The 144,179-nt window shown below is 41.1% G+C and overlaps 2 pseudogenes; both read left to right on the top strand.

Annotated features, from left to right (window-relative positions):
- Positions 1–47,584: 47,584 nt before the first annotated feature.
- LOC147445556 (uncharacterized) lies at positions 47,585–113,295 on the top strand (annotated as a pseudogene).
- Positions 104,403–105,560, top strand: LOC147445557 (uncharacterized; annotated as a pseudogene).
- Positions 113,296–144,179: the final 30,884 nt, after the last annotated feature.

Below are 144,179 nucleotides of genomic sequence, written 5' to 3'. Positions count from 1 at the left end.
ATTTAATTTTCATGTTGATGTTTAATATATTGTTCATGTTGTGTGTATTTGGTGTATTACATCATGAATTTCAAGCTTTGAATAACTCTACTTAGTGATCATTGTGATTAGATATTGATTATAGTCATGGTGTATGATTGTTGTGTATCCATGATGTTTTTTGGACACCCTTAACTTTCAATCAATTTTTGAGGCTCTTCTACTCAAAATTTGTTAAAGGGGTCAAGATTAATGATTCTCATATTACATTAATCTCGTGTGCCAAAAATTGTAGAGCTATTTGTGCTCTTTAATTTGATTAGGGTTGCAAAAAATGAAGTTTGGAGCTTTAAGTTATGCTATTTTTGGTGCAAATTTCATTAACATGGGTTTTGTCATGACCACTCACTTTTGAGTTTTTTCACCAAAATTAACCAAGTCTTTGTTTATTTTTTTCATAAAAACCAAGGTGATATGTTTCATATGTTTTGTCTATTTTTAAATCACTTCATTTTAAGCATCTAATTTTCTCATCTTTTGGAACATATGCGTTTTGTCCGAACTTGAGTATTCCACATTCAAAGCATCAAATTTGCATTTTTGGTACTCTTTCTATGGACGAATCAATAAATATCATCTCATCATCTTTTGTATGGTGTAAAAATTATGTGATCTCATATTATACATATTCTCTCAACACAGGATGTTGACTTCTATAATCATCAACGGTTTCCTTCTAGACAAGGATATATTACTCACTTTCAAGAATGAGGATTTATTGGATGAGAAGTAAAAATGTTACTGATACTTAATCATGCGGATGAGGCTAACACTCGTATGACTGAAGGAGCTATCTTTGAAAAGTGGAATATTGACTATAATGATTGGGTTTGACATGATAAATTCTTTTTTCATCATATTGTTTCTACTCTTCAAGAATTTCTTATGCTTAATGTGAGTGATTTTCTAACTTCACAAGCTATATGGGAGTATTTGATAGAAAACTTTAAGGATAAATCAAAAGCACTTTATCTTCCTACAACTCTTTGAATTATAGTACAACATTGGAAACGCTCAAGTCCCAACGCCAATCTTAGTGTGGAGTATGATTTTCATGGTGATGATGAAAATATTGAGACGGGAGATGAAAAATTCAAAGATGATCAAGCAACCACATCTACAAATGATAATTCATTTTCTCTCTTTGTTGATTTAGGAGCCATGGGTTTAGATTTAGATGATGCCACTTGTAGAGATATTCTTGAATATGATCATAAACATTTTCTATATTTTATTCTTTGAGTACTTTTTGTTGTGTTGCCCCTCTCTCTCTCACGTGATATAAATAATTTATACATAGTGACCCCCTGAAGCATAACTTGTGATCAATATGATTCAATCTTTTGGAGATTAGATGGTGTCTTGATTGTCTCTACATCTCCTCTATCTCTACATTGCAACATGGTATCAGAGCTACCACAAATTTGCTAGACAAACCGCTCGATGGAAAAAAAAAAAGTATACATGGATAATCATTGTTGTGCTCATGATTTTTGTGCTTCTGATATCTATGTTTAATGTACTGTGCATGTTTTGTGTAGTATGTCATGATTTCAAGATTTGAATAACTCTAAGTGATTGTTATGATTAGACTATAGCGAGGTTATATTGTTGTTGTCCATGTGTGATGGTTTTTGGACACCCCTATCTTTTGATGAATTTTTGAGGGTCTTCTGCTCTCAATTTGAAAAAATGGGCCAAGGATTATACCAAAAATCAAAGAGCCACTTGCCCTCTTCAATTTGAGTTTGAGGTTGCAAAAAATAAAGTTTGGAGCTGTAAGTTACACTATTTTTTGTGCAGATTTCTTTGATATGGAATTTGATCATGACCACTCAATTGTAAGTTTTTTCACCAAAATTAGCCAAGTCTTTGTCCATTTTTGGCCATAAAAATTAAGGTGATGCATTTTGTTCGTATGTCATATGTTTGTCTATTTTTGGGTTCCTTTATTTTTAGCATTGACTTGTTGCATCTTTTGAGTAGTATGCACCTCATCTAAACTTGAGTATTCTATATTCAAAGCGTTGATATTTTCATTTGTGATAGTCTTTTTGCAAATGACTCAATTGTGCTACCATTGCTTCATCTCATATATGGTGTGTTAATTTTACGATCTCATAATGTAAGTATTCTCTCACCCAAAGATGTCGAACTCTATAATTGTTAATGGTTTTCCTTCTAGATAAAGATATCTTTCTCATTTTCAAGTAAATATGTTATTGATCCTTGAAGGAGGGGAGATTTTTGATATTGTTCTTGGTAATTATGAACCTCTTCATGCAGAGGAAGATTACTCTCATGTGACTTAAAGATCTATCTTTGAGAAATGGTAGACCAACTCCAATTACTAGATTTGACGTTGATAAAGTTTCTCATCGGTATATTCCTTTTTCTCTTTAAGAATCTCTTATGCTTGAAGTTTGTGATTTTCAATGTCACAAGTTATATGGAAATATCTGATAAGAAATTTTGAGAAGAAATCAATAACACCAACTCACTGAATTAGAGTACAACATTGGAACTCCTATGACAATACATATCAAAATCTTCAAGAATATTGTCATTCAACCTGGTGGCTATTGCATGTGGTGTTATTCCATATAAAATGTTAGTTTACAACTTTTTCATATGCTAAAGGATCCTTCTTATGATAATATTGTTACAATATTATCTAATAAGGATGGTATTATTTCGATCAAGCTTGTATGTCCTTGATTGAGAATTCTTGACGACATACATGACACCATGCAAATCAAGAAATAGTTATGATCTCATAGGAGGACAAATAATCAAAACAAGTTTTACTTTATAAAAATCAACTAAACATGATATCAAAATCCAATTTTGACAATATCCAATCATACATAAGTGATGCACCAGATTTGCACTTCACCCCTCTAGCACATGAGCTAGTTTTGACCTAGAAAGGTGGAAAGCAATCATACACATGGACACGAGGTATCCAAAACTATTCGTAGGTTCCATACATCATATGAAATCATTCCATCAACATAAACATGATGGAAAACAGCTCCGACACTTAGGTCGACCATAAACCATAACTTCACACATATGCAAAAAACAAGTTTTTTCCATCTTTGAGTGTATGTATAACATGAAAATGAAAGTGTTTGGCCTCAAAAAGAATTTATCAATCTCATATCCATAATATATACTAACACCTTATCACATTAGTTTGCCCAAAAGATACTCATACGACAAATGATAACACAAAAAAGCCACTTTATTCATATTTGTCTGTAAGGTTTGGGTTGACTAATCATATACCCTCACATAATTTTATGGATATCTAACACTCTAAATCAAATCACCAAAACAAACCATAAACCATATATAAATAGCTCGGTCAAGTCACGATGTCATATGGTACTCCCCCTAAGTAGCACCCTTATACGTGTAGGCAAACCCAGTTATGGAATAGTTAATAACTTGCATTCACGAAGTGATATTGGAGAGATAAATACACTTATCATCAAGTTTAATCAAGCTTTTTAGTTGGCTAAGGGTTTGCTCATCTGGTGAATCTATATAGTGGTTCTCCAAGGAGCCTGGCGTCCTAAAATTTGACTCTGTAGTGGACACCAAGATGTTTTTTTACCATAACTTTTAGCCCCCAAGTGAGAGAATGTTCTAAATGATGTGTTTATCTCTCGTTTAAAGGGTTCGGGCCGATTCATAATGATTTGCAAGTTATGACCAAAACAATGTTCCTACCGCCTACGTGATGTGAAACGAAAAACGCTTTTTATGTACACGTGGCCATAACCACATTGTGTGCATAAATTAGTATGTTAAACATGATTAAATAAGCATGGATTAACTTCATATGCACTGAACAAGTCCATACATGCACTCGTATACAAAAAAGAAACTATCGAGATGGTAACTACTTAGAAAAAGGGGGGAGGGGAGAGAGAGAGAGAGAGAGAGAGAGAGAGAGAGAGAGAGAGAGAGAGAGAGAGATGATGGCTATGGTGGTTAGAGCTTCTCACCGTGATTTACGAACTGATTAGGAATGTCAAAAGGCATCTTGCTTTGCCGCAACAGAGCGATGATGAGAGCTATGTAGAGGTTTTCACTACGAAAGTTGTTGAAGAGCGCGTAAACATTGAAAAGAGAGAGGAGATAGTAAGCAAGAATAAAGAGAGTATTTTTCTTCTTTTTCCCACGAGAGAGAGAGAAGATCATATGGAGATGGTGATGAAGAGCTTGTACCACTCCTTATAATTGATATGTATTGCCTTGTAGTAGTAGACGCAACTGGTGGTACTAAAGTAAGCAGTCCCTACCAATTTATAGGTACTAAGCCAAGCCAGAGTGATTCCCAAAGAAGCTACTAGCATCCCCTCTTCCTGTAGGCATAGCTGCAAGCTTTTATGTGATTTTCTAAAAACAAGGCTTGGCTTTTGGTGGTCAACTCCCCCAATTTCCCTTCAATTTTTACAATCAACTTGACTAATTAGATAGTATCCGGGCCTTGCTTTTCGCAAAAAAGCACGAAAAGACATAAAAAACATGAAAAAGCTTAAAAAAGCCGGATGTTTCCAAAACTGAACCAAACATCCGTCTGTCCTATTGAAACATGGAAACTATCTTATTTTTCACTTTATAACCCTATAAAAAGCAAGCATCCTAAACCAAAATTTTACGAAACATGCATTAGAATCTTTTTTTTTCTATTTTTAAAAGGGACCCAAAATTTGGGGATCTTACATCATGCCACACTTGAAAAATTTGAGGTGTCCTTACCTCAACATGAAGTCAGGGTAATTTAGTGTCATTACATCATCAGGTTCCCAAGTAGCATCTTATTCAGGATATGTTGACCATTTGACAAGGTGTTCAATAATGGTTCAATTACAAAGAGGCTTACTTCTACTCAAAAGAATTGCTTCAAGATATACTTCAAAAGTTCCATCGGAAGTGGTAGATAATAGAGAATCATCTAGAATGTGATTTGGATGAGGTACATATCTCTTGAGCAAGCTGACGTGAAAAACATCATGTACCTTTATATGTGGTGGTAACATGAGTATCTAGGCTTGATCATTGATCCTCTCTGTGATTAAAAAAGATCCACAATATCTGGCAGTGAGCATTTTATATTTACCCATTGATAAAGAGCTATGTTTGGGTTTCACTCTTAAAAGTACCATATCTCCTTCTTCAAAGAGTCGAGTAGATTGATTAGGGTCAGCGTAACTTTTTTGTCTATCTTCAGTAGTCTCAATATCTTGTCGTATGAGGTCCGTTTGTAGTTGCATTTCATCCAACATTTCTTTGGATGCTTGAACCTGTAGTAGAGAGTCTGTCCATTTTAATGGAGACATCCCAATTGAGCGTTGGAATGAAGAGTTATACGCAAATTCAACCAAATACAAATATTTAATCCATTTACCCTGCTCATGCATACAATCCTTGAAAAGGAGACATCCAAATTGAACGTTGGAATAAGGAGTTAGATCCAAATTCTATGAAATACAAATATTTGATCCATTTACCTTGCTCATGCATACAATAAGCTCTTAGCATGTCTTTAATGATTTGATTGGTTCTTTCTATTTTCCCATCAGCTTGAGGGTGATAAGCAGTACTAAAGGCCAACTAGGTTTTTGTATTTGAGAATAGAGCTTTCCAAAAATTTGAGGTGAACTTTGTATCACGATAAAAAATTATACAATGAAGTAAACCATGATACATGAAGACATCTTTCATGAATATTTAAGCTATATCCTTAGCCGTAAAAATTGTCTTGACTGGAAACAAATGAGCCATTTTTGTAAGCATATCAACCACCACAAAAATAGAGTCATATCCCAAAGATGTAGGAAGCCCTATAAATAAAAATCCATGGATATGCATTCCCATTTCATTTGTGGTGCATCAATATGTTAAAGCTTACCACCGGGTATCAAAATCGTTCAGCTTTAATTAAGAAAATGCATATGTTCCTGGTGCAATTGAGCATTGGGGAGTGAATGAACAATTTTCAATAATTCAAACCCCATCAAAGTATCAAGGTAACCATTTTATCTTATTGATTTATTTTGGGAGTACACATTCTTTTATCTCTTGTAGATGCATTAGAAACCTCATTCTACCTAAACACCCTGATTCAGACCTTATAGTGGAGTTAGCTACAAGTAGGAAGGTTAAATCTTCTACTTCAGTGGAAGAGATAACTTGAATTTTGTTTTGGATGGTCACATATTTCTGCTCACTTCTGAGTCTTACCCATAGGAGTCTATGATGGAATCCTACGAATGGATTGTCTTAAGACCAATAATGCTCACATGCATTGTAAAGATGCTTCATTGACTTTTGTAAATAACCAAAACTTTAGAGTTACAGCTACTAGGAGACGAGGGAAACCTACACTTAAACTAGTGAACTTTACCAAACTTAAGAAGAGTTACAGGAAGAATGAAATGACTTATGCATTGAAGGTAGAACTTTCACAATTACTGCCTAAATGTGAAGTTGATCATGCAATAGAGCTTATTCCTAAAGCTCAACCAATTGCTTGTAGAGAGTACAAAATGTCAATACTTGAGACCGCAAAACTCAAAGAGCAACTTACTCAACTTTTTAAACAAGGCTTCATTCAACCCAGTGTTTCACTATGGAGTACTCGTGTTCTTTTCAATCAAAAGAAAGATTATACTTTATTCCTTTGTATCAATTATCATGAATTGAATTAGATAACAATCAAGAATAAGTATGCGATACTAAGGATTGATGAGTTACTTGATCGATTACATGGAGCTTATATCTTCGCAAATAATGATCTTAATTCAAGGTATTACCAAATCAGAATCAAGTACCAAAGACAAAATTCAATACTCAATTTGGACATTATGAATTTACAATCATGTCTTTTGGACTTACAAATACTCCTTCAACTTTTAATCGTCTTATGAACGACGTGTTTAGCGAGAATCTTGACGATTTTTTTCTGTCTTCTTTTATGATATCTTGGTTTACTCAAGGAAAAGAGAAGAACATGAACAACATGTGTGACGAGTACTTGAACTTCTACATCAGAATCAACTTTATGCTAAGCGTAGTAAATGCATCTTCTTCACTTGAAAAGTGTATTATTTGGGATTTATTGTATCCAAGAATAGTGTTTCTACTAATTCGAGCAAAATCAAGGTTGTTGTAGCTTGGCCTACACTGAAATCAGTAAATGAAGTACATGACTTTCTTGGTTTAAGAGGATGGTATCATACTTTTATTGAAGGCTATGCTAAGATTGAGTTGTCGTGCAGCTCCGCTTCCATGATGGGAAAAAGAGTAGAGAAATGCAAGTTAAGCTTCTTTGGAGCCTACACATTTATTCAGCATTGATCAGGGCTTGTTAATAGGCCATTTTTAATGATTAATATATGCCAGATGCGGCTTTCAAGGGCCAATAGATGCCTTGATGATGCTAAAAATCAGTATTCTTGAAGTGAGTACATATGGAAGGTTATGATCTAGAACTGTAGTGCTTGAAGTGATCTACCAGTCTATCTTTACGGCTCATTGATTAGAGTAACAATGCAAAATTTATGGCAGTTTGAAGTTTGAGTCAATTGCAAATCCATACCGAATTGGGCAACTGCAGCTGAGGGGATTAAAATGAAGTGAATCCTCAAGCCCAAAGTGATCACTTTGTGGAGCGCATTGGTCTTTTTAGATCAGTGATCAGAGTTTTGATTGCCAAGATATTAGCTGTTAAAGATTCACCGGGGGTCGTACTAGTCTGATCCGCTCGGTCAGTGTTCCATCTAAGAGTTTTGAGCTTCACCCAAGGTTTTGGAATGAGGCAGCAGTAATTTCTTGAGGAGTATCATGTCAGGATGCCATCTCATGCAGTGCTTGGCCGGCGGTAGTCATGATTGGTAGTGCCTGGCTAGTCTGACACTCTTTAACCGAATGTGATGGGAACGTCTTATGTCAAATGCAATCACTTATACTTGTATCTTGTGGGCATGTGGCACTATTCAAGACTTTTACGAGCATCCAAATTCACGATGATATTGTTAGTCAAGGATTGCTAGAGAAAGATGTTGTGCAAGACAATGCTCGGGTGAATTATATGCCAAATCTGGTGGCATTACGAATGCACAAAAAGTTCTTGCTGAGCTCTTTGTCCGAAAGTTCATCTCTTGGAGAGCATTGGATGCGGAAAATGCTCAACATGGCAGTGCAAAGTCAATTAGATTTTGTGCTTGGCAGTACCTTGATTGACTGTGCAATGCAAGAGGGATTTTGCTAAACATGCCGTGCTCAACAATGTTTTTCGACAATGCATAACAAATGTGGTGCCCTACAAGGGCCTAAAGCACGCCAATGAGTTAATTTGGCCGCCCAAAGGCAACAAAAGGGAGGCCAGTCGCCCAATAGGAGTTTAATAAGGAGAAAATGGGAAAAGGAAAAAAAAAAAGAGGGGAAGCATGGCGTGAAGGAGCACAACAGGCAGCGAGAAGAGGAGAGTTCACGTTGGCTAGGAGGGGCCTCAAATGCCCTCGCAGTAGAAACAAGCTGGGCTCAACACCTCAAGACAAACCTAATCGGCCCCAGTTTTTCTCGTTTTCATGCTCATCATAGTCGAAGCCTGACACATCATGGAGGAGCGTCCCATGCCATGTTAGTGATGACTGTGCCGTGACTGCGTGGGGGGGGACTTATATATAGAAAAATAAGAGGGGACCGAGGGATAGAGTGGGGGGAAAAGCAAGGGTATTGAGGAAGAGCAAGGTCTGGCAAGGAAGCGGCAATCCCTCTCTCTCGCACTCTCACTTGATCTGTCTCTCTCCCTCTCTCACTTGGCATGGAGGAGCTCGATCTCTCGATAGTGAGGGATTTAAGGAAACCTCTCTTTTGACCTAGTGAAGCATGGAAAGGGCAAGAAGCTCAAGGAAGGAACTGAAGGAGCTCGGTCTCAAGCTCGATCTCTCTTGCGATCAACTCGAGGAAACAAGCACAAGAGTAAAAGCGAGATTCAAGCTCTCTCTTTTGTAGATGAGCAAGCAGGAAGTGTCTCTCTCTTGTCGAGCATAAGTCAAGCATAAGGAAGAGGAAACTCTCTCCCTTGCGAGTAAGCAAAGCTTGGCAAGGGAAGGAGATTAGGGGAGTCATTGGCAGCAGACATCCTTTTGGGCAGTGTAAAGTTTTGATTGCAGGCATAAGCAGGAGATCATACTCTTGGTCAAATTTATGAGAATTAAGCTCCATAAGCTCGGAATTTTCTCTGGTAGTGCTGCTAACGGTAGGAATTGTAATCTGGAAGTACGCAAAGGAGTAGTAAGGCACGAAGGAGAGAGGATAACCTCTCTCTACTATATTTGGGAGATACAAGGGCATCAAGCAGGGAATTTTACCAGATATGTACATCCTAATCAGCTTCAAATGGCTCTAATGGCAGGCATAAGTGGGAAATTTATAGTCTTGGTCTAATTTGAGAGCATTAAACTCTCCTAACACCATCACTGCTGTTAACGAAAAACATTTGTAATTGAATTCCACTTCGGCTAATCATTAGCAGCTTAATACATTTCAGTTGTCAATGTTTAAGCATATAAGGTGTCATTAGAGTCTTTTGCTTTGTGTCTTGCATCTAGTCTCTCACATCTCCCACAGCCAGAGGCCCGGTGCCTGTCGGCTCACGTTTCGAACACATATCCCCTGACATCTTTGGTGAACCCGACGTGAAAGAGCTGGGGTGGGAGGTAAAGATGGAGAATTTAGAGCAGATGATGAAGATGATCGCAGAGTTAAGCGCAAACGGTTTTGATGCAAGTCAACAATTCCAATTTTTTTGAAGATGCTTCAATTGGTTAAAGGATCTCTGCTTGAAATGGAGATCGTAAAGAAGAAAAATCAAATGGATGAAGCTTTAGATGCAACTTTAGATGCAATATACGACGAGAGGTGAGTTTTTGATGGATACGATGCAGAAGGTTACCTTGAGTGCTATGAGCTGGAAATCAAGGTAAGAGGGATACCAGAAGAGTTGATGATCAGATTTTTTGAGCAGCTAGTGAGTTCAAATTTGAAGGAGCAGATTCAAGAGGTTATCAAAGCCTGGAACGATGACTGGGAATATTTCAAAGAAGTTATTGTGTACAGGTAAGTTATGAGCATTATGAAAGCTATCAAGAACAGAGTCCAAGTCTAAAAAGCTATGTAGATATTTGAGGACAAGTACAATCAAAGTCAGAAGCTGTGATTGATGAGTGTATTGTACAAGATGCTACCTTCTTATAGGCTAATGATAAAGATGTCTATGAGAAGTTGGGTTTTGCAGATGCTGTGCATGAAGTAGGAGTCATTGAGGGTGAAGCTTTATAGCTTCTGGATACAGAGGGTAAATTTTGCAAAGAATCTACACATGCAGTTTAGGATACAAAGGGTGAATTTTGCAGAGAATCTACACATGCAGTTCAGGATACACATGATGAATTTTGCAAAGAACCTATACATGCAGTATAAGAGGAAAAGAAATCACGGATCAAAACAACGAATTGGCTAAAGCTCAAGAAGAAATTGTGCAGGTGAATGAGTGCAACCATATTCAAGTAGACAGCATGAAGATTTGGTTCCAACTGATACTTTTGTTATTGACTCAGAATTAGAGAAAAATGTTTTTGGTGCGGATTCTACCATAGAGTTGGTTGATGATACATATGTTATAGGTCAAAGCAAAGTTGCAATTGAGAGCAGCAGGACCATGGATTTGGGTATACCAGATTTTCCAAATTTGGATATACCAAATTTTGAGGACTTGGTTAAGAAAGAGTATGTGCTTGAAGATCTGCAAAATGTTGATTCTGAGGGGGTGCAAACTCTTTCATTGACAAGTTTTTGTGAAGCCAAGCTACCAAAGTGAAAAATTGGTCTTGAATGTGATGATGATGAATCAGAGGGGGTGCAGACTCCTTCTTTGACAAGTTTCTGTGACCCAGAGCTATCGATGTGCCAAACTGATCCTGAATCTACCGATGATTTAGAAGGGGAGCAAACCTCTTCTCTATCAAGAATTTGTGACACAGAGCTCACACTATGGTAGAATGATCATGAACTTGATGATGCTGATTCAGAGGGGGTGCACAGTGAACTGCAGTCTCTTGATGTTGAATATGATTGGTTTCATTGTGTCGATGATACAAACAAGGAAGTAGATGAAATTTTCAATGTGCATGCTGAACTTTGTGCTACAGAAGTGCAAAGATAGTTGGATGAGGGTGAAAGACTTGAAGAACAGTTTACAATAGATGTATTTAGTATGCATGCCATATGTGGAAGTCTTAGTTTACAAGAACTAGAGATGTGCAAGATGGAGGAACCTTCTGAAGCGGTGGTTTTATGTGCTTATTGGACAAATCTTTGGAAAGGTTCTCAAATACAGATGCTAAGAATACCAATCAATCTATATTCATGCATGAGCCAATTTGTTCAGATGCAGTAGATGATGAGCTTATGCAGTTGTTGGATGATGCTTTACTTGATTTTGGGCTTCTAGAAGATAGAGAATTGTTTTCAGATGCATCTTGTGAGCCTAATGAAGAGAGTTTTACCAGAGACTTGATGTATTTAGATATTCATGTTTGGGATTCCAATACTAGTGAGAGTGAAGGTGCATTGTCAATACTTTTACCTGTAATTGATGATCGACAATTGGATGAGCCAGTTGCACAGGGGATATGGAAATATCTAGTGCTACCTGATGCTATATGGGATTTGATATTATCCTATGATGTAGGAGATTTTTAGCTATCTTTTGACCTAGGAGGTGACATATATATGCATGGTCCGGGGAAATTGACTTATATGCCATATGATCCAGGCGGTTTTCATGAAGATTTGTGGGTTAATTTATGTTTATGCTCTACTCATTCGAAATTATTGTATTTTTTCTATGATCCTGGAGTATGGTGCCAATATTTTTACTAAGAAATGCTCACAGTGGGACAAATGATTAGTTTCCTGTTTGATAATGGGGGCTACTAAAGTGCAAAATTTTAGATTTGATGAGTACCAATTATCTATTGTAACAGGTTGCATGGTACAAGGTTTTGGTTTCATTATGCTGAGGCGGTCCAAGGCGGGCAGCAAGAAGAGTGGCCTCTAAACACCCTTCGAGGCTCCCGTGCTCCTCAATTGGGGCTGGGGTAAGCACAATCAAAGACAAAAACAACCCACAGCCAAAAACCAAACAAGAAATGGGCACCACCTAGTTGTAGATGAGAACTAGGATGCACGTGATATCTCCTTGTACTCAAACACATAAAGAGAGGGGAATGCAAGATAGCCACACACACAAAACACAAACATTCACCACACTAGAGTGAGGTAAAGAGCACAAATCAACCTAAGTGACTCACTCTTAGTCTTAAAGACTAGATGCACACAAAGCTTGGTGAGAAATAGAGAGACAACACAAAACTTGATCTTGTTGCCAATACACAAATTGTCTTAGGGTCACGGGAGCCCTCTCATCGAGCACCCTCTTACAATTGACTTTTTAGGAAAACAATTCAATAAGCCCTCAAACCGGCAAGCATGAAATGGCACAACATACTTCAAGGACAATATACCTTCAACCACCTGATGAGCCAACTTATCAAGTCAATTTGGAGAGAAGATTCGTAGTTGTTGCATACATTTGCAACCAAAACTATAATTCTTATTTATGCACAAGAGTAGGCTACAAGTGTGATTAAGAGTATGGAATCACTCCACTCCTCTAGATGTCATAACTAACTTCAATCTTCTCCATGCACCTATGTGTAGTGATGGAATAGAGTGCTCACATTGCACACACTCTACACAACCAGGTTTGAAGAATGGTGTGTTATGTGTGAAGAATGGTGTGGTGTAGTGTGATCATGTGTTGATTTAAAAGGGAGAGAAGGGATCTATTTATAGGTGTTAGAAGCCCCAATTAGGATTAGACCTAATCAAGTTCATTTGAAGAAATCAAAGATTCTGCATTTTTTTTTTTTTTAACGAGGGTGGGTCTCTCTTATCCTTTGAGTCACATGGATGTGGGCTGAAGTCAAGAGAATTTTTGAGGATGAAAGGAGAGAGGATTGAGTGAATAATTTGGGAGTGCCTACTCTAATAGATAGTAGAGGGTGTATTTTTACAATAAGGTTAGTGGTTAGTAATAATCACTACAAAACAATTACAAAATCATTCACCAAATGGTGAGATATATGACGAGAAAAGTAAGCGAAGGAATAAGCTTGTAAAGAGAGGTTGAAGCTTTGGAGAAGTTGACATTTACCTCTTTACAGCATCGAAAGAAGAAGCGGTCAGCATGGCGAAGTTGCGCGTGTTGATGAATCTATGTTCTCTCAAAACCTTGGATAATTCATGATAAAAGCCTTCATTTGTAGAGGTTAACCTTGGATTTTTGCTGATTTTTTGGGAGTTCTTTAGAAAGCTGAAGAGGATATGGTAATATGGACATATATGTAGAGAGAAAGGGGAGCACATAGAGTGTAGAAATGGAGGATGAAGGCTATGGAGGCGTGAGAGAAGTGGCAATGGTGAAGAGGGTGAAATAGTACATGGGAGTTTCAGGTTTGGGAGTGGGAAGAAGAGGGAGGAGTGTGTAGGTGTGTGGAAGGGTGAGAGAAAATAGGAAGATTTTTTGGTGTATGAGGTGGCAGTTTTGAAGTCTGCCATACATTTCATGTAAAATTGCCCTTGAATTCATACTTTTTGAAAGAATTATGGAAAATACTTCAGCTCACGAGATACATATTGTCTTTTGGAAGTATCCTCAAATTCGGAAGGTGCCAAAATTCGAGCAAAAAGTTGTCCCTACAGCACCTAATAAAGCTTGAAGTGGTCCACTATTTGATTTTTTTTCCTTTGTAGTCTTCCAAGTGAGCCCCTCATACATCAACCATGACCTAATATTGCCAAGGAGCTTGCACAAATGTATGGTATAGGATAAGTATCAAATATAATATATACTTGTGGGATAAAAAGATAGGCTAGCTAGTCATGAAAAATGGACACATGAGATGCATGGTGGCAAAACAATATATAAAATGAAGGGAGGAAAATCATGAGGAAAGGGACCTTCAATTATTCTCTAATTTTAATGATTTATGGAATTTATTTGAAGATGAAATCTATTTAGTTGTGAATATTTAACTAGGAGGGATGGGAAAAAAACATGACTGAGCCGATAAGGTTATTGGTGAATTTTTACGATAAAGTCACATAAAGGTTTTACAAGGCTTGCGAGTAGAGCTTAAGGGATAGAACGATAGTAAAATACGTATAAGGAATGACACACGATGAAAGCTAGAGTACTTAGGCCTGAAACGCACACGTAAGAATATATATTTATATAAATACAAAAAATTGAAAAAAAACCTTTATACTTAGGTCCTTTATTTGATAGAAAATATTTACATATAAAGAGGACCATAATATTACAAATTAATTTTTTTTCTCCTAGCCCAATGACTCGCTCAATGATTTAATAAAAAAAATGTGATAAAAACTTTAAACCCACATGCTATTTACAATGTAAAAGCGAGCCTAGTCATTGTGCTAGGGTGTTTTTTTGGGATGAAATGGATTCCTATAAGATTTTATGAGAGACGAAAAAAAGGCTATCATTTAGTCCCCCCCTAGATGATGGTACATTCATGTACCATCAAAACGCATACCTTCCAATGAGAGTGTTTCGATCCTTCGTGATATTTGGTCCCTTAATCGAATCTTCATCTTGTAGTGCCAAGCTCAAAGAATTACATGGTATTGTAGCTGTTTGATACTCTTGTAAATCTTCTGGTAGAACTTGACTCAAGTAGGGCTTTAGTCGATACCCATTCACCTTGTTGGGGTGCTCCTTGTCATCCAAATCCAAGAGTTGATAGTAGCGTGAATAGTAGGCCTTCTTTACAATGTAGGGACCCTGCCATCTAGTATTGAACTTCACATCAAAGCAATTGTCAAGGCGATTATCGTACCTTAGCACCAAATATCCTTCCTTGATTTCTTTGTCTTTCACCTTTTTGTCGAGCTTGTCCTTTATTTGCGTAGTCTTTCTTTTATAGCACTCATAAGAAGCCTCCCGTTTCCATTCTAGTTCTGCTAGGGTGAGAAGACAATCTTCACATGCTGCTTCTCCTCCTTGTGCCACATTTCCATGAAGTCCGATTGTTGGAACATTGAGCTCGATGGGTTGCAAAGCTTCTTGACCATAGACTAGGTGGAAGGGTGTGAACTCTATCGCTTCCTTGTAGGTAGTCCGATAGGCCCACAGTGCTCCATCCAAGAAGTCATCCCATAGCTTTGTCTTGTTCTTTACCATCTTCCGGATGATTCCTGCAATGATACCACTAGCCTTCTCTACCAAGCCATTTGACTGAGGGTAGTAGGGTGTGTTATGCCGATGTAGAATGTGAAGCTCATCACAGACTTCTGTGAGCAAGCCTTTCCTAAATCCTGGACCATTATCAGAAACAATCTCCAAAGGTGTGCCAAATCTGCAACAAATGTGAGTGTACACAAACTTGCTAACTGTCCTCTCATTCACTCTTGCCACACTTTGGGCTTCTACCCACCTAGTCATGTAGTCTATGGCCACCAAGATATAAAATTTTCCATTTTTAGTCCTAGGCAATGGACACATAGCATCAATGCCCCATTTTTCAAATGGGCCATTTGCAAGGACTAACTGACGTGGACCATGCAACAGGTGCTTGTTTCCATTAACTTGACAATTGTGGTAGCTTTTACACCAAGTTGAACATCAATGTGCAAGCTTGGCCAAACATACCCCACAAGCAAAATCTTTTTTGTAGTGGTTCCTGTGCAAAACAACCACCACACGCTTCCTCATGCAAACCTTCAAGAATGGCTAGAATCTCCTAGGTTTTTGGTATTCTCCTGCAAACTTTATCTTTTCCCCTTTGGTAGAGGGCACCTTCCAAAAACAAATACGAACTTGCCTTCTTAATGAGCCTCCGCTTTTGAGCCTTTGTGAAGCCCTCTAGAAACTTGCCCTCTAAAATGTAGCTCACAATGGGAGCCAATGACTCCATCCCCTGGTACCGTGGTTGCTTTATCACTGTTGCTGCCATGATGACCTGCACTTCACTCTCAACACATGCAATTGCTTTTTGGGCGAGCAAATCAGCATCTTCATTTTGTTTCCTAGGAATATGATACAATTGTACTTCTTCAAATTGATTGAAGAGTTTATGGATGGCATGAACCTTTTGCCTTAGCCTTTCATTCTTACAAGCCCAAATACCTAGAATTTACTTCACAATGAGAAGTGCATCCCCTTTTACCATGAGATGTCGTATCTTTTGAGCAACACACATCTGCAAACCATGGATTAGTATGTCGTATTGTGCTTCTTGTTGCTCGTGGAACCAGGAAAATTCACATGCTCTTTCATAACAACCTCACCATTTGAATCAAGCAACATAAGCCCTCCCCCTGCTTTTGTTGTAGCCTTCATAAGTGCTCCATCAAAGAACAAGGTGAATGCATTAGGTAAATTCCTTGGTGGTGGTAAGGGTCGGGTTTTCACTTCAGGCGCCTAGATGTCCCTTTTATGCACTCTATAGGTGAGAATCTCTGTTGATTGTGCATGTACACTATCTTCTACTCTGAAAGAGTATTGGAACTCTTGCAATTCCATGATCCATTTTGAAATCCTGGGACTTAGTGTCATTTGAGATGACACCCAAGGAAACAAGTTTTCAGTAGTGATTATGCTAAAGGGTTTTGGTAGGAGGTAGGATCTAAAATTTCTCACTGCAAAGACAAGAGAAAGCATCATAGGTTCTGCTTCTGTGTAATCCTTTTCAAGTGCATTCATGACCCGGCTACCAAAGTAGACAGGACGCATCCTAGTGCTATGAGGATCTTGCTGCAACAATACTGTACCCAATGTGTCCTTACCCACACTTGAGCCACACTTGAGCTAACAAAGAATGTAAACTCCCAACACGGAGGCATGAGTGTCGGTAGTTCTCCCAAAACCATTTGTATACAAGAAAAGTACTCTTCAAGCTCATCAGACCATGCAAACTCTACATGTTGTGCCAACTTTTGGAGGGGGTGAAGTAACTCCCATGCCAAGTGAATGAAGCGTGACATATACTTCACCTTTTGAATAAATGAAATTACCTCCTTAAGACTCTTGGTGATGGTAGCTCAATGAGAGCTTGTGCCTTTGCTGGATCTACTTCAATGCCTTTGGAAGAAACCTTGTGACCAAGCAAGATCACTTCATCCTCACCTATGTGGCACTTGTCAGGATTGAGTTGACCTCCCATATCATATAGCTTATTCAAGCCTTCTTCTACCTTCTGTAGATGCAATGATTTAGAGCTATAGATGCAAACATCATCTATGAATACTCTAATAGACTTCCCAAAGAATGCTTGAAACACCATGTTCATGAAGCAAAACAACCCCAAGGGGTGATGACTCTAAAAGCAAAACAACCCCAAGGGGTGATGAAGGTTGTTTTTAATTGATCCTCCAATGCACTTGAAATGGGAGGGGAAAGTGATCCCTTTTTTTTGCCTCATTGAGTGGAGGATAATCGACACATACCCTCCACTTGCCATTCTTTTTTGGAGTGACCACAACTAGAGAGACCCACTCAGAATTCTCTATGGGGTAGATGAACCTCGCTCCTAGAAGCTTCCTCACCTCTTTGAGTAGTGCTTGCACTTTGATGACTCCTAATCTTCGCAGCTTTTGTGCTTTAGGTTTGGCCTCTGGCTTTAGCTCTGGCTTTAGCTCAATCTTGTGTTGAATGGCATCCACTCCACGTACATCTGTGTAATCTTTAGCAAAAAGCCTATGAAACTTTCTTAGCACACTTTTGAATTCCTCTCTTTTCTCCCAAGTAAGAGTCTTTGACAACATAACATCTAGCATTTCTTCATCATGCAAACTTTGGTTCTCGTAGGGGCCTACCTCTTCTAAACCTTGGCAAGATGTCTCTTTGTTATTTGGCCTAAAACTTACACCCATGACTTCAATGGATGACTCCTCCTCCATAGTGCTACCACTATTTTCTTCTTCCGAGGTATCATCGGTCCAATCATCCCCGCTTTCACTTTGAGAAGATTCCTCCTAGAGCTCCTCTTGACATTGCTCCTTCATGTCAAAGACAACCTTCTTGTGATTGTTATTCCTGCAAATCAACTTTCCCCTTTCCCAATCCTGCAAAGCTCGCATCCTCATTAGCCACGGTCTACCTAGGATAAATGGATAGCCATTTCCCCTTGTAGACATAAAATAGAAATCAACAGCCTTCTTAATGCCAAAAGCTTCCACAGAAACATTCTTACAAACTCCAAAACATCAAGCCTTGCTATTATTTTCCATTTTCACGTTGATTTTAGGCGTTTCATGAATGTGCATGCCCAGTCTCTGCATAAGGTCCTCTGTCATGATGCAAATTTGTGCGCCCCCATGCACTAGACCCTTCCTAACTAGTTTTGCCTTGATATAGCAATCTAGCACATGTGTAATATCCTCTTTCATTTGGGCATGTGCAATTTTAACAACAGGAACATTTTCTTTGGTCCTTCTCCTACTGCTAACTGCCTTTGTTAACTCCCTCCTAACTTGTGGGCACAATGCAAGAAATTGAGGGCATGATATGCTTGGACCTTTACCTCTGATGTCCTCCATAAGGTTGTAAGGAGCCATACCATGTCCAAGAGGGAAGTCTTGAAGGTTGATGCGGCGCCAAGTCCTCTTGGGTTCCTTGGTTTCCTTTGCTTTCTTTCCTTGTCCATGGTCACTTTGTGATGTTACTCCTTCCTTTTCCTTACCTTTTCCCCGCCCACGTTTGATGCCATTTGCTTCAATGTCACCCTCTTTGGATTATGTGACTTCTACAACATTGACATTTGGGTCAAGCAAAGGTCGAACTCCTTCCACCCCTTGTGCAGGTAGTCTTGGTCCATTTGGCCTTTGTAGAAGCCTCGGTTGTTGATCAGCTCCTTCACATGCATTCATCACAAGGTAATTCAAGTTAGGTCTCCCTGAAGGAGTACGAGCAGAAGTGCGACGTGAGAGAGAGTGCGAGAAGAAGAGCAGGACGATATGGTGAACTCGCTCTACTATAATGTGTAGAGCATAGTGAGTTCTTATTAGGTTTTTACAAAAGAATATGTGTACATACCTTGTGGCCCGCCCACTTACCTGGGCGACCACATTGGGCTTTATACCCCAACAACCTCCCACTTAAAGTCCAATGTGGTACTTTAAGTGTGAGAGAAGCTACTATACAAGCTAATATACAAGAGATGTAGAGAAGTGATGTACTACCCTACACCTAACTGCTTGCAAAAATGCGCAAAGCTCTCTGAGGGAAGTCCTTTTGTAAGTAGATCAGCAGGATTTTTTGTGGTGTGAACTTTGACAAGCTGAAGTTGCTTATCCTCGAGCATTTCCCTGATGAAATGATACTTCACATCCACATGCTTTGTCTTTGAGTGATAAAATGGATTGCGAGCCAATTGTATAGCACTTTGACTATCACAATATAACACAGGCATCTCTTCTTTGATTCCCAAATCTGTTACTAGTCGATTAAGCCAAATTGATTATTTGCATGCCTCTGATGCTGCAACATATTCAGCCTCTGTAGTAGACTGAGTAACACAATCTTATAATCTAGAACGCCATGATACTGCTCCACCAGCCAATGTAAAGACATACCCTGACGTAGACCTTCGGTTGTCTAAGTCACCTGCATAATCTGAGTCTGTAAAACCCTTTACACTTAGCTCCTGACTCCCATAGCATATACGCATACTCTTTGTAGCTTTCAGGTATCTCAATATTCCTTTCACTGCCTCCCAATGTTTCTTGCCTGGGTTTATTGACATGTATCGACTTACTACTCACACTGCAAATGCAATGTCTGGGCGAGTAGCAATCATTGCATACATCAAACTACCCACTGCAGACGCATATGGAATCTTATCCATTTCAGCCTGTTCTTCCTTAGACACAGGACAATCTTGTTTTCTAAGTTTCACATATGGTGGCAATGGAACACTCAGTGCCTTTCCCTTATCCATATTGAAACGTTGCAAAACCTTGTCAATATACTCTGTTTGAGATAACCAAATCAACTTCTTTGATATGTCTCTCTCAATGCGCATACCAAGTATATGACTTGCCTCACCCATGTCTTTCATGTCAAACAATTTTGCCATCTTTGACTTCAAAGCTGAAATTTCTTCCAAGTGCTTGCCAACAATCAACATGTTATCCACATACAAAATAAGGATCAGCCAACTACCATCCTTAGCCTTCTTTGTATATAGATAGTGATCGAGCTCACTACGTTTGTAGCCTTGAGAAAGCATAAACTTGTGGAATTTATGGTACCATGCCCTCGGTGATTGTTTTAAGCCATAAAGACTCTTTAACAACTGGCATACCCAATCTTCCTTGCCTTTCTCAACAAACCCTTCTGGCTGCTGCATGTAAATTTCCACATCTAAATCACCATGCAAGAACGCTGTCTTGACATCCATTTGGTGCAACACCAAATCTAATATGTCAACCAATGCAAGAAAGCATCTCAATGTAGTCATTTTGACCACCGGAGAGAAGACTTCACCAAAGTCAATGCCTTGTTCTTGCTTAAAGCCCTTGGCAACAAGCCTTGCTTTGTACTTTGGCTGACTATCATGAGCGGTGAGCTTATACCTGTAAACCCATTTACAGGGTAGAGCCTTTTTTCTCCGTGGTAATTTAACCAGCTTCCATGTCTGGTTTTTATGCAGAGCTGTCATCTTTGACTGCATGGCCAATTGCCAATTCCCGGAGTCCTTCATTTGCACTGCTTCCTTGTAACATGAAGGCTCATTGCAATCAGTCAACATGACATAGTTCATAGATCGAACAAACCTATCAAGAAGTCGCGTGACACGTCCAGATCTACGCACAATAGGTGGCTCAGGCTCAGCCACAATCTGTGGTTCCAATCTATCATGTCCTTTCTCCTCTTGAGCCCTGACATTTTGTCTTGCACGTGCAGGTCCATCTTCTTGGAAGACAACTCTTCTAATCTCCTTAACTTTCTCTGGTTTAGAATGATATTTGGCTTCATTAAAGTGAACATCATTGCTGCAGATAACCTTTCTGGATTCGGGATCCCAAAGTCTGTACCCCATCTCACCAGAATTACCATAGCCTAGAAAGATACACTTTCTACTCTTTGGCTCAAGTTTGTTCCTAAATTCCTTTGCAACGTGAGTATATGCCTCACAGCCAAAGACTCTGAGATGCTTGTATGAGGGCACCTTGCCTGACCATACCATCTCTACCACTAAATCCTTCTACAAAACCTTGCTAGGAGATCTATTTATAAGATGAGCAACTGTTGATACAGCTTCAACCCAAAACCCATTTGGCAGCTATGCATTAGACAACATACTTCTGACCTTCTCTTGTATGGTCCTATTCATCCTCTCAGCAACACCATTTTGAGGAGGATTGTAAGGAGCAGTAAGTTCAAGTTTTATACCTTTTGACTCACAAAAGTCCTGAAAGGCCTTTGAAACGTACTCTCCACCATTGTCAGTGCGTAAGCATTTAAGCTTCTTGCCACTCTGATTCTCCACAAGTGTCACAAACGTTTTGAAAACACTAAACGCTTCATCCTTGTGCTTGAGAAAGTAAACCCAAACTTTCCTCGAGTAATCATCTATAAATGTCATAAAGTAAGAAGCTCCCCCTAGAGATAGGTTAGGCATAGGTCCACACAAATCACTATGAACAAGTGCCAACTGTGTATCTCTTCTACTGCTTCTATGCTTATGTGGCTGCTGTGTTTGCTTACCATACAGACAATGTTCACAAAATTTAAAATCATTAAAGGAAAAGCCAGGCAAATAACCAGAACGAGACAAGATTTCCATTCCCTTCTTGGACATATGTCCTAACCGGCTATGCCACAAAGAAACATTCGGCTGCTCGGTTACATTGATTACATTTTTAGAGACATTTGATACATAAATCATGTAAAGTCCTCTAGACTTTACTCCATGTGCTACTGTCATAGAACCCTTGGATATCTTCCACATGTTCTGTCCAAAAGTGGTGACGTAGCCAGCATCATCAAGTAAAACTGTGCTGATCAAGCTCTTTGTAATTGCGGGAACATGTCTCACATTCTTCAGCGTGAAAGAAGAGCCATTCTGAAACTTCAATTGAACATCTCCAACACCTAAGATCTCACATGTCTGCCCATTGCCTAGCCGAACATGATCTTTAGTGGTCACATAAGAGGAAAACCACTCCTTGTTTGGAGACACATGAGGTGATGCCCCTGAGTCTATAATCCAGTCACTTAGTGCATTTCCATCAGATGCTGTAAGAAGAGCTGAGTCCATTGTATTCTTCATGAAGTAGATGTCTCCTGACACTAGACTGTCATCCTCTGCAACAGTGTTTGTCACATTTATTTCTTGAATCTTCACTGAGGACTTGTTCTTCTCACCATGGTCTTCATCTTTCTCTTTGGCTTTTTCTGCTTTCCATTCTCTGCAGTCTCTTTTCATGTGACCCTTCTTGCCACAATGGTAGCATTCTATGTCACTCTTGCCTTTAGCACTGCGGGACTTGCTACGAGACCGATTCCTCTTTCCACCTTTGTACTTTTCTTTGGTCCTTCCCCTGACAACTAAGGCTGTTTCTTTGCCTTTGTCCATTGTCTTTCTATTGGTTTCTTCAGTAAGCAGACTTCATTCTACACCTGCTATGTTCAAACCATCTGGAGGTGCAAAATTACTCAAAGCTGTGCGAAAAGTGTCCCAACTTTCCGGCAATGTGATCAACAGGAACATAGCTCTAATAGGTTCATCAAACTTGACACCTGGAGCTGACAAATGACTATAGATGGTGTTGAATTCATTCACTTGATTGGACATAGGTGTCCCTTCTTTCATCTTCAAGTCAACAAGATTCTTAATCCAGTATACCTGTGAAGCTGCACTCTGCTTCTCATAAAGATCACTCAACTTTATCCATGCTTGATAAGCCGACATCTCGTCTGCTACATTGAAGTAAACGCTTTCTGCGAGAGTCAGCATAATGGTAGAAAGTGCCAATTCATCCATTTCGCTCCATTCATCTTCATCCATATCTTCTGGTTTTATCCCCTTGAGCTTTATAGGTTTTATCTGCTTCTTTTGTACCAACACGTGCCAAATCTTCTTCTTCCACAATGGGAAATTGGTTCCATCTAGCTTCTTGATATTGTAAAGAGCAGTGTCCTGTGATCCAGCCATAGCTACGCTTCACAGTGGTTTACTTTCCTGGGAAAAATTCGGCAGAGTTTCCCCTGTAAACTGACCTCTGAACTAATATCAACCTGTCAAATGAACCAAGAAAGCTTCAGATTCTGCATAAATTTTGGCAGAGTCTCCTTTGTAAAATGGCTCTGGTGTACTCAAAAACAGATCAAAAAACAGCTCAAAAAACCACTGTCTCTCTGACACTGTAAGCTGTGGGTAAACCTGTCCTCCACATGTACTGTCTCTGACTGTCCTGTCACTATCCTGTAAGCATAGACTGCGACAATGCCTCAACGGCAGTAAAGCAAAGATGCAATCCCAACTGTCTAACTCACAGTCAATACATCCTAGCTGCCTATCTAAGGGTGCTCGAGGGATCTCTCCAAGACCTGTATCACCGAAAGGATCTCAACATTCGAGAATCCCCCAGCTCAATAAAACCTCACTCGACCCTCAACAAAGGCTGCAGTAAATCTGACAGTACATAGACTTCCCACAAAGTCATACATCCACAAATTTCCCACTATATGCTGTAACCGCTGCGGTGGTTGTTTGCTGTGTGACTCACAGCCAGCAAACCCTCAACAAACATACATCATCTCTGACAATACATCCCATGTGGAAGTACCTGCAATGTCAGGATGAAATCTGGAATATCAAGCAGCAAACACAAGCTACCTGATGAACTAGTGGATGTCGCCTACAATCTGTGTGTAGATGCGCCCGTGTCGTATGTGACATGCCTCCAAGAACTGTGAGCAGTCCTTCGATGTGTAGACAACCACAAATCAACACTCTGGGAGTGTCGATATCCTCAGCACCTACAGTCGTAGGCCAAAAACCCCAAATTTGCAGAGTCTGCACCCGCCGAGACCACGTAGTCGAAAATGGCCTGCGCAAACCTTTGTCGAAGCCAACGAACGGTGGCCGAGATGACCTCAGAATGAAATTCTGAGAACACCTAGCCCTTCGGGCTTGCCCACAAGATTTGGGGCCGTGTCTTCGCCTGTCGAATTTCACTCCAATATGAGCTGGTGACTCTAGCCTCCTGCAGTGCTACCCCGAGCCTCGATCTGAGCTCTGATACCAGTTGAAGGAGTACGAGTGGAAGTGCGACGCGAGAGAGAGTGTGAGAAGAAGAGCACGACGATATGGTGAACTCGCTCTACTGTAATGTGTAGAGCATAGTGAGTTCTTATTAGGTTTTTACAAAAGAATATGTGTACATACCTTGCGGCCTGCCCACTTACCTGGGCGACCACATTGGGCTTTATACCCCAACACTCTCTAGCTCCCCACGAGGCCAAGGAAAATTATACATCCCATGTCTAGACTCTCCGCAATTCCAACATTGCAAGACTCTCCTAGGTCATAGATCTCGCTCTTCAGACTTCTTTGCTTGTCCCTTTGGACCTACAGCTTGTGCAAGGTGAACTGACAGGATGCTTAAAGATTCATTTAACTTCTCAATCACTTTTGTCGTTACCTCAGGAAGCTCCCCAGATGTTGATGCTTGTGAGTTACCTTTGGGGCTAAGACCTTCTATTGGAACCTCTCCCCTTAAGCACTTGAGTTTCCTATATTTCTCAGTAGCCCTAGTTTCAACTGGATCAAAGGTAGCAGGTGCACCCGCCTCAACTTTTACCTTAAGGTCAGAAAAGTGTCCGGCTATGAACCTCTCCTTCTTTAGAAATTTTGCACCATCACCAGGGTTAGCAACATTTCGTATCCATGGAGCCCAAAAACGTAGAAACTCTTGCTTGTACAAGTAGTAGTCATCTAAGTCTTTTTGCTTATGAGAAACAATGTCTTGCCATAATTTTTGAGTGTTTTGGGGATCAAAGAAGTATTTCTTGAAACGATTCAAAACTTCCGTGTAATTCCCCTTAACTTCCTCAGGCAAAGAGTCAAACCAAGTGCTAGCATCTTTCCTAAGGACTACCTCAAACATTTCTACACGTTGTTCATCAATTACTATCCTCTTGACATGGAAAGACATCTTGAAATTCGCTAAAAATAATTCTGCATCCTCTCCAGGCTCTCCAAAGAAAAGAGGATATCCAGACATTTGGCGTTGGGTCTCCATTGAATTGATTTCAAAGTGGCGCACGTTTTTTTTTCTTCCTCTTAAAAAGATCTACACAATAATGTTTTCTAAATGAAAATTTATTCTATAACAAAATAAAAATATGCACATCAAATGATCTATGATAATCAACAAGAGGCAGGATGACAAGGTTTGGTGATGCAAGAATTTCTCTTACTCTTTGGGCACCAAACATGAACACCATATGTTGTTGAAAATGAATCTTTCTACTAATTGCAACATTTATTCTAATGTGTGGAGTGAAATGGAAGGGGAAAACCTCTATTCTTGGGCCATTATCCATTGTCTATGCATGACCTAATGCTTTTAAAAAAACAAAAATATAGACGTTCAAACTAAGGTCGTATCTAATGATTGGCAAAATAAAAAGATTTACTGAAGCGTTTATCTCGGCCAACCTAAGAGGACCAAAAACTATACGAATTACACGTTGAAATTGCAACTTAGTACTAACAATTATGTGTACCTTTTGTCTTGCAATGGGAATGAAAGGATCATACAAATTCTCGTCATTCATGCAAACTACTTGACTATGCTAAAGGTTGAACCTACACAAAAACATACACAAGCATTCCTCCGTGGGGGCACCAAAATTGAGGCGGTCTGGGGCGGGCAGCAAGAAGAGTGGCCTCTAAACACCCTTCGAAGCTCTCGTGCTGCTCAATTGGGGCTGGGACAAGCACAATCAAAGACAGTGAGGCGGTCCGGGGTGGGCAACAAGAGAGGTGACCTCTAAACACCCCTCAAGGCTCCCGTGCTGCTCAATTGGGGCTAGGGCAACCACAAGCACAACACAACAACAAACCCACAGCCAAACCCAAACAAGATAGGGGCACCACCTAGTTATGGTATGCGAACTAGGACGCAAGAGAAATTTTGGCACAACCAAGAAGATGCACCACACAACACACACAAGCAACCTCACACCAAGACACACATGAAATGGACCAGAGAGAGCTAGAGAAAAGGGAAGAGAGAGAGGAAAGGATCTTGCGTAATACCTTATTTGTGACTTGGAAATGGAGATGGTTCGTTATGATGCTATCGTAGAACTTGTACAAAACTCACTCAATGCTTAGTGATTGCTAATCACTACCAAAACACACACACACTGTCTTAGGGCGTGGGAGACCTCTCACCACAATACCCTCTTACAATGGACACAAAACTGGCAATGAAAAACACACTAAAACACTTTCTAAAATCAAGATCAACCGATAAAAACTCAAAATACACAAGTCACCTTGAATTCACCAAACCGTATTGCACAAATGGAAGGACGAAGATTTGAACGTCGAATCACGCCTTTGATGCACCAAACCTCAATTTATTGATGATAAAGGAGCATATACAATAGTGGTTTTGAGATTTGTGAAACTCACGCTCTCTCACTTGCAATGTGTAGCTTGAAAGCTTCTCTCACACCAAGAGTGAAGCTCACAAGTGGTTGCTACACCTAAGTCTCTCCTCACGCATAGAGTGTTGGGGTGCTATGTGAGATGTTGGAGGTTGTTTTACAAGAAGGAAAGGGGCCTATTTATAGGTTGGAGACCCCTCATTAAGATTATTGGAAATCCTAATTTACAAGCTAACAAATCAGGATTATGATTTTTTTGAATATCAAAACATTGTGGGCCTTCTTTGTCTGCTTGAGTCATGGGTGTGGGCTCAAAAGAGAGCATTATTGATGGTAGATAAGGTGAAAGTAAGTTTTAAGGAAGGGGAGAGAGAGAGAGAGAGAGAGAGAGAGAGAGAGAGAGAGAGAGAGAGAGTTACTATACATGTCTTGAGGTGAGGTGTCTTTTATGGTTAGGTCAATGCTATTTTGTGTTAGTATGTTAGTCGTTAGTAATCACTAGAAAGTTAATGTTACATTTACAATGGGTAGAGTGAGTTGATTTGATGAAGGAAGAGGGGTGAATTAAAAGAGAATCATTGAGATGGTGAAGCTTTGAAGAAGCTTGAACTCACCCTTGTGTAGATTGTGGAAAAAATGACCGCTGGTCTTCTTCTTCTTCTTCGCTTCTTTACGCCGCCGCCACGGTTGACCACCACGATGAAAAGAGGATTTGTTGATGAAAAATCCTCAATTTGCAGAAGTTATCATGGTTAAGATGCTGAATTTTAGATATTTTTAGGAGAGGTAAATGAAATTGTAACATAGAAGCAATAGAGAGAGACATGGAGAGGGTGTATGTGTGTAGAGGTTCATAAAAGAACTATAGGGATGAGAGAGAAGGGTAATGGTGAAGAGGGTGGGAGAAGCCATGGAAATTGCAGGTTTGAGTGAGGGAAGGAGAGGGAGGGATGTGTAAGAGTGAGTAGGTGTGTGGAAGGGTGAGAGAAGACTAAAAGCTACTTGTGAGAAAAGTGGGCAGACTGGGGTCCACTCAAAAAATCATAGCTCATGGCTGGTAGCTCCAAAATTCATGAAAAAATTTGAGGTGATTATTCAGAGCGTGGGCTACATTTTCTCTTTTGACCACCGCTCCAAATTCGGAGTGGAGGTAGGTGCCAAAATTCTCACCAAAAAGCCTTTTTTTATGCCTGCAAAAGTCTTTTGGTGGCCCCCTCCTTTGTTGAATTTGTACAATGCATCCAAGAGTGAGCCCCTCCTTTGTCATATTATAATACAAAGCATTCAAGTTGCCCTTGACCCATGCATGGAGGAGGATTATTGGTGAAATAAGAAATATATACATGGTGGGACTAGTGTATGGACTATTCATGGACTTTAGCTCAATAAGCACATGGTGTTAGAATAATGAGTAAAAATAATAATAAAAATATGGAGGAGTTATGGATATGGAAAGATATTGGAATCATATGATATGGTCCCTCCTTGAATTATTTTGGGTGAAAGAGGAAAAGGTATGCAAGTAAATAATATAATAAAAGTAACCAATGAGTAGAAATCAATTTTTTGTTTTCACGAGGGTGAGGGTGAAAATGTGGGAGTGATTTGTATAAAGGAAAAATATGAGGTTAGAGTATGTACATATTGGCAAAAAAAAAAATTAAAAAAAATATAATTATGGTGTAAGAGGATGAAAAAAGGTGTACATAGGTTTAATAAAACACACACCTAAGTAGAAATATTTAAATAAAATACCAAAATAATTACAAAAAATCCCTATATTTAGGCCATATATACAATGAAATATTTACACACAAAGAGGCCATAATATACTTTTATTTTTTTATTTTTTTATTTTTTTTGGCTCACCTAGCCCACCAGTGACTAGCTAGCTGAGGGTTTTTTAAGAAGATATGGAAAAAGTCCCCTAATTCACACACGCTTATTTACAGTGAAATGGTAGGGATAGCCATAGTGTTTGGGTGATTTTGGTAGGGTGAGGTAGCTTACTATGACAATTATGGAGAGCCAAAAAACGGCTATCAACAGCAACAACCCACAGCCAAAAACCAAACAAGAAAGGGGCACCACCTAGTTGTAAATGCAAACTAGAATGCACGTGATATCTCCTTGTACTCAAACACACGAAGAGAGGGGAATGCAAGATAGCCACACACACAAGAAAAAAACATTCACCACACCAAAGTGAGGTAAAGAGCACAAAAAAACTTGAGAAACTCAGTCTTAGCCTTAAAGACTAGATGCACACAAAGCTTGGTGAGAAATAGAGAGACAACACAAAACTTGATCTTGTTGCCAATACACAAATTGTCTTAGGGTCACGAGCACCCTCTTACAATTGACTTTTTAGGCAAACAATTCAACAAGCCCTCAAACCACCAAGCATGAAATGGCACAACATACTTCAAGGACAATATACCTTCAACCACCTGATGAGACAACTTATCAAGTCAATTTGGAGAGAAGAGTCGTAGTTGTTGCATACAATTGCACTCAAAACTATAATTCTTATTTATATACAAGAGTAGGCTACAAGTGTGATGAAGAGTATGGTATCACTCCACTCCTCTAGATGGCATAACTAACTTCAAGCTTCTCCATGCACCTATGTGTAGTGGTGGAAAAGAGTGCTCACAATGCACACACTCTACACAACTAGGCTTGAAGAATGGTGTGTTATGTGTGGAGAATGGTGTGGTGTAGTGTGATCATGTGTTGATTTACAAGGGAGAGAAGGGCTCTATTTATAGGTTTTAGAAGCCCCGATTAGGATAAGACCTAATCAAGTTCATTTGAAGAAATCAAAGATTATGCATATTTTTATTTTTTAAAGGAGGGTGGGTCTCCCTTATCCTTTGAGTCACATGGATGTGGGCTCAAGGGAAGAGATGTATTGAGGATGAAAGCAGAGAGGACTGAGTGAATAATTTGGGAGTGCCTACTCTAATAGATAGTAGAGGGTGTATTTTTACAATAAGGTTAGTGGTTAGTGGTTAGTAATAATCACTACAAAACATTTACAAAATCATTCACCAAATGGTGAGATATATCATGAGAAAAGTTAGAGAAGGGATAAGCTTGTAAAGAGAGGTTGAAGCTTTAGACAAGTTGACATTCACCTCTTTACAGCATCGAAAGAAAAAGCGATCAACATGGCGAAGTTGTGCGTGTCGATGAAGCTATGTTATCTCAAAACCTTGGATAATTCATGATAAAAGCCTTCATTTGAAGAGGTTAACCTTGGATTTTTTAAAAAAAATTTGGAGTTCTTTAGAAAGCATAAGAGGATATGTTAATAAGGACATATATGTAGAGAGAAAGGGGAGCACATAGGGTGTAGAAATGGAGGATAAATGCTATGGAGGTATGAGAGAAGTGGCAATGATGAAGAGGGTGAAATAGGACATGGGAGTTACAGGTTTGGGAGTGGGAAGGAGAGGGAGGAGTGTGTAAGAGTAAGTAAGTGTGTGGAAGGGTGAGAGAAAATAGAAAGATTTTTTGGTGTATGAGGTGGCAGTTTTGAAGTCGGCCATACATTTCATGTAAAATCGCCCTTGACTTCAAAATTTTTGAAAGAATTATGAAAAATACTTCAGCTCACGAGCTACATTTTATTTTTTGGAAGTATCCTCAAAATCGGATCATTAAAAGGTGCCAAAATTCAAGCAAAAAGTTGTCCTTGTAGCACCTAATAAAGCTTGAAGTGGGCCACTATTTGATTTTTTTTCCTTTGAGTCTTACAAGTGATCCCCCCATACATCAACCATGACCTAATATTGCCAAGGATCTTGCACAAATGTATGGTATAGGATAAGTATCAAATATAATATATACTTGTGGGATAAAAAGATAGGCTAGCTAGTCATGAAAAATAGACTCATGGGATGCATGGTGGCAAAAAAGTATATAAAATAAAGGGAGGAAAATCATGAGGGAAGGGACCCTCAATTATTCTCTACTTTGAGTGATTTATGGAATTTATTTGAAGATGAAATCTATTTACTTGTGAATATTTAACTAGGAGGGATAGAAAAAAATATGACGGAGCGGATAAGGTTATTGGTGAATTTTTAGGATGAAGTCACATAAAGGTTTTTCAAGGCTTGTGAGTAGAGCTTAAGGGATATAATGATAGTAAAATATGTATAAGGAATGACACGCGATGGAAGCTAGCGTACTTAGGCCAGATAACGCACACCTAGGAATATATATCTATATAAATACAAAAGAATTTGAAAAAATCCCTTTATACTTAGGTCCTTTATTTGATAGAAAATATTTACATATAAAGAGGATGGTAATATTATAAATTTATTTTTTGTCTCCCAGCCCAATGACTCGCTCAATGAGTTAATAAAAAAATGTGATAAAAACCTTAAACACACACATGCTATTTACAATGAAAAAGCGAGCCTAGTCATTGTGCTAGGGTGTTTTTTTGGGATGAAATGGATTCTTTAAATATTTTATGAGAGTGGAAAAAACGGCTGTCAATGCTTAGTCATAAGAGTTTTGGTTATGTGTTCAATAAAATCACATGGCTGGCTTTGAGTTAACTTCTTTGGACAATTGATGAAGTATCTTCACATCTTTTGAGTTGGTTCTACTACCAAAACTTAAAGTAAAGGACTTGACGGCCATTCCGTGTGGAAACAGAGCTAGGCATACTTGATCTTGACCGGGTTTCCTAAAATGAGCTTAATGGTGGTCAAGACGTGTGCATCATGAACTGGAGCACTTGAGTCTGGCGAGGTTCACTAAACAAGTTTCCATAATTGAATGCTTTGGAGATACGACACATACGGTTCTAAGATTTTTGATAGACAATTATCTAATGAGCAAGCTAGAACATGGATGATAGGGTATATGCCTTATATTATTTTTCATATGTTTACCAATTACGTGAGTCTGATGATGGCAAAGAGCTTAAGGTACCTATAGCAGATGCATAACTGAAGTGCAGTTAGCACAGATTGGAGGCTGCGCAAGTTCAGAGGGGGTGGATGTTTTGCAGCTCTACTTGCATGATGAAAAAAAGAGAAAAGAAATGCAAGTTAAGCTTCCTTGAATCCTACACAGTTATTGAGAATTGATAAGGGCTTGTTAACAGGCCAATTTTAATGATTAATGTATGCCACACACGGATTTAAAGGGCCAACAGATGCCTTAATGATGCTAAGAATAAGTATGCTTCAAGTGAGTATAGATGGAAGGTTCTGATCTAGAACTATAGTGCTTGAAGTGCTCTATAAGCATGTCTTTACGACTCATCGATTAGAGCTACGATGCAAAAGTTATGGCAGTTTGATGTTTGAGTCAATTGCAGATCATACCGGATTGGGAAACTGCATTTGAGGGGACAAAAATGAAGTGAATGCACGAGCCTGAAGTGATCACTTTGTGGAGCGTGTCGATCTTTTCAGATCAGTGATCGGAGTTTTGGATGCCAAGATATTAGCTGTTAAAGATTCACTGGGGGCCGATCCTGTACTACTATGGTCCGCTCGGTCGGTGTTCCGTCTAGGAGTTTTGAGCTTCAGCCCGGGTTTTAGGATGTGGGAGCAGTAATTGCTTGAGGAGTCTCATGTCCAGGTTTCCATCTCAGGCAGTGCTTGGCCGGCGGTAGTCATGATTGGCAGTGCCTGGCTAGTCTGACACTCTTTAATCGAATGTGATGGGAAGGTCGTATGTCAAATGCAATCACTCATAGTTGCATCTTCCAGGCATGTGGCACCATTAAAGACTCTTACGGGCATAAAACTTCACGATGTTAGTCAAGGATTGCTGGCGAAAGATGTTGTGTGTGACAATGGCTGGGTGAATTATATGCCAAGTCTAGTAGCATTACGAATGCAAAAAAGTTCTTGCTGAGCTCTTTGTCCGAAATTTCATCTCTTGGAGAGCATTGGATGTGTAAAATGCTCAACATGGCAGTGGAAACTCGATTAGATTTTGTGGTTGGCAGTACCTTGATTGACTGTGCAATGCAAGAGGAATTTTGCTAAACCTGCCGTGCTCAACAATGTCTATTGACAATGCATAACAAATGTGGTGCCCTACAAGGGCCTAAAGACCGCCAATGAGTTAATTTGGCTGCCCAAAGGCAACCAAAGGAAGGCCACCCGCCCAAAGACCCACCGAATGGCCGCCCAATAGGGGTTTAATATGGAGAAAATGGGAAAAGGAAAAAAAAGAGGGGAAGCATGGCGTGAAGGAGCATAGCGGGCAGCGAGGGAAGAGGAGGAGAGTTCGCGCTGGCTATTAGGGGACTCAAGTGCCCTCGCAGTAGAAACGAGCCTATATCAACACCTGAAGGCGACCTGTTTGGCCCTACTTTTTCTCGTTTTCATGTTGGTCATTGTCCGGGCCTGTGTCACATCATCGTGGAGAGTACCATGCCATGACAGTCACGGCACCATCACTGCGTGGGGGGGGGGGGGGGGGGGGGGAGCTTATATATAAGAGGGGAACGAGGGATAGAGTGGGGGGAAAAGGAAGGGTATTGAGGAAGAGCAAGGCTTGGCAAGGAAGCGGAAATACTCTCTCTCGCAATCTCACTAGATTTCTCTCTCTGGCTCTCCCCCTTGGCATGGAGGAGCTCGATCTCTCGATAGTGAGGGCTCTAAGGCTACCTCTCTCTCGACCTAGTGAAGCATGGAAAGGGCAAGAAGCTCAAGGAAGGAACTGAAAGAGCTCCCTCTCTTTGGTTGATAGCCGGTTTTTGAAAAAAAAAAAGAAAGAGAAACGTTTCTTTTTCCTCTACTCGAAGCACGGCGACATCACTTGAGGGCTCGGCAATGCCATGGTCGACTAGTGGGCCATGAATGGCGCATTTTCAGCCCTTCATCCACAAATATAGAAGACCTCGAGTAGACCTGCTAACACTTTGAAAAAAAAGGGGAAATAATCTATCTTCTAGTTAGTGGAAGGCTCTCCGTACGAGAAGACCTGCCTACTCCAATCCAATATGCCACCCTCATTTATGGCATCACCCACCCTTGCCACTTATAGGCTGGGACCCCAGATTCTCTTGCCCTCTTGGCCTCATCGGCATCATGGCCCGTCACTGGCCGTCATGGGCCGTCACCGCCTGTCCTACCTCACGCCCTCGTAGCCTTGGCTTTTACTGGCCAGCCTTATCACCCTCATGGCCTAGCCCATCAACCCCATTCTGCAAAGCTTCACACACACACACACCGCGCCAATTCACCCTTGCCCTATCTCTCATCACCTGCCCTCTCCCCCATCTCTCACTCCCACTCTCCCTCTGTGTCCCCATCGTTCAACCCACGCAGGCGCAAAAGTCTCTCTCTCTCTCTCTCTCTCTCTCTCTCACACACACACACACACACACACATTGTCTCACAACACACACCATGTCAACTCACCCTCACCGTATCTCTCCCCATCACCCACTCTCTTAGCATCTCTCTCTCCCACTCATGCTTGCTCTCTCTCTCTCTCCTTTCCTGTGCTGAGCCAGAATGCGCATAAAATATCTCTCTCTCTCCCCCTTGGCCCGGCATGCATAAGCCGAAATAGCTCTCTCTCTCTCTCTCTCTCTCTCTCTCTCTCTCTCTCTCTCTCTCTCCCCCCCCATACCTCACCCTCTCCCACAGATAATTCCCTTCCCTCTCTCTCCCTCGCTCTCCTTCCCTGTGTTGACAGCAGTCTAGTGGGCGCGGACGGGAGCAAAGCGAACCCCGAACCCCGACGGCCTCTAAAACACCGGGGACCGAATGGCGCGCCTCGAGCCTGTCATGGTAAAGCAAACAGGGGCACCAACTAGTTTCAACGGCTAGGACGCAAACAACACACCACCATAACAAAGTTTTCATCCAAGAGAGATGGATGCTTGGGAGCAATGATGAAGAGGAAAGGGAATGAGATCAAGTGAGAGAGAGAGAGAGAGAGAGAGAGAGAGAGAGAGAGAGAGAGAGAGAGAGAGTGAGGGAGGGGGTATAGTGGCTTAGTATTTAGGCACCACAAAAGGATGGCGAATCCGCATACCCTTCACACATACACAAACTCACTCCAAACACAAGACTAGGTGGCGATTCCGCACACCTCACATGGGCAAAACATTGCAAGAAAACATACTCACAAAACCTCAAGCTTTATTTAGAGAATAAGGCGATGAAATGGGGAGCATAGGGTAGGGGAATGAGAAGGGAGAGCGTGGTAGAGCACATGGCGGATAGGTGGGAGTTGATGGTGAAGACTCGCACGAGGGTTACGGCCATCATCCTTCATTTAGTTTCCCTTCATCTTCCATATCCCAAGGGTGTAGAGGTTATGCTTAAGAAGAGCATGGTGATTGCGGTGATGGTGATGGTGTGGGTGTGTGTGTGTGTGCACTAGGCACACACAGTACATAGTGTGTTCTTTGGTGATGTTGTGTGTGTCTTTAGTGTGATGGTGACCCCTCTTTATGTAGGGGAGGAGGGGGGAGAAATTCTAGAATTTATAAATGAAGAAATCATTATCTACATAGGCCATGTGACTGTGGGCCCCACTTGTCTGGCTGTGTGTATATGTGCCAGAAACAACAGTCTCATGAGAGAGAGACTAAGAGAGAGAGAGATGGGTTGATGAAAAAAAGCGAGAGGTGACATGGAGAATAAAGTAATTACAAGAGGTGAGTGTGTTCAGAGGTGAATCTGTGTGAAGATGTGTGTGAACACAAGAAAAATCAGGTAACCACCGGGTGGGGATGGGTCTGTGGGCACCTTTTTCAGTGAAACTGAGTGTGTGTGAGTGTGGGGGAGGTTATTTAGCTACAAGACAAGAGACATGGCGCCTTTAGAGAGAGAGGGGGGTATTCGGGTCATGGAATATGATAGGAGAGAGAAAGAGGGGGTGGGGTATACTATTTTGGAAGATAGGGTAAGTTGCATGTGAGTTAGGGTGCATTATTGGTGAGTTATAATGCATTATTGGTGAGAGGTGGGGTAGCTTGAGGGGAGAGAGAAAGGAGAAAGGACAAGGGGAAGAGAGAGGGGGTTGACCTTTTGAGTGGAGGAGAGGAAAAGGGACACCCGACGGGGCAACAATGAAGAAAAAGGAGGCAAGGTGGGGATGGGCTACCCCGCAGGCATGAGGTGGCCTATTTTACCTTTCTTATATATTTACATAATCATACTTTATTTTTTTTCTTACTTTTTCCAATGCCTTTTATCACTCCCTCCCTAAGAGGGGGTTTTCATGGGGTGGGGACGAGAGAAGAGGGGTATGGGAGCTTGGCTTGTAAAAAGCCCCCATCATTAGCCCTCCCCTTTTGGCTAGAGGCATTCATGTCTCTAGCTCATCTATTTGATCATTATCGTCGTAGGTGGCGGCTGATGGTGTGCTCTCATCTGGAATGTCAATTGGTGGAGCCTGGTCAAATCGAAGAAAATAAGGTTTAAGTCTCCAACCATTTACCCTCGTTTTATGAAGTTTTCCATCAGCCTCCATAAGCTGGTAGCTTCCATTGGCATACTTTTTCCTGATGATGAAAGGGCCTTCCCATCGGAGCAGGAGTTTCTTATCCTTGCGCGTGTCGAAGCGATTGTCGTAGCGGAGCACCAACATTCCTTTCTTCAATTCTTTTTTCCGGAGATGCTCGTTAAAGCTAAGCCATCTATGCTCTGCTTGTGCTGCATAATAATTTATTGCTTCTTCTCTGTCCAGCTGCAGTCTTTCCAAGTTGATGATGTGATCTCTCAAATGCATGTTGGGTTGGTTAAGTTGGCTTGCCATTACTCTGAGACTTTGTAGTTGCACTTCAATGGGCAAGATTGCTTCCTTACCAAATACTAGATGATACGGTGTGAATCCCAAGGATGTACGAAATGAAGTTCTGTAGGCCCATAAAGCTGGTAGTAGATACTTATTCCAGTCTCCGGGATGATTGTTTACCTGCTTGGTAATAATTTTAGAAACCATTCCATTTACCTTTTCAACTAGGCCATTACATTGAGGGTAATATGGTGAAGAGTGCCTCCTTGTAATGCCCAGTTTTTGCATTCATTCTCCTACCAAGTCTGCTCTGAAACCTGACCCTCTATTAGAGATGATCTCTAAAGGTGTGCCAAACCTACAGCATATGTGCTCATAGATAAATTTAGCTACCTCTACCGCTGTGATTCTAGTGGTGGCTGTAGCCTTTGCCCATCTAGTCATGTAGTCAACCCCCATGATAATGTAGAATTTTCCTGAGTTGGCCCTAGGTAATGGCCCAATGGCATCGATACCCCATTTTTCAAATGTGCCATATGAGAGAATAGGTGTCTGTGGTTCAGGCATAAGTGACCTAGTGCCGGCCTTTTGACACAACTTACACGTTTTGCACCAATGGTGTACATCACGGTTGAGGCTAGGCCATATGAAGCCTGTCTGCAAGATTTTCCTACTTGTTATGTCTAGGACAAAGTGACCACCACAAACCCGTCGTGACAGCTAGCAATTACTCCCGTGATTTCATGAGAGAGAGGGACCTTCCTGAGTATTTGGTCCTTACCCTTACAGTACAAACCATCATTGATGAGTCGATACCTTGTGGCCTTCTGTGTCAGCCATTTCTTCTGTCCCTTTGTTAAATCTGATGGGCATTCCCCTGTTTCCAAAAAATGCATGATGTCAGGCAAGGCATCACTGCCTTGAAATAGAGGGAGCTTTAGTTTATTGCTCCAACCACCACTTCTTGTAGTCTTTCACTTGCTAGGGCATCTGCTTCTTGGTTTTGAGCCCTTGGGATATGGTGTATTTGAACTTCTTCAAACTTACCCAGCAAGGTTTTTACACCACTTAAGTGAGTCCTTAAACTAGGATTCTTACATGTCCATGCTCCATTTACTTGCCTTACCAGAAGTAGAGCATCCCCAAATACATGAAGGCGTTGTACACGTTGTGAGATGCACCATTGTAGACCCTTGGTTAGTGCTGCATACTTAGCTTCATTGTTAGAATGTGAATCTAACAATTGGACCAAACAAAATACCTTTGTCCCTTTGTCATCAAAGACCACTATGCCTGCAGCTGCTTTGTCGGACGCTCGCTTGTAGGCTCCATCAAAGTAGAGAGAGTATGCTCCTTCTACCATCGGTGGTACTGGAGGTAATTGGACTTCTCCTTCCTTAGATTGCTTCTTCTTCCTTTCAAAGACTTGGTAGGTCATGAGTCCCCCCAAACTTGCCCTTGTCGTGCTTTCTACCTGTACCGTGTAGTCAAACTCTTGCAGACGAACTAGCCATTTAGTAATTCTAGCAGACACATCCATGTGTTGTACAACATCGGGAAATATTTCATCCATGGTTAGAATCACAAATTGCTTAGGCAGCAAATATGACCTAAACTTTGTAGTTGCAAATCTAAGAGCTAGGACTATGTGTTCCACATGGGTGAAACCTTTCTCTCCTGCTGTCATCATTCGACTAGAGAAGTAGATTGGCCTCATGAAAGATGTCGTCGTATCCTTTTGGAGTAGCACAACCCCCAATGAGTCATCACCAACACTTGAGGTGACATAGAATTTTTCATCCCACTTAGGTGGTGAGATAGTTGGCAGAGTGGCTAAGACTTCCTTTACCTTGTTGTAGTGATGTTCGCTTTCCTCGTCCCAAGTGAAAGTTGATCTTTGAGTGAGTTGTTGCAGTGGTAGAACAAGTTGTGATAGTAGATGTATGAATCTACTTAAGTATCTCACCTTTTGTAGAAAAGAGACCAGTTGACGTGCGGTCGTTGGTGAAGGTAGGGCTATGAGTGCGGACACCTTACTTGGGCCGGCGTTGATACCTTTTGCTGAAATTTCATGGCCTAGTAGAATGACTTTACTCTCCCCAATGTGGCATTTATCCACATTTAATTGCCCACCTAGGCTCTGCAACCTGGCCAAACCTTCAGTTACCTTTTCTAAATGTGAAATACGGGAGCTATATATACAAAAATCATCAATGAACACTCTTATGGATGTTCCAAAGAACGGTTGAAAAACATATGTGACATATCTTTGGAATGTGGCAGGTGCATTTGTGAGACCAAATGGCTTAACCCTGTATGCAAAACAACCCCATGGCGTGATAAAAGTGGTTTTTAGCTGATCTTCCAAGGCTATGCGTATTTGAAAGTATCCAGAATAACCATTACAGACGGTATAGCATTCAAAACCCGCTACTTCATTCAGAATTTCATCCAAGAAAGGGAGAGGAAAGTGGTCTCTCTTTCTAGCTGCATTTAGTGGTTTGTAGTCAACACAGACCCTCCACTTACCATTCTTTTTAGGCGTCACCACTACGGGTGACACCCATTCTGAGTTTTCTACAGGATAGATGAATCCCGCCTCCAGCAGTTTCCTTACCTCGGCCAAGAGTGTCTTTTCTTGTATGACCCCCAGTCGTCGTAGCTTTTGCACAACTGGTTTTACCCCTTCCTTCAGCTTAATATGATGTTCCACCACTGTAATGCCTGTGATTCTTTCATAGTTGTCAATGAACAGGTTAGGAAATCCCATCAACATTTGCAAAAAACTATCTTTCTCCTCAAGTGTTAATTCCGTAGACAACATACCCTTCAACCTACTTCCTCCTAGGCCAGGTGATTTTCTCTCCTCTTCATTGGGTTGCCCTTTTGGTGATGGATCACCAGTTGTGCTTACCCTTTGTGTATCCTTCATAATGATACCCATCACATCAATGGAACTGTCACTTTCGTCGGTGGATGTGGTCTCCTCCTCAAAACTGGAAGATTCGCTAGTGGCTTCATCTGCCGATGTTTCCAGATTCATTTGCTTCTGCTTGCCAATCCTCATGTCGTAGTAGATTGTCTCCCCTTTCTTACCGGTCATGCGTAGAAGGCTAGTACCCCAGTCCTGTTTTGCCTTCATGGCCATCAACCATGGCCTTCCCAAAATTAGTGGATAGCCCTCCCCCTTAGTAGGCATTACAAAAACATCTACCTCTACCTCAGTGTTGAAAGCTTTGATTTTCACGGCACTTACCACACCCACACACTTTACTTTTGCGTTGTTTGCCATCTTTGCCTTGCATGGAGAAGGCCTGTCAACCTCGAGCCCTAATCGAAGCATCATAGCTTCGCTCATTACACAGATTTGTGCACCTCCATCAATGTAGGTGTTTCCAAACCTCTTTCCTTTTATGTTTACGTCGACAATTGGAAGGATGTCATCCATGTTGCATCCCGAAATTGCTCCGGCTACCTTTGTTTTGGAGCGTCTTGTACTTACCATTTTAGACCATTGTCGCCTTACTTTAGGTACAAGATGTAGCAGCTGTGGCCATGTAATCTTCGGTCCTTGCTCTGCCACATCCAATGTTAGATTATAGGGCTTATAACTTTCCCCTAGCTGGAAGTCGGTGATGCCCAATTTCCGTCGTGGCCTGGATGGCCTCTTGCTAGTTTCTCCTCTCATGCTTCTCTCATCATCTGATTGTGTAGCCTTCTCCCTCCTAGCTCTTTTCACAGTCATGGCCTCAAGTGGTTCTAAAAAGGTTACCTTCTCCTTACCCTTGTCCCTCTCCTTTGCTCTGGGTGGATCCACTACTACGGCTTTTCCTTTCTCTTCTAGCCTTATGATATTTACAGGGCGATCAGGTGGTGGGGCTGGTGGAAGAGGTGGAATGGATGCTTGTAGTGGTGTCTGGGGTGGACGTAGAATTTGTGTTGGTGGGGTTGGTGCTCGGGGTGGGGGTTTTCTTTCTCTAGGGGATGACAATTGGTTCCTCCTACCTCCTCTATTATAGTTTTGTCGTGGTTTGGGACAGTAGTACATACCGTGACCGTCTTCTCCGCAGTTGTAGTAATGATACTCCTTATTTTGTCGTCGTGCTCTTCCAGGGTCTTGATCTCTTTCTTGACTCCTCCCTTGTTGTATTAAGTGGACAGACAAATTCTGCAGTTGGTCAGTAATATGGGCCAACATATCTTGTTGGTCATCTCTTACCCCAAGAGCCGGTGGTGGTGGTATGGTGTTTGTCGTAGTTGCCGGTCAACGTGATGTTCCTGCTTCTGTTGACTCGGTTTCTTTGGCTTTCATTCGCAGCTTCTTGTCCTTAAGGCGAGCAATCTCAACGGCTAACTCGTACGTAGCCGGGAATCTACCTTTCACCTTCTCCTTGAGAAGCGGACATAAGCCATGCGTGAACCGATCTTTTTTTAGGAAATCGGGTGCGGCTTCCCCCCTTGCCAGTGACTCAACCCACTGTTCCCACAAATCCACAAATTTGGACTCATAGGTGGCATATTCTAAAAGACCCTCCTGCTTCAAGTCTCTAAACTTGTCCCAGAACTTTTCTGAAGTGGTACCTCCCCCAAAGCGCCTCTTAAAAGAAGTTTTTAAGGGTTCCCAGTCATCCTTGGTTGCTTGTGGAAGTGCATTGTACCATGATCTAGCTTCTAGCTTCATGAGATGCTTAAATATTCTAACCCGGGATTCATCCGTATCTTTGTTGCTCACTACACATGCTACTTCAAAGTCATCTAAGAAGTCTGTTACCAAATCCTCCCCCTTCTTTTCTTTAAATGTTGGAAATGCTACACTTGCCATGATTACTGAGAGAGAGCTATAAAGACACACTACTTAACTTGCAAAAGTTTTTTTCTTCTTTACAAGGAGGCGTGTATACCCTCTTATACTAGGACATAGATTAAAACTTCAAACGGTACATTGCCTTGTACCAAAGGTAAGACAAATGGTTGATCTGATGCCAGAACCTCAAAAAATCGCTCCCCACCCAGCATGGTGTCAATGACGTGCTGGTAGTGAGCCTTCAAATCCAGTATTACCTTGATTGAGCGTACACGTGTTGGTATGTGTGATCTGTCTTGAGGTAGGTTGTACTGATTCATGTGAAGCTTAGAGGTGCTTAGTCACTGTCCAAGCTTGTGGGAGAGGGTGGTGTTCTTTCCTGAAACAAACTCAGTAAATCCCTAGTTTCTCTAGTGAGAGTGTGAGCCAATGATTCCGTTATCTGTGCTGCAGCATCAGGTGCGACTTAAAAACTGACTGTGATAATTACCTCGGTGACTTGAGTTACCCGATTCTCAAAGTAGAATAGTGTTGATTCTCTATTGTGTAGAGCTCCTTCCATTTTGTTGTTGTGGGTTGGTTGTAGGTTGCGGACATGGTTTCGACCTTCTCCTTCTTCTTCTTGGCACTTGGCCTATGTATATCCACTGGGTTTGGCGTGTTGGTTGACTCTCCCATTGCAAATTGATTACCGTTACGCTTGGCACTCGAGCTTCGATGGATATGCAGAGTTCGTCTAGTTGTGCTTGAAGCTCTTCTTCTTCTTCTGTCGTCCAATTAGCAAATCCTGCTAGCCATTCATCCATTCACAATAGTTTAGGGGTTTCAGTCTTGTAAACTGAAGGGTTTCATGAAAAGATCCTCAGTGGGGGCACCAAATGACGGGAGAAAAGCGAACCCCGAACCCCGACGGCCTCTAAAACACCGGGGACCGAATGGCGCGCCTTGAGCCTGTCATGGTAAAGCAAACAGGGGGCACCACCTAGCTTCAGCGGCTAGGACGCAAACAACACACCACCATAACAAAGTTTTCATCGAAGAGAGATGGATGCTTGGGAGCAATGATGAAGACGAAAGGGAATGAGATCAAGTGAGAGAGAGAGAGAGAGAGAGAGAGAGAGAGAGAGAGAGAGAGAGAGAGAGAGAGAGAGTGAGGGAGGGGGTATAGCGGCTTAGTACTTAGGCACCACAAAAGGATGGCGAATCCGCACAGCCTTCACACATACACAAACTCACTCCAAACACAAGACTAGGTGGCGATTCCGCACACCTCACATGGGCAAAACATTGCAAGAAAACATACTCACAAAACCTCAAGCTTTATTTAGAGAATAAGGCGATAAAATGGGGAGCATAGGGTAGGGGAATGAGAAGGGAGAGCGTGGTAGAGCACATGGCGGATAGGTGGGAGTTGATGGCGAAGACTCGCACGAGGGTTACGGCCATCATCCTTCATTTAGTTTCCCTTCATCTTCCATATCCCAAGGGTGTAGAGGTTATGCTTAAGAAGAGCATGGTGATTGCGGTGATGGTGATGGTGTGGGTGTGTGTGTGTGTGCACTAGGCACACACAGTGCATAGTGTGTTCTTTGGTGATGTTGTGTGTGTCTTTAGTGTGATGGTGACCCCTCTTTATATAGGGGAGGAGGGGGGAGAAATTCTAGAATTTAGAAATAAAGAAATCATTATCTACATAGGCCATGTGAATGTGGGCCCCACTTGTCTGGCTGTGTGTAGCTGTGTGTATATGTGCCAGAACAGCAGTCTCATGAGAGAGAGACTAAGAGAGAGAGATGGGTTGATGAAAAAAAGCGAGAGGTGACATGGAGAATAAAGTAATTACAAGAGGGGAGTGTGTTCAGAGGTGAATCTGTGTGAAGATGTCTGTGAACACAAGAAAAATCAGGTAACCACCGGGTGGGGATGGGTCTGTGGGCACCTTTTTCAGTGAAACTGAGTGTGCGTGAGTGTGGGGGAGGTTATTTAGCTACAATTTAAGAGACATGGCGCCCTTTAGAGAGAGAGGGGGGTATTTGGGTCATGGAATATGATAGGAGAGAGAAAGAGGGGGTGGGGTATACTATTTTGGAAGATAGGGTAAGTTGCATGTGAGTTAGGGTGCATTATTGGTGAGTTATAATGCATTATTGGTGAGAGGTGGGGTAGCTTGAGGGGAGAGAGAAAGGAGAAAGGACAAGGGGAAGAGAGAGGGGGTTGACCTTTTGAGTGGAGGAGAGGAAAAGGGACACCCGGCGGGGCAACAGTGAAGAAAAAGGAGGCAAGGTGGGGATGGGCTACCCCGCAGGCATGAGGTGGCCTATTTTACCTTTCTTATATATTTACATAATCATACTTTATTTTTTTTTCTTACTTTTTCCAATGCCTTTTATCACTCCCTCCCTAAGAGGGGGTTTTCATGGGGTGGGGACGAGAGAAGAGGGGTATGGGAGCTTGGCTTGTAAAAAGCCCCCATCAGCGCATATAATAATATCTCTCTCTTTCTCTCACACACACCCCTCACCCCTTCCCTCAGCCTCACACACTCTCTCTCTCTCCCCAACCCCCATTGACTCTTTCTCCCCCTCTCATTTCCTGTCTCGCCAGTCAGCCCATAGGGCGCAAGAGGATAATCTCTCTCTCTCATTCACCACCCACACACATACACACACACACACACACCTACATCCACCCATACACACACATGCACCCCATCCCCTCCCCTCAACCCCTTGGCTCTCACTTCATAGCCCATCTCTCACTCCCACCCTGTCTCTCTCTCCCCCTCGTTCAGCCCACAGGGCACTGCAAAGTATCTCACCCTCTCTCTAGTACACACACACACACACACCCCTACACACTCACCCCAGCCCCTCTTTCCCCACCACAGCCTTAGGCACTCTCGGTCACTCTCACTCACGCTCTGTGTGTAGTTAGCCAAGCACGTAGAGATATAAAAGAAATAATATCTAGAAAATAAATCTCCTATACTCTTGTACACACACACACACACAACCTCATATACATACGCACACACACTCACAACACCTACACCCGCACACACATTTATAAACTCATGTAGCTCGCCTATGTGCACGCACACATACATACACATACACTGCACGCATATACGCACACACAAGAAGTAGAAAAAAACAAAAGAATTCGACATCGACGCCCACCACAAAAGGAGAAGGACGGCCCAATCACGCGATAGCGACACCAAATCAAGAAATGACGCCGAAGGCATGCCCCGACCGTCACCAAAGCTGGTGAACGTGCTGCACCGACGCACAATAAAGCTCGTGATTCACCCGTATTTTGTCCATGACGCATCTCCGTGGTAAATATTCATAGGGTAATCTATTTTCCCAGTTTCAAAGCCAAAATCTTGTATAAAAACCAAATTGTATATTATCACCTCTCTCTAGGTGATGGTCACAAAGGCCCACCTAGGAGATATCATTTTTGAATTCTCATAAGACAAAGCAAGGGTCAACCATCTAGGGCCCAACTCCTTGCTTTGTATCTCCTGATTAGGGCCCTAAGATAATGATATTATCCTAAACTAATGTAGTCTGCACCTATAAAAGGGCACTGAAAGGTCACTATCAAGGGGCCGGTGCTTTGGGAGAGCACTCTGGGAGAGTGGTATAGCATTTGGGGCGGTGGCACTTGAGCACTGGGGCTTGGGAAGTTAACAATATGAGAAGGAAGCTATGTACACACCCTGACTCCAAGGGTCACCACACACAAGAGTAGAACCTCCATGTATATAGAATTTCCTCTAGAGAATGCACTATAATCTCTCTATCTCTCACTATCTCTCTATATCACCACAGTCGCCATCTTGTCATAGCTAAGGTTTCTGTAAATAGAACTTTGAATCAAGTTTCCCTCACATCCCAAGGGGTTTTCATCACCTACCTCTCTCTCTCTCTCTCTCTCTCTCTCTCTCTCTCTCTCTCTCTCTCTCTCTCTCTCTCTCTCTCTCTCTCTCTCTCTCTCTCTCTCTCTCTCTCTCTCTCTCTCTCTCTCTCTCTCTCTCTCTCTCTCTCTCTCTCTCTCGGTGTGCATTATTTGTGCTATTTTAAATTACTATTGTCCGCATCCTTGCCGCTCAAAGCTATGTGGTGCCCCCTTTTCATTTTCTGTGATAAGCTGGGCGTGCACGGTCCTGGCGTAGAGGCCGTCCGGGTCCATTTTGTGCTTTGGGCTTGTCATAGGGATTCTTGAAAACCTTCAATTTACAATACTAAAACGATGTGCATCATCGACCATGGGGAAATGGCTGCAAGAATTCTCCAATTGGAGAACGGAGGAGGAGGAGATTGAAGAAGCAATGACCGCCTTCATTGAAGTGTCACTGCTACGTTGTAGTGTCATCAATATCCAGGAGGTAAGCTCCCCATTTCGCATTGCTTGTGCTAATTGCAAATCAAGAGCATCAAGCGGGAGGGCTACAAAATGTCGTCACTATTGTCAACCAAAGCATTTTGTCAATGAGTGCCAACAGAGGAGGTGAAGAAAGAACGATGAGTTTTGCTTTTGAAAACCGCAGCACTCTCACGTCAATCAGATTTTGTGTAACACGAAGTGTTTTTCTCTCCAACAGTCAGAGAAGAGTTGTCAGCTACATCAATCACAAAGTCCAAGCCACAAAGCCTAAAACATTTGGTGGACGTAAGTGGGTCCATGCTCTCTCTAGGCCTAGAGAGTTCAAGTGAAGTGCGACCACCCAAGAGCCGTTGCCGCATGCAGAATGGAAATACGATTGAGGTAGACTCTTCTCACACAGTCTGTTTTGAACCTAATGTGGAGGATTGTGTGGACTTCAACAGGAGGTAGAGGCATGTGATGAAGGTGTCACCTTGTCAACACTCAAGGTATGCAACTCTAATAATCAGTTCCCTACACCCGACATGGATAATAACTATAGGCCAGAAGTCTTTCCTTTTAGTTTCTTGCAGCATGTGCATGTAAATGTATATTGATAGGAAGATATTCTACCAGCAAAAGATTGTTTTCCTATTCGAAGCAGAAATGCTTGATGATATCCTTAGATCTCCGTGTCCCATCCTCTTACCCATTACTACCACTATTTTGATTTAAGCATCTTTATTCTGTTCTAGCTTTGTAACCCTCTTAGCTCCTATTTTTTAATCTATCCACCCAACCCTGTAAGAAAGCCGCTATGAGCCGATGAGTCATTTGTGACATATATATTATATATACATAATAAAAAAGGAGGTTTGTAATTTCCTGCTCATTGATTTACCACCATGGAAAGTGTCTCTTTTCTCACATTCAGCGGAAAAAAGGGAGAAGACATCACCACCGACTTTCTGGATGACTTTGACATCACTTGTGTGGTTTCCAACAAGGATGATGATGCCTCATGGCTATGAATCTTTCTTTTAATAATGAAAGTAGAGGCCAAGTATTGGTACAATGCTTTGCCCCAAGCTACCAAGAATGCATGGGACGTACTACATGCTGCCTTTGTGAAGAGGTTTGGTGGAGACACAACCTCAAAAAAGTTATAACAACTGCTGACGGAGTTAAAGCAAGGAGGTATGCTAGAGTATGCCACTTACAAATCCAAGTTTGTGGATTTGTGGCAGCGATGGGCTGCCTCACCAAAGGAAGGTCAAGGAGCACCTAATTTCTTGAAGAAGGACCATTTCATTGCTGACCTCATTCTGACTAACCTCAGTGACTTCAACAGCCCCTCAGAGAACTCAACCACAAGAGGCATGAGAAGAGCAGCAAGACCTATTGAGTCGCATCACTACTCAGCTTGAAAGTCTATTTGTGCATCTGGTGCAGCAAGGGCACGCACTTGTCAAAAATCCGATTAAGGGAGAGGAAAACAAAGGCAAAACCAAGAATACCACTGCTACAATTGTGGGGAGGATGACCATGGCATGTATTACTGCCCACATCCAAGAAGGCAAAACTTCAATAGAGGAGAAAGACAAAATCAGATCTCTCCACCAAGGGCAAGGCCATCGTTGCCCATGCAACCAATCCCACTTGTTCAAATCCCACCACTAGTCATGCAACCACAGCTAGTCCCACCAATTCAAGTCATACAACCACCAATGCAACCACCACCACAATCACCACTTACACTCATCCTACGCCCACCACCAATTTACAGCTGCACACTAAGTTTCATTGGTCTTGCAAAAGAGGTCAAGATGAAGATAACAGAAGAAGGGTCCAGCAAGAAGTTTGCTCAAAGGTCTAAAGTAGGGAAACAAGAGGTTAAAGAATCAAAAGATGTTGCCCCAGTGAAGGAGGTAAGTCAAGAAAATCGTGTTACAAATGTTAGTACGTCTCAAACCTTGGATGAAATAGACACCAAAGCGATCAATTGACAGCATTGGGCAGTAAGTGTAAGAAGGTGTAAAGTGTTAATCAAGCCTCGTCAGAGTAGCAAAGAGCATGGACTATATAAGAGAAGAGGAAGACAGGCCTGCTAGCAAGGCTTTGCAGAAGATGACAACGTATCAAGCAAAGGGGAGGGCTTTGGAAACAGAAGCCTTTGCACTAGCATGGACCAAGAATAGTGTAGCAAGCTAAAGGCATCCTGCATCAAGGAAGTTTTACTAGAGGACCATAACAAAGAGGTAATTATGAATGAAGTTTTGAAGCTGGATATTGTTCTAGAGGCTTGGCAGTCGAGCAAGACTTTATTGTGTAGTTCATAGACCTCGAGATGGGTAATGACTCTAGTCTACCGAAAGGTGTTATAAACTTGGAGATGGTTAATGCCTCCAGTTTCTGTGAGGGTGTTCACAGTAAGTTTGATGATTGACATCTTGCCAACTTTTTAAGGATGTTCCAGACTCCTCCACAACGCAACACTTTGTTTGCATGGGAGGCATCATACCTATGACTATGGTTAACCACTAGAACATATAGAGGTAAGACCAGCCTGAAGATAAAAGTTAAGGAGCGATAGATAGACAAAAGGCTGATATAATACAAGAATGCAGGCCTCATTCCCAATTTGGTGCAATTTTTTACAGATAGTGCATCCTCTCTTTGGAGATAGGATGAGTGGATTATTCTTGTATTTAAGCCATAAGGTATGTGGCTTACTATCAACATCAGAAAAGACAATTGACATGTTTGAGCACACCCAAGAGGAGATGATATGCTTTCTGGTTTTCCTAGTCATGGTAGTAAGAAAGATTCTGAAGACAACTGGAGCTCACTACACCAACAATGCGGCCATATATGGTGGATTCTTGGCACACTCTTGGGAATCATAATCTTCAATTCTTCCTTTGTAGGAGCCAAGATGCTCATTTTTCCTCTCGCTACTAGTGGTTAAAAATTTGTTCCTATTTGGCATGCAAATTTTATTGTTCAGACACTGCAGATAATAATTCTATTCTTCACTTGGGACCCAGTTGGACACTGGCATAAAGTTCTAGAAGCCATGGGCTTCCCATTTAATCAGCCCGCACTATTCCAAGGAGCAAGCTATCATCCGGACCTATTGCAGATTCATGGATATCCAAGAAATCTCACCAATGGCCAAATGGAATGGCTAGTTTGGAAGGCAACTCGATATCAGCTCCTATAGGTCAGCTGAAGAAGAATCAAAGGCAGGGCTATAGACATGAATGCCTCTAGCCAAAAGGGGAGGGCTAATGATAGCCGGTTTTCAAAAAAAAAAGAGAGAGAAACATTTCTTTTTCCTCTGCCCGAAGCACGGCGACACTGCTGGAGCGGCTCGACAATGTCCTGGTCGACTGGTGGGCCACAAATGGCGCATTTTCAGCCCTTCATCCAGGAATATAGAAGACCTTGAGTAGCCCTTCTAACACTTCGAAAAAAAAAAGGGAAAATAAGCTATCTTCTAGTTCGTGGAAGGCTCTCCGTACGAGAAGACCTGCCTGATCCAATCCAATACACCACCCTCATTTATGGCATCACCCGCCCTTGCCACTTACAGGTCGCCACCGCGTATTCCCTTGCCCTCTTGGCCTCACCGGCATCATGGCCCGTCACTACCCATCATGGCTCATCACCGCCCATCCTACCTCACGCCCACGTAGCCCTAGCTTTTACTGGCATGGCCTCGTCACATGGCCCCCCTCACTTGGCCAGCCTTATCACCCTCATGGCCTGGCTCGTCAACCCCATTCTACAAAGCTTCACACAGACACACCCCACCAACTCACCCTCGCCCTATCTCTGATCACCCACCCTCTCCCCCATCTCTCACTCCCCCTCTCCCTCTCTCTCCCCCTTGTTCAGCCCATGCAGGCATAGAAGTCTCTCTCTCTCTCTCTCTCTCTCTCTCTCTCTCTCTCTCTCTCTCTCTTCTCCCCCCCCCCCCCCCCCCCCACACACACTTCCCTTCCCTCTCTCTCTCCCTCGTTCAGCCGCCCCCCCCTCCCCCCCACCCCACTTTCTCCCTCTCTTGTTCTCAGCATGACAAAACCTCTCTCTCTCTCTCTCCCTCCGTCCCGTTGACCCTCCCTTGCCCTCCTTCCCTATGTCGATAGCAGCCTAGTGGGAGCATATAATAATATCTCTCTGTCTCTCACCCACAAACCCCTCACCCCTTCCTTCAATCTCATGCTCTCTCTCCATGTCCTACTAATCCCTCTCTCTCTCCCCCACCCCCGTTGACTCTCTCTCCCCCTCTCGTTTCCTATCTGGCCAGGCAGTCCGCAGGGCACAAGAGGATAATCTATCTCTCTCTCTCTCTCTCTCTCTCTCTCTCTCTCATTCACCACCCACACGCACACACACCTACACCCACCCATACACACACACACACACACACGCACCCCATCCCCTCCCCTCAACCCCTCGACTCTCACTTCCTAGCCCATCTCTCACTCCCGCCCTCTCTCTCTCTCTCTCTCCCCCTTGTTCAGCCCACACGGCACTGGAGAGTAGCTGACCCTCTCTCTAGTACACACACACTCACCCCAGCCCCTCTCACTCTCACTCACGCTCTCTGTGTAGTTAGCCAAGCACGTAGAGATATATATATATATATATATATATATATAATACATCTCCTATAATCTTTGTACACACACACAACCCCATATACATACGTGCACACACTTACAGCACCTACACCCACACACGCATTTATACACTCACATAGCACGCCTATGCACGCGCACACATATATACACATACATTGCATGCATATATGCACACATATATACCCAATTGTATATTATCACCTCTCACTAGGTGATGGTCACAAAGGCCCACCTAGGAGATATCATTTTAAAATTCTCCTAAGACAAAGCAAGGGTCAACCATTTGAGACCCAACTCCTAGCTTTGTATCTCTTGATTAGGGCCCTAACCTAATGAGATTATCCTAAACTAATGCAGCTTGCACCTATAAAAGGGCACTGAGAGGTCACTATCAAGGAGGGGTGCTTTGGGAGAGCACTCTAGGAGAGTGGTGTAGCATTTGGGGTGTAGCACTTGAGCACTGGGGCTTGGGAAGTTAGCAATATGAGAAGGAAGCTATGTACACACCCTGACTCCAAGGGTCTCCACACACAAGAGTAGAACCTCTGTGTACATGGAATTTCCTCTAGAGAACACACTATAGGCTCTCTATCTCTCACTATCTCTCTCTATCACCACAGTCGCCATCTTGCCTTGGCTAAGGTTTTTGTAAATATCACTTTGAATCAATTTTCCCTCACATCTTGAGGGGTTTTCATCATCTACCTCTCTCTCTCTCTCTCTCTCTCTCTCTCTCTCTCTCTCTCTCTCTCTCTCTCTCTCTCTCTCTCTCTCTCTCTCTCTCTCTCTCTCTCTCGTGTGCAGTATTTGTGCTATTTTAAATTACCGTTGTCCACGTCCTAACCGCTCAAAGCTAGGTGGTGCCCCCTTTTCATTTCCCATGACGAGCTCGGTGTGCACGGTCCTGGTGTAGAGCCTGTCAAGGTCCATTTTTTCTTTGCGCTTGTCATCGCGATTAACTCGAGGAAACAAGCACAAGAGTAAAAGTGGGACTCAAGCTCTCTCTTTTGTAGATGAGCAAGCAGGAAGTGTCTCTCTCTCATTGAGCATAAGTAAAGCATAAGTAAGAGGAGACTCTCTCCCTAAGGAGGAAGCAAAGCTTGGCAAGGGAAGGAGATTAGGGGAGTCATTGGCAGCAGAAATCCTTTTGACCAGTTTAAAGTTTTGATTGCATCATAAGTGGAAGATCATAATCTTGGTCAAATTTATGAGAACTAAGCTCCATAAGCTCGGAATTTTCTCTGGTAGTGCTGCTAACAGTAGGAATTGTAATCTGGAAGTACGCAAAGGAGTAGTAAGGCATGAAGGAGAGAGGATAAACTCTCTCTATTGTATTTGGGAGATACAAGGGCATCAAGTAGGGATTTTTACCAAATATGTACGTCCTAATCAGCTTCAAATGGCTCTAATGGCAGGCATAAGTGGGATATTTACATTATTGGTCTAATTTGAGAGCATTAAACTCTCCTAATACCATCAGTGCCGTTCACGGCAAACATTTGTAATCAAATTCCACTTTGGCTAATCATTAGCAGTCGTAAACATTTCGGTTGTCAATTTTTAAGCATTTAAGGTGTCATCACAGTCTTTTTCTTTGTGTCCTGTGTCTAGTCTCTAACACCTCCCACAACCAGAGGCCCGATGCCTACCCGGCTCACATTTCGAACACATATCCCCCAACAGTGTCTCCCTTGACTAATACAGTTAATAAGGCTAAAGTGTTTACTTGGAACGAACATTCTCAATCTATTTTTGAGAAACTCAAAGAAAATTTGGTGAATGCTCCAATATTATAGCTTCCAGAATTCTCAAAGACATTCACTATGCTCATGGATACAAGTGGACAAGCAATCGGTGGCATTCTATCTCAAGAAAGGAGGCTAGTAGCTTATGTGTCTCGTAAGTTATGTACGCATGAATTGAACTATCCTACACATGACTTGGAATTATTGGCTATTGTTCATGCTCTTAAAGTATATGGCAAAATTATCTTCTTAGAAGGACATTTGAATTACATACATATCATAAAAGCCTGAAGTGGGTTTACCCAACCTGATTCTAATATGCAGCAACAAAGATGGATGTAGTTATTATGCAAATATGATTTCAAATACTACAACAAGATGACGATATGCCTATTCCATGACATCTAGAAAACATTAAGACTTACAGTACTGTAAGGAAGAGTTTCTTTTGTCCAAGGTTAAAGCGTGATGTGTTGAATTATGCTACAAGATGTTTGACATGTCAACATATTAAATATGAACGAGTTAGATATCCTCGTAAGCTTCAACCTATTGATGCACCACAAATAAAATGGGAATGCATATCCATGGGTTTCATTGTTACAAGACTTCCTACAAAAATAACTCATTTGGGTTCCAGTCAAAACAACATTTACAGCTAAGGATATAGCTCAAGTCTTCATGATTTGTCTCTTCATGTATCATGGTTTACCTCATCGTATGATTTCTGATTGTGATACAAATTTTGAATCAAATTTTTAAAAAGACTTATTCTCAGCTACAAGAACCCAGTTGGCTTTTAATATTTCTTATCACCCACAAACTAATGGGCAGACAAAAAGAACAAATCAAATGATTGAAGACATGCTAAGAGATTATTGTATGCATGAGCAAGGTAAATAGACTAGATATTTGTATTTGGTTGAATTTGCATATAACTCCTCATTCCAATGCTCAATTGGGTTGTCTCCTTTTCAAGTGTTGTATGGCCAAGAATGTCTTACTCTGCCAACCTTCCTTTCATCTCCATCTCTTCTGCATCTTCCATGGATGCCTCATCTCCCCACGGCATCCCATCCTGCCACTTTCCTACAGTCAATCACTTAGCTATATATTGTGGATCACGTACTATTGAGAAAATTATTTGCATAGAACCTTTGTAGCCACATGTTTGTCGTATCTCAATATTTCCCTTCTTCTAGACCTGCGGCGGCAGCCATGGTTGCTTGAGGTAGTTGTAGTAAGATTGAAGGCTGAAGCAAGAGCTTCGTCAAGTTGCAAGACATTTTTCTAGACTTCCCCTCACAAAGCCAGCTCCAACATTTGAAATTGGTCCTCTTTCTGCTCCATGACTCTTGCTCACTCCCTGTCTGTGTGGTTTCTCACCTTCCTTGCAAGCTACAACTCTCTCAAGGTTGTGCACGCCTCCTTCTGGTGTAGATGTTAGGGTTTTGGTGCCCATTCCATTGCTCTCAGCATTCTACATATTGCATATGTATATAGCAGCCAGACCCTCTACTACGGGTTCAAGCATCCAAAGAAATGTTGGATGAAATGCGGACCTTATACGACAATATATTAAGACTGCTCAAGATAGACATAATAGGTACACTGACCCTAATCAATCTACTTGACTCTTTGAAGAAGGAGATATGATATTTTCAAGAGTGAAACCCAAATGTAGCTCTTTATCAATGCGTAAATGTAAGAAGCTTAGTTCCAGATACTCTGGACCTTTTGTAATCATAGAGAGGATCAATGATCAAGCTTATAGACTCTTGTTACCACCACACATAAAGGTACATAATGTTTTGCACGTCATCTTGCTCAAGAGGTATGTACTTGATCCAAATTACATTCTTGATGATTCTCTATTATCTACCTCTTTCACTGGAACTTTTGAAGTATATCCTGAAGCGATTCTTCACAGTAGAAGTAAGCCTCTTCCTAATCGAACCATTATTGAACACTTGTCAAACGGTGAACATATATCCTGAAGAAGATGCTACTTAAGAACCTGATGATGTAATGAGACTAATTAATTACCCAGAATTCATGTCGCGGTGAGGATACCTTGAATTTTTCAAGTGTGGGAGGATGTAAGATCCCCAAAATTTTGGGTCTCTTTTAAAAATTGAAAAATAGAATCTAATGCGTATTTTGTAAAACTTTGGTTTAGGATGCTTGTTTGACAATGTTGTAAGGTTCTAGTGTGAAAATCAAGGTCGTTTCCTTGTTCCAGTAGGTCAGACAGACGTTTGGTTGAGTTTTAAAAAATCTATTTTTTAAAGAATTTTCATGTTGTTTATACTTTTCGGTGCTTGTTTTGCAAAAATCAAGGACGGATCCCTAATCTATGAGTCTCGGGAAGCTATGGTTCAGTTTTATAAATATATGATTTTCAAGTATCTTTTACGCTACTTTTATCTTTTCATGATTTTTAGTGCTTTTTTGTGAAAAGCGAATCCGCTTTCTTATTCTAGTGGACAAGGGAAACTCATGGTTCAATCTTAATTTTTTCTTCTTTTTACGCTATTTTTAGCTTTTTGTGCTTTTTGGTGTTTTTTAAAAGCAACATGCTTTTTAAGATGAACTAAACATAAAAATATTATTTAGTCTCCGTCGAATTTAAAAACGATTGCCTAGAGGAAAAATGGGATTTTTACGAGAATTATTTTTATAAAAAGTGACACCGTAATGCTCGGGCGGTACGATAAAGTCAAAACGAAGTCAGGACATCACGATGCGGCATAGTCTAGTCACGATTTCATTAGTTACCAAACACTGTCTAATTAGTCAATTTTACTGTAAAAATTGAAGGAAAATTGGAGGAGTTGACAACCAAAAGCCAAGCCTTGCTTTTAGAAACTGTCGTCAGTTGCGTCTACTACCTCAAGGCAATATGTATCTATTATATGGAGTGGTGCAAGATTATATGGAGTGGTGAAAGATCTTCATCACCATATCCATAAGCTCTTCTCTCTCATTCGCGGAAAGAATTTGAAGAAAATAACTCTCTCTCTACTTTCTTACTATCTTCTCTCTCTTTTCACGGTGTACGCGCTCTTCGACGGCTTTCGTTGTGAAAACCTCTACATAGCTCTCATCACTGCTCTCTTACGACAAATCAAGAAGCCTTTTGACATGCCCTAATCAATTCTAAAGCACGGTGAGAAGCTCTAAACTCCATAGCCATCATCTCTCTCTCTCTCTCTCTCTCTAATTTTTTCGAGTAGTTACCCTCTTCATGGTTTCTTTTTCGTATATGAGTGCATGTATGGACTTTTTAAGTGCATATGAAGTTGCTCCATGCTTATTTCATCATGTTTAACACGATGATCTATAAACAAAATGTGTTTATGGTCACGTGTGTATATAAAAAGCGCATTTCGTTTCAAGTCACGTAGACGATAGGAACACTTTTTTTTGTCATACTCACAAATCGTTATGAATCAACCGAAACCCTTTAAACCAGAGATAAAACACATTATTGAAAACATTTTCTCTCTTGGGTGTCATGTGAAAATCATGCACTAGCTAAGAGTTATGGTAAGCTTGTTGTCCACTGCACAATCAAATTTTTGGACCCCAAGCTCCTTGGAGAACTACTATATAGATTCACCAGATGAGCAAACCCACTTAGACAACTAGAAATCTTGATTAAAATTGATGATAAATGTATCTAGGTCTCCAATAACACTTCGTGAATTTGAGTTATTAATTATTCCATAACCGAGTTTACCTACGCATGTAGGGGTGCTACCAAGGGGAAGTACCATATGACTTCGTGAGTTGACCGAGCTGTTTATATATGATTTATGGTTTGTTTTGGTGAGTTGATTTTAAGTGTTAGATTTTCATAAACGTGTGTGAGGGGATATGGTTAGTCAACCTGAATCGTACGGACATATATGAATAAAGTGGCTTTCTTTTCATGTTACCATTTGTCACATGAGTATCATATGGGCAAAGCGATATGATAAGGTGTTATTCTATATTATGGATCTAGTCTTCATGCGTTGGTTTGAGGTCAAACACTTTAATATTCATGTTAGACATACACCCAAAAATGACAAAAATGTTCTTTTTGCATATGTGTGAAGTTATGGTTTATGGTTTACCAAAGTGTTAGAGTTGTTTTGCCTCATGCTTATGCTGATGGAATGATATCATATGATGTATGTAACCTGATGGATAGATGTGGATGCCTCATGTGCATGTGTATGATTTCTTTCCACCTCTCTAAGTCAAAACTAGCTCTATGTGCTAGAGGGGTGAAGTGCAGATATGGTGCATCACTTATGTATGATTGGATTTTGTAAATATTGTATTTTGATATCATGTTTAGTTGTTGTTGGTATGAATTATTTTATGCATAAAGGTTCATGTCTTAAGTGCCATGTGTCTGGGCTCAGTTTGATTGCAGTGGATATGTCAAACTCCAAGTGTGGGAGTTGGTTCAGTATGGAATATGGTTTATGGTCAAGGGATGTGATCACTCATAGATTATGGTTATGATTTTGATTGTGAAAGCCCCATGTGACTCTTGGTTTTTTTTTTGGGGTATGGTTATGTTGCAAAAATAGTATCAAACTTTTTGCATCCATGTTATGTGCTAAAGTGGTTTTTGCAGGGATGGATGTGCATCACCCTAAGGTGGGTAGAGTGCTCACCCTTGTGATGTGATTGGATTATGGTTTATAGTTTTGGATTAAATCATGAAGTAATTCTAATGGTTTATGGTAGACGTATAAGGGTAGGGAACCTCTACGGTCTTCTGCTTGGAAAAGATTGTTTGTGCATATGAAAGATGCTATTGTGATTGGACTCATGTGTTATGTTTCTCATGTCAGTGTTGCTACAAGACCAAGATCACCTACATCGCTTAGCCTTAGACAAAAGGGTCGTTGACCTGGCTTTGCTGGATAGGGGACGCTGCCTAGGTTTTCTTTTTGTTTTGGCTCATCTACACGGTTAGTACGTCCGGGTTGCATGACCTACACAGCTAACACGTCAAGGATCTTGCCTTGGCTTTGCCTAAACACCCAATGTTGGGCATCAAAGAGGGGTAGAGCCTAAACTGGTATGATTGGTGTTGATATCCTACCACCTGTTGGCATTTGGGATCCTTTCAGAGTTGTGGCTCATGGAGGGAGGCAAAATGGCCTCAGTCTATGTCTAGCTCACGTAGGTTGGAGGTTTTGTCGCTTGCTAGTGAAATTCGTATTCGTAGTACAGAGAAAGTGGATTTTTGTTATATTTTTTATGTTATAGTATAACCTGATTTAGTTATTGCATTAATACATGGTTGCTTGATTCTCTTTTGTCATTCTCGATTTTTTTGTACACTCTGTTTCACCCTCCACTTCTTTCTTTCTCTCTCTCTCTCTCTCTCTCTCTCTCTCTCTCACAAAGTGGTGTGCACATATATTCACCCTCCACAATGTTATTTTTCTTGAGTATGCTTTCATTCATATCACTCATTCAGAGGTAGCACTAATCACTAGGTACCTCTGGATGCAATTCGGCTCATGGCCTAAACTCTAGGCTAGGTCGGGCACTGAGAACTCTTCCCCTATGCAAATGCTTCCACAACTCTGATGTACTTTGAACTTTGATGTATATTGAAGATCGTATGTGGAAATTGTATAAAAGTGTAAATTGTGTATTTTGTGCATAGATTTCTGGCAGGGGTATCCCTCATCTGTTTTCTTTCTCAAACAACATGCATGAATGCGTGCATGATGTATACCTAACTCGACTAGTATTTGGATTCTGGATATCCCCATAACCTTAAGCATAGGCTTTCATACTACATGAGAGATACCCCTTGGTTTTGAGGCTGTCTCTAATTTTGGGTAAAGCCCTATAGATTGAAGTTCTCCTCAGCTGCAGGTGGTCTAGCTCTAAAATTTTTGAAGTTCCCATTTGTGTTGATTTTTTTGGGTTCATAATTGTCCACCAATCTTCCAATCTTATGAAGCTTGAATTTTTGAATGGACAATCTCTGGACTGATGGTCAGGATCAAGACAAGTGTAACAGAGATGATCTTGTCAGGCCTTCATATGTAATATGTCCTGGTGGTCTAAACTATGGGTCTCCTACAACGTAATGGGTTTCCTTAATGCGGGCAAACCTATTGAGCTAGAGTTATCAAATAGTCAAACGAGGAAACCAGAATTTTCTTCTATTATGAAAGCTAGAAGGCCTTGTCCCAAGGAAGAAGAAAGGTCTAGGAATTGTGAAATCATCTGTGTTAAACTTGTCTTGATTTTGACCAGTCTAGAGATTGTCCATTCAACAATTCAAGCTTCACATGATTGGTGGACAATTATGAACCCAAAAACATCAATCCAAATCGGAACTTCAAAAATTTTAGACCTAGAACGCCGCCTGTAGCTCAACAAAACTTTAATCAGCAAGGTTTCAACCAAAATTAGAGACAACCTCAAAACCAAGGGTATCTTTTGCCTAGTATCAAAGCCTATACTTAAGGTTACAGGGATAGTGTAAGGTCCCTCCCTAAACCCTAGAGCCATTTGGAACTTTTTTTCCAGCCTAGAAAATAATTTAGAAAAAGCAAGACCGACAAAGAAGTCATGCGGACAACGAGACTTTACTCCAGAATGAAAAGACAAGGATATTTTGGATAAGAAATTATGTCATCCCTATATTTTTCCAAAAAGATTAAGACTATTTTTATACTTCCTCGTGAAGATCCGCATGGGAACTGATCTAGATCGAGAACTAAGAGAAAAAGGGACTAACTTAATTGAAAGGTAAAGTTAAGAGATAAGAACTAAGAAGAAAATTGGGGTCCAATAGCATTTGAGAAGAGAAATAGGGCCCAATAGCATTTGAGAAGAGAATTTGGGGTCCAATAGGAATTGAGAAGAGAATTGGGGTCCAATAGGAATTGAGAAGAGAATTACACCCACTTTTTTCCTATATAAGCACCCCCTCTCCTTTGTATTTTAGAGAGACACATATATTGCTAAGCTACTTGCATACTTGCGCTCAAGACTATGCTTAAGTAACTCAAGGTTTCCATTAAACCTTGCTCTTGGTCTCTCCCTCTCTTGAAGGACAAACCCTTGAGGGTTTTGTGAAGAAGCTTCTCTCTCCTCCCTCTTCACCATAAATCCCTTTCCTTCCTCCTTGAGCCTCACATCTCTTCAAGAAGGACTTCAATCCCACTTCCCTCTTCTTTAGAGGAGGTAATCTTCATTTTTAGTAGGATTAATTAATCCATGTGTTTTAATACTAGGAAGGTTTATGTGCATCATTTTTAGGTTTTAAGCTTTAATGGAAACGTTGCAATTAGGGTAAGTGATAAGAGTATCTATGCATCATAAAGTTAAGCTTCAAAGGTAGATTTGCACTCGTAAGTTAAGCTTTAATGGTAACTTTGCACTTAGAAGTAAGATTTAGTAATTATCTTGCATTTTTAGATTTTAAGCTTTAATGAAAACCTTGCAATTAGAGTAAGTGATAAGAGTATCTATGCATCATAAAGCTAAGCTTCAAAGGTAGATTTGCACTCGTAAGCTAAGCTTTAATGGTAACTTTACACTTAGATGTAAGCTTTAGTGATTACCTTACATTTTTAGGTTTTAAGCTTTAATGGAAACCTTGCAATTAGGGTTAAGTGATAAGAGTATCTATGCATCATAAAGTTAAGCTTCAAAGGTAGATTTGCTCTCATAAGCTAAGCTTTTAATGGTAACTTTGCACTTAGGTGTAAGCTTTAGTGACTACCTTGTATTTTAAGTTTAAGCTTTAATGGAAAGCTCAAAAACTCATAAATTATAGGATGACCTTCTAACTTCCTAAAATGGAAAGCTAGGTACCATAAGAAAAGAGTAGTTGGCTAAGCTTAATAGAAGTAGTTAAATTTTTGGTATTGAAGAGTATTTCTAAAGTTTTCAATTTCAAGTTTGTTTGCAAATACGGGATGGGGGAGATAGGGGATAACTTCGCGGAATCGATCTCCATGTTGTTTGAACCGAAAACTCTACAAGCTTCCATGGACATGTCCCATGGATGGCAAAGTATTACAAAAACCTGGGAATCGACAAAACGGGGATTGAACTTAAAAAGTTGGCATTTTCGAAGAGACATTAACCATCAAATGACTATGGCAAAAACTCGCTTGTATTTTCTAAATAAACTTGGCTGGAAGATAATTAATGAAAGTTGGAATTAAGGTTGATAAATGAACGAACCCGGAAATTACCAACTAGGAGTTAAAAAGAATCTCGAGAGGTGATAGGGATAGCCCATTGCAAAACATAGATTTAAATAGGAGTTTTGAAGATTGTCTGGAAATGACCGGGAACCAAGATAGATCTTCTTGGGGTCAATTTGATCGAAAGGCCGGCCCATTGAGAGGATTCTCTTGGGGAACTTGTCGGAGATTGGCCCTTTTCGGCTAGGGCAGTGTAACCGGCAAGTTGTTATACCTAGGTAATTCATGCCCGAGGGATAAGGGATGAATGGGTTTGTTTTATTTTTGCCCGTCCGGGTGAAGTACCCGCGGTATCTTATTGGAAATCGACCATAATCCGGGTATGGTCTGATGCCAATAGTTGGCTGAGAAGTCTATTCTCAGGGAGGATGGTGTGAATTTAATTAAGAAAATTTGTTCGACTTGGTTGCTTAAAAAGGAACTGGAAAGGCTAGGAATATAGGGGCTATCCTGTGCATATGTCACCAGATGGTGCTATTCCTCTTGAAATAAAATGCTTAGGAAGGAATGATTAAATTACTTGATGAGCCTTTCCCAAACACTTAATTCTGGGAATATTGTGAAGGTGTTGCCATTTTGATGGCTTGTAACTGATTATCTTGGCCTGAATGGGAAGGCAAGATGAATTGGTTGAAACTAAATGTGCTGCATGATTAGTAATAAAACTAGTTACAAGCTAATTCTAGTAAATAAAGGAAAGAAAATGAATTAAAAGTTTCTAAATAAAGATCAGGTGGGAAGAAACAGATGAATTTCCTTGAACTAGGGTATGCAACAGATTGCATGCTGCTTGTTGTTTTATGATGTCTGATAGACTACCATCTTCCTGATTTCGTAGTAGTTAAGTACTACCTCGGGACGGGATTTTCATGAAATGGTTCGGTGGGTGGGCGGATCCGGAGGTTCAGATGACCGGATGTTGATTTAAATCTTTTATGTTAAACGCTAGGACTACGTGGGATAAAAATGGGTAATCGGGGACGAGCGAGACCATGTAGGATTGCAAGATCCCTCTTCTTAGGGGAAAGTGATAACTGCCATGCCTGCTTGTCAGGAAAAAGGAGTTATCGCCATGAACCAAGGGAGAACAAGAAAGCAAGAGCAGATACTCAAGTTAAAGATCAAGAGAATCAAGACTAAGGACCACGATTTTGGGTGCGGAAAGCTGTCAAGGACAGATTGATTATGAGAAACTGATAGAATCATTGAATGAAGGGATGTACCCCCTTGGGTTGGCAATCGAGATAGGTCGGAGTCCTATCTGAGTGTCGGTCCCAAGTGGGAGGGATACCTGCAGATAGATCTACGTCATTCCCTGGAACGGTCTGGAGGACGGAGGGAGGTGAGTAGGGTCGAGTCTAGGTATGGCCCTCACATTGGGATGGCGTTCGGGTTAGTTAGGCCGAAGTCCTGTCTGAGTGTCGGTCCCAAGTAGGAGGGATACCTGCAGATCGATCTACGTCATTCCCTGGAACGGTCTGGAGGACTGAGGGAGGTGAGTATGGTCGAGTTTGGGTATGGCCCTCACAAGTGGTATCAGAGCTGTACCCCCTTGGGTTGGCATTCGAGATAGGTTGGAGTCATGTCTGAGTGTCGGTCCCAAGTGGGAGGGATACCTGCAGATAGATCTACGTCATTCCGTGCAACGGTCTGGAGGACTGAGGGAGGTGATTAGGGTCGAGTTTGTCTGGGTATGGCCCTCTCAAGTGGTATCAGAGCTAGACCCCCTTGGGTTGGCATTCAAGATAGGTTGGAGTCCTGTCTGAGTGTCGGTCCCAAGTGGGAGGGATACCTACAGATAGATCTACGTCATTCCCTGGAACGGTCCGGAGGACTGAGGGAGGTGAGTAGGGTCGAGTCTGGGTATGGCCCTCTCAGTGGTATCAGAGCCTAATTTTGAATCTTGGACCTTGGAATTTAAGATTAATACATGAGAGAAAAACAACTTAGTCTAGCACCCAAATTTCAATTAGATTACAAAAGGAAGTCTTGATGTTCCAATAAATTATTCAAAAATTTTCAAGATGTCTTGGGATCTGCCAGAAGAAATTCAACGGATTATCTATCAGAGGATGGAAATTGCGATGCTAGAGCGAAGGCTCTCTATGCTGGAACATTTGGGAAAGCTCATAAATGAGAGATTTATGAAGGTTGGAATTATCAGGATTGAGAGATTACATGGAATGACAAGGATGGAATTTTTACTTACATCAATACAATGAAAAATTGAGTACTTCCGCTGAATTGAAGAAGTCTTGTTGAGCGCAAGAGTTGCGGATTTTCCAAGTTTTCTATTGTTAGGACTTCATGAGAATTCAAGATTACTGTAAATCGTACCAAGATAATCTTCAAACAGAAGGATTTTTTTTTACCAAGTGAAGAATTGGATTGCCAAATTGCAAGTCATAAGAAAGAATCTTAAGAGTACAAGTGATGCCCAAGTGTTTTTTAAAGTCCGACCAAAAGAAATCCCTTAAAGATGGGAAAGTGCAAGAGATAAGCTCACAAATTCTGCGGATCATTCAAAGACTTGAGAAGAATAAGAAAGAAAACTTATGAGTTAGCCAAGAACTTTAAAGTGGGAATCTTTACTCAAGACTATTATAGACGAAAGACCATTTGTAGAAATTAAAAGTACACAATAAAGAGAAGTCATTAAAAAAAAAAAAACTCATTGGCAAGAGACTGACATTTGAAGAAAAGGAAATACTGACAACACTCAATTAGTTCAAAAAGAGGTTTTTTCTTCAATTAAAGACAAAAAGGATTACAAGGGAGGCAGAAAGTAATTACAGAGAGGCAAAAAAAAAAAAAAAAACAATTCAAGAAGATCCTCTAATACATGGTCACATAACCAAGTATCGCAAGCGCTGCACATGTTAGGATGCTCACCCTCTGGAATACTTCTACGAGAAATAGCTTGAGCAATTTCTCGGGTATGAACTAAGAAAAGAAAGGGACCTCTAAGAGGAAGACTCTAGATGGTATCGAGGCAAATCTTGGAATGAGGGATAAACTGCACAAGCAAGAACAACCTTGCGGAGAACCCAGGATCTCGTGTCCTTTTGACATAGTAGTATGGAGGGCCAAGTCCCATAGCTTTTGTAACCATAGCAAGTCGGGTATTGTTGCAGAAATGGTCTCTACCCTAGAGAGTCACTCTTGTGAGATGTCGCCATGTCTTCCATATCGTTTGGCTAACACAAGAATTTGACTGAGGAAAGAGGAGATCTTTGTATCGCTCTAAGAACTATCTTTTAACTACCTCATCTATATAGTGCAAGTGAGAGACGCATACAGGAAGAACCAAGTCTTCTTGCCAAGATGCCATCAGATAAGAAAATGACTAAGTTACAAGAGAGTGAAGATCGCAAAAAATAAGAGGATAACAAGTGTTGATAAAGAAGGGATTGCCAATAGCTTATAAAGAAGAAGTGGCGTATCGAAGAAGCCACAAACGCGATGACTTATTCAAGAAGATATCTTAATAAGAAAGATTTTCCATGACTCCAATATTATATTAACAGATTTTTTGGGATGAAGAAGTGTAAGAGAGAAGTTCAAGTTGAAAGCGTTAACAAGAAGTTAAGTCACAAGATGTATCCAAGAAGCTTCATCAATTACGTATTTTATTCGAGTTGAGGACAACTCTTTCTTTTTTTTGTTGGGGAGAGATGCTGCCTTCAATAGACTCAAAGACCTCTTGACCAGTAGTCCTGTCCTCATCAACCCTGACAAATTCACTCCTTAGCTCTTCTTTACACGAGGAAGTTCAACAAGAAATTCAGGTAGACCCCTATTTTAGACCTCTTTTGCAAGAGATTCAAGCTCAGAACCAGAGGGAACACTTAACTGACTATACCTTAGCAGATGGTCTTCTTTACTACCTGGAAAGCTTCAGCTCCTAGATATTCCTCAGATGAAGTGGGAATTGTCTGAGTATGGACTTTGTCACTCGTCTGCCAAAGACAACTGGAAACTATGATTCTATTTTTGTCGTAGTAGATAAGCTCACTAAGGTGGCTCATATAATTCTAGTCAAGCAGACAGCCATCGTCATCGACATAGACCAAGTATTTGTCAAAGAGGTAGTAAGATTACATGGAATCCCTGCAAGAATCATCAGTGATCGGGATGCCAACTTTACTTCTAAGTTTTGGCAAGCCATGTTTCGATCTCTAGGTACCCAACTAAATCTCAGCTTAGTATATCATTCGGAGACGGATGGTCAAACTGAGCGAGTGAATCAAGTCATTGAAGATATGCTTCGAGCATACTGCAACCAATAGCCCCAGAAATGGATCAAGTTTCTTCCCCTAGTTGAGTTGCTTATAACTCTTCTCACCGTCGCAACCTCGAAATGTCACCCTTTAAAGCCTTGTATGGCCAGGAATGTTTAGACCCTCTTCTATTAGCTGACCCAGCTCTTCATGTTCCAGCCGCTAAGTCTACCCTAGAAGAGATAGATCATCAACTTCTGGTCATTAGAGACAACCTGAAGAGAGCTAGTGATAGGCAGAAGAGCTACGTTGATCTTCACCGCTCCACTAGAAACTTTAGCAAAGACAAATAAGTTCTCCTCAGAGTCAAACTCAAACGCAGCTCCTTAAAGCTAGGGAAATTCCGTAAGCTTGCATTCAAATATTGTGGACCTTTTGAATCAAACCAATATCTCCCTTTTGTCCAAACCCTTGATCATATTTTTGGTTGGTTCTTCGAAACAACTTATAATTATTCCTCAAGATATCGATGGCACTTTGATGTAAATTTTTTTATTTTATTTTTTTTTGGAATTCAAGCATCTATAGTTAGTCAATTCTTTTGAGATTCAAATCGTCTATGGTGTTTTACAAGCCTAATTGTTATGATACATGGAATATTGATTACCAATTGAAAGATAAGCTATAGATATAAGAGAAATAAGGATGGAGGAAATAAATTGGGTACACAAGGGAGGAGATATTGCAAGATCTGATTGAAAGATGAGTATGAAATCCTTTCACTGTCAAGAACATGGTATTAGTTGGATGATATCAATAGAGAAATGAGTCACCTCTCAAAACGGAAAAAAAAAGGTTAAAGTATAGGTAAGATTTCTACAAAGTATATTAAGGCTAGATAGAGAGCGAAGTGAAGAAATGATCTTCAAGACCTAACAAGAGAAACACAATCCGGTCATACCAAAGGAAAAATACATTGTTGAGTAAGATCACGCTCAGTAATTCAAGTAACACCGAGTCATTAAGATTTCTTTATGATCAAGACTTTTAAGTTAGCGCTAAAAATGGAAGAGAAGTGTATTATTCAAGGTCCATACCAGCTTCATTGTCCTTTAACTAGTAGGATGATACAGAAACGCTAAAAATGTCAGGTTTTGATCGAATATGTTCGAAATTGAACTCTAAAGAATGAAAAAAACACACACATTATGTACATATATACACGTTGGACCCCTTAATGGCCCTGACTATTGCTAGATTCATCAATTATTCCCCCCTTCCTTGTCTGAGTCGCCCCGGACGAAGGTTGGGTGCATGTGCATGGGTGTTGGAATCTGTGTCTATGCATGGCCTTGTAATGTGGCCCTATTCTGATGTTTGAGACAATGCGTTGGGTAACAAGATGTTGTGCAAGATGCGGGGACTGAATGTAGTTTTCAGTGGCTTTTGATGGCGAGGGTAGCTGTGTATGGAACAGAAGAGCTTGCAGTCGAATTGCTCTTTCCCTAATTGTGGGTGTTGTGATGGCAACTATTTTTGGAACCCATTTGTATGCGGTTTGTTGCATCTTTACAGATTCTACTTTAGTTTTCACAGGTTTCTAGTGCCATTTTGGAGGTTCACGCTTCTTGTTTTGAGTTTTGGGTTGGTGGGCGGATCCGGAGAGTCAGATGGCCGGATGTTGATTTAAATGTTTTATGTTAAATGCTAGGACTACGTGGGATAAAAATGGGTAATCAGGGACGAGCGAGACCATGTAGGATTGCAAGATCCCTCTTCTTAGGGGAAAGTCATAACTGCCGTGCCTGCTTGTCAGGAAAAAGGGGTTATCGCCATGAACCAAGGGAGAACAAGAAAGCAAGAGCAGATCCTCAAGTTAAAGATCAAGAGAATCAAGACAAAGGACCACGATTTTGGGTGCGGAAAGCTATTGATTATGAGAAACGGATAGAATCATTGAATAAAGGGATGTACCCCCTTGGGTTGGCAATCGAGAGAGGTCGGAGTCCTGTTTGAGTGTCGGTCCCAAGTGGGAGGGGTACCTGCAGATAGATCTATGTCATTCCTTGGAACGTTCTGGAGGACTGAGGGAGGTGAGTAGGGTCAAGTCTGGGTATGGCCCTCACATTGGGATGGCGTTCGGGTTAGGCTGGAGTCTTGTATGAGTGTCGGTCCCAAGTGGGAGGGATACCTGCAGATAGATCTACGTCATTCCGTGGAACGGTCTGGAGGACTGAGGGAGGTGAGTATGGTCGAGTCTGGGTATGGCCCTCACAGATAGCATGAAGTAGGATACTAGTTGGGTTAGTTAAGCATCATTTATGCATTCATGCATGCTATTTGAGAAAGGAAACAGATGAGAGATACCCCTCCTTAGGGTTCTGTGTACAAAATACACAATTTACACTTTTATACAATTTTCAATAAACATCGGAGTCCAAAGTACAATAGAGTTGTGAAAGCATTTGCATAGGGGAGGAGTTCCCTGTGCCCGACCTAGCATGAAGTTTAGGCCATGATCTGGACTTCATCCAGAGGCACCTATTGACTAGTGCTACCTCTGGATGGGTGATATAATTGAAAGAGTACTCAAGAAAAATAACATTGTGGGGGGTGAATATATGTGTACACCACATTGCAGGAATGGAGAGAGAGAGAGAGAGAGAGAGAGAGAGAGAGAGAGAGAGAGAGAGAGAGAGAGAGAGAGAGAGAGAGAGAGAGAGAAATAGTGGAGGGTGAAATAGGGTGCACAGAGACACAGAAGAATGACAAAATAGAATCTTTAAATGCCCCATCTAAATGAAACAGGCAACCATGCATTAATGTAACAACAAAATCTAGGTATACCATAGCATCAAATATAACAAAATGACTAACAAAACACCAGACCCTGTGTAGTGATCGACCAATCTACCCATCTACTTCATCTCTACTATGGATAGAGAGAATTTCACTTCGTCAAGAGTGACACATTCAACCTATGTGAGCCAGACATAAACTGAGGCCGCTTCACCTCCCTCCATGAACCCGAGCTCTAAAAGGATCCGAAATACCAGCAGGTGGTAGGGTATCAACACCAACCAAATGAGTTTGGGAGCCACACCTCTTTGATGCCCAACATCAAGTTTTTAGACAAAGCCAAGACAAGATCCCTGATGCATTAGTTGTGTAGGTCATTCAACCCCTGATGCACTAACCATGTAGATGAGCCTAACAAAAAATAAGACCTAGGCAACACCCCCAATCAAGAAAAGCCTTAGGTCAATGACCCTTTTGTCTAATGCTAAGTGATGTAGATGATCCTAGTCTTGTTGCGACGCTTCCATGAGAAACATAAAACATGAGTCCAATCACAATAGCATCTTCCATATGCACAAACAATCTTTTCCAAGCAATCAGTTTGTAGAGCGTCTCTACAGTCTCTTACACGTCCATCACAAATTATCAAAATTACTTCGTGATCCAATCCAAAATCATAATTCATAATCCAATCACATCACATGGGTGAGCACTCCACCCGACTGATGCACATCCATCCTTACAGAAACCACTTTAGTACATAACATGGCTGCAAAAATTTTGGCAGCATTTTGACAGCATAATCATACCCAAAAAAAAGATCCAAGAGCCACACCAGCTTCCACAATCAAGATCACAACCAAAATCTATGAGGGATCTCATCCCTTTACCATAAACCATATTCCATACTGAACAAACTCCCACACTTGGAGTTTTGACATATCCACTACAATCAAACTGAGCCCCACACATATGGCCCTTAAGATATGAACCTTTTATGCATAAATAAATTCCAACCAACAACTAAACATGATATCAAAATCCAATTTTGACAATATCCAACCATACATAAGTGATGCACCATATGTGTTCTTCACCCCTCTAGCACATAGAGCTAGCTTTAACCAAGAAAAGTGGAAAGAATACACATACACATGAGGCATACACAACTATACGTGAGGTTCCATACATCATATGATATCATTTCATCAACATAAACATGATGCAAAATAGCTCCGACACTTATGTCAACCATAAACTATAACTTCACACATATGCGAAAAACAAATGTTTGCCATTTTTGGTACACAAATGAAAGCATTTGACCTCAAAACAATGCATCAAGCTCATCTCCATAATATATAATAACACCTTATCATATCAATTTGCCCATATGATACGCATGCGACAAACAGTAACACAAAAAGGAAGCCACTTTATTCATACTGTCCATACGGTTTGGGTTGACTAACCATATACCCTCATATACGTTTATGGCCATATAACACTTGAAATCAACTCACCAAAAAAAACCATAAATCATATATAAATAGCTCGGTCAACTCACCACGTCATATGGTACTCCCCCTAAGTAGCACCCCTACACGTGTAAGTAAATCCAATTATGGAATAGTTACTAACTCGCATTCACGACATGATAACGGAGACCTAAATAAATTTATATCCAAGTTTAATGAAGATTTTAAATTGGTTTAGTGGGTTCGCTCATCCGGTGAATCTATATAGTGGTTCTCCAAGGAGCCTTGGGCCCAAAAAATTTGATAGTGTAGTGGAAACAAGCTTTTTTTTTACCATAACTCTTAGCTCGTGCATAATTTTCACATAATACTCAAGAGAAAATGTTCTAAATGATGTGTTTTATTGCTGGTTCAAAGGGTTTGGGATGATCCATAACTATTTGTGAGTTGTGACCAAAACAATGTTCGTATCGCCTACGTGACGTGAAACGAAAAGCATTTTTTATGTACAGGCCTGATCATAAACACATTGTGTCCATAAATCAATGTGTTAAGTATGATTAAATAAGCATGGAGCAACTTCATACGCACTCAAAAAGTCCATACATGCATAAAAGGAAACCACCGAGAGGGTAAGTACTCAAAAAAACGAGAGAGAGAGAGAGAGAGAGAGAGAGAGAGAGAGAGAGAGAGAGAGAGAGAGAGAGAGAGAGATAGAGAGATGATGGGTATGGAGTTTAGAGATTCTTACCGTGCTTTAGGATTTATTAGAGGCTATCAAAAGGCTTCTTGATTTTCCACAAGAGAGTGGTGATGAGAGCTATTTAGAGGTTTTCACCACAAAAGCTGCCTGAGAGCGCGTACACTGTGAAAAGAGAGAGGAGATAGTAAAGCAGAGAGAGAGAGTATTCTTGCTCTTCTTCTTCTTGTGAGCAAGAAATAAGATCTCATGGAGATGGTGATGAAGAGCTTGCACCACTCTGCTTAATAGATACGTATTATCGTGCAGTAGCAGACGCAACTGACGACACTGAGCACTCCCTACCAATTTATAGGTGTTAAGCCAAGTCAGAGTGATGTCCAAGCAAGCTACTAGCACCCCCTCTTCCTCTACGAATAGCTTCAAGTAATGTGGATTTTGGTGGTCAACTCCCCATTTCCCTTTAATTTTTACAGTAAAACCAACTAATTGGACGGTATCTTGGCAGCTCATGAAAGTGTGACTAGAGTATGTCACATCGTTGTACTCCGATATAATTATGATTTTCTCGTACTTCCCCAACGTAATTACGGTATCGCTTTTCATAAAAATAATTCTCATAAAAATTCTATTTTTTCTCCAGGTAGTCGTTTTCAAATCCGACGGAGACTAAAAATAATATTTTTATGTTTACGTCATCTTAAAAAGCATGTTGCTTTTCAAAAATGCCAAAAATCACAAAAAACTAAAAATAACGTAATAAGAAAAAAAACGTAGAATTTTCTGAAATGGAACCGCGGGTTTTCCTTGTCCACTTGAATAAGAAAACGGACTCGTTTTTTACTAAAAAGCACTAAAAATCATGAAAAGATAAAAATACCATGAAAACCGCTCAAAAAGCATTTTTTTACAAAACTGAATTGTAGCTTCCCTGGGACTAGTATCTACTTTTTGCAAAAAAAGCAGCAAAAGGCATAAAAAGCATGAAAAAGTTAAGATAAAACAATTTTTTTCCAAAACTGAACTAAACATCCATCTGACTTACTGAAATATGGAAACGGCCTTGATTTTCACTTTAGAACATTATAACATTGTCAAATAAGCATCCTAAACCAAAATTTTACGAAACACGCTTTAGAATGTATTTTTTCTATTTTTAAAAGAGACCCAAATTTTGGGGATCTTACATTTTTATTGGGTATCTTGATATTTTTAAGACGTACAAATTTTATGATACATCTTCAAAGAAGGTAATACGAAGTCATGATTTCATTTTCAATGAGAAACTCATGGGAAGCACATGAAGGACATAGTGTATAGATGATGTTGATGATATCATGTCATTACTCTTCACTAATTATTTTTTTTGTGTGATGATTAGCTTTCTTTAGAAGATAATATTCATTCCTCAAATGCTGATACTAAACAAACATATATTATGGCTGAAGATGATGTAGATGTTGAGATTTGTATTCATCTTTTAATTGATATCGAGCATAACACTTGTCATGTTTATGATGATGATATTCTTGATCATGCTGTCGCTAGATACAAGGACCTTGTGAATTACAATGATGCAATGTTCTCTCCACAAAAGGATAAATGGAAAGAGGCTATGTAAGTTGAATATGAGTTTCACTCTGAAGGTACTTGGGTGGGTTCTTACTAAACTACCACCTAGATGCACTTCTATCAAATGAAAATGGGTTTACAAGACCAAAACCAAAGTGGATGGATAATTTGACAAATATAAAGCTCAGCTACTTGCCAAAGGTGTTTCACAAATCGTAGGTGTTGATTATCACGAGACCTTTTCACATATTATTTGCATTACTAGTACTCGGGTTTTATTGGTATTTTTTGCTGAGTTTGATTTGGAGATTCATAAATTAGAGCTTATTTTCTTAACGGATATCTCAAGGTAGAGATATATATGGAGAAATCGGAAGGTTTTATAGGCAAAGATAAGAAAATTCTGGTATGTCTACTTCATTGCTTGCACTTTTTGGTCTCAAAGAATCACCATGAGATTGGTATCAAACGATTGAGGTTTTTCTCACTTCTAAAGGTTTTATCTCTTGTTCCTCAGATCCTAACTTATATATCAAGCGATAAAATGATAGTTGTTTTATTCTTGCTTTATATGTGGATGACACCATACTTGTTTTTAATAATCTTAACTTTCTTCAACAAGTGAAAAGGCTTTGTCTTCTGCATTTGACATGGTGGATTTGGGAGACATACATTCATGTCCTGGTATTGAAATTCAATGGTATGGTGGGAAGGGTATTTTGATACTCCATCAAAAAAAGTTAATTCAAGACAATATTAAGAAATTTGGCATGGCCTCCATATATTTTTCTACTACTCCTTGTCTTGTAAGTTCTACCAAAAACTCTCCATTTGTGCATAAGATGGAGGATTGGAGTCACATCAAACTTATGCTAAACTTATTGGATGTCTCTAATTTTTTGGATCACATACTTGTACCAAAATTCTCTTTGCTGTAATTTTTATTGGAAAACATCTTGCTTCTCCATCTCTTAGGCATTGATCTACAACAAAGATGGTCTTAAAGTACTTGAAGGGCACTGTAGATTTTAGAGTGGTTAATTAGCACCAACAAAACTCCAATTATATGAGTTCACTTCATCTTTGGCAATATACAAATGCATGTTGGGCATGCTCTCACTTATCTATTCTCTATAAATGAAAAAAATTGTTTCTTTATCAATGTCTATCTTGTTTCCTAAAACAACAAGAATCAAAGATATATAGCAATTTTTTCCACAAATGCTAAACATATAGATGCATCGTTATTATCTTGAAAGTTAGTATGGCTATGACAAATGCTTGTAGATATTGTTCATCCTCCACTATCAAGCACATCACTTCAATGTGATAATTAAAGTGTAGTATGGCTTGAGGGTTAGAATGGCTATGAAAAATGCTTGTATATAATGTTCATCCTTCACTATCGAGCACATCACTGCAATGTGATAATCAAAGTGCCATCAATCTTGCTAAAGACTATGTCCAACCAAACAAGTCAAAAAATATTACATTGCATTATTGTTATGTGTGCTATAAAGTAAATAAAGCCACAATCATGATTGTATATTGTCCTAGTGATCAGATGGTTGCAAATATCTTCACCGAAGGACTTAATGAATCATAGTTCACTCTCCTACACTTGGATCTTAGGGTTACCTTACCATTAATATTTGAAGACTGAACTATTTTTATTCTATAATATCACTATATATACAATGTTGTAATCTTGTAGGCACTATACACCTCACACATGCACATTCAAACTTTGATCTTCTTGGTCATTTTGTATATGTTCAGGTCACAGGTACACTATAACACTTCTTAGCTATCATTGTACATGCTTCTATATAGGGACTCATGTTTTTACTTTATACTCTCCAAGGGTTTTTTCATCTGCAACTAGAGACCTTTATTTGAGTTGGGGTGCTAGATCTATATATAGCTTGCCCTAACTAGACTATGTCTCATCTATATATACATGACTTGTGACCAATATGATTTGATGTCTAAGAGCATACATGGTGTCTTGGTTGTCAAATATCTTCTTTGTCTTTATGTCTCAACAAACTGTTGAAATTAGGATTGCAAAGATGCACACAAAACTTAAGGAAGATGAAGAAGCTCAAGGCACACAACAAAGAGATTATATTTATTAGTGTCCAAATAGAAATATAAGTTAGACCTAGTGTGATGGGAGTACATACAATGCTTTATACTCTCATGTTTTTACTTTATACTCTCCAAGGGTTTTTTCATCTGCAACTAGAGACCTTTATTTGAGTTGGGGTGCTAGATCTATATATAGCTTGCCCTAACTAGACTATGTCTCATCTATATATACATGACTTGTGACCAATATGATTTGATGTCTAAGAGCATACATGGTGTCTTGGTTGTCAAATATCTTCTTTGTCTTTATGTCTCAACAAACTGTTGAAATTAGGATTGCAAAGATGCACACAAAACTTAAGGAAGATGAAGAAGCTCAAGGCACACAACAAAGAGATTATATTTATTAGTGTCCAAATAGAAATATAAGTTAGACCTAGTGTGATGGGAGTACATACAATGCACAGGGGAAAACCTCCTAGTGAGGAAAACAATTCCTCAATAGTCCTAGGTGTCTTAACACACATCGCTACCTCATATTTGGTAACAAATCCCCCTAGGAGTGATGCAATAAATGAGAGCTATCACATAGTGCATAGGGAAGTTCCATGCACTGAGGAAATGATCAATCCACAAAAGGAATGTTGTGTTGTGTCGAGACATAAGCCAAGCTCATCTCTCCTGCTAAGAGTCTCTCCCTAGCATAGTGATAAATGCACCTCAATGTGCTTTGTGCAAGCATAAAAAAATGGGTTCCTTGCAACTGCAAATGCATTTTGACTAGAATGAACTATCACTTATGAAAATTATTCCAAGTTGGAGATTAAGAGTTAAATTTTGGATCAGATAGAGAATGAGATTCAAACTTTAGACAAATGCAAAAATCAAATATAGATCAAAATGAAAGTACAAAGTCAAACACTGGACATAATAATTGGACCAAGTATATTTAGATAACAAAAGAAAGTATAACTGACACTAAGTTCTACTATTACAATAGAGATAAATGATAGTAAGAGAGATAGCTAAATGATTACAAAGAATCATTGTAGCCTATAGAGTGATAGACCCTAAAAATGAAGTAGAGTGAGTCCTATTTATACGTATCTTGACTGAACCCTAATTGACTATACACTATTACAATTATCGTATTTCTTATAGCTGATAACTACCAAATTTCCTTATGTACCAGCACTCAACTAAGGCATGTTCACATCGTCTATATTTCTCCTCCCCTTTCTTTGAATTTTGGCGTATTTCAAAATACTAGATCTATCCATGTGTTAGTTGGTTCCACAAGGATGATTTCATAATACTTATAGGTGGAATCCTAATTAATCCAATATGGGTTGAGCACTCTCAATTCACTCAATTTCCTTCCAAATTTCTCTTTTATGACTGATCTTAGGATTCTCTAAAATGCTTCTACTTTCACTTATTTGGAGCCGTTCTTTAGCATTGTCTATTGAATAGTTTGGGGTGGAGCTAAAATATCCCAAGTTGACTTGTTCCTTGAGCACTAGAGCTAGCATTCTCCTTTTGAATGAGCTTGTAGATGGCCTTCTACTCTAGCTTCTCCCTATGGTCAATCATCATCTTGATTTCGTATGGCGTTAGAGAATCCCAGGTCTTTGTATCAACATTAAAGAGTCTTTCCTCTAGTGAGTTTAGATCTAGCTACCTTATGAAAAATTGATGCAGTGTGGATCCAACCATCTAGACCTAATTGGTTGTCCTTGATTCAAGTCTCAAAAAAATAAAAAATACCATTTCTCTAAACTAAGGTTTGAAGGCTACTTTGTTGGCGTGCTCTTTCTTAGGGATCTTGGATGCTTCATGAGACACCTGGATTAGCTCATTGACTTACTTCATTAATATAGTGATCTAGATCCTTTGGGGTGTCATCATGTTGAAGTTCATTAACTCATGTTTCATCTCTGATACTAATGTTTCTCATTGAGTTCCACTGAGTGCATTCTTCTAGGCAACCCAAAGAACTTTACTTTGCTCGTACATTCCTTGATGTGGTCTACTATCCTAATATACCTTTTTTTATCATCTAGTTTGGTACATTTTGAGTACAAAGTAGGATAGAACTTGGGAATCTTGTCATATTGCATTGTCAATGTGTAGATGAGCATTCAAGAACAAGGCACTAACTCAATGAGATTCAACACTATCTGGTTTTCTTGCATCATCATTTTTCATAAGATCAAAACCAGATGAAATAGACTTTTTAATGAAATTTCTTGCTCCCAAAGGCTCGTTCTAGTTTTGGGGCCTCTACTACTAGACACATTGTTTTTAGGCAAGATTTTCACTTTTTGATCAAGTATTTGATTGGCAATTTGCATTTTTGTCAACAATGACTACATCTCCAATCTGATATCTTCTATATGTTACCATATACATGTGGTAGTGATGTGTGTGAGCACACTTAGGACCACCGGGGCATTTTTGTCAACAATGACTAAATCTCCAATCTAATATCTTCTATATGTTACCATATACATGTGGTAGTGATGTGTGTGAACACACTTAGGACCACCGGGGCATTTTTTCTCTCTCTAGGAGGTTTTCCCCCCCATGCATTGTATATACAACCATCACTCTAGGGCTATCTATCGTTCCATTGCACACTAAGTAATACACTCTCTATTGTGTGACTTGAGCTTCCTTCGTCTTCTCCAAGGTGTGTGTCTTTTCTTGCAACCCTAATTCCAACAATTGCTATCAGAGCAGGTTGCGTCCTATGGGGCTTAGTCGCCAGCAGCTCCAGCACACGCCTTCTCAGTTTATTTGATTTTTGTGAGCTTTGGCAAGCATTTGCAAGGCAATAAAATTTTTAGGAAAGCTCGTAGTGCTGGTTTGCTCAAATTTTCGATTGGGCTCATTTCGGCCTTTGTTTCCACTACAAGCAGTACTGTGTAGGCTATTTCATCATTTTGTGCAAAATTTATATCAGTGCTTGGACAAACGGTGATAAAGATTCTTATGTGCAATTTCCATTTCCAATTCAGGTGGAAAATTGTTCTTTCAAGCAATAAGATCAATAGATAGATGTGGTGATTTAAAGAAGCACATTTTTTTTGGATGTTTTGAAGGTTGGGATTACCTTTTGCTAAGGCATGCTTGCATGATTGGTGATAAAGATGCTCATGTGCGTTTTCCATTGCCAACAACTGAGGTGGGAAATTATTCTTTGAGGCAATAAGATCAATATATAGGCATGGTGATTTAAAGAAGCACATGTTTTGGATGTTGTTGAAGAATAAAATTACTCTTTGCTCCTAGACTATTTACTTTTCTTTATAGATATTTTGTTGGTTTATAATGGATGAAAATGCGAGACACTTTTTAAGAAATAACATGATTAAAAATACATTCATTAAATTTTAACATGAGGGCTTGTTTGTAGAGGCAATCAAGTTGGAAATCCCTACACATTGTAAGGTTTGGGGGGAGAGAGAGAGAGAGAGAGAGAGAGAGAGAGAGAGAGAGAGAGAGAGAGAGAGAGAGAGAGAGAGATTTTATTATTGTCATTAGAGGTCAAATATGACCTATGGGACCAAAGTTACATGTGATGTAGTATATGTATGATTGATGAGTGACTCTCGATGCTCCAAAGCTGTGGTGATGAGAGTCATAATGGGGAGCCCACACTTTGGCTGGGAGAGGAAAGTGTGTAGTTCTAAGTTATGGCTGAAAATGTGAGAGAAGAAAGTTAGGATGTGACCAAAAGCTGAGCACTCTAGTAGTGTGTGGTACTCAGACTCTCAAACTTGTAGTGATCATAATGTGCATAGTCAATTTGACTCTTCTCCATTGCCCCAACGCCCTATATCGCATCGAAGGAAATGGGAGCCAAGCCAAATGGCTGCGATAGTACGTATCACCAACAAGGGGATAGGCTCAAGCATGCAAGTGTGAATATGGTTTCCGCTTTCAACAAAGAACATGGTTTTGTAGTTGGGGGCAATATAAGTGGTCACTGTAATGTATGAAGCGTGACCCACCGGATTTCTCCCAAGACGTTATACATTGGTGTTGTAGAAAAGCTTCATTCACTTGGGAGTCAATTGAAGCATCATGTAGCAATTGTAATGCATCCCATCTCCCAAACCACTTCTTTATGTCTTGCATCCATCCCGTGCTCAAGATCTTGCTTTTATGCGTCTTTTGAACTTTTTTGCTTGCTTCCCATGCAATTGTAGAAAAATGTGAGGGGTTTTGACGCATCTTTATCATGTACTCCACAACCCTTTCCATGCCCATAACCTCAATTGGAAGACATCCTGACTCAAGAAGTAGGAGCATATATGGTGTTTGTGTCTTCACTTGGAGAAAGTTTTTAAGAAAACGCTTTTGGACATTATCAAACTCTTTCCAAATAGACTTTGAGATGCTCCCACCCCACACTTCAACTCCATAAAGAAGAACCGGTGTCACCAATGCATCAAAAAGATATTTTTTGAGAACCCAACACTTGATGTTTTCCACATTACACATGTTCTCAAATGCATAATATGCTCTCTTTTATGCTTCCAAATGACACATAGCACATTCATGCCAGTTGTGATTGGACAGAACCTCAAGGCCAAGGTACTTAAATCTCTCAACAACTTCAAGTGTCTCATTGTTGTACACAATGCATGGCTTCTCCTTATGGTTGGTTTTCACAAGCATAACCTTTGTTTTGGATTCATTCACAATCAGCCCACTATGCAAGCAAAAGCTCTCAAGGACAACCATAAGCTTTTCTGCATCTTCTAAAGTGTGTGCTAGAAGCACTACATCATCCGCATACAACAAAAGTATGATTACCGCATTGCAAATAGTTACCTCTTCAATGCCTTCTTCTTGCATAAAGTCAAGTACCATTTGTTCCAATTGATTGATGCATAGACCAAAGAGAGTTGGTGACAACGGACATCCTTGTTTAGCCCCAATAGTGCTTACAAAATTTCTCTTCCCATGCGCAATTGACAAATCACCTTCTCATAGATTCAAGAAACCGCAAGCATAAACTCACTTGGCACTTGGAGCTCTTTCATCCTTCTCCAGAAATTTTTACGTGTAATTATATCAAAGGCTTTCTTAAAGTCCACAAAACAACAATACAATTGCTTGCCCTTTCAACTGACTTTCCTTCATGAGAACACGAAGAGTACAAGATGATCAATGGTGCTATGGCATCGACAAAAACCCGCTTGTCCCTTTGCACGCTTGTCATTCTATTCAGCCCAATCACTCAATTTCATCTCCATTATGCACCCAAAAAACTTTTCCATAAGATACCCAATCATTATAGTCCGGTAGTTGTTTACATTCTTTACATCCCCTCCTTTATGCAAAGGCTTAACCCAATTAGTACTCCAATTATAAGGCATACCATGTTGAAGTGCAAGGTTGAACATATCACACATCCAGTCATGGGTAAATCTCCCGTCCATTTGATCATCTTTGGTTTGATACCTTGAAGATCTCTCGCTTTGCGAGTGGTCAGCTTTTCAAGCCCACCGCATACACCTTGAAGATCTCTCTCTTAGCGAGTGATCAACTTTTCAAGCCCACCGCATACTTCCTCAATAGTAAAAAAAAAAGAGGGCGTACATGTGAGTGAACCATAAAATGGTATTTTAGCATTTGTTTGCTCATATAATTTCTTACAATGTGTGTACATATCCACAAGACTCAAGTTACCAAAATTCTCAACACGCTTGCCCCTCAAGTTTCTCCAAAATCTTCCACATGCATGTGCCTTTTCTTGAACTTGAAAAAGTTGTTGCTTTACTTCCCATCTTCTTCTCTTCTTTTGAATCAATGCCTTCTATGTATGCAAATGACTTTGATAGTTGGCTTTGTCCATAGTTGCATCAAGATTTATCAAGGACTTTTGAGCATCTTGACATTCTTTATCGAACCACCTTTTGTGTGATCTATCTTTGTTGATACCATGGAGATGCTTTACAGCAAAGCATTCTTCGACATAAGAACAAATAACTTTCTTGAAAGCTTCGCATTTAGTTTCCAATGGTGCATCATATTGAAGCTTCTTCATCCATAATTTTTTCTCAACCATTTCAATGTACATTGGTGCTCCTTTGAAATTCATACCTAGTAAAAATTTCTCTTTTCTTTGGCTGAGATTATTATGTTGAGTTTCTTCTCCACATGAAAGGTCAATACATAAGGTGCGATGGTCAAATTTGGGTCCATTGGCCAAACATAAAACTCTTTATGTGATACATGATGGCTTCAGAGAGTAGCATATAGTCAATCACACTGTCCCAATTATGTCTCCTACATATAAATCGATTGGTTCCACTCCACAAAGACACACCATTGGCAATGAGCATACCTGTGCCATTACACATGTGTAAAGGTAACTTTCCATAGTGATCCGGCTCTTTCTTATCCATTGAAGAACGATCATACAAGTGAACTTCCTCCAACTCCCTTGAAATGTATGGCGTAACAAATTGTTGAGTATCATGTTGCAATGTTTTTATGGGAGCATTCATATCCCCAAATACAATATATAAGATCACCTTCACATTTGAAATAAGCAATGTCCTCTTCTAAATCAAAAAATGGTTGATCTCTATCCATGCAAGCATAAAAGGGGGAATCATGATGAGGAATGTAGCCACTGGCTACAAAAATGGGTGCTCTTTTTGGTGTCATAATTTTCAGCCATACATAACGTTTGTACTTTTCATCTTTCACAATTGATACAAAATCTTCCAATCCTTTCTTAACCATACATGCTACCTCTCCTTGTCCTCTTTGTTTCTTAAAATTCTTTGACCACATCAATGAATGTACATTGTAGTTCTCCAAGCCTTTAATCCTTTGTGTATCATGCTCCTAAGTTTCAACAAGAAGTACAACATCGGCTTTGCTTGTTAGTTCATCAATGTTGACCCCCGCATTCCATGGGTATCCATCACAATTCCAAAAGCATATTTTCAATTGTAACTCGGTCTCATCACGCATCCCTATTTGCTCGAGGGATTTGCCTCCTCCTTGGGCACATTTTCTTCATGAGAGACCTCCTTATTTTTATTATTCTTTTCCTCATATGCCTTGCGGCGCATATTTTGTTGCTTAATAGTGAAATCTTCACATACAAAACATTTTGTATCCCTCAAATAGATCCAACTATTATCAAGGATAATCTAAGGATAATCTTTCGCTTGGTCTCATCCAGCATGGTGTATACAATTGGCCGTTCTCCCAAGCGAGGAGCTCCTTGCTTCCCCACTCTATGTGATCCATAGACCATAACTCCGGACATGCCAAAGTGGTTTTTGAAGAAATCTTCGATAACAATGGCAAGAGAAGGAGGTGTCTCTAGCTTCTCTTTAGGAATTCCATGAATAACAATGTTCTTGGAACGTCACTCCCGTTCCTTCAACTCCTCCACATCCACATTCTCAACATTCTTTGTTTGAACCATGTCTTGCATGAGTGAGTAATTAGAAACCACATTTCTACCACATACATCAGCCCAAGATTTGTTTGTGCATACATCTTTCATGCCGCATACATCCCGTCTCATGGTGTCAAATTTATTTCAATACATGGTCATGCTCTACTTTGCTCATCCGCTCCTTCAAAGCATTCAACTCCACAAGAGAGCGTTTACATTCCTTCACTTCCTCTTCAAGTTGCATCAAACGTGTTGTTTGCATCTCAAGTGTCCTCTTAAGATTCTCATTCTCAATCATAAGTACCCTTAGTGTGCCATTCTCCATTGCAAGTGCTCGTAAGTCTTTGCCTTGTTTGTTTACGGTCTCTTGCAATGATACCAAGTATGTCATCATCATGGTTTTTGATGTTGTTGGCTGGGTGGTTGTGTTGCTATCTCCATACTTATGATATTTTGGTTTATTTTCCACAATGGTTGTGGACCTTTTGAAGAAGAATAACCCTTGCAAGTGCCGGAAGACATTGTATGTAAAATAAAAGATGAGAGTCAATTTTCCTAAACCTGTTCACTTTGGAAAAGCTATTACAGACACGCCTTCCATAACTCTAAAAATTATTATCAATGCATAGAGGGATTTGTGATTTTTTATTGAGGCTATAGATCATCCAAATCGGAGTTCAGATGAAGAAGTTATGATCAAAAGAGTGAACTATTGTCTACTAGGTCAAAAAATGGCTACGTTTTTTGTTGGAGAGAGAGAGAGAGAGAGAGAGAGAGAGAGAGAGAGAGAGAGAGAGAGAGAGAGAGAGAGAGAGAGAGAGTTGTGACTCTGCATGCATTGTACATGTGTATCAAAGTAGAGGAGAGACTTGATAGTATCTAATAAGGATGTGATGTATGTAAAATTATGTGCTCAATAATTTTGACTTGCAAGGCATACTGTTTCTGTCATAGATGAGTCAAAGTACTTTGCTTCAATTATTTGAAAGGGGACAAAAGACCGCAACGTAACATGACTAATCTCACACATCAAATTAAAAAATTTCAAAGCAATCCATGAGAGAATTTTTGGAAGATATCTGAAGGAGTACGAGCGGAAGTGCGACGCGAGAGAGAGAGAGAGAGAGAGAGAGAGAGAGAGAGAGAGAGAGAGAGAGAGAGAGAGAGAGAGAGAGAGAGAGAGAGAGAGAGAGAGAGAGAGAGTGCGAGAAGAAGAGCACGACGATATGGTGAACTCGCTCTACTGTAATGTGTAGAGCATAGTGAGTTCTTATTAGGTTTTTACAAAAGAATATGTGTACATACCTGGTGGCCCACCCACTTACCTAGGCGACCACATTGGGCTTTATACCCCAACAACCTCCCACTTAAAGTCCAATGTGGTACTTTAAGTGTGAGAGAAGCTACTATACAAGCTAATATACAAGAGATGTAGAGAAGTGATGTACTACCCTACACCTAGCTAACTGCTTGCGAAAATGCGCAAAGCTCTCTGAGGGAAGTCCTTTTGTAAGTAGATCAGCAGGATTTACTGTGGTGTGAACTTTAACACGCTGAAGTTGCTTATCCTCGAGCATTTCCTTGATGAAATGATACTTCACATCCACATGCTTTGTCTTTGAGTGATAAACTGGATTGCGAGCCAATTGTATAGCACTTTGACTATCACAATATAACACAGGCATCTCTTCTTTGATTCCCAAATCTGTTACTACTCGATTAATCCAAATTGATTCTTTGCATGCCTCTGATGCTGCAACATATTCAGCCTCTATAGTAGACTGAGTAACAAAATCTTGTAATCTAGAACGCCATGATACTGCTCCACCATCCAATGTAAAGACATACCCTGAGGTAGACCTTCGGTTGTCTAAGTCACCTGCATAATCTAAGTCTGTAAAACCCTTTACACTTAGCTCCTGACTCCCATAGCATATACGCATACTCTTTGTAGCTTTCAGGTATCTCAATATTCCTTTCACTGCCTCCCAATGTTTCTTGCCTGGGTTTGACATGTATCGACTTACTACTCCCACTTCAAATGCAATGTCTGGGCCAGTAGCAATCATTGCATACATCAAACTACCCACTACAGACGCATATGGAATCTTATCCATTTCAACCTGTTCTTCCTCAGACACAGGACAATCTTGTTTGCTAAGTTTCACATATGGTGGCAATGGAACACTCAGTGCCTTTCCCTTCTCCATATTGAAACGTTGCAAAACCTTGTCAATATACTCTATTTGAGATAACCAAATCAACTTCTTTGATCTGTCTCTCTCAATGCGCATACCAAGTATATGACTTGCCTCACCCATGTCTTTCATGTCAAACGATTTTGCCATCTTTGACTTCAAAGCTGAAATTTCTTCCAAGTGCTTGCCAGCAATCAACATGTCATCCACATACAAAATAAGGATCAGCCAACTACCATCCTTAGCCTTCTTTGTATATAGACAGTGATCGAACTCACTACGTTTGTAGCCTTGAGAAAGCATAAACTTGTGGAATTTATGGTACCATGCCCTCGGTGATTGTTTTAAGCCATAAAGACTCTTTAACAACTGACATACCCAATCTTCCTTGCCTTTCTCAACAAACCCCTCTGGCTGCTGCATGTAAATTTCCACATCTAAATCACCATGCAAGAACGCTGTCTTGACATCCATTTGGTGCAACACCAAATCTAATATGGCAACCAATGCAAGAAAGCATCTGAATGTAGTCATCTTGACCACCGGAGACAAGACTTCATCAAAGTCAATGCCTTGTTCTTGCTTAAGCCCTTGGCAACAAGCCTTGCTTTGTACTTTGGCTGACTATCATGAGCGGTGATCTTATACCTGTAAACCCATTTACAAGGTAGAGACTTTTTGCCCTGTGGTAATTTAACTAGCTTCCATGTCTTGTTTTTATTGAGAGCTGTCATCTCTGACTGCATGGCCAATTGCCAATTCCCAGAGTCCTTCATTTGCACTGCTTCTTTGTAACATGAAGGCTCATTGCAATCAGTCAACATGACATAGTTCATAGATGGAACAAACGTATCAAGAGGTCGCGTGACACATCCAGATCTATGCACAATAGGTGGCTCAAGCTCAGCCACAACCTATGGTTCCACTCTATCTTGTCCTTGCTCCTCTTGAGCCCTGACATTTTGTCTTGCACGTGCAGGTCCATCTTCTTGGAAGACAACTCTTCTAATCTCCTCAACCCTCTCTGGTTTAGAATGATATTTGGATTCATTAAAGTGAACATCATTGCTGCGGACAACCTTTCTGGATTCGGGATCCCAAAGTCTGTACCCCATCTCACCAGAATTACCATAGCCTAGAAAGATGCACTTTCTACTCTTTGGCTCAAGTTTGTTCCTAAATTCCTTTGCAACGTGAGTATATGCCTCAGAGCCAAAGACTCTGAGATGCTTGTATGAGGGCATTTTGCCTGACCATACCATCTCTGGCACTGAATCCTTCTACAAAACCTTGCTAGGAGATCTATTTACAAGATGAACAGCTGTTTATACAACTTCATCCCAAAACCCATTTGGCAGCTATGCATTAGAGAACATACTTCTGACCTTCTCTTGTATGGTCCTATTCATCCTCTCAGCAACACCATTTTGAGGAGGATTGTAAGGAGCAGTAAGTTCACGTTTTATACCTTTTGACTCACAAAAGTCCTGAAAGGCCTTTGAAACATACTCTCCACCATTGTCAGTGCGTAAGCATTTAAGCTTCTTGCCACTCTGATTCTCTACAACTGTCACAAACGTTTTGAAAACACTAAATGCTTCATCCTTGTGCTTGATAAAGTAAACCCATACTTTGCTCGAGTAATCATCCATAAATGTCATAAAGTAAGAAGCTCCCCCTAGAGATAGGTTAGGCATAGGTCCACACAAATCACTATGAACAAGTGCCAACTGTGTATCTCTTCTAGTGCTTCTATGCTTATGTGGCTGCTGTGTTTGCTTACCATACAGACAATGTTCACAGAATTCAAAATCATTAAATGAAAAGCCAGGCAAATAACCAGAACGAGACAAGATTTCCATTCCCTTCTTGGACATATGTCCTAACCGGCTATGCCACAAAGAAACGTTCGGCTGCTCGGTTACATTGATTACATTTTTAGAGACATTTGATACATAAATCATGTAAAGTCCTCCAGAATTTACTCCATGTGCTACTGTCATAGAACCCTTGGATATCTTCCACATGTTCTGTCCAAAAGTGGTGACGTAGCCAGCATCATCAAGTAAACCTGTGCTGATCAAGCTCTTTGTAATTGCGAGAACATGTCTCACATTCTTCAGCGTGAAAGAAGAGCCATTCTGAAACTTCAATTGAACATCTCCAACACCTAAGATCTCACATGTCTGCCCATTGCCTAACCGAACATGATCTTTAGTGGTCACATAAGAGGTAAACCACTCCTTGTTTGGAGACACATGAAGTGATGCCCCTCAGTCTATAATCCAGTCACTCAGCGCATTTCCAACAGATGCTGTAAGAAGAGCTGAGTCCATTGTATTCTTCAAGAAGTAGATGTCTCCTGACACTAGACTGTCATCCTCTGCAACAGTGTTTGTCACATTTATTTCTTGAATCTTCACTGAGGACTTGTTCTTCTCACCATGGTCTTCAGCTTTCTCTTTGCCTTTTTCTGCTTTCCATTCTCTGCAGTGTCTTTTCATGTGACCCTTCTTGACACAATGGTAGCATTCTATGTCATTCTTGCCTTTAGCACTGCGGGACTTGCTACGAGACTGATTCCTCTTTCTACCTTTGGTACTTTTCTTTGGTCCATCCCCTAACAACTAAGGCTGTTCCTTTGCCTTTGTCCATTGTATTTCTATTGGTTTCTTCAGTAGGCAGACTTCCTTCTACACCTGCTATGTTCAAACCATCTGGAGGTGCATAATTACTCAAAGCTGTGCGAAAAGTGTCCCAACTTTCTGGCAATGTGATCAACAGGAACATAGCTCTAACAGGTTCATCAAACTTGACACCTTGAGCTGACCACTGACTATAGATTGTGTTGAATTCATTCAGATGATTGGACATAGGTGTCCCTTCTTTCATCTTCAAGTCAACAAGCTTCTTAAGCCAGTATACCTGTGAAGCTGCACTCTACTTCTCATAAAGATCACTCAGCTTTAACCATGCTTGATAAGCCGACATCTCGTCTGCTACATTGAAGTAAACTCTTTCTGCCAAAGTCAGCATAATGGTAGAAAGTTCCAATTCATCCATTTCACTCCATTCATCTTCGTCCATATCTTCTTGTTTTATCGCGTTGAGCTTTATAGGTTTTATCTGCTTCTTTTGTACCAACACGTGCCAAATCTGCTTCTTCCACAATGGGAAATTGGTTCCATCCAGCTTCTTGATATTGTAAAGAGCGGTGTCCTATGATCCAACCAGCCATAGCTAGGCTTCACAGTAGTTTACTTTCCTGGGAAAAATTCGGCAGAGTTTCCCCTGTAAACTGACCTCTGAACCAATATCAACCTGTCAAATGAACCAAGAAAGCTTCAGATTCTGCAAAAATTTTGGGAGACTCTCATTTGTAAAATGGCTCTGGTGTACTAAAAACAAACCAAAAAACAGCTCAAAAACACTGTCTCTGACTGTCCTGTCACTGTCCTATAAGCATAGACTGCGACAATGCCTCAACGACAGTAAAGCAAAGATGCAATCCCAACTGTCTAACTCACAGTGAATACATCCTAGCTGCTTATCTAAGGGCGCTCGAGGGATCGCTCCAAGACCTGTATCACCGAAAGGATCTCAACACTCGAGAATCCCCAAGCTCAATAAAACCTCACTCGACCCTCAACAAAGGCTGTAGTAAATCTGACAGTACATAGACTTCCCACAAAGTCATACATCCACAAATTTCCCACTGTATGCTGTAACCGCTGCGGCGGTTGTTTGCTGCGTGACTCACAGCCAGCAAACCCTCAACAGACATACATCATCTCTGACAATACATCCCATGTGGAAGTACCTGCAATGTCAGGATGAAATCTGGAATATCAAGCAGCAAACACAAGCTACCTGATGAACTAGTGGATGTCGCCTACAGTCTGTGTGTAGATGCGTCCGTGTCGTATGTGACACGCCTCCAAGAACTGTGAGTCGTCCTTCAATGTGTAGACAGCCAAAAATCAACACTCTGGGAGTGTCGATATCCTCAGCACCTGCAGTCGTAGGCCGAAAACCCCAAATTTGCAGAGTCGGATCTGCACCCGCTGAGACCACGTAGGCGAAAATGGCCTGCGCAGAACTTTGTCAAAGTCGAACGGTGACCGAGATGACCTCAGAATGAAATTCTGAGCACACCAAGCCCTACAAGTTCTCCCACAAGATTTGGGTCCGTGTCTTTTCCTGTCGAATTTCACTCCAATCTGAACTGGTGACTCTAGCCTCCTGCAGTGCTGCCCTGAGCCTCGATCTGAGCTCTGATACCAGTTGAAGGAGTACGAGTGGAAGTGCGACGCGAGAGAGAGTGCGAGAAGAAGAGCACGACGATATGGTGAACTCGCTCTACTGTAATATGTAGAGCATAGTGAGTTCTTATTAGGTTTTTACGGAAGAATATGTGTACATACCTGGCGGCCCGCCCACTTACCTGCGCGACCACATTGGGCTTTATACCCCAACAGCAAGGGATAGGCATCGCCCACTAGTGGTGAGTGCTTGGTAGTAGCATATGGGTTTGCTCGAGCTAGTGAGTGTTGAGGTTGGTAGCAAAACAGGGTAGTGAGCTACTGGCTTAGGTGGGAGCAAGAGAGGAGGGGGGGTGGGGGGGGGTGGGGGGGGGGGGGGGGGGTCACTATGTATCAATTGCGTATATCACATGCGTTCAAGAATTATTTATAACACTCCTTATTTGTGAATCTTTCACAAATAAAATATACCCTTTTCTTATTCAATATGTAATTTTTTTTTCAATTCCATTTGATGGTACCCTTTTGTATGTAAAAATGTGAGAAAAAATAAATAGTAATAAACCCTTCTACTGCACTCATGTGATAGTCACATAATTATTAAGTGAGCCCCCCGAGGGTGGAAGCAGCTCCATCCATGACTCGATAGATTGTGTGTGTGTGTGTGTGAGTGAGAGAGAGAGAGAGAGAGAGAGAGAGCATCCTATTTGCATGTCCAAACCTGGGAGGCGCATTCTTCTCCATGCACTCTCCCGCCCTCCCATCATCAGCGATGACACTTCCTTGTACATTAGAGCGTTGTGGGGGTCAATGTGTGAACAAATATTTATCTATAAGTTTGGTGGTGGTGCAACAATTGTAAGCAAAAAATCAAGAAATTGTAGATGTTTTACATATATACCCTGATGTGACACTGTTTGGGCAAGGGTGACCCTGTTTGCAATAAAAAATGGGGCTTTGATTGTTTTCTTCAGTGTCATTACTTTACTTCCTCAAATTGCATTGGAAGCAGTTCTTTGGTAGCATCCTTGGCAGTGCGTTGCTCATTACCACAATTGTTTCTAGCATCGTGGCCCTTCTGACTTGAAAGGTTAGCTAGGATCCCAAATTCACCATCTTCAGAAGAAAGAAACCCAAAATTCCTGATGAGTAATGCGTTCACTCCACTTGTTGTAAATGAAATCATTTGTGGATGGACAACTTCAAAATGGGGGACCCGTGTTGGAGGATGTCCCTTACAAACAAACAAGAAAGCTCCATCCTTTTGATTGCTTGAGAAGCACAAGCATCTCCTGAGGGATTTGTGAGATTGGATCTCATTTGTTTTATCCAAGATGTATTTTTATTGCTCATGTTTGTGTGGTCTTGATTGCAGTTTTTATAAATGAGAGGTGTACTTGCAGGAGGCTATATGTTACATGTTTGTATACATGACATAATACATTTATTTGGATGGTTGAGCCATCACATAGCTACCAAATTGGAGTCCTTGATAATGAAAGGTGAGGCCTTGTTTTTTCAATGGCCTTATGCTCTCAATTAATGTGTGCATGGTGTACATCTTTGAAGAATATTTGTTAGGCCAATGGTAGGACCTAGCAGTAGGCCAAAGGCTAGCAACTAAATGGCTTAGTGCAGCTAGGATCGGAGGGCCAGGCATAAGTTAAGGGGTTCTACTTGCAAGGGCCAAGGGCGATAAGTAGGGAGGTTGGGAGGAGAACGATATGCCAGTCCACCCTTTAATCTTACATTGGTATCAGAGCTCAGGGGAGGGAGGGGCTATGGAGGAAGGGGGAGCTGAATGTCTTAGTGCGGCTAGGATCCAAGGGCCAGGCATACGTTAAGGGGTCCTACTTGCAAGGGATGAGGTCTATAAGTAGGGATGTTGGGAGGAGAACAATATGCCAGTCTACCCTTTGGTCTTGCATTGGTGTCACAGCTCAGGAGAGGGAGGGGCTATGGAGGAAGGAGGAACCTTGCATGCCTTTGCAAGGTGTTTCATGATCTCTCTCTCTCTCTCTCTCTCTCTCTCTCTCTCTCTCTCTCTCAGCCGTTTTTTGACCTAGTAGACAGCAGTTCACTCTTTTGACCATAACTTGCTCATCCGAGCTCCGATTTAGGTGATCTATAGCCTCAATCGAAGAGCACGAAGCCCTCTACGCATTGATGTAAAGACAGAATTTTTTTGTGTTATGGAAGGCTTTGCTGTAACAGCATCTCAGAACTGAAAAATTTGTCAAAACTTTGCGTTTTTGTTGTCGACTTGAAGGCAATGTCAGACAAAACTCGCAAGGGTGGAAAAGCCACACTCGCCATGGAGAACGATGCAAAATATCCAAGGAATTTGGATGCTAATCCAACCACATCATCTACAACAACGGAAGAAATGATCATGGCTTACTTGATCTCGTTACAAGAAACCATCAACAAACAAGGTGAAGAGTTGCGCGCACTTGCAATGGAGAATGGTACTTTAAGAGTTCTCGTTGTGGAGAATGAGCACCTCAAGAAGCTTCTTGAAATGCAAACAACACGCTTGATGCGTCTTGAGAATTAAGTTCAAGAATATAAACGCTCTCTTGTTGACATGAATGTATTGAAAGAGCGCTTGAGCAAAGTTGAGAGTGATCATGTATTGAAAGAGGAAACAATAGATACAATACGACATGATGTATGTGAGATGAGAAATGCATCCAAATCATGGGCTGATATATGTAAGGATAATGTGGTTTCTACATCTCCTATCACGCAAGCCGTTGTCCAAGCAAAGAATGTAGAGAATGCAAACACTCAAGAATTGCACGAACGAAAAAAACGCTCAAAGAACATCGTCATTCGTGGAATCAAGGAGGAAAGCATGGAAACACCCCAATCTCTTGCAGTTGCCTCTGATGCTGCAACATATTCATCCTCTGTAGTAGACTGAGTAACAAAATCTTGTAATCTAGAACGCCATGATACTGCTCCACCATCCAATGTAAAGACATACCCTGAGATAGACCTTCGGCTGTCTAAGTCACCTGCATAATCTGAGTCTGTAAAACCCTTTACACTTAGCTCCTGACTCCCATAGCATATACGCATACTCTTTGTAGCTTTCAGGTATCTCAATATTCCTTTCACTGCCTCCCAATGTTTCTTGCCTGGGTTTGACATGTATCGACTTACTACTCCCACTGCAAATGCAATGTCTGGGCGAGTAGCAATCATTGCATACATCAAACTACCCACTGCAAACGCATATGGAATCTTATCCATTTCAGCCTGTTCTTCCTCAGACAAAACACAATCTTGTTTGCTAAGTTTCACATATGGTGGCAATGGAACACTCAATGCCATTCCCTTCTCCATATTGAAACGTTGCAAAACCTTGTCAATATACTCTATTTGAGATAACCAAATCAACTTCTTTGATCTGTCTCTCTCAATGTGCATACCAAGTATATGACTTGCCTCACCCATGTCTTTCATGTCAAACGATTTTGCCATCTTTGAGTTCAAAGCTGAAATTTCTTTGAGTTCAAAGAAATTTTGCCATCTTTGAGTTCAAAGCTGAAATTTCTTCTAAGTGCTTTCCAGCAATCAACATGTCATCCACATACAAAATAAGGATCAGCCAACTACCATCCTAAGCCTTCTTTGTATATAGATAGTGATCGAACTCACTACGTTTGTAGCCTTTAGAAAGCATAAACTTGTGGAATTTATGGTACCATGCCCTCGATGATTGTTTTAAGCCATAAAGACTCTTTAACAACTGGCATACCCAATCTTCCTTGCCTTTCTCAATAAACCCTTCTGGCTGCTGCATGTAAATTTCCACATCTAAATCACCATGCAAGAACGCTGTCTTGACATCCATTTGGTGCAACACCAAATCTAATATGGCAACCAATGCAAGAAAGCATCTCAATGTAGTCATTTTGACCACCGGAGAGAAGACTTCATAAAAGTCAATGCCTTGTTCTTGCTTCAATCCCTTGGCAACAAGCCTTGCTTTGTACTTTGGCTGACTATCATGAGCGGTGATCTTATACCTGTAAACCTATTTACAGGGTAGAGCCTTTTTGCCCCATGGTAATTTAACTAGCTTCCATGTCTGGCTTTTATGCAGAGTTGTCATCTCTGACTGCATGGCCAATTGCCAATTCTCGGAGTCCTTCATTTGCACTGCTTCCTTGTAACATGAAGGCTCATTGCAATCAGTCAACATGACATAGTTCATAGATGGAACAAACCTATCATAAGGTCACGTGACACGTCCAGATCTACGCACAATAGGTGGCTCAGGCTCATCAGCCACAACCTGTGGTTCCAATCTATCCTGTCCTTGCTCCTCTTGAGCCCTGACATTTTGTCTTGCACGTGCAGGTCCATCTTCTTGGAAGACAACTCTTCTAATCTCCTCAACCCTCTCTGGTTTAGAATGATATTTGGATTCATTAAAGTGAACATCATTGCTACAGACAACTTTTCTGGATTCCGGATCCCAAAGTCTGTACCCCATCTCACCAGAATTACCATAGCCTAGAAAGATGCACTTTCTACTCTTTGGCTCAAGTTTGTTCCTAAATTCCTTTGCAACGTGAGTATATGCCTCACAGCCAAAGACTCTGAGATGCTTGTATGAGGGCATTTTGCCTGACCATACCATCTCTAGCACTGAATCCTTCTACAAAACCTTGCTAGGAGATCTATTTACAAGATGAACAGCTATTGATACAGCTTCAGCCCAAAACCCATTTGGCAGCTATGCATTAGACAACATACTTCTGACCTTCTCTTGTATGGTCCTATTCATCCTCTCAGCAACACCATTTTGAGGAGGATTGTAAGGAGCAGTAAGTTCACGTTTTATACCTTTTGACTCACAAAAGTCCTGAAAGGCCTTTGAAACATACTCTCCACCATTGTCAGTGCGTAAGAATTTAAGCTTCTTGCCACTCTGATTCTCCACAAGTGTCACAAACGTTTTGAAAACACTAAACGCTTCATCCTTGTGCTTGAGAAAGTAAACCCATACTTTCCTCGAGTAATCATCTATAAATGTCATAAAGTAAGAAGCTCCCCCTAGAGATAGGTTAGGCATAGGTCCACACAAATCACTATGAACAAGTGCCAACTGTGTATCTCTTCTAGTGCTTCTATGCTTATGTGGCTGCTGTGTTTGCTTACCATACAGACAATGTTCACAGAATTCAAAATCATTAAATGAAAAGCCAGGCAAATAACCAGAACGAGACAAGATTTCCATTCCCTTCTTGGACATATGTCCTAACCGGCTATGCCACAAAGAAACGTTCGGCTGCTCGGTTACATTGATTACATTTTTAGAGACATTTGATACATAAATCATGTAAAGTTCTCCAGACTTTACTCCATGTGCTACTGTCACAGAACCCTTGGATATCTTCCACATGTTCTGTCCAAAAATGGTGACGTAGCCAGCATCATCAAGTAAACCTGTGCTGATCAAGCTCTTTGTAATTGCGGGAACATGTCTCACATTCTTCACCGTGAAAGAAGAGCTACTCTGAAACTTCAATTGAACATCTCCAACACATAAGATCTCACATGTCTGCCCATTGCCTAGCCGAACATGATCTTTAGTGGTCACATAAGAAGTAAACCACTCCTTGTTTGGAGACACATGAAGTGATGCCCCTGAGTCTATAATCCAGTCACTCAGTGCATTTCCATCAGATGCTGTAAGAAGAGCTGCGTCCATTGTATTTTTCAAGAAGTAGATGTCTCCTGACACTACACTGTCATCCTCTGCAACAGTGTTTGTCACATTTATTTCTTGAATCTTCACTGAGGACTTGTTCTTCTCACCATGGTCTTCAGCTTTCTCTTTGCCTTTTTCTGCTTTCCATTCTCTGCAGTCTCTTTTCATGTGTCCCTTCTTGCCACAATGGTAGCATTCTATGTCACTCTTGCCTTTAGCACTGCGGGACTTGCTACGAGACTCATTCCTCTTTCCACCTTTGTACTTTTCTTTGGTCCTTCCCCTGACAACTAAGGCTGTTCCTTTGCCTTTGTCCATTGTCTTTCTATTGGTTTCTTCAGTAGGCAGACTTCCTTCTACACCTGCTATGTTCAAACCATCTGGAGGTGCAGAATTACTCAAAGCTGTGCGAAAAGTGTCCCAACTTTCTGGCAATGTGATCAACAGGAACATAGCTCTAACAGGTTCATCAAACTTGACACCTTGAGCTGACCACTGACTATAGATTGTGTTGAATTCATTCAGATGATTGGACATAGGTGTCCCTTCTTTCATCTTCAAGTCAACAAGCTTCTTAAGCCAGTATACCTGTGAAGCTGCACTCTGCTTCTCATAAAGATCACTCAGCTTTAACCATGCTTGATAAGCCGACATCTCGTCTGCTACATTGAAGTAAACACTTTCTTCCAAAGTCAACATAATGGTAGAAAGTGCCAATTCATCCATTTCGCTCCATTCATCTTCGTCCATATCTTCTGGTTTTATCCCGTTGAGCTTTATAGGTTTTATCTGCTTCTTTTGTACCAACACGTGCCAAATCTTCTTCTTCCACAATGGGAAATTGGTTCCATCCAGCTTCTTGATATTGTAAAGAGCACTGTCCTACGCTTCACAGTAGTTTACTTTCCTGGGAAAAATTCGGCAGAGTTTCCCCTGTAAACTGACCTCTGAACCAATATCAACCTGTCAAATGAACCAAGAAAGCTTCAGATTTTGCAAAAATTTTGGCAGAGTCTCCTTTGTAAAATGGCTCTGGTGTACTAAAAACAGACCAAAAAACAGCTCCAAAACCCACTGTCTCTCTAAGACTGTAAGCTGTGGGTAAACCTGTCCTGCACCTGTACTGTCTCTGACTGTCCTGTAAGCATAGACTGCGACAATGCCTCAACGGCAGTAAAGCAAAGATGCAATCCCAACTATCTAACTCACAGTCAATACATCCTAGCTGCCTATCTAAGGGTGCTCGAGGGATCGCTCGAAGACCTGTATCACCGAAAGGATCTCAACATTCGAGAATCCCCCAGCTCAATAAAATCTCACTCGACCCTCAACAAAGGCTGCAGTAAATCTGACAGTACATAGACTTCCCACAAAGTCATACATCCACAAATTTCCCACTATATGTTGTAACCGCTGCGGCGGTTGTTTGCTGCGTGACTCACAGCCAGCAAACCCTCAACAAACATACATCATCTCTGACAATACATCCGATGTGGAAGTACCAAGTAGCAAACACAAGCTACCTGATGAACTAGTGGATGTCGCCTACAGTCTGTGTGTAGATGCGCCCGTGTCGTATGTGACACGCCTCCAAGAACTGTGAGCCGTCCTTCGATGTGTAGACAGCCACAAATCAACACTCTGGGAGTGTCGATATCGTCAGCACCTGGAGTCGTAGGCCGAAAACCCCAAATTTGCAGAGTCGGATCTACACCCGCCGAGACCACGTAGTCAAAAATGGCTTGCACAGACCTTTGTCGAAGCCGAATGGTGGCCGAGATGACCTCAGAATGAAATTCTGAGAACACCAAGCCCTTTGGGCTTTCCCACAGGATTTGGGGCCATGTCTTCGCCTGTTGAATTTCACTCCAATATGAGCTGGTGACTCTAGCCTCCTGCAGTGCTGCCCCGAGCCTCGATCTGAGCTCTGATACCAGTTGAAGGAGTACGAGCGGAAGTGCGACGCGAGAGAGAGAGTGCGAGAAGAAGAGCACGACGATATGGTGAACTCGCTCTACTGTAATGTGTAGAGCATAGTGAGTTCTTATTAGGTTTTTACAAAAGAATATGTGTACATACCTGGCGGCCCGCCCACTTACCTGGGCGACCATATTGGGCTTTATACCCCAACAATATCTTCAGCTTAGATAGTGAGATGGAAGGCATTTTGGAGAGAGAGGATACTCTTGAGGTTGATATGGAGAGTTTGACTGCCCAAACTATATAAGAGATTAAAGGTGTATGAAATCAAATGATGGGTCAAAAAATGGTGTCTCTACAACTATAGGAGTGATTGCAACAATGAAGGCTAAAAAGATAACTGTAATGAAGTTTTCATCAAGAATGCATAAATACGTATCCCTTTGTTTTCCAGGTCATTCATAAGAAGGAGTTTCTAAAATGTGCTTGGTGTACAAAGTATAAAGTTAAGGGGCCTTGGGAAAAAGAAAATGGTTGTAAAACAATCATTAAGAGTGCCATAAGAAAACATCATAAGCCCAAGGAGCATGTTTGGGCTACAACAAAGAACTATAGCAAATATGGAAAACGGATGAAGACTCATGCAAAGAAAGTCACTAGAAAAAATAGGCACAGGGTCATTACCATCATGAAAGTTGCATATTTCAATGTAGAAGAGGACTTGGCTATCCATAAGTATGATGGGATGTGTGGTTTAACTTATCTTTGAATGTAGAAGAAATGCCCATTGAGCGTGACTACTCCTCGTACACTAATATGGTGACTGGGAGGTAGTTCATCTTTTTCATATTAGAGTATTTGAATGATTTGCAAAAGCAAAAGTTGTTACAAAGTCCCTATTATGCATTGATGGTAGGTAAGACTATGAATAGGTCTTTAGAGAAGTATTCAATCATTTATTTCTCTTTTCTTGCAGCTAAAGGTACAATCTGATTCTCAGCCAAAATTACATTTGAAAATTGTTCACAGTAGTTGATGGGTGAGGCCAAAAAAAGTTTGATGCATCCATGAAAATGATTAAAGAAGTTGGACTTATCAAGCCGCATTGGTTGGAATAGCAATATATAGATATATTTCAATGCTTGGTGGCCATGATGGATTGGTTGAAAAAACAAAAAGAGAGATTCCGCATCTCATGAGTGTTCATTGCATCACACATAGAGAGGATCTTATTGTAGTTGATGTAGTTAAATGACTTCCTTGTTTACCTTATATTGACAAAATTGCTACCAAAGTCTATTCATGGATTTTTAGTTCTAGTGTAAGGTACATAGGTTTCCAAAGTTTGCTAAAAGAGATGCACTTGCACGTCTTAGAAGTTTGAAATATTCATGAGGTTTGATGGCTTCCATGACGTAATGTGATGGAGAGGTTGATGCAACTCATGCTAAAATTGCTTTGCTGCGTAAAGAGCTGGAGTCGAAGATTATGCATGAGGAAGATGATATGGAAACTTTCCTTGCTAGTGTCAAGGATATCAATGAGCAACTTATTTTTGGAGGTGAAGTCATTTCAAACAATTCCCTTGTGCAGACTGTTCTTGATGCCTTACCAGATTCCTAGCAGACTTTTGCTAGTACTTGGAGACTAATGACCCCAGGAAATCTTGAGGTTGTCAAGTTTGATGCATTATGCACGTTGCTATTACAAGAGTCACTTTCCAGAAAAAAAAAGACTAGGCAGCATGTGAACAGGCTTTTGTTGCTTCTCAAAGAAAGGTCGGTAACAGCAATGCAACCACTTCTTATGGTTCTGCTACGAGTGGCAAAACTTCTGTTTCTAATGCTTCTGCTCTGGCATCAATTCGTCTGGAAATTCTGGTGATAAGGGCAAAAAGAAGATGAATTGCCTTTACTGTAAATCTAATGATCACTTGATCAAGCAGTGTCCTAAGTTGAAGGCCAAAGAGGCTAAGAAGAAAGAGGGTGGTTCCACTACAAATGCTGGTTCCACTACAAATGCAGCCATTTTTGAGTCTTCTGTAAAAGGAGACTTTAATGTTGATGTTGATGTAGAATGGGCTTTTAGCGTAGAGTGTACTTACAATCCTATTGTCCATAATGCATGCTTGTCAGTTGTTGCTGCAGATTCACATGTGTGGTATTTTGATAGTGGTGCTACAAAGCGCATTATCTCACATCGTGAATTTTTCACCTCTCTCGAGTCTGTCCCTCATGGGAATTCAGTCACTTGTGCCAACAATGCCTCTTATCCGGTTCAAGGAGTTGGAAAGATTGTGCTTATTGCTGCAAATGGCAGTTCTTTCACACTTGTTGATGCACTTTATGTACCTGGGATCAAGAAGAATCTTTTGTCTGTATTTGCACTTGCTAGACTTGGACTTGTAGTCAAATTTTTGGATGATAGATGTATAGTTCATGATCTCAATTTTGGTAATGAAATTGTTCCATCTAGGCTTTTGTGCTATGAGCTGTATAAGCTCACTTTGTATGACAAGTGTGGACAAAATTTTGCAAATGCAGATGCAGATTCAAGGGCTATTTTAGATGCAAAACTTTGGCATGCACGTTTTGGTCATCTGAATTTACCAGTTTGCTGCGTTTGCAGAAATCTGATATGGTTGCTTCTTTGCCGCCTCTTGAATCACCTGTAAAACATGTTTGTGAAGGCTGTATTTTGGGTAAGATGCAGCGTTCTAAGTTTCCAAAGGATGGTTCAATTCGGGCCACATGTAGGTTGCAGCTTGTGCATAGTGATGTTTGTGGGCCCATGCAAACTCCGTCCCAGGGAAATTACCTGTACTTCGTGACTTTCATTGATGATTACTCCACGCATGCATGGGTATTTCTTCTTGAAGCGAAGTTCGAATTTTTTATGTGCTTCAAATAATTTTTGGCTATGGTTGAAAATGTCTCGAAATGTACTATGGGCACCCTCCGTTCCGATCGAGGGGGGGAGTATATGTCTCATGAATCCAATGCATTTATGGCTAGTCGTGGGATAAAACACCAATGTACAGTGCCTTATACACCGCAGCAAAATGGTGTTGCTGAGAGGAAAAATAGGTCACTTACGGAAATGGCACGATGTATGGTCAAAAGTCAAGCTTTGCCGCATTCTTTTTGGCTTGAGGCCATCATCTGTGCCACTTATGTACTAAACAGATGTCCTACAAAAGCTTTGTAGTCTATTGCTCCATATGAAGCATGGCATGATAGAAAGCCTTCTATCGAGCACATGCGTGTTTTTGGTTGTTTGGCATATGCTTTAATGCCACAAATACAGCGCAAAAAATTGGATGATAAGGCTATCAAATGTATTTTGGTTGGTTATAGTGCTAAAAGCAAAGGTTACAGGTTGTACCATCCGCAAACAAAACAAATTTGGATTTCAAGGGATGTAGTGTTTGTGGAAGATTCTGTTCGGCCCTTGCTTTCATGTACTAGAGACAGTAACGTAAGCTCACAAGACATTTATGACACTTTGTTGCCTCTTTTCAGTGGTGGAAATACGAATGTAAGTTCGAATGAGAAAAATGTACAACCTAAGGGGGTTTCTAAAAATGTTACAAATCAGCCTATTACTGATGCAGATCTACATGATGTACTTGATGAGGAAAGGGATGAAAATGAGCAGGCTAGAGGTATGCCAATACGGTTGGTGCACACTTTGCGTGAAAGTAAATTGGATGCACCTTTGTCTAGTCGTACTCCTTCAAGCTCTTTCTATGCATCTTATGCATCAGATTATTATTCTTTGGTTTTGTCTAGCTTACATGATGTTGAGAAGCCTCTGTCTTTTGATGAAGCACAAAATTCAAAAAATTGGATGGCTACCATGCAATCAAAATATGATGCACTTATAGAAAATGACACATGGACTTTATGTGATTTGCCTCCTGGCAAAAAGGCCATTGGTACGAAGTGGGTTTACAAGTTGAAATGCAAGCTAGATGGTGAGATCGATCTCCATAAAGCTCGATTTGATGCAAAGGGTTATGCACAGCAAAAAGGCATAGATTATGAAGAGACCTTTGCTCCCACTTGTTGTATGACTACTGTGCGTTTTCTATGTGCATTGGCAGCTCTTTTGGTTGGGATGTACATCAATCAGACATTTTTACTACTTTCTTGAATGGTGACATATTTGAGGAAGTTATGTAACGCAGCCTCGCGGTTTTGTCAAGAAAGGACAAGAGGACAAAGTGTGCAAATGTAACAAGGCTTTGTATGGGTTGAAGCAATCTCCTCGTGCTTGGTATGAGAAAGCTGACACTCATTTGGTCAAACAAGGCCTTTGTAACAGTCCAACAGAAAGCACATTGTTTGTAAAGCGTGAGAGTGATGTACTTCTCATTGTGGTTCTTTATGTAGATGATTTGTTGATCACTAGACCAAATGAGAGACATATTGCTGAATTTAAGGCTAATTTGAATGCTACTTTCAAGATGAAAGATTTGGGGTTGTTGCATCATTATTTGGGCATACAGTTTAAGCAGTGTGATGGTGGTATTGTCTTGTGTCAGAAAAGTTACATAGAGACATTGCTATGTAAGTTTGGACTTGAGGATTGCAAACCTATTGCCACTCCCAAGGAAATAGGTTTGAATTTAATTCTACATGATGCTGGCGATCTTGCTGATGTCACTCTTTACCAAACTACTGTTGGCTGCCTCATTTATGTATGCAACACGAGGCCAGATATTCAGTTTGCAGTCTCACAGGTCAGCAGATTTATGCATATCCCAGGTCTAAGCATTGGTAGGCTGTCAAGAGGATTTTTTGCTACCTTATTGGCACTTTAAATCTTGGCTTGTTTTATCCCAAGGGGGGATCATTGCCGCCAGATTTACATGCTTTTTCGGACTCAGATTGGGCTGGTTGTTTTGACACGCGAGTGTCCACAAATGGTTTTTGTTTCATGCTTAGCAATTCATATATATCATGGTTGACCAAGCAGCAACCTGCTGTGTCCACTTTGAGTTGTGAGGGCATGGCACTTCCCTTTACTCATGTGCCAGCTCTCGTTCACAGCATCACTCCAGGGGGGATTTGTTACCATATACATATGGTAGTGATGTGTGTGAACACACTAGGACTGTCGATGCATTTTTTCCCTCTTTAAAAGGTTTTTTCCCCCGTGCATTGTATATATGCCCATCACTCTAGGGCTATCGATCTTTTCCATTGCACACTAAGTAACACTCTCTCTATTGTGTGCCTTGAGCTTCCTTTGTCTTCTCCAAGCCGTGCGTGTTTCTTTGCAACCCTAATTCCAACATAGACTACATCACTATCCTTGCAAAACAAAAATCGCAAAGGAAATAAAGTCAAGGGAGAAAAAGTTCTCAAAATGGATTGAGAAATTTCTTGAAAAGTTTGGAAATTTGGCTGACATTGAAAGTAAGTTGCTATCATTTATGAGTACTTTGTATTATGGCTTTGAGGAGATGCATATGCTCTAATAAGAATTGGATGCACATGTTTGGGAATCTAATAGAGTTGTTGTAGGTTATGATGGTTCTTCCTATGTCATTTGTATCATGTGAACGAGGTTTCTCAAAAAAAAGAATTCATTAAAAAGCATGCTCGAGAGTGCGTAAATGTGGAAACGCTTGAAGCATTAATGTGTGTTTTATTGCTTGGATCTAGCATTGAGAATGTAGAATGGAAAAAGGTATATGATATTTAGAATCTTGCAAAACCAAGGAGAGGACATCATCGGACTTAATACACGTGAGTTGTGAGATGATGTGTTTCTCTATCGGTCGATACTCAAATAAATTTGATTACTTACATGGAATTCATATACTTTTGAAAGTAATTTTCTTACATGATCTATTAGATTTTTGGAATGTGAATATTGGTTTTTTGGGATCTCAAAATTTGCTCATATAACTAATGGAATTTGATAGTAGATACTAAATTAGATTCAGGATTCCTTACATGAAATCCATATACTTTTGAAAGGATTTCGCAAACATGGTATGTTAGCTAGTTAGCTGGTGGAATGCAAAATCCGATTTTTTGGAATCTAAAAATTGATTTTCTAATTAATGGAATTTGATAGTAGGTACTCAAATAGATTCGGGATTTATAACCTGAAATCCATGTACATTGGTGCAACCAAAGTTATTTGGGGCTAGAAGTGGTGCCAAACAATGGTATGGATGTGCACATGTGAATGAGCAAGTGCTAGAGTAGGTATGGAGGTATGAAGGTATGAGCAAGTGCTAGAGTAGGTATGGAGGTATGAAGGTCCTGGGCATGCAAAGGGTAGTGGAAATGTATGACTTGATGTAGTTCCCAAGACAAAAGGGCTCCAAAATGATCCAATTGGGGTGGTAGGTCCAAGTTTCTAAAGTGTTGAGTTTATGCCTTGGGATGTGGTGTCCAAGATGCTCTACAAGATGGTCTAGACGGCTCCTCAAATGGAGCCACAATGTGAAAGTTAAGATTGGCTAAAGATGGAATGCATTGTAGATTCTTGATGAACAAGGCTAGTGGGGATAGGTAGTCAAAGTCGGTATGTGTGGATAGATGCAAAGTGATCGTGTTGTGGAGCATGTCTATCTTTTTAGATCTTTTATCGAAAATGTGAAAGATATGGCTAGTGGAAGATTTGCCATTGCAAATTATGGGCCGAATTGTTTGCATTGGTAGACGTGCCATGTGGTCATTTTTTGGCCTACCAAGGATCCAGGAGGTAGGGTGCATCATGTGGAGTTGACTAAATTTGACGACTCGTAAGACGGATTTCCGGTGTCGAGATATGTTAGCCCAGAGTCTGATGCATCTTGTGGTGGAAAAAGGACACATTCTTTTCATCTATTTTGGCGGCCATAGTTGGTGTTCATGGCAAGGTCAAAGTGTAGCAAGGTTTTGGTGGATTAAAGTTTTTAAAATGGATTTTCAGCCCGCTTTCACAACAAGGGAGTTGGAGCCTTGAGCAGAGAATTTTAGGTGTCTAAAAGTGGAGGAAGAGAAATGTTTTTTAATGGTCACATGGGATGTTTTCAAAGGCTTGAGGATTGGGGTGCCGTGGGATTTCCACATGGCATCCACATTGGCCCTTACGCAAAGTTTGGAGGTAGTGGAGTACAACCTTTCATGCAATGGAAGCAAACCCGAAAGAAGCAAAAAAAGGTGGATTAAGATGACATTAGAGAAACCAAAGATCTTTTTCTTATAGAGGTGAAACATTTGAAAAGCAAGTAATGGCTTAAAACAACATAGATGAATGAGTAAATTAGAGTAGATACATGTTACCAAGAGTTACAAGTTACCTTGGTTCTCTTGCAAGGTACATTCTCTTGGTGTATCTTTTTCAATGTGTATTCATCCCAAGTTTCTGTGTTTTATTCTTATTGGCATTTGTTTTCTATGTGATTCATGACAATCTCTGAAGCCTGGGTATGGTTGGGACCACAATACTTGAAACGTTTTACTTAAGGACTATTCTTATTATCTCCAGGTTATATAATTTTAAATACTGTGCAATTTTGAATATGAGCTCCTTTATGTTTTAAATGTTTACTACAAAATTATGAATGCATGCATGTGTAGATGCGCCGTTTATTATATTGTAGCAATATAGTATCATATAGAGTGCGCTAATAGTGTTTACATGATAAATCTTATCTCTATGATGTTAAGCGTCATTTGAATTGTAGAACTTGAGAACCTATTAGAATTTACACTTGCGAGTCATTTGAAGCTCATTAAATGTAGACTAAGAGTCACATATATTTAATCAAAATCTAGGAATGGAGTCTACTTTAAGGCCTACAACCAAGACAAATTTTGAATAAAATTTTATCACATTTGTCCACTGAGGTACATGGATCACAATCCATGTTCTTAGAAAATTTTTGAGCTTTTTTTTTGCAGATTTTGATTGGTTGTATATAGTTATCATCTGTTGAGTGTAAAAAAAGTAGGAATTTACATTTGTGGTGACAAAGCGCTTTTCCTTTGCAAAGATAAATTTGTTGTTCTTTCCTTGCTTTGCAAATAAGCATGGATTTCCTTATGTGTTTTCCTCATGGGCATAAGACACTATCTTTTTCTTGGTATGATTATGAGCTCATAGTTTGCATAAAAAGGAGATGAAAGTTAACACTCTTTGTGCATCATTGTTTACAATTTGTAGTGTCTATTTCATTGTAGGAAATAAGGATTTTGGTGATCCAACCAAAATGAGAGGCAACAATTCACTCCAACACATGCATTGGCAATATTCCGACTACACTAGAGGTGAGAACTTGCTCCTCAATTAGGAATTGAATTTCAACACTATCAATGATAATTATTGGCACTTAGTTCTCAACATTTCAACACTCAAATTTATTTTCAAATTCAATTTTGTGGTGGAGCTCAAAAAATAGTCATTAAAATTTATAGTGCAAAGCATCTTAAACTATCCGATGGAATAACACATTATCACTAAATTATCAAGTGATTGTTCTACTCATGATAACATTTCTGTTGTGAAGGTATTGTTGTTACAATGGGATATTTTATTGACCAACTAATGTGAGTGGATTATTTTGTGGTTGAATTGGTCGTTTATTGACCCACTTGGATGAGTGAAGGTTGTGCATCTCAATGTTATGAATGTAAATCTCTCAAAACTGTTAGGATTATATTTGTTCATTTTTTTTGTCCCAATTTAAAATAAGGCATGCTTGCATGAATGGTGATAAAGATGCCCATGTGAAATTTTCAATTGCCAATTGAGGTAGAAAATTATTCTTCAAAAAATAAGATTTGTTGAAGCTTGAAATCACCTTTTAATAAGTCATTTACTTGTCTTTAGAGATATTTTGTTGAATAAGGCGTGCTTGTATGAATAGTGATAAATATGCTCATGTGAAATTTCCATTGCCAAGTGAGGTGGGGAATTCTTCTTTCAAGCAATAAGATTAATAGATGGATGTGGTGATTTTAAGAAGCACATTTTTTTGGATGTTGTTGAAGGTTGAAATTACCTTTTGGTAGGTTGTTTACTTGTCTTTAGAGATAATTTTTTGAATAAGGCATGCTTGCTTGATTGGTGATAAAGATGCTCATGTGCAATCTCCATTGCCAACAACTGAGACGGAAGATTACTCTTTAAGGCAATAAGATCAATAGATGGGTGTGGTGATTTAAAGAAGCACATGTTTTAGATGTTGTTGAAGAATAAAATTACCTTTTCTCCTAGACTATTTACTTGTATTTAGAGATATTTTGTGGTGAGACAAAATTTAAGAAATAACATGATTTGAACGTACATTAAAGTTTAGCATGAGGGCTTGTTTGTAGAGGCTCTTGATTGCAAGGTTGGCCATCCCTATATATTGTAAGGTTTTGTGTGTGTGTGTGTGTGTTTTGGGGGGGGGGCGGCGGGGGGGGGGGGGGGGAGAGAGAGAGAGAGAGAGAGAGAGAGAGAGAGAGAGAGAGAGAGAGGACTTTGCATGCATTGTACATGTGTATCAAAGTAGAGGAGAGACTTGAGTGTATCTAATAAAGATGTGACGTAGGTAAAATTATGTGCTTAATAATTTTTCTTGCAAGGCATACAGGTTCTATCATAGATGAATCAAAGTACTTTGCTTCAATTCTTTGAAAGGGAACCAAAGACCTTAGCATCTTATGACAAAAAGCTTCACATTAGATAACAAAATTGCAAAGCAATCCATGAGAGAGTATTTGGAAGATATCTTTGCCTTAGATAGTGAGATGGAAGACATTTTGGAGAGAGAAGATACTCTTGAGGTTGATATGGAGAGTTTGAATGCCCAAACTATAGAAGAGACTAAAGGTGTAAGGAAATCAACTCATGGGTCACAAAATTGTGTCTATACAACTATAGAAGTGATTGCACCAATGAAAGCTAAAAAGATAATTGTAAGGAATTTTTCATCAAGAATGGGTAAATACATATTCCCCCTTTCTTTTCTAGGTAATTCATATATAGGAGTTTATAAAATGTGCTTGTTGTACAAGTATAAAGTTAAGAGACCTTGGGGCAAAGGAAATGGTTGTAAAACAATCATGAAGAGTGTCATAAGAAAACATCGTAGTTCCAAGGAGCATCTTTGGGATGCAACAAAGCACTATAGCAAAGGTGTAAAATGGATGAAGAGTCATGCAAAGAAAGTTATAGCACAAATAGGCACAAGGTCATTACCGTATGAAATAGGCATAGAATCATTATCGTATGAAACTTGCATATTTCAATGCAAAAGATGACTTGACTATCCATAAGTATGAGGGACTGTGTGGTTTAGGCTATGCTTTGAATGTAGACAAAATGCCCATTCACCACGACTACACCTCATGCACTAATATGATGACTCAAAAGGAGTTCATCTTTGCAATATCATAGTATTTGGATAATTTACAAAAGCGAAAGTTGTTACAAAGTCCCTATTATGCATTGATGGTAGATGAGACTATGGATAGGTCTTTAGAGAAGCATCTAAACATTTATTTACCTTTTTTGGCACCTAAAGGTACAAGATGGTGCTAAAATTACATTTGCAAAGGTGCTCACAGTACTTGATCGGTGTGCCAAGACAAAGGTTGATGCAATCATGAAAATGATTATAAAAGTTGGAATTAGCTAGAAGCAATTGGTTGGAATAGAAATAGATGGATATAGTTCAATTCTTGGTTTCTACAATGGATTGATTGCAAAAATGAAAAGAGAGAAGCAGCATCTCATGAGTGTTTATTTTTATCCCACATAGAGAGGCTCTTGCACACATGTTTCTAAATTTTGGTAAAAGAGATGCACTTGTAAATCTTAGAAGTTCTAAGTATTCATGAGGTTTGATGGCTTTCATCACGTAATGTGATGGAGAGGTTGATTCAACTCATGCCTACAATTATCAGCTTTTGAAAAGACAATGTGACGAGTTGGTATGAGCATTAGGAAGAGGATGGGGTGTAGGAGGTGTTGAGATGTCGAGCTCTACATCTTGAACTGGCATCCACTACGGGTCTTGGCCGCTTACGGCATTTACTCACTCGCGCGTTAGGTGACCGACACGGAGGATCTCTGCCAGTGATTCTACATCTGGACTACACTTATAGTGCCAGCCTAGTACGCTTCTAGCGAGTTCACACTTAGTGACCGCATGTACATATGTGCTACTTTTCAGTTTTAGCACTTAGTCATTTTATACTCATTTTTTCTGTGAGAAGAAGAAGAAGCTTTCCATCTCTGTGTGCTTTGTGCTTGTCTTGTGTAGCTCTCTTGCATCCTCATTCTTTACATGGTATCAGAGCCTGGTGTAGGCAAGAGGGGCTAAGAGAGCAAGAGCATCACAATCCCTTCATTCGCAATCCACGACCAGATGCCAAGTTTTTGAACAGGTCTCCAAAGTGCAGTATACAGAGATTTATTGTACCAGTACAGTGGTTGTATGCACGCTTGATTGTGGACACTCCTTGAGTGTAGAAAGCGTTACAGGTACCGCGATAGCAGGTTCAGCAGATTTGCAGGTTTTTGCAGATTGTAGCTATTTTGTCTTAGTGCTTCAAGATGTCTGACGGTGATCCGAGCCTATCACAAATTTTTGTTTATCATATTTTGTTGGTTTTCCTTGCTTCTAGAGGTTTACAATAAAAGAAAGAGTGAGAACAACCTCTTGGAAAAATTTTTAAAAAAATGATTTTTTCTTGACTAGTTCACCGGAGGTGAAAGGTAGAGGGAGAACCTAGTGGTAAAGGGAAGGGAAAATATGTAAATGTGAAAAGAAAAGATATGATGTGGTTGTGGAGCCATGCACCCATGATTCAAGGGTCATGAGTGGCTCATATCATCATGGCTTTGGAGCCATATGATGATTCAAACAAATGGGACCCAAGTGGAAGACTTGGTAAAGGAAGAAACCAGGCACATGATTTTGTTGAATTTTTAAAAAATACTTCCACTCCGATCCAAGAAAAGTTGTCTTCATCAAAGTTGTAACTGACGAGCTGAAGATTCTGGCCATATTTTTTTTATAATTTTTGCACCTACGGTCTAGGAGATATGGCCAAAATGGTGGACGGCAGTTTTTTCAACTGTGGTGGAGACCACCCCCCTACCTTTACACACACACACCCTTCCTTTTCCACATTGAGACCTTCTTTTAAATCAGCCATTAGTCTTCTCACCCTCCTCTCCTTCCTCCTCTCTCTCAAGCTCAAAAACCCATCAAAGTTCCTCTTCTAATCACCTCTCAAGTCATGCTTAATCTTGTTGTAATTCATAAGTTCTCATTCAACCCCTTTCTATTATTACTAGATATGTATTGATTTTATGTAGATTCTTTACATTTTAAAATAAGGAAGCTCTTGGACTCAAGCTATGGAGGAAGGAGTGAAGACAACACAAGTGATGATGGAGCTAATTGGTCAACAAATCACTTGGAAGGAGCTTCTTCACTGGTTGAATGTCCCTAATCAAGCTTCATTTGTACAAATTACACTTGTATCTTAACCTCACTCCTAATCACTCTCTTTCCTATATAAAGAGGCCTTCCCCTTTGTAATTTCAAGCCTCTCACAGCCCATTGAGCCTTTGTATCACTCACCATGAGCCCATAAGCTCATTCATTCACTCTATTCTTGCACATCCTAGAGTGCAAATTGTTTCATGCTAGTAACCTCTCCTCCTCTTACTTGTGTTAATTAAGTGAAATGTTGTATATGCGTGTGAGAGTGCTTGATGTGATCTTGGCTAATCCTTGAGTGATTGTTTGGTAATCTATATGCTATTTGTGTTGGGAGTGTTTGAAGTCATCCATTCCTTGTGCACACACCACGGTTAATGCTTCATTCATAGTGCTCTCTCTCTCTCTCTCTCTCTCTCTCTCTCTCTCTCTCTCTCTCTCTCTCTCTCTCTCTCTTTGTGTAGCGGTCCTAGTCCACGCTTCCAAGACTAGGTGGTGCCCTCATCTCATTTCCCTTGTGGCGCAATGGAGTTTGTTTTGGTGTAGAGGCCGCCATTCCAAATTTCCTTCGTCAACGGTTTCAGTCAAATTGTCACTGAGAAGCTTGAGAAAAATAACTACCCTGCATGGAAGTTCAGAATAACAAATTTCCTAAAAGGAAAAGGTTATTGGGACTTTGTAGAAGGAGACAATGAAAAGGAACCAGAGATTCCCAAGGAAAATGCTACAGCAGAACAAAGGAAAGCTTTGAGGGACTGGCAACAAGGCCAGAGCAAATTGATGTATTGGCTTTCTATGAGCATCACAGATGGCATGATGGGCTCTCTACAGGATGCTGAAACCCCCGCCATTGCATGGAAAAACTTAGGCAGAGTGTTCAAGGTGAACACCAAGGCCAGGAAGCTTCAAATAAGGTCGGAGCTAAATCAGGTCAAGAGGAACAACCTCTCCATCAATGATTATGCCTTGAAGATCAAGAGTATCATTGAGGCTCTTGGATCTATTAAAGTCTTAGTGGAATACGATGACATTGTCCGTGCATGCTTGGATGGTCTAGAAGATGAGTATGTACATTTCAGGTCTTCCATGAATACAAGAGACGACATCCCCGTGTTCCAAGATTTGATTTCTATGCTTATTCTTGAGGAGAAGAACCTTGACACATCTTCTTCTCATGGCAGAAATAATTATGAATAGGCCTTCTATTCTAAATCCAACAGAGGTAGAGGTAGAGGTCGTGGTCGAGGCCCAAGGGGTTGCAGGGGCCAATTTCAAGAAGGTCAATCAAATCAAAACAATACAGGTGGCGGGGGAAACCAGTCTCAAGGCAGGGGGATTCAAAGGGGTCGTGGTGCAGGATCAAGCAGGCAGCAACATACTGCAAATAGCAGAGAATGTTTGACTTGTGGTGAAAGAGGTCACATGTCACATGAATGTCCAAAGGGAAAAGCAAGTGGAAAGAGAGAATAGGGCAACTATGCATCTACTAGCAAAGATGCAGATGATAGCAAAAACGAGCGCATGTTTGTTACGCAGCATGTAATGAATACAATGACTGCAGAGAATTCCACCCAAGATGATGTTTGGTATGTGGATTCAGGTGCCTCTAATCACATGACGTCTCGTGGGGAGTGGTTTAGAGATATGCGGAAATGAGATGTGTCGGGCTATGTGCAGACAAGAGATGACACAGCTCACCCCATTGCTCATGTAGGGGACATACCTCTAAATACGAAGAGTGGGAAATCAAATTACTTAGCAGATGTACTTCATGTCCCAAACATTACAAAGAATATTGTTTCTGTTGGACAAATGGTTGAGCAGGGTTTGCAGGTTCGCTTCAATCCCAATGGCTGTTATGTAGAAGATTTCCAGAATGGCTGTAAGCTGATCACAGAGGGCAAATGTGTGGGCAGAATGTTTACGCTGAATGTAGACATGCCTGAGTTAAAAGCTGCATTATTTGCACAGGGCACAGGTGTTGTGGCTGATGTTGACATTTGGCACAAACGCATTGGCCATGTCAATGAGCAGAGATTGCGCAGCATGCAATCAAAACAGATTGTAAAAGGTTTGCCCAAATTCAAGGTGGATGGTATGCATAAAGTGTGTGCAGCATGCCAGTTTGGAAAACAGTCAAAGGGCTCATTTCCACATGAGCGCAATGTATGTAAAAAGCCACTTTAGGTGGTGCACACAGATGTTTGGGGTCCAACCGATACCGCAAGTATACATGGTTGCAGGTATTATGTCTCTTTCATTGACGACCATACAAGGAAATTATGGGTCTACTTCATGCGTAACAAAAGTGAAGTGTTTGGTCACTTTCAGGACTTCAAAGTCATGATTGAGAAGGAGACAGATATGCAAATCAAGACATTGAGGTCAGATGGAGGGGAAGAGTACTTCTTCAGCGATTTTTCAGATTTTCTGCGAATGCATGGTATACGCAGGCAGTTTACATGTAGATATACTCCACAACAAAATGGGGTCGCAGAAAGGAAAAATAGGCACATTGCAGAGGTTGCACGTGCATTGATGAATGAGAAGAACATGCCTCATTATTTTTGGGCTGAAGCTGTAAATATAGCTGTGTACATTATGAACAGGACACCTGCAGCTGCGGTGCATGATGTAACACCTGAGGAAAATTTTACAGGTACAAAGCCTAATTTGGCACACTTGAAAGTGTTTGGCTGCATAGCTTACGTGCATGTACCACATGAGTTGCGTAGGAAATTGGATCCTTAAGCAGAGAAATGTATTCTTGTGGGATATTCCCTTGAACAAAAGGGGTACAGGTGCTACAATCCTACTACACGAGAATTACGAGTGAACAGAGATGTAGTCTTTGATGAGATGAGCAGCTGGTACAGTCATGCACATGGCACTATTGGGGCTGATGTAAAAGATGATGTGGTTGTACAAAATGTGAGGCCACAGTCACAGGTTTTGAGTGGACCACAAGAGTCGTCTTCTCGTGGCTCTGTTGAGAAGCCATGGAATGGTAGACTACATACGCAGGTTACTCCACCAGCAGGTACAGGGAATGTATCACGAAAAGGAAAGGAAAAGGTTGATGAACCTCCCTTTATGGCTGATGCATCATCAGGTTTTTCACATGTAGACATGGATTCAGATGGTTCTGAACAAAGTCTTGATGAGGAATTTGGAATTCCGGTTGTCAGGGTTGTCAGGACACCTGGTGTAAGGAAAGTACAAGAATATGCTAGAGGGCAAAGAAGTGACCCAGGACCGCGCAGATCTAACAGAGTCAGAAATCCAGTTCATAAATTGACTTATGATGGGTATCTAGCTCATCACCAAGCCTACATGGCTAAGGTGATACAGGATGTGGAGCCCACATGTTTTGAGGATGCAGTTGGAAATGTGCATTGGGATGATGCAATGAATGAAGAGATGGCTGCATTGGAAGCAAATGACACATGGGAGTTGGTGCCATTGCCAAGGGTCAAGAAAGCTATTGGCTGTAAATGGGTGTATAAAACTAATCATAAGGCTGATGGTAACATTGAGCGTCACAAGGCAAGGCTGGTCGCAAAGGTTTATTCACAGACGTATGGCATAGACTATGAGGAGACCTTTGCTCCAGTGGCAAAGATGACGACTGTGAGAGCTGTCATAGTAGTGGCTGCATCTAGAGGATGGATTATGCATCAAATGGATGTAAAGAATGCCTTCTTGAATGGTGAGTTGCAAGAGGAAGTGTATATGGATCAGCCACCTGGTTATGTCGATCGAGGTTACCCAGATTAGGTATGCAGGCTTCTCAAAGCTTTGTATGGTTTGAAGCAGGGCTCTAGAGCATGGTATGATAGGATTTCCAAGTATCTTGTCAGTATCGGGTTTAGGAGAGCTCATGTTGATAATTCAGTCTATGTACGTGAGAGTGATGTGGGGATTGTGGTCATTACCATATATGTAGATGACCTTATTATTGTGGGTGACAATGCTATGGAGATTGACCATGTGAAGGGTCTTCTCAAACAGGAGTTTGAAATGAAAGATTTGGGCGAGTTGCACTACTTTCTTGGCATTGAGGTGATCAGGACTCCAGAGGTTGTATGGCTGTCACAGAGACAGTATGCTTTGGACATGTTGTCAAAGTATGGTATGGTTGATTGTAAGCCAATTTCTATTCCCTTGGATGTGAATGCAAAGCTGAGTGCAGAGAAGGGTGATGTTGTTGAGGATGTCAAGATGTACAGGAAGATTGTGGGTAGTCTAATCTACTTGACTATCACGAGGCCAGACTTGAGCTAAACAGTAGGCTTGGAGAGTCAGTTCATGCAGCTTTCGAGGAAGCTACATTTGGATGGAGTACGACGCACACTTCGGTATGTGCAAGGGACTCTTGACTACGCATTGTTCTATGCAGCAGATGTGCCATTAGCATTGTATGGGTATACAGATGCAGATTGGGCAGGTAGCATTGTTGATAGGAGATCTACGAGTGGCTTCATGTTCTCTTTTGGGAGTGTTGCTGTTACTTGGAGCAGCAACAAGCAGCCTATGATTGCTTTATCGAGCAATGAGGCCAAGTTCAGAGGTGTAGCAGTTACGACGTGCGAGGTAGCTTGGCTACGCACATTACTTGAGGACTTGGGAGTGCAGGTGGACCAGCAGATTGTCATCCATTGTGACAACCTCAGCAGCATGCAGTTGGCTAGGAACCCAGTGTTCCATGCCAGGACCAAGCACATAGAGGTCCATTACCACTACGTTCGAGAGCGAGTGTTGGCGGGCGACATCGACTTGGTCTACGTCAGCACAGAGGAGCAGATAGCGAATATCTTTACCAAGGCCCTTAGAGCTAAGAAGCTTCGACGTTTCTGGACTATGCTTGGACTCTGCGACATGCAGAGCTCGAGGGGGAGTGTTGAGATGTCGAGCTCTACATCTTGAGCTGGCATCCACTACAGGTCTTGGCCACTTATGGCATTTACTCACTAGCGCGTTAGGTGACCGACACAGAGGATCTTTGCCAGTGATTCTACAGCTAGACTACACTTATAGTGTCAGCCTAGTACGCTTCTAGTGAGTTCACACTTAGTGACCGCATGTACATATGTGCTACTTGTCAGTTTTAGCACTTAGTCATTTTGTACTCTTTTTTCTGTGAGAAGAAGAAGAAGCTTTCCATCTCTGTGTGCTTTGTGGTTGTCTTGTGTAGCTCTCTTGCATCCTCATTCTTTACAAGAGGGCCTCTTTATTTTCCATGAGCTTATGGAGATGATTAACGTTTTGACAAATAGGTGTACCCATGTGTGCAAAAAATAGAGATCATATGTGGGAGTTATCGAAGGCCAAAAATCATAGATTTGCAATCTACGCATCAAGCTCTTTCCATAGATATGCTACATGATATGGTTTTACCCGCTAGATTTTAAATTCCATTTTGGGGGGAAAATTTGAATTCAAATAAACTAGCCGTTTTCCTGTTTGAATACAAAAGTTGTCCTTTGATTACTTTCTTAATACTAAAGTCTTGACTACCTTAAACTGTCAAATAAAGAGGCCCTCCTAGACCCCATTCTCTTCCTAATGAGAAACTTCACGTTTATAAAATCCTCTTTTGTGTATACATGTTGGCATGTATATTAAGGGATCTTAATGCATTGAATACTCATGTCAATAAGGAGAATTTGGATATTACTTCTATAAGCTCTGAAATAGAGATAATTGTTGCTTCTTTGAGACAAAAATTTCATGAGCAAGAGTTTGGAGCAGGAACTCACTTCTTGAAGAGGTTTATGGATGCCACAAAAAGACATATGTTTTTGTGTATGATAGTGATGATGGCAAATGGGCTGCCATTGGATAATGAATGGGTGACGGTAACTTGCATATATAGGTTTGTATTGAAAGTGATAAAATGTGTAAATGATTGATTTCTAGATGTTTATTTCTTCAATGCAACTAGACTTTTCAACCCACATAACTATCCTTGTAGAAAAAAGATTGTAAAGGAGATAAAGTCGAGGGAGAAAAAGTTCTCTTGATGGCTTTAGAAATTGCTTGAAAGTTTGGAAATTTGATTGACATCAAAAATTGTAGGGAAACGTTGCTAATAAGAATTGGATGCAGATGTATGTGAATATGACAGAGTTGTGGTACCCTTATGCTAGATCTTCTTGTGTCATATGTGTCTTGCAAAAGAGGTTTCTCAAAAGAAATATTTCTCATCAAGACACATGCTTGTGAGTGCTTGAATGTGGAAACACTTGAAGCATTTATGCATGTTTACATTGCTTGGACCTAGCACTGAGAATGTAGAATGGTTAAAGGTATATGATATTTGGAATCTTGCAAAACAAAGAAGGACATCATCGGACTTATGACTCATGAGTTGTAAGGTGATGCATCTTTCAGTCCTTTTGGTACTCGAATAGTTTTGATTACTTACATAGAGTGCATGTACTTTTGCAAGGACTTTTCTAGCATGGTCTGTTAGCTTTTTGGAATGTGAAAATTGGATTTTTGAAATGCAAAAATTGGTTTTTTGGAATCTTAAAATTGGTCATAAAACTAATGAAATTCGATACTAGGTACTGAAGTAGATTCAGGATTCCTTACATGAAATACATATACTTTTGAAAGGATTTTGCTAACATGATCTGTTGGCTCTAGGCTCTCATAAGGTGAATCTTTTGTCAGTAATTTCAGCCCCATGAAGGGGCCTTAGACACTGTCGCCTTGGGGATGGAGAGTGCATTCAATCTCTTAGCACTTTCACCCTTGTTAGTTTATCCAAGGGAGTCCCTTAGGAGCGTGACAATGTCCAATATTTCCAACAATCTTTAGGCCCACTTTGGAAAAAAATAGAGCCTATGTTCAATGCCTCATCCAATCAATTTTTATCCCTATTTTGAGACACTTCTCAACCTACATGCAAACCATTCTCACCCCACTTTGTTGAGAAAGTTAGAATATGTTTAACCCACAAAGCAACTATTTTTTAGCCCCATTTAATTGGCACCTTGGCCCACAAGTGTGGTTCAAGTCGACCACACGTATCAACGCTGTTGAGGTGTATATTTTAGCGTATATGGATCTCCACCATTTGAGGTGTATTTTTTAGCGTATATGGATCTCCAAATTTTGAGGTGGTTGCCATGTTATTTTAGAGTTAGTGTAGCCTTGTGTTTGTCCCTCAAAAGTGGCCTCATATCAGCCACTTCATGAATGTTGGATCAAAGGATTGAAGCAGCTACTTGAGTGTCATAGTTGCTCATGACATTTTCTAATGAGGATGTAGTTTTCTTGCCCTCAATGTAAACAAGTTAAAGGTACCATGAAGACGAATCATCATATGCTAGTTAAGTAAGTGTGTGTAGCATTAAACCAATGTCCAGTTGTGCCTTTCATGAATTTCTTTACTCCTAATCTTTTATATTTGTAGTGTGTGAACACTTTAATTCATTATAAGGGATTTTCATATGCTTTCATGCAATTTTGGAAGCGAAACATAAAAGAAGCAGCAAAAGGTGGATTAAGATGTTGTTGGAGCAACCAAAAATATTTTGTTTGTAGAGGTGAACAAGCTACCTTGGTCCTCTTGCAAGTTACATTCTCCTGGTGTATCTTTTTTCATGTGTACTCATCCTATGTGATTCAATGATAGTCTCTCAAGCTTGGTATGGATGGGACCGCAATACTTGAAAGGTTTCACTTAAGGACTATTCTTATTATCTCTAGGTTAGATACTTCAAAATAATGTGCAATTTTGAATATGAGCTCCTTTCTAATTCAAATGTTTACTACAAAATTCTGAATGCATGCATGTAGGTGACACTTGTTATATCGTATCAACATAGTATTGTATAGAGTACATCGATAGTGTTTACACTCATAGCCGATTTTCAGAAAACAAAGAAAAAAAATATTTTTCCTCTATCGAAGCTTTGGCAACACCGTCGGAAGACTCGGCAATGCCCTAGTCCACCTCACGGCCCTAGCTCGTCCATACCTAGCATAGCAGGCCGCCCTCGGTTTCACCTCACCCCACCCTCTCTCTCTCCCTCTTGTTTTACACCCCTAGCAGGCCGCCAATTTTGTAATATTCCCTCTCTCTCTCTCTTCCATTATTCTCTCTCTCTCTCTCTCTCTCTCTCTCTCTCTCTCTCTCTCTCTCTCTCTCTCTCTCTCTCAATTCCCTTCCCCACACACCACACACACATCCTATCCTCTCACCCTCCTTCAAAACCTCACACTCCTTCTCTCATTCTCTTTTTCCCATGGTGGGAACCCACCTTTAGGACCATTTCTCTCTCTATCACTAACATACCCCCCCCTCTCGTTGACTAATCTACCCCATCCCCCCGTTTGCGACCGCTGTCGACACCGCCTCGCCCACGCTCTCTCTCGCTCGCACCCCGGACCCAGCCCATGCGGGGGCACCAAGGAATGCAGCCACACACCCTATGCCCTATCCTCGCAACCCCCCTCACCACCTCACCCGCACTCTCTCTCACTTACTGCGCGCACAGCGCTGCAACTGCCATGCCCGCTCCTCACGCTCTCTCTCTCTCTCCTCAGCCCGTGCAGGTGCCGCACCATAACCGCTTACTCACCCACACACACACACACCCACGCATGCTCACGCACACACACTCTCTCTCTTACTCCATCTCTCCCCCCTCTGCGTCGCCAGCATTTCACTAAAAACCAAAAAAAAAGAGAAAATTGTATATTTACATATATAATCTATTCCCCCCGTTCCCACGCACGCTCGCGCACACACATACATATACACACCTACTCACACACACGCACCCATACATACACACACGCATATACGCACACACCAATGGTAAAAAATACAAAACAATGGAGGATTCAACAGCAACAACAACATCAACAAAAGGAGAACAACCCAAATCATGCGACACCGACAACAAAAAGAACAAAGGCATCGAAGGCATGCCCCGGCCAGCACTGAAAGGGGGTAACTCAAACATCTCGGCTTCTCACGAGAAAAACCAACTCAAGCAGCACTAAAACCACACACCGACCACCTGAACCATCGACAAAACCCATGTAAATACCCTAAAACCCCACTCTTACCTAATAACCTAGCCATGGCTAGTGGATTGTAAAAAAAAACTCTTCCCAACCCCACTCTTTCTCTCTCTATCTCTACCTTCTCTCTCTCTATCTCTCTTACTAGAGAGGCATCTAGGCCTTCCACTGCAACCAGAGGATATTTGCAATGACCAGTGGGTAAGGACCACCTCTCAAGCCTATATAAAGAGGCCTCCACTTAGCACAAAGGACACACAAGACACAGGGGAGAGGAGACACCCAAGAGAGAACACTCAAGTGAAGGAGGGGCATACTAGCTCCATGCACTCTACATTGTAAGCACCACTAAGCATGTAGTGCACCCATTCTTGAGAGCTAATGGCATCATGTTTGGTTGCAAGCTTTGGGCACTTAGCATTGGAAACATCACCATTCTCCCCATGATTCACCACACCACGTTGAGTTACTAATCACGACCACTCTATGCACGTGAAGTAGTCGCTACTCTCCTACCAAGCAGCATGAGCACTGCTTGGATTGAATGTATCAACGCCACGCCACCTTGGCCCGCTCTCAATGTTGGTGATTGAGGTCGTCGGTGGCTGCATCGTCTTGCTGTTCTCCCTCAACTAACCCTCCCGCTAACTCCAACCCTGTCGTGCACCATATGGCGCTCGTATCTCATGTTGCATCCCAGATGCCAAGATCGAGGTTTGTAGTCGTCAAGACCACCACTTGTAAGTATCTTCATCACCAATAAAAGGGGTGTAATTTTGTCTTGATCTTTGGGGTCCATCCTCTACGGTGAATTCCCATAGTTACGGGATCTTTCATCTCTTGTATATCACCCTACTCGTGCTCCATCATGTGCAATCTCTTCCACCAGTCAATGTGCCCTGCTCTGAGCTTTTCACATATCTCTCTTGTGCACATACTAGTGACTTGTGATGAGGCATTTCTCTACATTTGAACTGTTGCTACACCACCATTTTGTGTTGACTACAAAGAGAGCATTTTAGGGTTGCTACACTAGGTCATGTATGTTTGCGTCCTTACCGCATTTATGCTAGGTGGTGCCCCTTCCTACCCATAGGATCACTCCTACCTCAAGATGATGCTTGGGGATGTTCAGGCTATGTGCGGTGTAGAGGCCACCCCATATCGCATGTCATTTCCGGCCATCATTTTCTTGGCACCCGCACCAAGGATCCTTTCATGAAACCCTCCAGTTTACAAGACTGAAACCCCTAAACTTTTGTGGATGGATGAATGGCTAGCAGGGTTTGCTAACTAGACGACAGAAGAAGAAGAGCTCCAAGCACAACTAGACGAACTCCGCATCTCCATCGACGCTCAAGTTCCAGGCATAATGGTAATCGATTTGCAGTGGGAGAGTCAACCAACACGCCAAACTCAGTGGATATACATAGGCCGAGTGCCAAGAAGAAGAATCAGAAGGTCGAAACCATGTCCGCAACCCACAACCAACCCGTAACAAAAAGATGGAAGGAGCTCTCCACAATAGAGAATCAACGCTATTCTACTTCGAGAATCGGGTAACTCAAGTCATCGAGGTAATTATCACAGTCAATTTTCAAGTCACACCTGATGCTGCAACACATAGGGATCTACTGAGTTTGTTTCAGGAAAGAACACCACCCTCTCCCACAAGCTTGGATAGTGACTAAGCACCTCTAAGCTTCACATGAATCAGTAAAACCTACCTCAAGACAGATCACACATACCAACACGTGTACGCTCAATTAAGGTAATACTGGACTTGAAGGCTCACTACCAGCACGTCATCGACACCATGCTGGGTGGGGAGCGGTTTTTTGCGGTTCTGGCATCAGATCAGCCATTTGTCTTACCTTTGGTACAAGGCAATGTACCGTTTAAATTTTTAATCTATGTCCTAGTATAAGAGAGTATACACGCCTCCTTGTAAAGAAAAGAAAAACTTTTTGCAAGTTAAGCAGTGTGTCTTTCTAGCTCTCTCTTAGTAATCATGGCAAGTGTAGTATTTCCAACATTTAAAGGAAAGAAGGGGGAGGATTTAGTAACAGACTTCCTAGATGACTTTGAAGGAGCATGTGTAGTGAGAAACAAAGATACGGATGAATCTCAGGTTAGAATCTTTAAGCGTCTCATGAAGCTAGAAGCTAGATCATGGTACAATGCACTTCCACAAGCAACCAAGGATGACTGGAGCCCTTAAAAACCACTTTTAAGAGGCGCTTTGGAGGAGGTACCACTTCAGAGAAGTTGTGGGACAAGTTGAGAGACTTGAAGCAGAAGGGTCTTTTAGAATATGTCACCTATGAGTCCAAATTTGTGGATTTGTGGGAACGATGGGTTGAGTCATTGGCAAGGGGGGAAGCTTCACCTGATTTCCTAAAGAAAGACCGGTTCATGCATGGCTTATGGATGCTTCTCAAGGAGAAGGTGAAGGGTAGATTCCCGGCTACGTACGAGTTAGCCATTGAGATTGCTCGCCTTAAGGACAAGAAGATGCGAATGTAATCCAAAGAAATCGAGTCAACAGAAGCAAGAACATCGCACCGACCAGCAACCACGACAACCACCATTCCACCACCACCACTGGCTCTTGGGGTAAGAGATAACCAACAAGATATGTTGGCCCATATTACTGACCAATTGTAGAATTTGTATGTCCACTTAATACAGCAAGGAAGGAGTCAAGAAAGATATCAAAACCCAGGAAGAGCAGGACAACAAAACAGGGAGTATCACTGCTACAACTGCAGAGAAGATGGTCACGGTATGTACTACTGTCCAAAACCATGACAAAACTATAATAGAGGAGGTAGGAGAAACCAATTGTCACCCCCTAGAGAAAGAACACCCCCACCCCGAGCACCAGCCCCACCAACACAAACTCTACATCCACCCCAGACACCACCACAAGCATCCATCCCACCTCTTCCACCAGCACCACCACCTGATCGCCCTGTAAACATCATAAGGCTAGAAGAGAAAGGAAAAGCCGTAGTAGTGGATCCACCCAGAGCAAAGGAGAGGGACAAGGGTAAGGAGAAGGTAACCTTTTTAGAACCATTTGAAGCCATGATTGTGAAAAGGGCTAGGAGGGAGAAATCTACACAATCAGATGATGAGAGAATTACTAGCAAGAGGCCATCCAGGCCACGATGGAAATTGGGCATCACCGACTTCCAGTTAGGGGTAAGTTCTAAGCACTATGATCTAACATTGGATGTGGCAGAGCAAGGACCAATGATTACATGGCCACAACTGCTACATCTCGCACCAAAAGTAAGGCGGCAATGGTCCAAAAAGGTAAGTACAAGACGTTCCAAAGCAAAGGTAGCCGGAGCAATTTCGGGTTGCAACATAGATGACATCCTTCCAATTGTCGACCTCAACATCCACCCAGAGCAAAGGAGATGGACAAGAGTAAGGAGAAGGTAACCTTTTTAGAACCATTTGAAGCCATGATTGTGAAAAGGGATAGGAGGGAGAAATCTACACAATCAGATGATGAGAGAAGCATGAGAGGAGATACTAGCAAGAGGCCATCCAGGCCACGATGGAAATTGGGCATCACCGACTTCCAGTTAGGGGTAAATTATAAGCCCTATGATCTAACATTGGATGTGGCAGAGCAAGGACCAATGATTACATGGCCACAGCTGCTACATCTCGCACCAAAAGTAAGGCGGAAATGGTCCAAAAAGGTAAGTACAAGACGCTCCAAAGCAAAGGTAGCCGGAGTAATTTTGGGTTGCAACATAGATGACATCCTTCCAATTGTCGACCTCAACATAAAAGGAAAGAGGGTTGGAAGCACCTACATTGATGGAGGTGCACAAATCTGTGTGATGAGCAAAGCTATGATGCTTCAATTAGGGCTTGAGGTTGACAGGCCTTCTCCATGCAAGGCAAAGATGGCAAACTACACAAAAGTAAAGTGTGTGGGTGTGGTAAATGCCGTGAAGATAAAATCTTTCAACACTGAGGTAGAGGTAGATGTTTTTGTAATGCCTACTAAGGGGGAGGGCTATCCACTAATCTTGGGAAGGTCATGGTTGATGGCCATGAAGGAAAAACAGGATTGGGGCACTGGCCTTCTATGCATGACTGGTTAGAAAGGGGAGACAATCTACTATGACATGAAGACTGGCAAGCAGAAGCAAATGAATCTAGAAACATTGGCAGATGAAACCACTAGCGAGTCTTCCACTTCTAAGGAGGAGACCACATCCACCAACGAAAGTGACAGTTCCATCGATGTGATGGGTATCATTATGAAGGATCCACAAAGGAGGGATTGGGGCACTGGCCTTCTATGCATGACTGGTTAGAAAGGGGAGACAATCTACTATGACATGAAGACTGGCAAGCAGAAGCAAATGAATCTAGAAACATTGGCAGATGAAACCACTAGCGAGTCTTCCACTTCTAAGGAGGAGACCACATCCACCAACGAAAGTGACAGTTCCATCGATGTGATGGGTATCATTATGAAGGATCCACAAAGGGTAAGCACAACTGGTGATCCATCACCAGAAGGGCAACGCAATGAAGAGGAGAGCAAATCACTTGGCCTAGGAGAAAGTAGGTTGAAGGGTATGTTGTCCACGGAACTAACACTTGAGGAGAAAGGTAGTTTTTTGCATATGTTGATGGGATTTCCTGACCTGTTCATTGACAACTATGAAAGAATCACAGGCATTACAGTGGTGGAACATCATATTAAGCTGAAGGAAGGGGTAAAACCAGTTGTGCAAAAGCTACGACAACTGGGGGTCATACAAGAGAAGGCACTCTTGGCCGAGGTAAGGAAACTGCTGGAGGCGGGATTCATCTATCCTGTAGAAAACTCAGAATGGGTATCACCCGTAGTAGTGACACCTAAAAAGAATGGTAAGTGGAGGGTCTGTGTTGACTACAAACCACTAAATGCAGCTACAAAGAGAGACCACTTTCCTCTCCCTTTCTTGGATGAAATTTTGAATGAAGTAGCGGGTTTTGAATGCTATACCGTGTGTGATGGTTATTCTGGATACTTTCAAATACGGATAGCCTTGGAAGATTAGCTAAAAACCACTTTTATCACACCATGGGGTTGTTTTACATATAGAGTTATGCCATTTGGTCTCACAAATGCACCTGCCACATTCCAAAGATATGTCACATATGTTTTGAAACCGTTCTTTGGAACATCCATAAGAGTGTTCATTGATGATTTTTGTATATATACCTCTTGCATTTCACACTTAGAAAAGGTAACTGAAGGTTTGGCCAGGTTGCAAAGCCTAGGCGGGCAATTAAATGTGGATAAATGCCACATTGGGGAGAGTAAAGTCATTCTTCTAGGCCATGAAATTTCATCAAAAGGTATCAACACCGACCCAAGTAAGGTGTCCGCACTCATAGCCCTACCTTCACCAACAACCGCACGTCAACTGGTCTCTTTTCTACAAAAAGTGAGGTACTTGAGTAGATTCATACATCTACTATCGCAACTTGTTCTACCACTACAACAGCTCACTCAAAAATCAACTTTCACTTGGGACGAGGAAAGCGAACATCTCTACAACAAGGTAAAGGAGGTCTTAGCCACCCTGCCAACTATATCACCACCTAAGTGGGATGAAAAATTCTATGTCACCTCAAGTGTGGGTGATGACTCATTGGGGCCTGTGCTACTCCAAAAGGATACGATGAAATCTTTCATGAGGCCAATCTACTTCTCTAGTCGAATGATGACAACAATAGAGAAAGGTTTCACCCATGTGGAACACTTAGTCCTAGCTCTTAGATTTGCAACTACAAAGTTTAGGTCATATTTGTTGCCTAAGTAATTTGTGATTCTAACCACGGATGAGATATTTCCCTATGTCGTACAACACATGCATGTGTCTGCTAGGATTACTAGATGGCTAGTTTGTCTGCAAGAATTTGACTACACGGTACAGATGGAAGGCACGACAAGGGCAAGCTTGGGGGGACTCGTGACCTACAAAGTCTTTGAAAGGAAGGAGAAGCAATCGAAAGGGGAAGAAGTTCGATTACCTCCAGTGCCACCGATGGTAGAAGGAGCACACTCTCTCTACTTTGATGGAGCCTACAAGCGAGCGTCCGACAAAGCAGCTGCTGCAGGCATAGTGGTCTTTGATGACAAAGGGACAAAGGTATTTTCAATGGGCCAATTGTTAGATTCCAGCACTAACCAAGGGTCTACAATGGTGCATCTCGCAAGGTGTACAACACCTTAATGTATTTGGGAATGCTCTACTTCTGGTAAGGCAAGTAAATGGAGTATGGACATGCAAGAATCCTAGCTTGAGGACTCACTTAAGTGGTGTAAAAACCTTGTTGGGTAAGTTTGAAGAACAAATACACCATATCCCAAGGACTCAAAACCATGAAGCAGATGTCCTAGCAAGTGAAAGATTGGAGGAAGTGGTGGTTGGCGATATAAAGCTAAAGCTCCCTCTATTTCAAGGTAGTGACGCCTTACCTGACATCATGCATTTTTTGGAAACAGGGGAATGCCCATTAGATTTAACAAAGAGACAGAAGCAATGGCTGATGCGGAAGGCCACAAAGTATCGGCTCATCAATGACGGCTTGTACTGTAAGGGTAAAGACCAAATACTCAGGAGGGTCCCTCTCTCTCATGAAATCACGGGAGTAATTGCTAGCTATCATGATGGGGTTTGTGGTGGTCACTTTTCCCTAGACATAACAAGTAGGGAAATCTTGCAGGCTGGCTTCGTATGGCCTAGCCTCAACCGTGATGTACACCACTAGTGCAAAACGTGTAAGTTGTGTCAAAAGACTGGCACTAGGTCACTTATGCCTGAATCACAGACACCTATTCTCTCATATGGACCATTTGAAAAGTGGGGTATCGATGCCATAGGACCATTACCTAGGGCCAACGCAGGAAAATTCTACATCATCATGGGGGTCGACTACATGACTAGATGGGCAGAAGCTACAGCCACTACTAGAATCACAGCGGTAGAGGTAGCTAAGTTTATCTACGAGCACATATGCTGTAGGTTTGGCACACCATTAGACATCATCTCTGATAGAGGGCCAGGTTTTAGAGCAGACTTGGTAGGAGAATTAATGCAGAACTGGGCATTACAAGGAGGCACTCTTCACCATATTACCCTCAATGTAATGGCCTATTGAAAAGGTGAATGGAATGGTTTCTAAAATTATTACCAAGCAGGTAATCAATCATCCTGGAGACTGGGATAAGTACCTACTACTAGCTTTGTGGGCCTACAGAACCTCATTCCGTACATCCTTGGGATTCACACCGTATCATCTGGTACTTGGTAAGAAAGCAATCTTGCCCATTTAAGTGCAACTACAAAGTCTCAGAGTAATGGCAAGACAACTTCAACAGCCCAACATGCATTTGAGAGATCACATCATTGACTTGGAGGGACTACAGCTGGACAGAGAAGAAGCAATAAATTATTATGTGGCACAAGCAGAGAACAGACAGCTTAGCTTTAACCAACATCTTCGGCAAAAAGAATTGAAGAAAGGAATGTTGGTGCTCCGCTACGACAATCACTTCGACACGCGCAAAGATAAGAAACTCCTACTCCGATGGGAAGGCCCTTTCATCATCACGAAAAAGTATGCCAATGGAAGCTACCAGCTTATGGAAGAGGATGGAAAACTTCATAAAACCAGGGTAAATGGTTGGCGGCTAAAACCTTATTTTCTTCAATTTGACCAGACTCCACCTATCGACATTCCAGATGAGGATACACCATCAACCGCCACCTCCGACGATAATGATCAAACAGATGAGCTAGAGACATGAATGCCTTTAGCCAAATGGGGAAGGCTAATGATAGCCGATTTTCAGAAAACAAAGAGAGAAAAAAAAAATCCTCTGTCAGCGCTTTAGCAACACCGTCGGAAGACTCGACAATGCCCTGGTCCACACCTCACGGCCCTAGCTCGTCCATACCATAGCCCCGGGGGATTCACTCTATATATAAAATGGGATACCACCTGCGAGCAGAAACTTTGATAAAACCCCTATATACGACTCATTTTAGGGAATATGACCCCCCTTTCTACGCTTATATGAAAATCAATGAAGAAAACTATCATACCTCTATCTTACATATGAAATTTAGGTCTCACATGATTTAACTGAGTAAAACTAGTCAAAGAATGTGTAGCATAGTGACTGGGAGTGTACTAAAGAACCATTTTTGTTGATAACTAGATGTACCCTTGATCTGCCTTAATTGACTTTCAAACTATGTGCCCAATCAGGTTGCACTATGGCTACTCTTCCAAGTCAAAGATTGTGTAGCATAGTGACTGGCCACGTAATAAGGAACCACTTTTGTTGATAACTAGATGTACCCTCAATGTGTCGTAGTTTGAATTTTAAACTATGTGCCCGATCAGCATGCACTCTGGCTACTCGTCTAGTTTTGACCCTTCCAAAGCTGGTGTAAATCAACCCTTATCTATGAACGGCGGCTTGATGCAAAATTTGATGTGTGACCTGATAATAAAAATTGCCTAAATTCATCCGAGTTCTAGTTCACATCGGTGACCAATCGTTACAAGTAATCAACCCCCCCCCCCCCCCCCCCCCCCCCATAAATATGATTACCCCCTCCCTTATTTTAAAGCTTGGCGGATAAATTATTGAGGGCTTGTCCCTAACTTATACTCTTATGTATCTTGTAAAAAAAACCCCTCTCTTGCACTTACGTGGTGCGGTAAGTTTTTCATGGTGAATCCCCTGGGACCCCAGCCTAGCAGGCTGCCCTCGATTTCACCTCACCCCACCCTCTCTCTCTCCCTCTTGTTTTACACCCCTAGCGGGCCACCAATTTTGTAATATTCCCTCTCTCTCTCTTCCATTATTCTATCTCTCTCTCTCTCTCTCTCTCTCTCTCTCTCTCTCTCTCTCTCTCTCTCTCTCTCTCTCAATTCCCTTCCCCACACACCCTATCCTCTCACCCTCCTTCACAACCTCACACTCCCTCTCTCACTCTCTTTTTCCCATGGTGAGAACCTGCCATTAGGACCATTTCTCTCTCTATCTCTAACATACCCCCCCTCTTGTTGACTAATCTACCCCATCCCCCTCCGTTTGCGGCCGCTGTCGGCACGGCCTCGCCCACGCTCTCTCTCGCTCGCACCCTGGACCGCACCCTGGACCCAGCCCATGCGGGCGCACCATGGAATGCAACCACACACCCTATCCCCTATCCTCTCACCCCTCCTCACCACCTCACCCACACTCTCTCTCACTCACTGCACGCACAGCCCTGCAACCGCCATGCCCGGTTCTCGTGCTCTCTCTCTCTCTCTCTCCTCAGCTCGTGCAGACGCCGCACCATAACCGCTTACTCACCCACACACACTCTCTCTCTCTCTCTCTCTCTCTCTCTCTCTCTCTCTCTCTCTCTCTCTCTCTCTCTCTCTCTCTCCATCTCTCCCGCCTCTGCGTCGCCAATATTTCTCCGAAAACCAAAAAAAGGGAAAATTATATATTTACATATATAATATATCCCCCCCCCCCCCCCCCCCCCCCCCGTTCCCACGCACGCTCGTGGACACACATACATATACACACCTACTCTCACACACGCACCCATACACACACACACGCATATATGCACATACCAACGGTAAAAAATGCAAAAAAAGGGAGGATTCAACAGCAACGACGATATCAACAAAAGGAGAACGACCCAAATCATGCGACATTGACAACAAAAAGAAAAAAGGCGCCAAAGGCATGCCCCGGCCAGCATCGAAAGGAGGTAACTCAAACTTCTCGATTTCTCACGACAAAAACCAACTCCAACAGTACTAAAACCTTACACCGACCACCCGAACCATCGACAAAACCCATGTAAATACCCTAAAACCCCACTCTTCCCTAATAACCTAGCCATGGCTAGTGGATTGTAAAACAAACTCTCCCCAACCCCACTCTTTCTCTCTCTATCTCTACCTTCTCTCTCTCTATCTCTCTTACTAGAGAGGCATCTAGGCCTTCTACTGCAACCAAAGGATATTTGCAATGACCAATGGGTAAGGACCACCTCTCAAGCCTATATAAAGAGGCCTCCGCTTAGCACAAAGGACACACAAGACACAGGGGAGAGGAGACACCCAAGAGAGAACACTCAAGTGAAGGAGGGGCATGTTAAAGAATATGAGGTTAAAGAATATGTCCATTGTGCTATGGGCGGCTGGACACTGACTATCCTATGTTGTAAATATACTTTGGATAATAGTTAAAAGAGAAGAAGAGAAGAGCAGCTCGTTGAATGGCTGCTCTGCTGGGTAATGATTGTGTGTGTGTGTGTGTGTGTGTGTGTGTGTCTCGATGTGTGTTGGTGTGTGTGCATAGTCTTCTTTTCTACCTTCTCCATCACCTGAGCACTCTACAAAGTGGTATCAGATCTCAGTTTAAGGAGCTACAGTCAATACACAGATTTTCGTAGCTCTGGAAAACAGCAAAAAAGAGAGGTTTTTTGGTCATAACTCCCTCACCCGAACTCGAAATACAGTGATCCAGGAGTCTATCTTTATGTTTTTGGGCATTCCGGGTGCATTGGCATACTCAGATTTTCCAAAATCTACAATTTTCTACAGCAAACAGTCAGCTCACACAAGCATAGGAGATGTCCAGTTTTGCACTCGGCAGTAGATTTACAGGTTACAGGTGAAGAATTCAGCATTTACATAGGTTTTAGAGAGCGACATAGAGCTTTTGCATCATGATACTTTGTTATCGAAGATTATGTTTGGTTGTTGTGGGTCCGTTATGGACAGCCACCTATGTAAGAAAGGTTGTGGGAAGAAGTTGAGGCGGTTATATTGTCAGATTGAGTACTTTGTGTTTATGTATGGATATGCGGTCAATGTATTTTGGAAAACTGCAGCCTTTGTGAGGGTCAAGTGAGGTTTTCTGAAGCCTTGTCTTGGGAGCTTTGGTACCTTGGCAAGGTGGATTAGGTACTGGAGCGAACCCCCGACTGCCCCCGCAAAAGACCTCATATGTCGTTTACGACTATGGGAAGAAGGTGGATGTATGGATATGTGGTACAGGATAGCGTATGGATTACATTTGCATATAGGTCCATGTGGACATTGTTTTAAAGTATTTATGTATAGTATTGAGTCAGTTTGTGGCAAAGTGAGTCAGTGGATTTTCCCTTGGCAGTGAGAGATTTTCTGTCAGTGTTTATGAGCACTTTGGTTGAGATTGTCACTTGAGATATTGTCCAAATACAAACGAAACTCTGCCAAAATTTTGTCAAAATCCTTTGGAAGAAATTGAGAGAGTGAAGATGGCAGAAAGTTCAACTCAAGTCACACAGATTGTTGGAGAGAAGCTGACCAAAGAGAACTACAGCATATGGTCTTACAGGATGGAGAACTTTATCATGGGCAAAGGTTTATGGGATTATATTACAGGTGAACAAGAGTGTCCCGAGGTTGGTTTGGAACCAAATAGAGAGAATGTTGAAGCACATAAAACATGGCAAGTAGGAGTAGAAGCTTACAAGAAGTAGATCGAGAATTCAAGGAAAGTGATGCATTGGATTTCACTATGCATTAGTGACTTCTTTATACCACATGTGAAGAAGACTCAATCTCCAAAGGAAGCATGTTTGTACATCCTCAAATGATGGATATTGTAATAGATGTGGCATTTATGGTCACTTTGAAAGAGAATTTTACACAAGGCTAAATCAAAATCGTGATCGTGGTGGAAGAGGCCGAGGTTATGGCAGACATGGAGGAAACTTTGCTGGATACAATCCTCATGATCAAAATATATATGACAATAGATCGAGTGGACATTTATTTCCTATGGAGCATGTTGTCGGAAGCATGGTGGAGTCACATCATACAGATGATTGGTATTTAGATAGCGGTGCCACAAATCATATGACATATCATGGTGAATGGTTTGACAAAAAAGAGATATTAAAAGAGGATGAGTTTGTCGCTACAGGTGATGATACTATGCATCGGATTACACATGTTGGTTCAGTTCCATTGCTAGAAAAAGACGGGACATACAACACATTGGAAGATGTTCTATATGTGCCTTCAATCACAAAGAATTTAGCATCAGTTGGACAAATGACAGATCAAGGGTTGCAAGTCCATTTTAATCGTTATGGCTGCTTCATAGAGGAGTTTCACAAAGGCAGACCAGGCAAGATATTGGCATGTGGAAGAAAGAAAGGTCGCTTGTTCTCATTGGAAGCTGGAGATCCATGTTTACACAATGGTATGTATGCAAACAAATCAACCACTTAACATAATTGGGCAGAGTTATCGCATAAGAGGATTGGACATGTCAATTTTGAAGACTAAAGCATATGCAATCAAATCAAATTGTACGTGGATTACCAAATTTTGGCAGATTGAATTTTGATCATGTTTGTGAAGCTTGTCAATTTGGAAAGCAATCTCGTTTACGATTTCCAAAAAGGGGGAGAATTAGCCAAAGTCCTTTGGAAATTGTTCATTCAGATATTTGGGGACCTTGTGATCATGCTACACCAAATGGTTGTCGATATTTTATCACATTTACGGATGATTACAGCAAAATGACATGGGTTTACTTTCTAAAGGCGAAGTCAGAGGCATTTGAGGTATTCTTGGAGTTCAAAGTTATGGTTGAGAAAGAGAATGGTTGTCAAAATAAATGCCTATGTACAGATGGAGGGGGAGAGTACATGTCACACAGTTTTGATGATTACTTATGTGAACAAGGCATAAGAAGACAGATTACTTGCAGATACACACCACAACAAAATGGAGTTGCTGAGAGAAAGAATAGAGTCATAGCAGAGATTGCAAGAGCCACGATGAATGAGATGAATATGCCATTAACATATTGGGCTGAAGTAGTTCATATAGCACTACACATTATGAATTGAACACCAACAGCTGCCATTCATGAAACTTCACCTTATGAGAGACTTTATGGGATCAAGCCAACAGTTTCCTACATGAAAGTTTTTGGATGTATTTGCTATGTTCATGTGCCAAATGAAGCAAGAAAGAAGATGGAGCCAAAGGCAGTGAAGTGTATATTCTTGGGCTACCCAGTTGAAACGAACGGTTACAAGTGCTATGATCCTACGATAAGACAAGTTTATGTCAGTAGAGATGTCAAATTTTGTGAGCATGAACCATGGTATAAACCAAAGCCAATGATCGAGTATGAAGAGCAAGATAATGTGCGTCATGTTGTTGATAATCCAATACCATCAACAAGAACTATTTCAAGACCACATATGGTAGAGGAGAGTACAGGAAGTGTCAACCCATGGAGCGGTCGTTTGCGAGTTAAGAAGCAAGACGAGAAAGGCAAGAAGAAAGTGGTTGAAGAGAGTTCTGGAGATGAAGAGCATGGTTTACCACATTTGAGGACACCTGGAAGTAAGAATATTTAGAAATATGTACCCCCATATGCAAGAGTTGAAGAGAAGAGTGCACCACAGTTGAGAAGATCAGAGAGGGTGCGTTATCCAGTTGATAGATTGACATACAACAGTTACATGCATACACATTATGCATACATGGCTTCACGAGTGCAACATAAAGAGCCTACATGTTTTCAAGAGGCAATTGGAAAATCAGAATGGGAGTCAGCTATGGATGATGAGATGGATGCTCTTGTGAAGAATGACACTTGGGATTTGGTTCGCTTGCCAAGTGGAAAGAAAGCAATTGGTTCAAAATGGGTATACAATGTCAATTGCAAGTCATATGGTAGTGTGGAAAGATACAAAGCGAGGCTTGTTCATCTTGATGCAATGAGACGGATTATGAGATATGTGAAATCCACTGTCAGTTATGGAATGTTTTATCAAAAGAATGGGAAGCTTTGTCTTTATGGTTACACAGATGCAAATTGGGCAGGATATTTTATGGATAGAAGATCTACAAGTGGTTATGCATTTTCCATTGGCAGTGGTATGATAAGTTGGAGTAGCAAGAAGCAATCAACTGTAGCATTATCAAGTACAGAAGCTGAATATCGTGGAGCAGCTTTGGAAGCATGTGAAGAGTCATGGTTGAGAGTACTTATGGTAGACTTTGGTTTTGACTATCTTGACAGTGTCATTATATATTGTGACAATATTAGCAGCATCATGTTAGTAAAGAATCCAGTCTAGCATGCTTGCACTAAACACATTGAGGTACATTATCACTTCATTAGAGAAAAAGTTTTGGCAAATGAGATTGATTTGGTGTATGTGAAGACAAATGATCAAGTTGCGGATATATTCACAAAAGCTCTTGGAAAGGAGAAGTTTTGCTACTTTCGTGAAGAATTGGGAATCCATCATATGCAAGCTCACTTTGAGCTTGAGGGGGAGGGTTAAAGAATATGTCCATTGTTCTATGGGCGGCTGGACACACTGACTATCCTATGTTGTAAATATACTTTGGATAATAGTTAAAAGAGAAGAAGAGAAGAGCAGCTTGTTGAATGGCTACTGCAGGGTAACGATTGTGTGTGTGTGTCTTGATGTGTGTTGGTGTGTGTGCGTAGTCTTCTTTTCTACCTTCTCCATCACCTGTGCACTCTACAGGGCATACTAGCTCCATGCACTCTACATTGTAAGCACCACTAAGCACGTAGTGTACCCATGCTTGAGAGCTAATGGCATCATGTTTGGTTGCAAGCTTTGGGAACTTAGCATTGGAAACATCACCATTCTCCCCATGATTCACCACACCACGTTGAGTTACTAATCACGACCACTCTATGCACATGAAGTAGTCGCTACTCTCCCACCAAGAAACATGAGTACGCTTGGATTGAATGTATCAACGCCACGCCACCCTGGACCGCTCTCAATGTTGGTGATTGAGGTCATCGGTGGCTGCATCGTCTTGTTGTTCTCCCTCAACTAACCCTCCCGCTAACTCCAACCCTGCCGTGCACCATATGGCACTCGTATTTCATGTTGCATCCCAAATGCCAAGAGCCAGGTTTGTAGTTGTCAAGACCACCACTTGTAATTATCTTCATCACCAATAAAAGGGGTGTAATTTTGTGTTGATCTTTGGGGTCCATCCTCTATTCTAAATTCCCATAGTTACGGGATGTTTCATCTCTTGTATATCACCCTACTCGTGCTCCATCATGTGCAATCTCTTCCGCCAGTTAGTGTGCCCTATTCTGAGATTTTCACATATCTCTCTCGTTCACATACTAATGACTTGTGATGAGGCATTTCTCTACATGTGAATGATTGTTACACCACCATTTTGTGTTGACTACCTAGAGAGCATTCCATGTTTGCTACACTAGGTCATGTATGTTTGTGTCCTAGCCGCATTTATGCTAGGTGGTGCCCCTTCCTACCCAGAGGATCACTCCTACCTCGAGATGATGCTTGGGGATGTTCAGGCTATGTGTGGTGTCAAGGTCACCCCATATGGCATGTCATTTCCGGCCATCAACACAATAAAGCTTATCTCTACGATGTTAAGCGTCATTTGAATTAGAGAGCTCAAGAACCTAATCACTCTCAAAAATAACACATGGAGAGTCATTTGAAGCTCAATGAATGTAGACTAAGATTCATATATATCAAAATCTAGGGAGGGAGTAAACTTTAAGGCCTGATTGCAACACACACGCACACACACGTACACGAGGTGGCTAGTACAAGCAAGGTTCACATATATTCAATCAAAATCTAGGGGAGGGAGTCAACTTTGAGGCCTGATGGCAACACACATACACGAGGTGACTAGTACAAGCAAGGTACATGCTTTGGCCAGGTACATGAGTGAGCATCACGCTCATTGCATGAATACATGCACGTTGGGCTGGCCCTGTTGGGGTATAAAGCCCAATGTGGTCGCCCAGGTAAGTGAGCGGGCCGCCAGGTATGTACACATATTCTTTTGTAAAAACCTAATAAGAACTCACTATGCTCTACACATTACAGTAGAGCGAGTTCACCATATCGTCATGCTCTTCTTCTCACACTCTCTCTCGCGTCGCACTTCCACTCGTACTCCTTCAACTGGTATCAGAGCTCAGATCGAGGCTCGGGGTAGCACTGCAGGAGGCTAGAGTCACCAGCTCATATTGGAGTGAAATTCGACAGGCGAAGACACGGCCCCAAATCTTGTGGGCAAGCCCGAAGGGCTAGGTGTTCTCAGAATTTCATTCTGAGGTCATCTCGGCCACCGTTCGGCTTCGACAAAGGTTTGCGCATGCCATTTTCGACTACGTGGTCTCGGCGGGTGCAGATCCGACTCTACAAATTTGGGGTTTTCGGCCTACGACTGTAGGTACTGAGGATATCGACACTCCCAGAGTGTTGATTTGTGGTTGTCTACACATCGAAGGACGGCTCGCAGTTCTTGGAGGCGTGTCACATACGACACGGGCGCATCTACACACAGACTGTAGGCGACATCCACTAGTTCATCAGGTAGCTTGTATTTGCTGCTTGATATTCCAGATTTCATCCTGACATTGCAGGTACTTCCACATGGGATGTATTGTCAGAGATGATGTATATTTGTTGAGAGTTTGCTGGCTGTGAGTCACGCAGCAAACAACCGCCGCAGTGATTACAGCATATAGTGGGAAATTTGTGGATGTATGACTCTGTGGGAAGTCTATGTACTGTCAGATTCACTGCAGCCTTTGTTGAGGGTCGAGTGAGGTTTTATTGAGCTTGGGGATTCTCGAATGTTGAGATCCTTTCGGTGATACAGGTCTTGAAGCGATCCCTCGAGCACCCTTAGATAGGCAGCTAGGATGTATTGACTGTGAGTTAGACAGTTGGGATTGCATCTTTGCTTTACTGCCATTGAGGCATTGTCGTAGTCTATGCTTACAGGACAGTGACAGGACAGTCAGAGATAGTACAGGTGCAGGACAGGTTTACCCGCAGCTTACAGTGTCAGAGAGACAGTGTTTTTTGAGCTGTTTTTGAGTACACCAGAGCCATTTTACAAAGGAGACTCTGCCAAAATTTCTGCAGAATCTGAAGCTTTCTTGGTTCATTTGACAGGTTGATATTGGTTCAGAGGTCAGTTTACAGGGGAAACTCTGCCGAATTTTTCCCAGAAAAGTAAACTACTGTGAAGCGTAGCTATGGCTGGATCACATGACACTGCTCTTTACAATATCAAGAAGCTAGATGGAACCAATTTTCCATTGTGGAAGAAGCAGATTTGGCAAGTTTTGGTACAAAAGAAGCAGATAAAACCTATAAAGCTCAAGGTGATAAAACCAGAAGATATGGACGAAGATGAATGGAGCGAAATGGATGAATTGGCACTTTCTACCATTATGCTGACTTTGGCAGAAAGCGTTTACTTCAATGTAGCAGACAAGATGTCGGCTTATCAAGCATGGTTAAAGTTGAATGATCTTTATGAGAAGCAGAGTGCAGCTTCACAGGTATATTGGCTTAAGAAGCTTCTTGACTTGAAGATGACATAAGGGACACCTATGTCCAATCATCTGAATGAATTCAACACAATCTACAGTCAGTTCTCAGCTCAAGGTTTCAAGTTTGATGAACCTGTTAGAGCTATGTTCCTGTTGATCACATTGCCGGAAAGTTGGGATACTTTTCGCACAGCTTTGAGTAATTCTGCACCTCCAGATGGTTTGAACATAGCAGGTGTAGAAGGAAGTCTGCTTACTGAAGAAACCAATAGAAAGACAATGGACAAAGGCAAAGGAACAGCCTTAGTTGTCAGGGGAAGGACCAAAGAAAAGTACAAAGGTGGAAAGAGGAATCAGTCTCGTAGAAAGTCCCGCAGTGCTAAAGGCAAGAGTGACATAGAATGCTACCATTGTGGCAAGAAGGGTCACATGAAAAGAGACTGCAGAGAATGGAAAGCAGAAAAAGGCAAAGAGAAACCTGAAGACCATGGTGAGAAGAACAAGGCCTCAGTGAAGATTCAAGAAATAAATGTGACAAAAACTGTTGCAGAGGATGACAGTCTAGTGTCAGGAGACATCTACTTCTTGAAGAATACAATGGACTCAGCTCTTCTTACAGCATCTGATGGAAATGCACTAAGTGACTGGATCATGTTCGGCTAGGCAATGGGCAGACATGTGAGATCTTAGGTGTTGGAAATGTTCAATTGAAGTTTTAGAATGGCTCTCCTTTCACGCTGAAGAATGTGAGACATGTTCCCGCAATTACAAAGATCTTGATCAGCACATGTTTACTTGATGATGCTCGCTACGTCACCACTTTTGGACAGAACATGTGGAAGATATCCAAGGGTTCTATGATAGTAGCACATGGACTAAAGTCTGGAGGACTTTACATGATTTATGTATCAAATGTCTCTAAAAATGTAATCAATGTAACCGAGCAGCCGAACGTTTCTTTGTGGCATAGCCGGTTAGGACATATGTCCAAGAAGGGAATGGAAATCTTGTCTCTTTCTGGTTATTTGCCTGGCTTTTCATTTAATGATTTTGAATTCTGTAAACATTGTCTGTATGGTAAGCAAACACAACAGCCACATAAGCATAGAAGCAGTAGAAGAGATACACAGTTGGCACTTGTTCATAGTGATTTGTGTGGACCTATGCCTAACCTATCTCTAGGGGGAGCTTCTTACTTTATGACATTTATAGATGATTACTCGAGGAAAGTATGGGTTTACTTTCTCAAGCACAAGGATGAAGCGTTTAGTGTTTTCAAAACGTTTGTGACACTTGTGGAGAATCAGAGTGGCAAGAAGCTTAAATGCTTACGCACTGACAATGGTGGAGAGTATGTTTCAAAGGCCTTTCAAGACATTTGTGAGTCAAAAGGTATAAAACGTGAACTTGCTGGTCCTTACAATCCTCCTCAAAATGGTGTTGCTGAGAGGATGAATAGGACCATACAAGAGAAGGTCAGAAGTATGTTTTCTAATGCACAGCTGCCAAATGGGTTTTGGGCTGAAGCTGTATCAACAGCTGTTCATCTTGTAAATAGATCTCCTAGCAAGGTTTTGCAGAAGGATTTAGTGCCAAAGATGGTATGGTCAGGCAAGGTGCCCTCATACAAGCATCTCAGAGTCTTTGGCTGTGAGGCATATACTCACGTTGCAAAGGAATTTAGGAACAAACTTGAGCCAAAGAGTAGAAAGTGCATCTTTCTAGGCTATGGTAATTCTGGTGAGATGGGGTACAGACTTTGGGATCCCGAATCCAAAAAGGTTATCCGCAGCAATGATGTTCACTTTAATGAAGCCAAATATCATTCTAAACTAGAGAAAGTTGAGGAGATTAGAAGAGTTGTCTTCCAAGAAGATGGACCTGCACGTGCAAGACAAAATGTCAGGGCTCAAGAGGATCAAGGACAGGATAGAGTGGAACATCAGGTTGTGGTTGAGCCTGAGCCACCTATTGTGCGTAGATCTGGACGTCTCACGCGACCTCCTGATAGGTTTGTTCCATCTATGAACTATGTCATGTTGAATGATTGCAATGAGCCTTCATGTTACAAGGAAGCAGTGCAAATGAAGGACTCCGGGAATTGGCAATTGGCCATGCAATCAGAGATGACAGCTCTGCATAAAAACCAGACATGGAAGCTAGTTAAATTATCTACCTTGTAAATGGGTTTACAGGTATAAGATCACCGCTCATGATAGTCAGCCAAAGTACAAAGCAAGGCTTGTTGCCAAGGGCTTTAAGAAGGAACAAGGTATTGACTTTGATGAAGTCTTCTCTCCGGTGGTCAAGATGACTACATTGAGATGATTTCTTGCATTGGTTGCCATATTAGATTTGGTGTTGCACCAAATGGATGTCAAGACAACGTTCTTGCATGGTGATTTAGATGTGGAAATTTACATGCAGCAGCCAGAAGGGTTTGTTGAGAAAGGCAAGGAAGATTGGGTATGCCAGTTGTTAAAGAGTCTTTATGGCTTAAAACAATCACCGAGGGCATGGTACCATAAATTCCACAAGTTTATGCTTTCTCAAGGCTACAAACGTAGTGAGTTCGATCACTGTCTATATACAAAGAAGGCTAAGGATGGTAGTTGGCTGATCCTTATTTTGTATGTGGATGACATGTTGATTGCTGGCAAGCACTTGGAAGAAATTTCAGCTTTGAAGTCAAAGATGGCAAAATCGTTTGACATGAAAGACATGGGTGAGGCAAGTCATATACTTGGTATGCGCATTGAGAGAGACAGATCAAAGAAGTTGATTTGGTTATCTCAAACAGAGTATATTGACAAGGTTTTGCAACGTTTCAATATGGAGAAGGGAAAGGCACTGAGTGTTCCATTGCCACCATATGTGAAACTTAGCAAACAAGATTGTCTTGTGTCTGAGGAAGAACAGGCTGAAATGGATAAGATTCCATATGCGTCTGCAATGGGTAGTTTGATGTATGCAATGATTGCTACTCGCTCAGACATTGCATTTGCAGTGGGAGTAGTAAGTCGATACATGTCAAACCCAGGCAAGAAACATTGGGAGGCAGTGAAAGGAATATGGAGATACCTGAAAGCTACAAAGAGTATGCGTATATGCTATGGGAGTCAGGAGCTAAGTGTAAAGGGTTTTACAGACTCACATTATGCAGGTGACTTAGACTACCAAAGGTCTACGTCAGGGTATGTCTTTACATTGGCTGGTGGAGCAGTATCATGGCGTTCTAGATTACAAGATTGTATTACTCAGTCTACTACAGAGGCTGAATATGTTGCAGCATCAGAGGCATGCAAAGAATCAATTTGTCTTAATCGACTAGTAACAAATTTGGGAATCAAAGAAGAGATGCCTGTGTTATATTGTGATAGTCAAAGTGCTATACAATTGGCTCGCAATCCAGTTTATCACTCAAAGACAAAGCATGTGGATGTGAAGTATCATTTCATCAGGGAAATGCTCGAGGATAAGCAACTTCAGCTTGTCAAAGTTCACACCACAGAAAATCCTGCTGATCTACTTACAAAAGTACTTCCCTCAGAGAGCTTTGCGCATTTTCGCAAGCAATTAGGTGTAGGGTAGTACATCACTTCTCTACATCTCTTGTATATTAGCTTGTATAGTAGCTTCTCTCACACTTAAAGTACCACATTGGACTTTAAGTGGGAGGTTGTTGGGGTATAAAGCCCAATGTGGTCGCCCAGGTAAGTGGGTGGGCCGCCAGGTATGTACACATATTCTTTTGTAAAAACCTAATAAGAACTCACTATGCTCTACACATTACAGTAGAGTGAGTTCACCATATCGTCGTGCTCTTCTTCTCGCACTCTCTCTCGCGTCGCACTTCCGCTCGTACTCCTTCAGGCCCTCCTCTCTTTCTCTCTCTCTCTCTCTCTCTCTGTCTCTATCTATCTTCTCTCACAACAATTGCATTTGTAACAGTCAAAGATGTTGCATGTCTCTCTCTCTTCCCCCTCTCTCTAGCTCTCTATTTATGATGCATAAGAGTTGGAGCCTAAAAGACATGCCACTGCTGCCTAGTGCATGTCTTGTGGTGATCGGGCTTAAGATATTATCACGATTCAAATCTTTGATAAAATCTTCATCATTCTCTTTGTGAGATTATCTCTCTAAGGAGTGATTGCTTCCTTATTCAATTTCCTATAAACAATTGGTATTTTAAACTTAGAAAAGACCTTCTAGTTTACTCCATTCTCACAATTTTTGAAACATCGTGTCTCTGTAGTAAGTGTCCACTATGTCAATTAGCCAATAAAAAACTATGCTTTTACTAAAAAAATAACTCTCCTTTTTCATTAAAAAAAAGGAAGGCATCACTAAGGCCTCCCCCCTTTTGGGTAGGCCAAAAAGACAAATTAAACTAGTAAGGCTTCAAAGTGGTGATTTACAATACCAAATCTTGGAATAAATAGTACCAAATTTGATAATGTATAGACCATAAGTTCTCATCATGCATATTATCCTAAAAAATACCAAATTTGATCCTGTGTAGAATATAATTTCATAGTATGCATACTATACACAACTCAAAAATGTTCTTCCTACAACACATGATTTGGTTTTTACACCTGTTCAAGCTTGTAGCATATTCAAACATGCATACCTAGTATGTATATAATTAAATTTCATAATGTGCATACTATAAATAATACTATATTTAATATTATTTAGTATCAATTTTTATATTGTGTAGAATTGAATCTCACAACATGCATACTATAACAAATAGTATCAAATTTGGTACTATTTAGTACCAAATCAAGTACCACGTGGAACATAGTTTCACAACATTCATATTATAATCAACTTAGACACACGTAATTTGGTTTTTTGACCTACTAAAAGTTGTAGCACAATGAAACATGCATGCATACCTAGTAAGTATAGAAAATTTAATTTCACAACATGCATACTAAAGCAAATACTACTAAATTTGGTAGTATCTAGTACCAAATCAAGTACCATGTGGAACATAGTTTCACAAAATTCATACTATAATCAACTTAGAAATATGGCCCCTACAGCACGTGATTTGGTTTTTTGACCTAGTAAAAGTTGTAGCACATTGAAACATGCATGCATACCTAGCAATGCATAGAAAATTATTGAAGCATGAAAACTTTAGTCAATGGGAAATAAGCCCACATGCAAAGGTTTATTCAAACATGCATGGTAAAATATTTATTTATTATAGATTACAGATGGAAAAAGCCTAAGAGATCTGTCAAGACTAGGGACTTGCTACGCGCCGTGTGTGAGCCACAAAGGCTCCTAGCACACAGTCATACAACAGACAAGCTCACAAGGAAGAATGGTGTGTCACTCACCTTCTTGCGTAGTTGCGAATGAAGGATTCCCACGCCGCGAAGAAGAGGGAGACGCCGCTATGCCGCGCTCAACCGCCTCGCCGCCATCGTGCCGCCGCAACGCTCGATCACACACACACTCTCACTCTCTCTCTCTCTCTCTCTCTCTCTCTCTCTCTCACACACACACACACACACACACACACACACACACACACACACACACGTACACACACACACACACACAAGGAGATGGTGAAGGAGAAGGTGGAGATGGAGCAAGAGCGGCTTCTATTGCACAATGAGAGAATGAGTAAAAATTAGGTTTAGTGTCTTTTATATGAGCTCACCCCATTCACACTTGGGCGCCCATACTTAGCCAACTAACTCCTTGAATATTCCAGTTAGAGTGCGCCTGTCATCGGGGATCACCCTTACCCTGTTCCTATTGGTCCGACAAGCCCGCTACCTGACTCTAAACAATACAACGTTTATGGATCATAGGGTTTCCGTGTGCCGTGAGGGTTAACATGCCCCCCTTCCTGATGTAGGTTCCGTCCTCGGAAGCTATCCAGTTGAGGTTCATTCGTCGAGATGGAAGAGCAGTCGACATGGATGTGCATAGCCTTCTTCAATCACTACAAAAGCAAACAACATTGCCACAGTAATTGCATTCTCATATACAATTAAAAATCATATGCAATTTTAGACAGACAAATTGATTGGTAACAGAATTTTAGACAATTTGTCAGCAATAAACATTAAATTGCAATATAATCAAATGCATAAACAGATGTAAAGGTAAAAAATTAAACAAGTCCGGGGTCGCTAATTTAACGATCAAAAGGCACTAGAGCTCGACTATTAATACCATGGGTAACTTCTCAATTTTTTCTGGTCATTTAAGTTGTTTAATCGTGAGAGCCAAGTATTTGATGTTCGAGGGCTGACTAGAGGCTATACCTAGAAGACCTTGTAGTTAAGCTACGATAAAAGGAATTTCTCATGAAATCATCGCCTGACTGATTACCTTTTCTTTGACCCCCCAAAGTCTTTTCACATTGATTCAATTTTGATGTGTGTGCTTATTTTTTATGCCTTGGGTTTTTTGCTTTTCAAGGAAAAGCGCCCACACTGGGAACCTCTAGGGCTCTAGTACCATAGGCGATACATGTGAGTGAAGTACCAATTTAAGTAGGGATTTCTCTTCCAGCTTATTATTTTACATTGTGGCACTTTGATTTTTTGTTTGTTCATTTTCAGCATTTTAATTTTGTAACTTTGGGGGGTCATATAACACTGTTACCCTCTCGAGGCTCATCACATTAGTAAACTCCCTTTATAATACTTAAGCTAAAGGTCAATAGGGTTAAGCCCACTAGAAAGCCCTAGTACATTTCACACAATGCTGCCTAAATGGACTAAGAACCTAAGTAACCATTGCTTATTAGGAAGGCATTCCCCATGGTATTAAGAGAAGATTTCTATTACCTAGCTTGGTCAAACTAGCTTAGTCGACGGACTGCTTGATTTTTAAACCTAGACAAGTGATTATGACAAAACATTACATTGAATTAAATGTTTGATACTAAGCAAATGCGCTGAATATTATGCTACCAATCACAATCAAAGCAGACAAACATGGATGCAAAAAGATAAGGGCAATGCTAATGGACATAAAACACCTGTTTGTGTTGATGGTCACGCTTGATTTGAAGTGTGAACGAGAGAAAGGTTCCTGAAGGTCCAAATCCTATCAATAGCAACACGCTCCTGTACACACTAGGAAACAAAAGGAATACCTCCAGGAGGCACATTAGTGGAAAAAGGTACCAACACTTATTGAACACAACAAAAAACATAAGGAACCCTAACCTAATTATTTGCACTCCCCCTAAAGAGTCAAGGGAATAGGATATTGTAGAGGTTGGGGGGAAACCCTAAGGCTAAACCCCTATCCTCGTCGTCGAGATAAACAAAGTCATCATCCATGAGACCATATGTGCCATCCGTGTAGTCATGTAAATTTTCTTCTTCATCATAGGTGCCCATGTTTACTAAGAATGTCACTAGACGCCTATAGTCATTTTGGTCAAAAGGGTAGGCTTGTGCAATGGGAGAAACGCTCTCTACTAAGTATGGATCAGACGTGGTCAAGAGACGTATCAGCCATTCTAACTCCTCAAAATTCCTCTCACATGCTAGCGTACCTATCAAATCCCATTCACATGCAGGCACTGGAAAGACCATGTGAAACATTTGTGAAAAGTAACGAGGGTACCTCTCACCCAAGGCAGGAGTGGATGACTCTAGCGTACTAGCCATATCTGTACACGCAAATAGATGATGGTTAGAGTGCAAATATTACAAGGGTCGTGTTCTTGTGCATAATTTGTTTTTATTATTTTGTGTTATGGATCTTGCTCTTTTACTTTTTTATCGTGTTTTTGTGAGTATAAGGCTTTATATATACATTCCCTAAGATTGGAGATTGAGAGGTCAGGGAAGAAGGTTGAGAGGGAAGCAAGTGAATGACGGATGTCAGCAAACACTCCCCCCTTCCTTGGGTAGATCATACTTTTTGGAATGATGTCGTCACCTTTTGAAACCAATTGTTCCAAGTTGTTATGGGTAAAGGCTTTAACCAATAGTTTTCGATCACCCTATGTGTTTCATCTAGTTGCAAGGGTGGTAAGGTACTCTCCCATGATTTTATTTGCAACATTGTTGGAGGTGGTGAATCTACAACGGGAGGTGCAAACTCTTTCTTGCTTGTATGGATATGTACAATGGTAGGTGGAGGTTGTGTCGAAGCTTCTATTTCCGTATAGGAACTACATGAAGAGCAAGAAGCTTCATTTGATTTTCCTGTTCCTGAGCTAGGTGGAACAAATCGTTCTTTCTTTGGTACTCAAACTAGCTCTGGAGCAGGTGTGTAGCAAGAAGCTTCATTTGCTTTTCCTGTTCCTGAGCTAGGTGGAACAAATCGTTCTTTCTTTGGTACCCAAACTAGCTCTGGAGCAGGTGTGTCGCATTCCGTGATTTTTTCCTTTCCACGATTTTCAATTTGTTTCGGAGCCACAGGATTGGGTTTACATGGGCCAGGTGACAGGTAAGAGTAAAATTTACGTTTGGGCACCCAGATTTGATCATTTCCTTTATAGTATCCTTGGGCTTTTAATAGTCGTTTAGGAATCCAGCGCCACGTTTTCTTACATTTCTTGGAGCGAGTGGGACGTTTCTTTCGAGGCTTCCGTTTTTTAGCATCAGCCATGGTTACTAAAGAAGCTTTAGGGACCCACTTGTATGCTTTCTTTGTTATATTAGGATGGTTCTTGTGTGTCTCAAGCTTTCTTTCAACTACATCAGTTGAAGATCTAGAGAGTTGGGCTATGGGGACGTATGGTTCAACCTCCTGGACATGCAATGTCTTGGGTTTTATTTCCTTAGGCAATATCTCAGGGACTATGGCTTGAGTGGTAGGGATAAGAGTTGGTTTTTGCGTTGTGACACCCCCAGTCCCCCAATCAATAGTGCATTTGGTGGCTATCATCCACGTGCGTCCTAGGTTTATATTACCCTCCATAGTTCCAGTAGGCATGACCAAAAAGTCTTGAGCTACAATTCCATTGTCATAACTGACAGAAGTGTGCCAAATTCCAAAAACCGTAGTTTTTTTTCTTGTTGACACCCTTGACTTGGATAATACTCTCAGATAGAGGTGGCTTCCCTAACTGACACTACACCCCATAGGATAGCAGATTATATTTAGCACCCGTGTCCAATAAAGTGTTATATAGCACTTTTCCATAGGCACTATTTAACTCAATAGGGTATCGTAGAGGTGTGTCAGAGTCCAACCAATCCTTTTCGATTTCCACGTGGAATGCATTTGTGACTCCAAGGTTAGCCTCTCGTTTATGTCTTATACGTTGTTGTCGCTCCTTAGCCTCAGCTTGAGCTTGTATCTTCTTTAACTCTGTTTGTGCTTTGGCGGCCTTCTTTTGATGAATGGCCCGTAGTTCTTTTTGGCTTAAAGGATCATAATATCTTTTGAATTTACTCCCATTGAGGAATCCAATGGTTTCAACTCCATCAAGAGTTTCCACACGAAGGGTACCTTGTGGGGTAATTTCACATACTCCATATGGTTCTTTACCAGCATATTTCAACTTTTTCTTATCTTTACGTACTCCATACATAAGGACTTTATCACCAACTTTGATGTCCTTGTCCTTCACATGGCGATCAAACCACTTCTTTCTCCTATCCTTTTCCACAAGAGCATTTTGCACAGCCAACTGTCTCTCTTCGTCTAGTTTTTCTAAGATATACAAACACTCGATTAAGGGGTTACCATTCCATCCTTCTTGAGAAGCTACCCTAAGACTAGGAATGACAAACTCCCAAGGCATAACCGCTTCTTGGCCGTATACCATTTTGAATGGTGTACAATTAATAGCCACTTTATAAGCAGTACGATAATCCCATAGAGCAGATGTCAACTTCAAATCCCAATCAGTGCGATGAGCTTCTACCGTCTTGGTTAAAATAGAGATTAGAGTCTTGTTGGTGCTCTCGGCTTGTCCATTAGCTTGCGGGTAATAAGGTGTAGACTTATGGTGGGATATCATAAAGGTCGTGGTAAGCTCTCTTATTATTTCATTTATAAAATGGGTACCATTATCACTAACAATTTCAAAAGGGCAACCAAATCTTGTGATAATATTCTCAAAAAGAAACTTAGCTGTTGTCCTCGCGTCAGCTTTTTGTGAAGCCTTAGCTTCAGCCCACTTTGTTACATAGTCCGTAGCAACTAGAATATATCGAGATTGAGTGTTGCGAGCTGCGGGACTAATTGGACCTACAAAGTCTAAGCCCCATTTTTCAAATGGTTGGGTTAATTTAACAGGATGTAAGGGCATTCTGTCTTTGCGCTGTGTGGTCTTGTAACGTTGGCACTCATCACACCCTTTTGTAAAAAGTGATGCATCCTTAAATAAAGTTGGCCACCAATAGCCTGATTGCAGCACCTTTCTAGCAGTCAGGTCTCCTGAAAAATGTCCTCCTGCTATGCCCATATGTGCT

Source organism: Adiantum capillus-veneris, chromosome 12 (genome assembly GCF_014529385.1).
Source record: "Adiantum capillus-veneris isolate H3 chromosome 12, ASM1452938v2, whole genome shotgun sequence".
Taxonomy (NCBI): Eukaryota; Viridiplantae; Streptophyta; class Polypodiopsida; order Polypodiales; family Pteridaceae; genus Adiantum; species Adiantum capillus-veneris.
Note: the sequence above shows the minus strand (reverse complement) of the source record. Positions and strands in the feature narration are given on the sequence as shown.